This window comes from Larus michahellis, chromosome Z, assembly GCF_964199755.1.
Source record: "Larus michahellis chromosome Z, bLarMic1.1, whole genome shotgun sequence".
NCBI lineage: Eukaryota > Metazoa > Chordata > Aves > Charadriiformes > Laridae > Larus > Larus michahellis.
This window is the reverse complement of record NC_133930.1, coordinates 37037289-37181467: the sequence shown is the minus strand read 5'-3', so window position 1 is coordinate 37181467 and position 144179 is coordinate 37037289. Positions and strand designations below refer to the sequence as shown.

Sequence of the window (144179 nt, the reverse complement as noted above, 5' to 3'; positions counted from 1 at the left end):
TTTTTACTTTTATTTTATGTCACATAGTTGTCTTAATGCAAAAAGAAGCCATAAAAAAACCCAGAAGACTAGTATGGGGTTTCTAAATAAGGGGATCATTAATTTTAAAGTAAAGAATCCATTTCATGTCTCTGTTTAAGGTATAATGTAAAATACTGTCAAATAAATGTACAGTAAAGCAGGATCTGGTTTTGCCTTAGTGAAGCTGTGAGTTAAGTTGGGGGGAGTTTGCTCATACTCTTGAGCTTCCCTGTGGGACTGTACAAAATGCTGCGCGCTGTCTTTGCAGCAGGGGCTCAATCCTGCCATCCTTGTTCACCCCAGAAGAAGGAGTACAATGCTTGCAGAGTCAGGCCCAATGAAGCAATTAAATCATCCTTTTACTCTAATGCTTCCTCCCACTGAGATCACAGCAAAGGGAGCTCCTCATATTTTAGAAGAGATGAGTTACTTCTGTCACATCTGTTTTACAAAAGAGTTAAAGTTTTCAGGGTCAGGATATCCAACAGAAATCAACCATTTCTTTTAATCCCCCATCAAAATTAAGTAATGCCAAAGGGATTTAGCTTGGTTTTGTGTTAATTTCCATTATCGAGATCTCTGTTACATCATTGTAATTTTGCAATCCTGACTCTGGGGAGCTGACTCACATGAGTAGAAATTATTTCTGTCACTTAAGATGGCAAGATCAGGCCACTGTATTGTCATGTGAAAACAATAGTAGTGCGTTATAAGTGACAATCGGATGCTATTTTTGTAATAAAGCTTTTTTAGCTTGTTTGTTTCACTTTGTAGTTTTCATTCTCCTCCATCTCTCATTTTCAACTCCATGTAAGAAAAATCTGAACAAGTCCCCCATCTTACTCATTTCAAACTTTAAAAAAAATACATTGCCATGGAAGCCAGTCCAGGTAACACCCTGAAGATTCAAGTTTTTCTCATGTGTTTATGTGTATGGATCATTATTCACTAGATGAAACTCTTGTATCTCTGAATCAGTATATTCTCTGTGAATATAAGTTTGTACATAGTATGAAAGTTAGCTTTATTTGTACATAGGCTCTCGGAAATAATCCCTTCTATCAGAGGTCCTACTTCACTGTATCTACAGAATGTTTCACTGTGGCGTGTACACTTCCTCACCTTATGGTATCAATACAGAGCTCTCCATATAAATCACTTTATGTAATTGAGTTGTCTAAGTGTGAATAACAATAACAACAATAAATGCTAATAAAAAGACTTAACAGTGTGTCATTTTGCTCAGTATCTTCTGTCTTAATTGTCTTGGACGTGCTATGGCTCTGAAAACAGTATTTTAACTACCTGCTCTGGGTTGAATGAGATGATCTGCAATGCTGCTCTTCGTCATAAGTGTTCAGGCAGCACTAATGACCTTTTGCCATGTCGCTGCTACCTGCTGTGCACATGCAGAGTAAGGAAGACATCTGTGTTCCAGTGAGCCTAAAGTTTAATCAAACAAGGATTTTTTGTCTACAGCCCAATGTGAATCCAGCAGTTGACAACTTCCTGGAGCTGTGTATGTCTGGAGCCCCCTCGTCCCGTTTGGGCCACATTCCCCTACATTTCTTTACTGACATGTTTGCTCACAGGTTGTTTTGAATGCCATTCTTCAGTTTGACACCTTCTCATTTAGCCCTCAGTCTGCACAGTCTGTCATCCTTGCCAGCTAGGATGTTTGGCTTTTTTTTTAGTCTGTCATTGGATGAATGATAACTTTTTTTTAAAAAAAAGAACGGTCTTCAATAAATAATAGCAAAAGAAAACCAGTAATGTTAAAATTTTCCCATAATCAATGAAACTTTCCATCTTCACAAGTTATAAAGGGTTGCAATAGATGTTACTACTATTTGTCCTGTAGTAGCCCCAGGAAATCATCCTCCACAGTGACATTTTTCATGAGGCATTGCGCCAACCCTAAAGGTGTGAGCTCAGGACAGAGATTTTTCATTCATCTTTAGCCGTGCTAGAGTTTAAAAATTTGAGATTGGAAACAGCAAAAGAAATTTGCAAATAGACTAAGAAAGAGTTTTGAATGGTGGTGGCCCCAGGACATTCACGCCAGCCAAACAGGAAAAAGAACAAGGTCAAGCACATCTTACAAAGAGCAAAGTTGATGTGTGCTGCAAGTCACAGAGGCACATGTGGCTTTGAAATTTAGCTTGGAGATAGAGATCTAGAAAGAAAGACCATGTTAGGTTTTATCTGAGAAGTGAAGACACACACACACAGAGGCGTTCGCAGCTGTGGGTGTGTTGTCTTACCCCACCACTTGGTAACATTTGATCCGTGCCTCAACTTCAGCCACTTTTGAAAGGAAGTAGAGGATTTAAAATCTTTCATTACCACAGCAGGCCTTGATAGCATATGACTGGTGTGAGCAGGAGAAGGAGAAAAATATATTAAATATCCTCCTCAATTCCTGCCTGGGGGAATGATGACAAGTTCCCTTGCCATGTGTTTTGCCTTCCGCAAGCCAGCAGTTCACTGCCTTATCTGTAGTGCCTGAAAAAAACCCAACTCTGTTCATTCACTATTCATTTTTCATTTACAGGTAGTTATATTTGGGGTGTCTATTGACAAGGAGAAAAGCGATGTGTGTTGATAAAACTGAGTATTTGGTCCCTCCCCTGGAAAGACTTCAGAGCTTCCCTTTAAAAGAGGGAATTCCCTTCCTGTTAACACATATGTCAAAGAAATAAATATTTGTGCCAGATACTTGCAAAGAATAGAGAGAGACAGACTACAGAATAGCCCTAAAGAGATGTTTTAATCATCCCTTCATACCATACTAATGCAAGTTTCCTCATCACAGTTTGGATAACATGTATTTGTTGTGGTCAAGGGGTTTTTTGGGCAGGGTGATAAGGTATCAGTGATTAGTCTGTAAATCTACAGTATTGTCTCTGAGCCCTCAAACCCAAATTGAACCATTTCTCGTGTGCCAAATATGAGGTCCATGGGCAGAGAAGTTACCAGCATCCCCTAAGTTAAAGAGCACCAAACTGGATGTTTAAGCAACAAATCGACAAGGATCTTTGAATGAACACGAAGTGTCCCACAAAGCTTTTGAGCTGCCTGCAACCACTTCTCACCTGTCCACGATTTTGCCAGCAATGATCATAGAATCACAGAATCATAGAATGGTTAGAGTTAGAAAGTACCTTAAAGGTCATCCAGTTCCAACCCCCCTGCCCTGGGCAGGGACACCTCCCACTAGACCAGGCTGCTCAAAGCCCCATCCAGCCTGGCCTTGAATACCAGCCCTCCACTACAGCTCTCCCCTAACTGCTGCCCATAAATGTGTGAAACTGCACGTGCTGGTTCCTCTGTGACAGAGGGCTGCCTGCAGTGGGGCTGGGTCAGAGCCAAAGAGGAGGTCTGGCCTGCTGTCTGAGGCAGAGGAGGAGGTGAGTGTGAGGGTATGCTTGTGTGTACTGTCTTGCTAGGGGAAAATACGCCACTTCGCTGGACATGGAGTTTGATGCTGTATTCCAGATGGCAGAGCACGGGGAGGAAGACTAAGAGGAAAATGGATGTAAGAAAATTTATCAATTACAATTTATGTCTAAAAGGACACTTTGTAGGCTGCTTTCCTTCCTGTCTCTCTGCATCCCAGTTTAATTGTATTGTAAAATGAAGCAATGGTTTTGTGTACTGTTTCAATTTGGTGACAGTGAAAAAAACCACTGTTCCACCCGCCCCAGTTTATTTCCTCTTCTTGGTTGCTAACTAGGATGAAGGAAAAGGGAAAATACTCCTGGAACTTTTTAATCCCCTGAGAAGATCTAGGCCTACTCTTGTCATCCTGTACTGTCTGCCTCGATACTGTGCCATGTTGCTGGTCAGAATTTGCCTCCCACGGCAATGACCAACTCTTGCTAATTTGGTATCTGCATTTTCTTGATTAAGAGGTTGCAGCCTGATCCTGTGTAGCTATGAGATACTGCTACCCAAAACTAACTCTGAAGAGCTTGACTTGTGTATCTCACAACATGAAAAGCTATTCAAGAAAAATTAGTTTGGGTATCGGAAACATTAGCTCCTTCCAGGCTAACGTGCTGCATTGTTCAGCATTTGTGCCTCTGTCAAAAGTGTCAGTAAACCCATTTTCTGTTATAATTTATAGCCTAGTTTTTAAAACATCTTTCCTCAAATCCAGTTTACTCCCCACTGAGAACAATGATATTCATCAAAGCTCTTACAGAAACTGACTGAAAAGCAGAAATTCCTTAAGGTTCATAATTGTTAATAAACAACCTTTCCCCCAAAACCAAGTTTCCTGGACAACCTCTTACCACCACCACCTGTCTTGCTAAAAACCTGTTTAAAACCTGCCAGGGTGTTATCCTGGGAAGGACAGGGGCGCAAGCATGGTGGAGCCAAACCTGCCCTGTCCTCAGCCCTGTTTTTACTGCCCTGGGCCCCTCTGCACTGCTGTCCTCTCAGCTCCCCATACGGCCCAGCACCCAAAATAAGTGCTGCCACAAGGAGTGCCCCAGCAAGTGGAGGCAGGCTATGCTCAGAGCATGAAGAACTCAGGCCTTTATACCCCTTGGCAAAGAGTAAAGACCAGCGGGAAGGACCCCCCCATCTAGAAGTACACCCACAGCCCCAGCTAAATGGGCATGAAACAGTCTGGGCATAAGTCAGGTTCACTGCTTGCAGTTTTGTTTTACTTACTGATACCTGGGATTTTCACCCTTTTTCATCTTAATTAGTATCTCAGTAGGCCACTCGCCCTTTTGCAATCTATCGCACACCTGAGAGAAATGTGGATTTTGCTTACAAAGAGCAGCGTAAGGGACTGATGCCAATGCGATGGTCCTTCAGGTACGTTGCAGGCACTGCCATCCTCCAGGTGAGGCCGGTTTGCCCCAGCTGGCAGCACAACCAACACTACTTCTATCTGTCTTCGGTGTCACTCAGCAGCTGGAAGGACAGCAGCGAGGGTGAGCTCTGCAGGCACCACCAGGCACTGTGGAAGGAGCAGAGAGAGCAACTGGCATAAGCATGGGCATCCTCAGTGGTTTCACAGTGGGTTTGTGCCAGAGTCTGGATGCCAACAGAAAGGTGACACTATGTACATGCACACACTGCTTCACCTGCCCTGGTGAGCTCTACCACTCCTGGCTTACAGAAGGAAAATAGAAACAATTTATTAGCATAACAGTGCTTTGGCACCTGCTCCAGCTTGTCTAGGGCAGCTGAAGTCACAGACCCCCAACACGCAGGCTTTGTGAGCCGACACTTGAGGGAAGGAGCAAAAAAATTAGAAGCTGCCAGCCACCAGTGTCGTGGATGGAGTGATGCACTTCACCTGTAAACAAAAACAGCAATACATTTATTGGTATAAAACAGCGATTTAACAAAGTTTGATAGTAAATGCAACAGTGTTTTAACAAGATTTGAGATGGCAAGGCACACTTGGTTATTTACTGCATAGAGGCCAGGGTCAGACAAGCTGTCAGGGAGACCCTCGTGGCGAGTCACGAGGTTCAGAAACGACCCCCTTGCTTTCTAAACCCCTTCTCAGAAAGGAGTCTGGGTGCAGCTGGATCCAATCCTCGTCGCAGACTTGGTCGACGGTTTATGTCTAAAGGATTCTGTACGTGCAATCAATCCTTTATATCACTTAGCTAAGACTTCTAAGTTTAGCATGCTATTAGTCACTTACCAAGGATCTGTTGTGGCAAGGAATCTCTCTAGCTCGAGAAGTAACCTTGAGAGGCATCCCTACTGAAGGGCGCATCCTGGTGTACAGCCGGCTGCTGTGCAGAAGAGCTCGAAGGGCTCTTGGGCTGTTCACTATTTATGGGGGTAAGGGCATGGACTTATAGTCCTATTTCCTTATTGACCACAGTGCCAGCATTGCTCAGGTTAAGCCCTTGGCTGTTGTCTGTCTCCCTGAAACCACGTAGAGCCGGATGCAGCCATCACGGCTAGATGCTCCAATTACGACCCCCACGGGTGGTTATCGCTTGGGCAGGGTTACGGGAGATAAAGGTCAGGTTGGCACCTGGGGGAGGCAGGGTGGGAAGCACACTGTCACAACCGGCTCTGCCACAAACTGCATCAGGAAGAGGTGGGCACAGTGATCTCCCAGAGAGGCATTAGTCTTGGGAAGTGCCAAGGGTGGTAGGTGGTAGGACTGCAACACAAACAGGTCACATCCTCAGTGCACAGAAGGTGGCTTATCTAGACTAATAGCTGGTGCCAGCATGGTTGCTGAAGCTCTCATTTTCTTGGAATTACATTGATACCAAAGTGACTGGCAGCAGGTGTGTTTACGGACATTTGCAGGCAGCCATCCCTGCTGGCAGCAAGGAGAGAATAATAAAACCCCTAATGCAGGAGAGAGCAACGTGCAGCGAAGGCAGGCACAGTAAGCAGGATGGTACACCTCTTTGTGTCCTTGTTCCAAATATATACTTTGCTTTGCGTTATGGCAGCTGTTCTCCTCCCCAGCCAAAATCCCTGCTGGCCTTCCTTGCGACAAGAGCATCATCCTCTGGGCTGATTTCAATTATGAATGTTGCAGAATAAAGGCAGTGACAGAGATAATAGGGAGAATGCAGTAAACACTGACTACTGCGGCCTTCCAGTACCTGAAGGGGGCCTATAGGAAAGCTGGGCAGGGGCTGTTTGCAAGGGCACGTAGAAATAGGACGAGGGGCAATGGTTTTAAACTAGAGCAGGGTAGGTTTAAATTAGACATTAGGAAGAAGTTCTTTACAATGAGGGTGGTGAGACACTGGAACAGGTTGCCCAGAGAGGTGGTGGAGGCCCCAGATCTGATCTAGTTAAAGATGTCCCTGCTTACTGCAGGGGGGTTGTACTAGATGACCTTTAGAGGTCCCTTCCAACCCAATACGTTCTATGATTCTACATCTGCCAGTACAGGGTGGGTGACTAAACAAAGCTCTAGGTTTCTCTAGGCTCCTGCAGCAGCCCCAGGTAAGTCAGACCACAGCTGGGCTTACACGGATCGTTGCCTTTCTTTGTCAGCCATGTGGGGAGTGGCCTCTTACTTAGACCCACGTGGGGTGAATTTCCTCACCCCCTGCCCCCTGTCTGTGATGAGCTGTGGACGGTGCTTTCCTTCTACCCTGAGAATTCAGCAGATTCCCTTCTCCTGTTCACTATGTGTCCTGATTGCATGCCAAGCAATGGAGCGTCTCCCATCATTTCCTGAGGAGGGGACCGTGAAGGTGGCTATGCACCTGCAGGAGGGCAGTGAGTGAAAGCACGCATCTGCTCAGCATCCAGAGCCGCACAAACTCGACATGCAACCCACAACCTGCCTGCATGCTGTGGAATAATTACTAAATTGGCCAAGAACACAAAAGTACAGCACTGTTCACACATTAAGGAAAGTTATAAAATCAAGAGGCTTCTGAGGTAGAATACAGCCGCAGCTGGCACACGAAGAATGCAACATCTGCAGTTCCCTGTACAAGGTTGTTTGCAAAACTACACGAGGGATGGAACGGAATGTGATTGTTCCGTGGCCTTCCCTTGTGATGAACAGCAGATATGGGAATGAGATGGTGCTACGGAACAGGTAAGAGGCCTACTCACTACCCGAGCCAACATTTTTTGATGAAATGCTGTCCTTTGTGCGAACTTTGCTCATTACGATGTACCAAAACACACCTCCGTGCCGGAGGCTACCCGCCCCCAAGGTGCCACCACTCCTCCTTGAGTACACCAATCGTAATAAAAGTATTAATGACTACAGTCACTCAAACTCCACTTTGAAGATAAAAAAATAGTATAAAAATAGCCTGAGAGAGGGGGGATATTGGGGAAGACACCATCGCGAACAAGTCAGGAGAACTCCATCACTGACTCCCGGGACCAGCCGCCGGACTGAGCCTTTCTTCCCCCCCATAGGGACGCCTTTGGGTGAGACTTAGACTATACCGAGTGCTTCCTCGAGGAACTCAGAAATTTCTCTCGAGAATCTCTCTCCTACCTTTATAGCCAGGCTGTATTGTTCATAACTTTGCCGTGCGTTTTGTGTACTTAACGATATCTTTATTTGCACGTGATTTGCAGACAGTGTATTTATCACCGGCAATCCTAAGAACCTGTATATCTGTTGTTTAAATAAACTGCACTGTTTAAGTAGCTGGTCGTTTCGGTTTCTCACTGAACATGACCAAAGACTCGAGAGTGGCCGTGCTAGTTCATGAGCACGACTAGACTGAAGGTGCAGTCCACTATTAGTGTATCCAAATCGTAATAGTTCAATACATATTAAACGCGATTGGACTGATAGTGCTGAATTGGGCATCACTCAGAATTCAAACCTAGCTGGACCTAGCCTCCCACCTTGATGAGGAGAGTTAGAACGCAAGGGGGTTTATCTTCTGCCAAAACTGCTTGGCCCACTTTCACGCAACACAGGCTGCAGGAGTGATTTTTCTGGACAGGTTGCATCTGAAGGTATAGGCCATGATGATTTTTCTCTGTGGACACCAGTGAGTCAGCAGCAGAGCGAAAAAGGCTTTGGCATCTTTGAGAAGCTGGGAAGGGGATTATGTCAGCCTACACAGATCTAGAAACAGCAAAGGGAGTAGGCTGAATGAACCTCTCTCTTTCCCCTACGTTGGAGTCTTGTTTTTATCTAAGTAAACATGCGGCTGATTTGAACAAACTAGCAACCAGGAAAGTCAAATTCATATAGGACAGGTCATTTTTCTAGCTGAAACTTCACTTCTTCTTGGACTTCTCATTTACTGTGGGCAGGGTTTGTCTGAGAAGATAATACTTTTACTTGTCTCCGGAAAAGGCTGTCTAACCAGGAATAGGTAAAATCAAGTGACTCTATTTGAACTGGAATTTCTGTAGAACTGGGAGACACCATCTGAGCATGTGAGTTTGTTCATAGGAAGATACACTTTGCATTCTAATGTGGAGGTATTTGCTGTGGGATAACGTAAATGCAATCCATTTTGTGATACCTAAATTGCAAACAAAACCAGTGCCCAGGATCTCGGCTATTTGGAATGTTTTTAACAGTGAAAATGGATGTTTGTTTCCATCAGTATTACAGAACAGGTATTAAAAATGTTTCTCTACTTTATTGTATTTAGTGTCCTTATCTTGGAGTAAGCCTTGCCCTCATGTAACAATATCCTTTTGATTTACCCCCTCCCCTACCCCGTCTCCCGTGATATAAATGAAATAGAACATGCTGTAGTTAAAGGATGTCTGACAACTTGTTTCACATATACTGCTGGAATATAGCTTATGCTACAATTCTCAAGTACTCAGTGTTTATGCATTGCTTCCCATGTGTTACCTTTGTCAGACTGCTGCAGACTTCAATGTTTTCCTGGTGCAACTGTCTTGCTTATCTTTTTTTTTTTAACCTCTGGGTAGTAGCACAGTGAGTTCTTGAGGTTACAGCTCCTCATCTGTTTCTGTCCTACAGCCTACAAAATGGTTAGTCGCTTGCTTTGCTCTACTGAAAGTCACTCTGCAGAGATGCTCATCTTTATGAGTTGTCATCATTTGCTTTAGGGCAAAACCCTCCTCTGGCATAAGACGTCCACTCTCTGGACTATAACAAGAAGAGGTACAGAAACCTATGGGAGAGGAAAACTTGATTCCCTTGCATTGGCAGGCCCTGTTAACATCTTTCTGCCCTTACACTCTACTAACCTAGGTGCGGTAGCTAACACAGAATGAAAATCTAGCAGAACACGTATGTTTTCCATATGTATTATTAGGCTGAGATAGTTTTTACACCTTAAAAATCAAATGCTGCTGGACACCAGTGCATATTTCATTTTTCAGTGCCACCTATGCTAAATAACAGAGCTCCCTCTGCTAAAATAGTTCTGAGGTAGGTGATATCTCTTGACTGTAACATTCCTGCTACTGACTTCTCTTTAATCGGATACCACATACTCTAGCGTGTGTTTCGGCTTTCTTTTCACAGCAGCATGGGTGAAAATCCATGAGAAAAGATAATCTCTCATCCCTTAGACACCTACCCAAGGCAATACATCGTGCATTTCCATAATTGCCAGTCTTTTTCCATGACTCTGTCTGAAGGAAGGTATACAAACAGGTATAAAAAACAATGCTCAGGTCTTGAGGCTGAAAAAGGGCTGTGAGTTCCCCCAACTGTGGGACATTATCTGGGTCAAGGGCAATACTGGGAATCACGGGATTCAGAGCAGGGTGGGGAAAAGTGCCCCTTGGGTAGCTCTGAAGAACAATCTATTCACTTTACCTTCGGTGACGGGGGTTCTCTAAAGCCCTTGGATCAAAGCCACAGACAACACAGCTCTGCCCCTTGAGTGATGATCATCCCTTAGTTGCAGACAGAAGAGGTCAGGGAGAGAACACAAAGGGAGAGATATGTATGACAGGAAAGAGGAGAGATGAGGGGGTGGACACGACGACACATATTTCCATTTCCGCATGACACAGTCCCTTGTCTTGTTTCCACCAGATCTATAGTTCTCTATCGCCTTTAAGTGGTCTGCGTTACTCTTACTGGAGTCTGTATTCTCCTTAATTTTGTAGTGCTAACTATCAGGCTACCTCGTTTCACAGTCTAAACAGCATCTACAGGCCTGGTCTTGCCCTCAGTGGTAGCCAAGTCTCCATTGGCTTCCGAGTGGGGCATGTAGTATACTCATGAAGAGTGAGTCTAAAGAAGGGACTTTGTGTTTTAGTTGTTGGACTGCTGCTTTCAGAGATTGCATCAAGAGAACTGAAAGCAAGATAAATCCATTAGTGAAGACGAAAGATTGAAAACGCACAGAGATGAGTACAATTTGTTCAGAACTTCTTTGTGAACCAAAGGGCTGTGGAGACAGTATTTTGAGCTCGAATTCATTATATTGTTATAGGCAAAAAAACTATAAAATGCCTCCTGTAGAATGGTAATTGCTAATTCTAGACAATTACCTCAGTCGTGCAAGGTATAATGAAGAATTATCCTGAACATATGAAGCCCGCTGCAGTCAAAATAATAGGGGATCAACAGACCCATTACCCATCTGTCTCCATTGTCCCTGCTTCCTTTAAAAATCTGACATGATTTCCTTAGGAAACACAGCAGGATGCCTGCTCCTGTACCTCTCCCAGTCAGAACTTTTTCTTGTATTTTGCTTATTGGCTAGTTTCACTCAGTTTTGACAGAAAGGCCAAGATCTCAAAGGCAATTTGGATCCCATGAGCTTCATGGAAGCAGCCACCTTAGCACAGGGGAAATAGTCACTATCAAGCGCCACTGCTTAAAAAGAGGTGAATGACCTCCTGCACTATTAGACATAGAGAAGTCATGGGAGGGAGAGCCAGAGACCTTACAAGTACCTCACAACATGAAGTGTCTCAATTTGTGTGTAAAGCAGAGAACTGTAGCAAGTCCAGCTTCATCTGTTTATGGAGCTCCACATATCCTTTGCTTCCCTTGGCTGGTTGGCTTTTATAATGACTAAAGCCTCTTCTGTAGCAGCAGACCTGCAAGTAGTGTGTGGGGTTAGGAAATCCGTGGAGCATTGGAGGGTATGTGTGTGAAGACACAGGTTGCCTGCTACAAGCTCCTGCCCAGAGTCTCCAGGCTTGGGGCTGAGGCAAGTGAGTTGTTGTTTAGACAACTATTCTATTACCTGATGACCCGTCCCCACCCAGAAAGGGGAATTGGGGAAAGCAAGGAAACACAAGGGTTGAAATACAAATAGATTTAATAATTAACAATAGATAAATAGATAAATAATTAACAATAATACCAAAGAACTAGTACTAATCCCGATACCGATATAAGACATCCAAGGATTGCAGTCAGCCAATTCCACCAGCAGGAAGCTGTGCGCTCCCAGCAGTGGACAGCAAACGTGGGACACTGCGAGTGCAACGGCTTCGGGAGGAAGGGAAGGACTCAGGGGTCCGGCACTAGGGCAGGGAGTTCTCTAGACCGCTACCATCAAGGGAGAGAGAGCATTTCACAGCAAACTTTCTAATTTATATTGAATGTGACATTCATGGTATGAAATAATCCCGTTGGCCAGCCTGGGTCAAGTGCCCAGGCCATGCTCCTCATCCCTGCACCTGGCAAGGCTTGAAAACACTCAGACTTTGAATTCCACATAGCCTAGCTGGCTATAAAGTAAATATTTTCATGAATTCAGACATTAGATTCTTCCAAAAGTGGAGTTTTCCCCAGCATTAGAAGAGAAATTAGTCCTGTGTCGCTCAAACCAGGACAGGAGGAAAGGTATGAATACCAGTAACACTTAAAATCAGACATCTTCAACCCTATAAGGTAAAAATTACCACCATCCAAAAGAAAAAAATAGTCTCAGTAGTGCTCAAGAAATTATGGCTAGACCCAGCTAACCTCACAAACTGTATCTTGGTAGTTCACCACTCTTTTTCTAGAAGCAAGCCCATTGAAATCTTTCTAAAGTATCCCATTTAGCCAGTTAGAAATAATCATAATGCTAGGTCTATTTATGGTTTTCAGGAAATACTACTGTCATATATTACTGTCCTGGATCACAAAATACATCTGAATCATTCTCAGGCTGTACCAACCAGACCATGAAAGAAAAATAATTGTTGTGAACTGTTGCTTCACTTAAAAAGCCTGTCTGATGGAGACATAAACAAAAGAGATTCTTTTTGCAGATCTATTTAGTGCTGGTAAAGTTCACGTGAAGACAACAGAAACCCAAACGACAGAATATTCGGATGACTTGGATGGAACTGAAATGTCTGTCAGACTGCACCATTCCCTGTTCTTCTTACTCTCTGAAGAACAGTAGCATCCAGATGACAGTCATATGGTTGACGCTAAATCTAGTGCAGGTAAACTCACAGATGCTGCTAAAGAAGAGGCAAAAGTACCATAATGAACTCCTTGCTGCTTGGATTTAACCCTCCACTGATCATCTGCCATTTAGTCAGGAACCCAAACCATTACGCCCTCCACAGCCTGTCTCTATCACAGCCAAAGTCAAGTTCCCAGGTTTGTCCGTTCTCTTCAGTGATATTTCATGCGACAGGAGCGACCCCTGCAAGATCACAACCTCAGAGAGCAACTCTCTTCCCCTGCAACCATGGAGGGGAACAGTTCACACCAAGTTTTGGTAGGGGAGATGGAGGCTATTCGCAAAGTGCTCAGACCCGACAGCAGTTGACAGCTATCGGTCGCATCCTTAACCTCACCATACAGCTAATCCAAAATGAACAGCACCCTCCGCTTCCTCTGGGGTCTGTAAAGTGAGATGTTGAAAGAAATACTTTTGAATGTCTGCATCCTATATGGCACAGCAGGGCTACCACTGGCTGTCCTAGCTGAGTGATGAGAGGCACCAAGAAGTACTCGTGTCTTTAACAGGGGTGTAAAATCCTCAAGTTCTAAAAAAAAAGCCCCAAACCTCTGTTACGAGAAACAAGGAAGTATCTATGTTGGGTGACACAAATACCATTTCCGTCTTCTCTGTCAGCTAGCATGCATTTCGGTACTCAGGTACTGCGGTATGTACAGAAAGAAATATCTCACCCACTTTTCTGAATGCTTTGGCCTTGTAAGACCTTTCTGCTTTTTAAAGCAAGGGCCAGGGCTGTACAACCTTTTAAGATGCTCATTTATACAGTCATACATATACACACAAATAATGCCATACATGCTCGCATTCACCTCAGCCAGTTTTCTGTGGTATGAGTCGTCCTTTTCCTGGAACGAACATTTGGGGTCAGAGAAGGGAGGTGCAATGGGAACAGAGCAAAACATGGGATCACTGCAGAATAGTTCAAAGTTTTTTTTCCATTAGGATGTCCATTCTTTCCTGCCGCTGTGGTTGTGGATAAGTATAGTTTAAGGGGCAATCACGTGTTCCATTACGCCAGTCCTGCACAGAAAAGGGAACAAAGAGATGGTCCCCGGAGAGCCTGATGTGAGCGCTCATGGAGCACCTACGCTGGCTTTCAGCTGCAAACCTCTGTCAGTGATTTCAAAGCTGTTTCCGCAATCTAGGGATTTTTTCTTTTTCACACTATCAAGATGCTATCACCCACCCATTCAAGATAAATGATAACAAAAAATGACAGTTCTTACTGCATTTTTGTCCTTTCCGTTTCTGAATCCAGCTGAGGTCCTAAATGGGCTGAAATTCCCAAGGTTGCAGATATTTCTTAAAGGCTGTTTGTGTCCAATAAATGCCATCACTAATGCAGCATATGGGGCTTTTTCTATGAGATAATACTTTAATCTGCCACAAATGCCAGTCAGGGCTGGAAGGTGAAAGATTTTTGTGATTTTCTTCAGTCCGTCTTCCACTCTGTATTATATTTGTCATTGTCCTGCCTGTGCCATAGCTTTGATTGCTGCAGTGACCAGTGAGACACCCAGACAATGAATTGTATTACAAATGCCATATCTAAGCTTCCCAAAAGGAAGTAGTAGTATTAACAGATAATACACTTCTCTAGTGGTAAATAAGCAAGAAATAAGCTGTGGTTAATTAAAATTGTAAGAATTATGTTCTTATCTAAATGCTCAGCTTTATTAGAAAAAAGCCACAGAGCCTTACAGCAAAACCTAATCCTTGCATCTTGACCAGGATAGAACATACATTTTTAAGTTATCTTAATTATTCTTCATTATTGTAGATAATTATCAGCTATAAAACAGCATGCTACAGTCTAAGGACGGACAGATCTCAAGTTGTATTCCTCATTTTCCCCCCAGTATAAAAAAAATGAATCAAAAGATTTAGCATCTGTAAAAAGGAGCAAACCCTCACACTTTACAATTAAACTCTGATGCTCATAGCTAAAAGGCATATTCAAAGCCAGTCCTTTATCACAGCTCAGTGAAGGACTGGCCATTCGTATAAATGACAGCAATGCGCAGCATTAAGATAATAGTCCTTATGCAGAAGCTGGTCCATCTTGCAAGAGGTATAACACCTCTCACTGTAGACACAAGCAGGGCACTCCTTGTGGGTAAGTCTTTATATTAGGGCTTACAGTAAAATTTCTTATGTTTTGTATATGCAGGTCCAATGTACATTAGCGTATACAGGCATTTCTATGCTGCTGAACACTGTGGCTACAAACTGCCACCAGTATCAGCGGGTTAGATGGTGTCATGTAGCTGTCCTGTTTGTATTAGTTTTCAGTGCCGCAACCACTGGCAGTGGTTGCACAGAGGATTAAAGATTGAGTGATGCTAGCACAGGTACTAGCTTGAAAGCCAGGACACAGCAGTTTTATTTGCTGCAGAGAGCAAGATGGAGAGGAAAAGAGGAGAAATTCAAATAAAGGCTGAATTGGACAACCACACATCAGTATAACAAGTGAAGCAGATGACCAGCATGGGACGATTTGAGAAAAAAGCACTGAGCAGCGAGGCCAAAGGACAAGGCTGTTGGGCCACATGGTCTCTGACTGCAAAAAACCACGAGTGCTCTCACCAACATCAGTTAACGAGACGGTGGAGTTTTTTCCTTTCCTATGTATTTTTTTCCTTGCAGCACTTCTCCCTTTCTGCAGACAAGCTAAAACTGGTGTTGGCAACACACATCACACCTCTTTTCTGGCACACGAGGCTTCTTCCCTCCCCGGGCTAATTACCCCTCTCCCTCAGTGGAAATACATAGTCCCGTCCACCACAGTTTGGGAAGTGACACAACATGAACCGAGAGCATAAAGTAAGAAGTGAGCATGTGTTATACAGATGTAGCCTCCCCTTTGCTGGGTGCCTCATACTGTGCTCTGTCAGTAACCCTCTTCCTCTCCCTTGTGCCTGTGGGGAAGGCAAACGCCACTTACCCAGTCTGCTCTTCATAGTCTCAGCTGAGCAAAGACTTCCTGTGGTGGAAACCTGGCACAAGGATCTTTATTTGTCTTTAAACCTTTTATAAACACATCTTATTTTGACAAGGGCACAACCCCACAGCATGAAAAGAAACAGGCACACTCTGGGAATTGACATCACGCTGCAGTTCAGAGACCAGGAGACTTGAGCCAGAGACGACTTTATTCTCCCGAATGGATGAAGGACAGGTCACTCAGACTTCTTGATGATCTGCCTCAGTTCTGTGTATGGATTGTGATATCTAGTTCCATAGAAATAACATGGACTGTTGACTTCTGCCTCAAAGGTGTAGCTCTTATTTCAAAGGAAATGTCCTGGTTTGAGGTAAAAGAGAACCAACTTTCTGATTTGTAATTTTACTTTTTAGCTGGGCCTCTTCTAACTGGCTAAAGTCTGAAATTAACAGCATATTGTTCAGACACTGTTCACTCTCAGAGTGATAAGACCTGATTGTACCAAGGAATGGTATGCAGCGAGGCTCTTGCTTACACTTATTGCTATAACGACCAAGGTCAGCGAACTTCGCTGTTTGCCCCGTTAGAGGGCTGGAAGTGGGGAAGCGTAGAGGGATCCCACCCGCAGGGAGGAGGAGAGAGGACAGGTGACCCAAAACTGACCAACAGGGTATTCCATCCCATCTGCACCACGCTCAGTGTAAAAGCTGAGGGATCAAAGGGGCAAGGGGGGCTCTGACTCGTCTTTTCTTCAATGGCCAACGTCTGGGGAGGACCCTGTCTGTTCGTCTGCCTTTGACCCCGATCCGAGCATTCCTGACTCTAGTTCTGGAATTCAGCTCCTGTCCATCGCTGACTCCAGTCTGGGACTTTCCCTGTGCCTGCTGGTGACACGATCATCATCCTGGGAGCTGGATACGGTTTTGTATATATTGTATACTTTTTTCTTTATAATTTTTGTTATTCTATTATTATTTACTATTTTCTTATTTATTATTATTTTCATTAAAGTAGTTTAGTTCTTTTTCTAAACTTGTAAATCTCCTTATTTCTTCCTCTCCTCTCTGAGGAGAGAGGTGTGTGGGGGGGGCATCTGTCATTCTGATCGGCCAATCCGGCCAATCCAGCCTAAACCAGGACAGGAAGAAATGGAGACATTGCATGTGTGTGTGAGCTAACACCAGAATGAAGCCTCACTTTCGTACAGTTTAAAACAGGATAGCATTTTGACACAAACTTCTTCAGGATCTCATGGAAAGACTCACAACAACATATCTAGAGCCTGCCTGTCTTGCCTTCATACCTGATCCTCAAATTTCTACTGCACAGGAGAGTATCAGTGAATTTGATGAGGATTTCCCTAATCGCCTGTGAGCAGCGAGCCCAAACCCTATTTGAGGGTAGTGTACCAGCAAGACCCTGCAGGTATGGGATATGATTACAGTGGCATTTCAGGAGATTCACACAAACACATACATGAATACGCCAGAGCAGTCCCATTGGTGATATGCTTTTAAAGGCATTGGAGCCCTCTGACTGATTACCTGCCACCACAGGCAGGAATTACATTGACTTTCAAAGGTGGGACAGTACTTCAACACAGCCACAAAAATCAGTTCGGCAGCTCTTCAGAAGACTGTAGCTTCATGAATACCAGAAAAACCCCAAGTTAGGGCATATGGAGATAGAGAGCTTGGGACACAGTGTACTAGCATCACAAGTTACAATGCTGAAGATTTCTAAAAAAAATCAAAAGTATTAAATCCAGAGCATATACTGAGGGGCAAAGAGCAGGTCAGGGTCAGTTATGATCCTGCTCAAGGGTTTAGCATTTCATTCTTCCAGTGGCCCTAATAACTGCTAAGAGTTTACAGAAACCAAGATAAACCATCCCATTTTATAAAACTGTCAAGGGCATGTTGTGGAAACAGACTGCTTCAGTCTAAGTTTTGAATTAATCTACTCTTTACATCACTACCTCTTGATTTATTCCAAATACCACAATGGGACTTCAAAGATAGCTGCTGTTAGGTCCTCCCGTTTTGTGGATCAGGGCTAATTCAGATTACAGAAGTGGATTAGCAAAAGTCATGTTTTGATTCCACCCATCTATTTTTACAGGAATGTGTAACAGCCGTCATTGATTTAGTGAGGCCCTTCATCCATGGGTTTTGTTTTGCTTTGTTTAGTTTTGTGTTTAGGTTTGGGGTTTTTTTTTGATGGCTTAATTCAGAAGGTAAGGTTAAGTTAGAATCTTCCCATCCTTTGCCTGACCCATGCCTTTCACTGCAGTTCACAGAGGTGGCAAGTTAGCTGGCACGTTGCTCAGGGTGCTTGTGTGCTGCTGTCTGGCTGTACCCAGCCAGACCCGTGAGTGCAGGACCAGCAGAGAAGCTTTCCCCTGCTGCATCCTCTTCCTCGCACCGTGCAAGTGTGCTGATAGTAAAAGGCTGGCAGCCTGTTTGTCCACTGGTCCCTTCGGCTTGTGTGACTGGAACCAAAGGAAAAAGTGGGTATCGGAGCACCGGACGTTTTGAAAAAACAGGCTAGACAAAAATTTTCCTGGGATATCTTTGAAGGGCTGAGCTGCTGGTGGTTTAGATGACTTCCTGAGAACCTTTCTAGCCCTATTTTGCTGCGACTTCTTGAGAGCAGACTTTATACATTGCTTTTGCTCTCTTGATCAACTTCTCTCCTTTTAGCAAAGGAGATTAGCAATTAACAAAGGTAGTCCAGGCACTGTGGTCAGCAAGATAGACCACAACACACTTCTGTGGAGATACTGTGTGCAGCTGTGATGGTGCCATATCGAAACATGGAGTTACCTGTTTTACTAGGACACTGCAATCGCCGCGCTCTGCGCTGTCAGCTGAGAAGCAGACCACATCCCTGTAGGCAGCAGTATGAGAAGTGCATCACTCCAAAACATTCATGTGGACAACCACATTGCAGTGCTGGATGGGTTTCTACAACGAAAGAGGTTATCTTCCCTTCTCTGCAGATGTCTCACAATTCCCACTTTTCCTTTGAGGCTTTCCTTTCACGGTCTCTCCCTAAGCAGCTCTCTGCTTACAACTTTTTCCCTCTGGCCCACCAGTAAGGCCTCATTCACAGCCTGCTCCCCACTTCTCTCACACACTATTTAGCAGTTTCCCCTTGCCAGTGGAACATCTTCCCTGAACTGACAGTCACTTCCTCCACAGCCCCTTTTTTTCCCCACAGATGTCTAGCAAGGCACTCATTTTGCATCCCCGCTTTTAAGTCATTTCCCCAAGTAGTCATTAATGTCAATAACGGATATCACTTCTGTGCAAACACAATATCCAGCCTTGCGCAGATTTTGCCCTCTTGTTCATAGTTTAAATACGCACTCTTTTTCTTTTTTCTCTCAGGAAACAATTTCTTCCAGGCCATGTCACTCACTCGTCACTGTAAGCTAGCATCCACAAGGGCTTGTAGCTTCCTTTTTGTGGAGAAAGAGCACCTGACAAAAAGTAGATGCAAATGATACATTTCAAACATAGTGAGGTCCTACAGCCAATAATGTGAATATTGAGTGTATCTAGTGTTTTAGAATAACCTCTATCTTTTTAGATTAAAAGTCTACTTTTTTTATCCATTTGGTTTTGCTTTTGTTCTGTACTTACATAGTTACTGATTATTTGTCTTTTAACACTTGAATTTTCCATGCCTTGACCCTATTGCACTGTTTTTTCTTGTCCAAAATATGTTTTACATTTTATCCAGCCTCATGAAAGTTATTCAAAAAGACCTTCCAGACTCTTTAGATTCCTTGAACTCTCCATGTTACCCGCTGATACCAAGGTTATACAGAACATGAGCATCAAATCAACTTGCTTAGAAATTAGTTCTTGCTTTTTTGAATTGGAGATATTTTCCTTCTTCTTTAGTGTTTACTAAGCTGATCACTTTGTAATTGCAAGAGTGTTTTATATAGTCTATGAGATAAATTAAAAATAAATTTTACAGGATTAACTGATTTAACAGAATCCATGCAATAAAATAAAGGTGCTATACTTACTTTGGCACTCAGGTAGAAACCCTGACATAAACAAAGATATTTGGGATAATGGAGACAAAACCACAGTACTTCTCAATGTTTTATAAGAAGCCATGGAAGAGAAGTAGAGTGCCCTGGTTTCAGCTGGGATAGAGTTAATTTTTTGGGGGGTGGCAATCACCATTTATGGAAGGGCTGGGCATTGGTCAGTGCGGGTTAGCAATTGTATTGTGCCTCAGTGCTTTTATATACTATTATTATTATTACTATTCTCTCCCTTCTTTCTTCTTTCTTTTGCTGTCCTATTAAGCTGTCTTTATCTCAACTGACTAGATTTAGGGGTTTTTTCCGTTCTCGTCCCCATCCCACAGAGGGGAACGGGAGTGGTGGGCAAGCAGCTGCCTGGTGCTTAGTTGCTGGCTGTGCTTAAACCATGTTAGTAACGCCTTTGGTAACTTTCCAAAGACAATTGGGACTATTTCAGTAGACCATTCTAGACTCTTGTCAGAATCAGGTGTAAAAACCAATGAACTCAAAGAATGCTGTGTGCACTTTTTGCTCACTGGTTATCTCTTTTTTTTTTTTCTGGTCAAGCATATGAAGAAGAAATGGGAATAGTTAATAGTGATGTACAGAAATTGCAAATTTCAGAGCTTCTTTTCGAATTCTGAAAATAAAGCAGAGAAGTAAGCTAGGTGCTTTAAGAAGGAGTCTGTATTTCAACACTTTAAAAGCTGACACTGAGTGCTTCAGAAAGATACATCCTGTAGCTCTGGCAAGTCACAGATTGAACCAATTAATGTATGTGATAACATAACACATACAACCTGGTTTCTAAATTGGCAGGTAGATTGTGGTCAACACCAAGCTGTGTTATACAGCATGAATTCTCTTACTGCTGAGTCTCTTGGGGAAAATTCTCACAAATTATATTGTGATCCAGGGGCCTGGGAACCCTTGAGGCCCCTGAAATTATTAGAATATTGAATGAAGGACTGCCAGGTCCCCTCAGTAGGGGAAAGCTCCTCAGCATGAGCAAGTCTTGTCAGCTAATAAAAACGGTGACCAGGGACCAACTTCTTGCCAAAGCCAAGGTTCAGACAGCATCCAGATACTACAGGGTCTGATATTACTCTTAGGACAAATACATCCTATGTCAGCTCTACATCTGCCAAATCAGCTACTGAAAGCTTAGAATACATGGTGTGCTTGATGGTGAGCACAGGCAAGATGACACAAGTTTTTTTTCCTGCCTGTGCTTTGAGAAAGCCAAGCTCTGGGCTGCCTGTGTAAACCTTTGCTTTGTTTGAACTAATTATTGCATCAGGAATGAAATGGTAAACTTCCCAGAAGATACGGAAGATATACATTTTAAAAGAAAGGTACTTCAGGAAAGCTGGACACAGATCAGCTATGGATCAGCTATGCCCATGGCCTATATAAATGCCTATAGCTTCTCCAACTGCTCCTTAAACATCTATCTACATGAATCGACAGAGGTTCTGAGCCTCCACAGACAGCCTACTCCAGTGCCTCCTGCACCCCAGTTCTCCTAATGGCCCATCTGAATCTTTGCACACTTCCTTCTACATCCTTACATCCTGTTAATGCTCATCTCACGCTGCTTTTTAAGGCTGACCATGCCTGTTCCTCCACACAGGCCATTTTTTTCCCAACTGCTGGTAATCCTCATTGCTCTTCTTGGAGGGAAATTATTTCTTCCCGTCTTACGGATATTTTTATTTTTTCAGTATGATGTTGTCTTTTCTTTTTTTAATGTGGTAATGCCTTATTGTGTGTTTGGCTCCTGATCCACACTAACCGTTCAGTTTCTTGTACAAAGAACCGCTCCTCTACTAGTAATTCTGCATTCGCTGCTGCCAATGATGCCTATAGACAGTACCTTGCTCTTAATTGATTTTTGTCTGTTTTCTACAATTCAGCAAGCTACCTTTGGATTTTACACCCGTTTTTCAAGGTATTCATTTGTGAACCTTCACAGACTTCAATACCTTCCATGTGGGCACTGCTGAACAATTAAACAGAAGGTGACCCAGGAAAAACTCCCTGCTGAACTCCACTTGACAACTTCTGGTTTTATAATGGACTACCTAGAACAGCTCAGAAGCAGCTATCTAAACAATTTCACACTAATCCACAGATTTTTTTATCAAGCCCAGGTTTTCTAGCACTTTCATAATAATGTCCTGCCAGCCAGTGCTAGAAATCTCACCAGTGTCAAAATATAACAGTGTACTCTTTCTTCCATAGCCACAGGGACAGCAAATACCCTATCACAAAGGAAAACAATAAATTAGGTAGAGGTAGACACAACTTGCACTTGAAAAACTTCTAGTCACCTCCTCAGTATATGCTGGGGGTTTACAAACAGATTTTTATGGTTCCCGAATTCGTGGACACAGAAGTTACCTCCAAACTTCAGTCTTTCTCAGCTTGCACTGTGTTTAACTGACAGCCAGATGTATGGTGATACGAGATTTCCAACTGCCCCTTAGGGAAGTTTCTGCCTCGTAAGTTTGGAGAAAAAGACAGGTCTGCGTGTGTTATAGCAAAGTTAATTCCTCCATCTCTGGAACAGAAGCCTCTGAAACTCCTTCCGTGTGTAACTGGCACCTTATGCTGCAGCTGGTACAAATCACAAAGCCCATCCAGAACTTAAGCACTGCTTTGGTTTCCTTCTAGAGTAGGTTCTCTGTTACTTTAACAGCATGATTCTTGAGACAGCTTGTCTCAGAGGCCTGGCTTCTCTACCTGTCCATCCATCTTGCGCAGCTTGTAGGAAATTATCTCTAAAGCTCTTGCATCTGTCAGAGTTGGTCAAAATAAGTCAGGAGCTCTGAAGTTATCAGAGAAATGCAGTGGCACAATGATGTTCCCTTTTTTCCACGGGAAACCATGTCAATAATCTCCAGACAGAGCAGGCCGAGTGACAGGATGATATACATGCCAATCCACCATCTGTTTTTGACATCTTGCCAACTACAGACATTAACTCCAAGCAAGTAACATTCTTGAATTATAGCTATGCTTTCACACAATAGTTATTTCAAGCCAAATCACACTGGCTTATGGGGATCCACACATGTCTCAAACAAGATATTTTACGTGGAGTGAGAGGAACTGTGGTAGAAGGGAAGCAGGAGGGGAGGGGCAGGTGCAAGGCCATACAGCCATTATCTCCCTCCCTATGTTGGGAGCAGTCTTGGGTAACAAACACTTAAGAGTCACACTTTGTTCTCTCAGACGAACTCACTCTGACACAGTTTTCTGGATTTGTGGAAATACAGGCCACTCATTTCTAGCCATTTCCTGATACTTGTCCCTGTTGATTCATGGGCTTGCAGTTTTCCAGGTATTTGCTCTACTTGCAAAAGATCAGTTTGCTGAGCAAAGTAACACCTATCTCATTAATTAATTAATGGTTTTCTATCTAATGCAGTCTGCCTCCCCCTCTAAGAGTCATAACTGCTGTTACCTGTGTGAGGAAGAAGTCATCCTTACTATACTTCAAGGCATTATACCGTCAGCTGCATTTTTCTCCACGAACACAATGTATGAAAAGGCAAACAATATTTATTCCAAATGCAATTTAATGTTGCAAAATATTAAATGCTTTCCACAAACATTCAGTATACAGACTTTAATGGAGATGGAAAAAAAAAACCCCAGCACCACTCCTTACATAATATTTATTGAGTTTTTACTGACTGTGAATTGGACAAGCATTTGCGATCACTGAGAGCTAAACATCCTTTCTTAAATAACCTAAAGTTTAACATTCAAGGAATGAATGGATATCATACGCCAATATACGGGATCTACATTATGCACAACACAGTATTGCATCCCACTAATTAACCTAAAATACCGCTTGAACCTAAGGAACCCACTCACTTCCTGCCAGCAAGGGAAGAAAGCATTCTGGGGCTTTAAAACCTGAGGGTGCATATACATCAATTTAAAATCCAACATTTTACAGCTACTTGTGCGCATGTCTATTCATCTGTATGATCAGGGAGGGCAGTGCACAAACCCCTCTGTATGCCAATCACATACTTCTTTGGGTACTAATGTTATTGTGAAATGGAGCCTTAGTCCAAACTGCAATCTGTAAAGCTGTGAATCTGGTAAGAACTGCATGTTTTTTTCTTTTTTGAAATAACTGTAGCTTTTGTCAGAACGTATAACTTAATATTAATTTAATGTAAAGTGCAGTAGCTACATCTAAAAGTAGTGAGCTGCTGTTACAGTAGAATATTCACAACCAATTCTACAGTGGAGCTTTGAATAACAGATAGTGATCTTTGTTCACAGAACATCCTATAAAGAGTATAAAGGCTAGAGGTTAGTTAATAAAAATACAGGAGATGATTCTTGGCCTGGACCTGCATTCATTCACCTCTGCAATAGTTGAATGCACTAGTGCCGTTTTTTTAAGCTATAAATTACTTCTTTGTGAGCAGTCAGACTCTGCAGAGCAGAAGACAGCAGTTGACAGCAGGTTGATTAGAGCCCTTTGAGTCAGAGTTGCTTTCAAACAAAATACTCAGTAGAAAGGCTCCAGTGAATTTGAATAGTACATTATGTCTGCAGTTACTAATTTCCCAAGCAATACTGAAAATAAATTATTTACTATAACATAATAATTTAGCAAACCGTATAGAAAAGTCTTACTCAAAGTAGGACCATGTCAGGCATCAGCAAATTTAGCTGGGTTCCAGCCAGCAAACCTGTCTGTGTAAGGATCTTTTCTGTATAAGGACTTTTAATACCTGAGAAGTGTTTGAAACTGAGCATTTCACAATCAGGAAGAGAGGAAGGAAACAGAAACAACAGCTGTGTTTCAAAGAGTAACAAACATTACTGTATGAATAAACAAGTTTCATACAAAAATTATATGACTGCGTGTCCAAAAACCACATTTCTCCCAGCAGATCTACTTGCAAGTAGTACAAATCTGCATTGTTCCACTGCACAGATTTTGCTGCTTTTATGATGTCAGTCAATCTGACAGTAGACTACTTACCCGCTTTGAAGTTCTCAATAATACAGTCCTATCTCCCACTAACAACTTTGCTTTTAAGTGTAACAGCATACACCTTAGCTCTTGTTTTCTAAGCATAAATTTGAATACAAAAGTTATCTGAAAGGTTTTACAATGCTTGGAAGTTAATTCACCCCAAAGTTCTTGTTAAAAGCCACTTTCCTAAAGATGATACTGTACAGGTACAACATGAGACTTCTTAGCAAAGCACAGAGGAAATGGTATGTCCTGGTCTACTATTCAAAGGAATTATCAGTTATCAATAATGTCTACATCCAAAGCCTTAATCCACTTACAGTTCTGACATAAGGTGGAATGTAAGCAGACCCTATTTTCTGCAAGTCTGGAGTTATTAGCAGCTACAATTGCTAATATTTGAAAAACATGCCTGCACTTTGCATCATTTTTCAAACAGACCTAGCAGAAATTGCTTGCAAGAACCATAGCCATTCCTCAACCTCAAACTCAAAGTACAACCTTAAAACTAAATGGATCTAGACATCCCTTATCTTTACAGAATGGGCTGAAAACAAACAGAAAATTTGAATCTACTATTCTCTCGTAAGAATACAAGATTCAATGTCACATTTCATTGCTCACTGAAATCTAAGTCTTCAGCTTGGTTTTTAAGTGGTTATCTACTTTTTTCCCAAGAATAACTAGCAGATCACCAGCCTATTGTTCACGTCACTTTGCAATGCATTGGTGAGAAGTTAACTCAAATTAGACGTACAGCTAGGCACCTATGAGTTTTGATAGTTTAATCACAATGTCAATCCATGCTAACCTGAGCTCTTACTGAAGTTAATGTTCACACTTCTGTGTGAGCTTCAATGCCAAGTTCAAGACAAAACGTGTCTGCAGAGGTAGAGAGGCAGCATAGAAACATCCACAGGTCAGTGGAAATACAGAAAAATTGAAAAAAACCTTGAACTCCTAATTAGTTTTAGGGACTGAATCTTCTGTCAGCTATTCTTGCATTTACACTGCCTAACTGCGCTGATTCAGTTACCCAGCTGCAAATACTTTGCACTGGTCTCATGCTGTACTTGGGGAAGCAACCATATATTCCATGATTCAATGTGATGCACAGCCGGACTCCCCGTATTACATGCCAGGCTGGGAGAAGCACGTGCTTCCAGCACACTCTTGTGGCCAGGTGCAGCCACATCAAAATCAGAGCTGAGAGGGACACAGGATGGCATGTAGGCATCTTGGACTGGCTTCTTTCATAAAGAAGGCCTTAAGCCAATTTACAAAAGAAGCAAATCAAGCACCAGAGGTGACTGGCTGCAGAAACATCATTCCTTGATCCTGGTATTTGGAAAGAGCTTTTATCAAGAGAAATGCTACATTGAAAACACAGTGGAAAACACAGCCAACCACAGACGCTAGTGGTTACTTTAGAGTTCAAGAGCCTCCACCTTCCTGCCTCCTCTCTCCTCTCCATAGCGGGGAAAGAACACACTTGCCTCCTCTTTCTACGACACCTGAAGTGCTGCATATCTTAGGAAGAAGATAAAATACAACCCTATTCATTTATCATTATTTAAATACTGTCTGTGCTGGAATGTAAGTTTAAACTCCATCCCCGTTCCATGGCCAACTTCATGTGATCTTCACAGGTGACTTCTTGTGTGCACAGAGGAGGGTGACGTAGGGAACGCCGATGAATGCCCATCTTTCACTGGGCCAGAACTTTATAACAGGGCCCTGCTCAGGGATCTCAGAGGCAGCATCGAAGTAAGCAAAGCAGACGCAGCCCAGGTATGCCGCAAGGCAAATCAAAATGTGCCTGAGAATAAACACACACACACCCCAAAACAGAAGAGAAAAAAATCAGTAACATGACTTCAGTAAAGCAATCAAATATATCACCATACTTTAAAATCATTCTGTCCTTCACTTTCTTCCCCGAGTCCCCCATAGGGTTGCTGTCTGCCCTTTGCATGCAGGCAAAGAATACAGTGAATAAGCAAGACTACAAAACAAGCTTTTTGGCCTCTCTGCACCTGACAGATTTGTGTAGAAATGCTGAGATACAGCACCTTGAATAAGAGAGCACAATTTGCTGGGCAGTAAAAGAGAACAGGCATCACAGACCTTCACTGCTCCTCCACTTCACCCTCACTTGTTAACAGCAGACATTTAAGCTTTCACAGTCACTGCTTCGGTTCAGCCGTGCTGTGGGATTTTTAGTAATCAGCAGGGCAAGGAATTCAGTTACAATTACTGAACTTAGCATTTGAAGAATGTGATTAGGCCAAAGAGACTCCTAAATCTGCCACCTTGGATAGCATGAGACTTGCTCTGGGCTTATAATCTTACCAGTAATTCTAAGTAGCACTAACCAGAAACACCAACCAGGCAGCGCAGAAGTGTAACGTGGTGAGGACCTATCACATTTGAATCAAACTGTGGTGTTCGTACATAAGACTTACCAAACACAGTGCAAATAGGGGAAGTTAAATGAGGACCAGATCTCACAAAATGCTTTGTCACTGATCCAGCAGAAAAGTGCTAGCATCCACCAAAGACCTGAAAAGAGACCCAGTTTGTACACACGCAGGTTTTCACACCTGAGGAGAAAAACACAAAGAAGTTGTTACAAAACAAAACAAAATTTGCTTTGTAACTGCAGCTTGATGCTTTTTGGCTGTACATATTTTAGGGTAGGATTCATAATGCCAGGCACACACCTTTAAAATGGCTCCACCATAAATGTCCTTAACAGAGGAGCTTTACCTACAGTAGTATGGCCCTGATGCAAGGCAGTGGTGAGGTGACAAAACCAACCTTTTAATCAGTGGCTGCATTTTGGGTATTGCCTTAAATACCAATGTGCAAATGGTGGGCAAACATCAAAGCATCCCATTATCTAGGGAGGGGTATCTAGGACAACTAGTGATTAGTTACACACGCTGTCTTTTAACAACCAGCCACACAGGAAGTGCTCAAATTTTTTCATATTTGTCACTATATAAACATTAGTAAAAAAAGGAACTGGATTAGGTTGGGTTTTTTTAATTGGTTAGTTGATTTTTCCCCCCTACAATTTAGTATTGTACAGTGTAACAGTTCCAGAGAACTTCTAAGGTAGGACCCTCTACCCAGAAGGCCCAAAGAAGTGTGCTTTAGTAGCTTTAGTAGATGGCACTGACAACCACATCTCAGACATAATTCCTCACGTTGACTAACAAGCAGTTCTCTCCCTCCACAAGAAACCTGACTTGTTCGTACAGAGGGAAAAAAAGCACAACACATTTGCTGTGGTCACGTGCAGTGTGGTCTGCAGTTGACCATCACTGAATACAACAGCAGATGTCAGGATACTTGCATAGCGTTACCTGTGTTGTAGGTCTACCACAAGGCTCACGATTTTATTTCCCTATATGAAGCTCTGCTCTTGTCTACCTACACCTGCTAATTTGGGGTTAGGCCTCTTGGTGCCAGTAGATGCAGCTTTGCTGTTACTGATATCTATTAAGCAAAGCTAGACTGGGACATGACCAGCCCTATGTGGCCAAGGGAAGGCATGGCTTAGGTACTCTGCCTTCTGCAAGGACAAAGCTATGATTTGTGACTTTCCCCCTGCCTTTTCTTGTTCTTGTTGTTGTTAAACTCTTGGTGAATTTCCCAGGGATCCAAGAACTGTTCGGTCCTCTTGGACAATTTTTGCTTCAATAAACTGCTCTTCTCAGGTCACTGATATGACCTCCCAAAGCACTCCCAAACCTACTAATCAGATGTCAGATGACAGAATAACATGTTTAAAGTGACTTGTTTGAGCTGCATCTCAAGAGTAAACCAATAAGCCAAATTGCTAGCCAGTATAACAAGGAATAGTCACAACCTTCATCAGGGTTACAGGCCCCTGTCTTCTCCTTCTACATCCTAGAAGGAAAAAAAGTCAATGCCAAATGCCCCACAATCCCTTCCTCTGTTCCAAGGTCTTCAAGAGGGGCTCCTCTAATCCACACTCATCTTCTATGTCTTAAACCTTTGCCAAAAAGTTATTGGGAATCTCTCTATGCCTCTTCCTCTCCAGCAGATCACCAACCAACCTTTCTCTCTGCTCCAATCCAGTCACCCCAGTAGACTTGATACCGAATCATCGGTCTTCTTCCAAGCAAATCTTGGGCTCATTCAGTGCATCTGGAAGGTGAGCAATGCCTGGCAAACAGGTCCTTTAAAGGGATGCTTCACCTTGTGACACTCAGAAGCAATTAAAATGTGTGTCCCTGGAGGAAAGAGCTAGAACAGGCAAACATGTCTTTACTGTGTGCACCACAGTAGTATTTATGGTCCCTGATCTTCTTTATACATGACTGTCCTTGACTACTGACTAACACAGTGAAATACAGACCAAAAAGCTCTCTGGTCCTTCTGTCTTTCACACAAAATACTTGTTAGCCTGAAACCTGTTGTTCTCATTTGATACATTTAGAGAGTTCTATTTTTCAATGTTTACCGTTAACTGTCTCCGTCACCACACACAGCCTACAAGCCATGGGCTACCCTGCATTCACTGTCCCCAAGCTAAAATTTGTCACTACACCTCCCCTACCTGTGAGATGATCTCCAACTACTCAGCTGGAGGAGGACAGGGACCGAGAATAACTCCTGCCTCTCTGTGGTGGAAAAGCAGGAACTGCCACTGGTACTGGACCTTTGCTAAGGAAGCCTCACTAAGCATTCAGAAAAATTAAAAACATACAGAGTACTCTGTCCAGGAACACTTTTCTGAATGTATCGGAGGAGCAGCAATATAACTGTCTCTGGTGTACTGCAAGCGGAAGAATCAGTACAGTTTTCCATGTCGGATACTTTTTTCACTCTTGAAATGCTATTTCAGTGGACATTTTAACGGGCATTTGGGATTAAGAAACTCCTAAAGCTGAGCAGAAGGCACCTTTTCAGCTACTGGATTAATGACAGAAAAGGAACCAACTGCCTAATCTTGTTGACAGGGGATTTTTTCCAGTGTCCTTTGGACAAGTTGGTTTTAGGATCTGGCATTTCTTTTTTAAGCCATCTATAAACAATGCCACATTCAAAATCACACCTATCTTTCTTATGTAAAAAAGTGCTTCAACTACTGGCTAAACTGTCATCTCCTCCACAAGAAAGGTATCACAATAGTCATTTTCATAAAAAAAACACCTACAGGACTGCCACAAAAATTAATACTCCACATAGCATATAAACCAAAATGGCTCTTTTCTTAGGCCTGAATCCTCAAATCCACCAAGACACAGTCAGAGGAGACTGGGCTTGCCCAAGTTGGCTTCAAGATCGTCTGTGCTGCTTACTGTAAAAAACGCTTGTTTCTCTCAGTGTCTTTATGTTTAAAAAGGCTACAAGGAACATAAAGAAAAGAAAGGGTAAGGAGATTTTTGAGTTGTCTATCAAGTTCCAGAGCACAGCTACACAAATTCCTCCTTACACTCTTTTATGAGACAACCCAGTAAGAAATACATCCAAGATTTGGCACAGTTTGATCAGTGAAACTGTACTGCTAAATCCTCTTCATTTTGGAGGATTCATGCTCCTACCAAATGGCTAGACAGCACGGACCTCTTCATAAAAGAAGAGGGAAAATCATTATTGGGGAAAAAACCACTGCTGTATTAAGCATATCAGGCTTGATTCTCTCCCGTTAATGTTAAGGCACATTTACAGTCTTCAGTCAGACACGTAACTGTTTGCTAAACCATGTACCTAAGATACACACATGTATCAATTTTGCACATTTGACAGATAAAACTAGACTGCTACAATGGGTACTAGTGCATTCTGACGGGGAAATGGTGTGTGTATTGACAACATGGAGGCTTTCCTGGACTTGTCTGAAGGACAAACACGTGCAACTGCATCCCATTTAAGATAAGAGGCTTGGCCTCAAACATCCAGCTCCTTTAGTCAGTGATCATGCCTGTCTATATCTGACTGGTTTGAACACCAAGAGGAGAGGACAATTAACCCACATGGTTCAAAGAATTCAAGACTGCAAAGGAAAACTGAAAGCTTACTTGAAGAAACTTTCCCAACACAAGATCAGCCATAGAAATGGTACAGACTGTAATGACAGGTTTGATCAGTACCACCATCAGGTAGGTATTGCAATTTATTTTTATAAACTTATGACTAGATGCTGCAGGGTATAGTGCAAAAGACTACTCTAAGGCAGAAAGAGTCAAGCACAATGAGCAGAGCACAGCCTGCTGATCTGTGCAATACTCCCGGATTTTCTGTGATGACCCATCACGGAGTCTTCAGTTCCTGCAGTGACTGTCCTTCAGATGGGCTAAGAACACGCTTGCTGAGGAGACAGAGGACTGCAAAGCTTCCTACCTGCCACTGCTTTTACCACAATGAGGAAATGTAATGCAAATACCATGGGGACACTGGCAAGGGACATGAGCCTAACCCATTTCTTTTATTTCTCAATAGACATGGACACTGATCATTTAAACGACCATTGAAACAGAAACTGTCAGCTGAGGGTCTAAAAGAGCTGTTCGCGCTGCTGCGCACAGATCTGTGACATGCTCCGACTCTATTCTGAAGGAAACTGGACCCCACAAAGCTCACATTCCCATCTGCGCCTTTCACCTACACAATGCACAGTGTTCTTGGTTTAACACAAACAGCAATTATTTAAATACCAGAGGTTCTGCAAACAGTGGTGTTCCCCAGCTGTCTGCTATCTGAGGGCCTGGGCTGGTGCACACTTCCAGCAGCTTTATCTTCCAAGGTCACGGTACGCCCAACAAAACATACTAGCTTTTGTTCAAACCAGTGCAAGTTGCTGGTTATCAATTAACTGCTTGATTCACTTTGACACAAGTATCTCCCTTTACACCCTAAAGAATATTTCAAACTTTTAACAAGCTTAACCTTTCAAGCAAGCGAATAAGGGACCTGTGAGCAACCTGCAACAATGAAGCAGAGCTCCCCCCCAGTGAGATTTCTAGTAGGAGAATCATATATGAATGGATAGACATGAAGCTAGGGGAAACCTCCACTGCTCAGGGCTCCGATGTCCACTGAGCAACAATATTCTAGCATCTATCTGCATATGGAGATAGTTTCATGCCTCATGATGACTCACTAAATCATACTAATTTGATGACATTATAATCTCAATGGTTACTTGGCTTGGACTAGCAAACCAAAGGATCCACATCATTTTTCTTCCCAATATGATCCTCTAGGAGAGCTTTTTTTTTTTTTTTTATGAAACATATGAAGGGATATGTTTGGACAAAAATGAAAATAACGTTTTACAATTTATTTGTCTTTCAATACTTCCACAATACTTCCTAGCATACATTCTACCCTACCAGCTCCGCATTTAAGAACATAATGCTCTTTTGTCACAATATTATCTTCTCATCAAGGACAAATGATAGGCAGAAAATTCTCATTTGAAAACACAGGGGTTCTGATTCACCACAATTCTGCACAAGACTGCTACCAGGCTAGAACAGGAATGACAACAGGGAGTTTTTGTCTAATGCATCACAAACTTCAGCACAGAACATAAGAAACTACTCTGAAAGGTTTGTCTCCGTCCTTCCCCAAAAACCTGTTCCACAGATAAATTTCCGCAGCAGACTGCCAGGACTCAGACGTGTAGCCCCCTACTGACTGTGGCAGTAGAAACTGGGAGAATTGCAGGCTTTTCAAATAAAGCTTAGATTATTTTTTCTCCTGCAAAAAGGGATGAGATGACTCCTCTCATCTGGGTTTACAAGAATATATCTCATTTAAATCTCCTAGAGATCAGCATAGCTTAAAATAAAACCTTTAATTATTTGCCTTTTGCAGTTCGGAATTCATCAAAAACTATCATAGGTACTACATCATCCCAATGTAAAATTAAGAGGGCCATATGTCACTTTAGGTCCCTTTTTAATTACCAATTCAAGAAAAGGTTTATCTGCATCCTTAATTCTCTCTCAAAAAACAGACAGGGAAACTCTATACATTTAATAAGATACGACCTTTCAGAAGGAGTTTTAAAAAGCAAGTGTCCGTATACATACCAATTCCTAGATTTGACGCAATAGTATTCAAACTTAGGAGACACTAACTATTCATCCTTTTAAGTTTCTCAGGCGCTCATCCCTGGAAAACTGATATGTGGAGAGTTCACTTAAATTATTCAGTGCCACAACCAGATCTCCATTTGCCCTGTCAGTACTTCTTCAGTGCTTTCATCAAAATGAGATACCTCCACCAACATTATTCAACTACTGACCTTCTTTGTCTACAATTAACTTAACGCGCTGTCTCCCGAGTTTCTTTGACCACAGAAATAAATGCTGCTCAGCCGGATGTCTAATAAGAAAAGACTCATGAACACCTTTACAAAACACTGTTAGCAGAGGCTTCCACTGTATGGAGAAGCAGCAGCAGAACAGGGTAAGGCAGCAAACAGGAGAACCTCTGTGCTAACAGAAGCAGTCAGAATGCAGACTTACTACTGGTCTACTCTTGCTTCTTTTGAGGGACGTTTACATATGCAATATGCAAGAGCCAACATAATTTGTAAAATCCTTCTCAGACACTGGAGAGAAGGAGGAAAGGACAAGTTCTTATGCTGGTACTTGTCTGGTCCTTTCTGCAGCAGGCAGAGAGATGCAGGAAAAAAAAAAAAAAAAAAAAAAGGCTCTGGACAGCTGCCTGTAAGCTGGTAATCACGGTAAGACTCTTTAAAATGTTATGATCGGTCTCAGGTTCTTCCCTATTTGCATTCTGCTTTTATAGTTTCTAAGGCCCTGATTGACAGCTATGGTCTACAACCTAGTGATTAATTTTATCTTTGCCAGTCTGACTCCATCATATTGTCTATCTCAGAAGACAAAGTGGTGTAAGACTTGCAGTACAACTTTTAGAGCTGGAACATCTTCCATGCATGCTTGGGCCTTGCTCCACATTCCCTCTAGTACCCAAACTGTGACCATGCGATCACCTCACCCTTATGCAGACGATACAGCAGAAATGCTATCACTAGAGTGAAACCCTTGCCCTGATTCCACAATAAACAAACTAATTTGAGTTAGATCAGGTTGCAGCAGGAGTAATGTTGCAAGAAGACAGACAATATCTAACGTAGTATAATGGCATAGGGAAAAAAAATAATCCTTGCCAAAAATGTCTGAGACAGCAGAGCAAGTTTATACCAGATCTGTGCTTGCATGTGGAAGAAGCATTTCTGATCTCCTATCACAAGTACTGAAGCTAGATCTACTGTATCACCACATGATGGTCTAAGGATCTCGGAAGGCAATGCTGCATTCAGGAGAAATGTACTCACCTCTTCAACTCAGCAATGAGCAAAGCTGTGCAGGGAACACCCAGAGTCATTAGCGAGATATTGTTGATGGCAGGCTTAATGAAGGCGAGGCAGGTAGTAACTCCAGACAGGACACCCACAGCAGCTTTAAATCGGCTCCTGAATAAGGGTTTGGGGGGAGAAAAACTGCTTTTAATTCAAAACTTGTAATTACTAAACCCAGAAATCTTAAAAATATTTCAATAACATAAAAAAATTACGGTTTCTCTAGGTGTGTTCAGTAGGTACAATGACAATGTGCATAAAATGGATGTGGCAGTGGCAAGGTTGGATGATAACTCAGTGCTATTACGTGCAGGTTCAGGTGTTAGCACAAGAAGTTTCAAGAAACACGAAACTGTACATATGATTGTATGATTACCTGTCATTCCGAAAAACTCTGGGCAGGTATCTCCTAGGGAACCACATGGCAAGAGCACACATCAGGACCCAGAGAATAGCCAGCTCATCCAGCATCTGGCCCAGGAAACTGAGGGTGGCATGAAAGTAAACAGATCCAATTCCTGGAAGAATCAACCAAAAGGCAATATGAATAGTTGCAGTATTGTACAGACCAAAACGTACCGCTCATGTTCAGATCTTCATAGCAAATGGTGGATACCATTTGTTCTAGAAAAGGTTAAAAAAAAATAGGAAAACCGGAAAACAAATGCCATTTTTCCCAAGGCAGCAATGCAAAGCAGCACCTCATTAATTACAAAGTACACACATTACAAAAGCACCAGCTAAAGATGCCAGTTCCTACTAGAATGTATGTGAAGAAACATTAAGTGGTAAAGTTAAATGTAAAACCAATTAAGAAATAAATGCCAAATGCTGCTTCTCAATTTTCTCAATAGTGCAAGAATAGGTAAGACAAAGATGAAAAGCAGCATCTGATGACTACTCCATTACATAGGTTTACAGGTGGAAAGCGTCACTCTGCCCTACAGGGCTCTAATTGTCCCTTTAAGTTTACAGTGCCTCCAGGAATGAAAAAGCTTAAGAATCTCACATCTACAAAACACATAAGCCTTTGGGCCTTCTCACTACAATGCAAAACGTGTTAGCCTCTTCAGTTGTGCTCGGCACTTTCAGTCTCATTTAAGCAACAACAGAGGAAGAAGGGTCAGTACTGCTGTAGAGTAAGCCCAGACAAACAAAAGAAGTTATGCAAAGGAAGGATAGGAAGGGAACGGAACTAAGGCCACAGTTCCCACCAACCTCAAATTGCAAAAGGAATTTTCCTTTCAGAAACTACGTCTGCTTCAACTTCAAGCAAGTACAAGCAAACTACTCCTTAGATGTCAGGATTGCTTTGTTTTGCAAAACAATCAAGCGCAAGCAGGAAAAACTGATTTCCTCTCTCAGTTTGTGCATGAGCAGGCAAACAGAGACTATCCAACTTACCAACCACAACTAGCAGAGTCCATATTAAATATATTCCACTGTTGAAGCAGGTCGCGTATTGACGGAACAAGCACATACATATGGGTGGTAAAACAAAAAACAAGACGTTGCTTATCTAGGGGGAAAAAAAAAACAGTATCACAAGGACCGAAAACAACCAAATCTTAAATATTCACAGGCTGCCTAAGACATTTATAAAAACGTGTCATCCAGTGAAGCCCCAGCTCAACAAATTACGACACTCAGTTTCTGCCAAACCTGAGCTGTTTTTGCAAAGCATCAACTTGTTTTGTTTAATACCATTAAACTAATAACAGCATAAAAACTTTAAGCAATGTAAAATGTGGCTAGTCACATCTTTAAATTATCTTTCAAGTCTCTTCCCAGAGGAATTTTACTGAGAGTCTGCAAATACTCAAGACTGTTGCAGTTCAGGAAGCCTACATGAATGAGCGGCTGAGGAACAGGACGTCCTGGCAAGTGACCTGTCCTCTCAATGGCTGTCAAGCCTAGCATGGGAAAAGCACTAGAAGTACCGGAACTAGACAGGGCTAGTCAAGCTTTGTAGAAGTCAAGTCACAGAGCAATAGCTATTGTCTGGAAGGTCTGCAATACAAAGCTAAGCTAAAAGAGTTAGAACCCTTTTTGTGCACCATAAAGAGAGCCTGAAGCTGTAAATCCTTTTGCACTTCATTTTTGCCAGCCATGGCACTACAACTGAGCAGTTATAGAAAGACTCTACTGCTGCTTCACAACAGGACAGGATGAGCTCCCCAGCCTCAGCTTCCTCATGTTCCCCCGCCTAGCCCAAGCACAACAGAAAATCATCCCCAACAAGATTCCCCTAAAACAAATGTAGAAAACAACTCTGGGACTAGAGCACTCCTTTAGGACAGATCTCCTCTTCGCAGAAACTTACAAACTTTTACTGACATTAATGAAAATCTAGTAGAGAAAGGATTCAAGAATGACATGAAGAAGGCATTTGTTCATTCAGCTACTGTTGTTCACCAGTCAACACAGTCTGAGAACAGAGCTTACGATGATTAAAATGGACACAACTCATTTAACATTTGCAAGGTTCATCAGAACATACTCTTAGGCTGGCATTCAAAATGACAATAATTACAGAAGCGGTTTCTCAGCACCATCTGCTTCATGCCTTCCCTCACACCAAAGGTACATCCTCACAGACAAGCTACGCTTCCTTCCAAAGCCCTGGCTTTTAGGTTTCATTAAAATACTTAGAAAGAGCCACCACCCACACAGTTTATAGCTTCAGATAGTATGCAAATTTCTGCCATCACCACCCTGGTAACAGCACACAGCCCAAGCAAAAACTTGCTAACGCAGAGGGCTTCTTGCAGTCAGGCCATAACACCGACCGGTCACTCTAGGGAAAGGTGCCAGAGAGCCACCTCCCGCTGGACTGCCCTTTCTGAACCAACCTAAGGGCTGAATCCCTTCACCACTTACCAGCTCCTACCATGTGTTTTGCTACATAGGAAGGCAGCCTTGTAAACCAGGTGTGAAAAACCTGTGTGGGCACCAACTGATGAGCAGTTCCATAGACCACGCACCTTTTCAGTAGGAATAAAAGGACTCTTCTGGAAATCCTACACCGCACCAAGGTGGCAAATTTTGCCTTTGTTGTTCACAAATTAAGATGATTTTAACTCCCTGATATCAGCCTGGATCCATATGAGGACCACTGCAGCTATTAAGATCACCCTTCACAAGCGAGGCACCTATCCATTTGACTCTGGTTTCAGAAAGTATGTTGCACATGCAATTTTTTACATAATACACAATTAGCCTGCATGGTTTGATAATCATGTACAATTCAAATGCAGATACAGTTAAGATTAGTGCAAAAATAAATAACAGGAGTACAGAGAATTTCCTTGGGATCTGCAAAAGGCAACGACTAAAAATTACAGTTCTGGAAAAGGTAAGCAGCCCATCAATAACAGTCCATCCTCTGCCTTCATACGACCTTTAGTTTTAATTTCCAGCTACTTAATTGTATGAAAGGAATATAGGATATGGACCACTGAGTAAACGCCAAAGACTTGCTCAGATCATGACCATCACTCCCAACTGGCCACAGTCCTGACAGAGGATGTTTCCTGCAGTCCTACCAAAGCTCAAGTACTCTTTACTGAATACTGTAGCATTCAACCACCACAGCAACACTAATTGCAACACCTCTTTTGGAGGAGGAAAAAAAATGGACTAAGTAGCTCTCGGTGAGTTCAGAGAGCTTGTATCTTCTACATCTTGATCCATGAGCATGGCACTCATATGCACTAACAGACCTTTGTAGTAAAAAAAGAGGATGTAGAGAGATACCAGCAGTCTCTCACACTCTTAACAGTATTTTATAGCTTTTTAAAACTTTTATCTCCATGTCACTAGGGAACAAAAGAAGAAGAATAAAAGCACTGACAATTCCCTCTTTAAAAGTAAATTTGTCAAGAAATATGTGTTACATGCACAACTGAACGCAACATACCGAACAGCAAAGTACTGACTTTACTAGCAACAGAAAAAAAAAATTACTGTTTTTAGGTGTTTAAAACAAAAACAACAGCTTTTTTTGTAAACACCACTGCACAGGGTAAATTCTTTTGATCGTGTGGAGGCACTTGTTTATGTTCTGGAGTAGGGTTACACTGCACCAGGACACATTACTTCATTAATTTCAGAAAAAAAAAACCAAACACCAAAAAACACCAAAACCAAAGAAAAAGCTAGTTTTACTGTAACTATTCTTTCAACGTGAGTTACAAAGCATTTCATGGCCTCTTTACTGAAAGCATGGAAGACCTGAATGCAAAATCACATCAGCCTACCTCACGTAGAGCTGAATGCAAAATCACATCAGCCTACCTCACGTAGACCTGAATGCAAAATCACATCAGTCTACCTCACGTAGACCTGAATGCAAAATCACATCAGTCTACCTCACGTTTTAAAAAATTAGTGTAATCAGTTTGTGCAAAACCTCTGAAAAGATATTCTCCTACCGATTTAATCCCTTTGAGCGCTTTGGCTTGCTTTTTAACTAAATCAAGTTGAATTTACGCATAACAGATGAAGATTGAATCCCACCAGAATAAATAAATGAATTTTTAAAAATACATTTCAGATAAGCCGTTCCAGTTTTGTGCTTACATGAATATTGCGTGAGACCTCAACTACAACTCTGACCTCAACTGTGACAGCTTAAAACGCAGATTAGCAAGGTTTTAATCTACAGTTTAAAGACCCAGATACCAGATTCAGGTCTGCTGATACTTCAAGAGGGTTTTTCGTCTTCCTGAAACTTCAAGAGTGTTTGAGTCAGAACTGAGCCATCTTAGAAGGAATAAGATTTAGACTCCACTTAAGGTGCCTGTTAGACTAGGGGTAAAATTTCCCAACTCTCCTGTGAGCATCTGGCTTTTGGGGGACACAGTTGTACAACCCCATCAACCCACTGCGAGTCACTATTTTAATTTTCAGGAGTTGCTAGCACAAGTCAAACCCTTACAATGATTTGTTACCAGTGAAGAGAGGCTAAACACAACTACCCTCAACACAGCCTCTTTTTTCCTCCCTTTTCGGTGTACAGATGACTGATTTGTACACAGCTACTGCAATACAGTGAGCTTTGGGGCAAACATTTTGCTGTGTCTCTCTGTTTACCTGTCTGGAACCTCAGTTATTCATCTGGACATACTTGCAGCTCCCAGCATTTTGCAATCTCCTGGCTGCACAGCTGATCATCTCAGCACAGTCAGAAGGACACTCATCCCCCTGCATAGCTGCCTCCAAAACACACTTGCTATCTTCAAGAAACTTGTTTATCCTGACCTTTTCCTCCCTTTGTTTTTGATTCTTGCACAGTGACATCGGACACAGACAAAGCAGACAGTTTCCCACACACACCCTCAAAGTTCTCCAATGGCACTGACCGGCCACTACCCAGATGACTTTGGCAGCAAACTACAAGAAAAAACAACAGGTTAGCAAAGTACATGTGCCACGGAATTACTTGCTCCATCTGTGCAGCACTCCCCATGATACACATTCCAGCGAGTAAAGCCAGACACCTACTTCTTTCTTCCACTAGATGTTAGCAGTCAAAGAAATACAGCTTGAAAGGGAAAGACCATTTTAAAGCACAAAAAGAGGCAAAGCAGAAGCGCCAGCTCCTCATTCGTGCACAAATCACCTGCTATAGAACCGAAAATAGGCAGGGCATTTGCAGGGTTCACTCCCAGATATGTGTTTTTCATGGAAAGGCAAACTACCAAGAAACAGTATCTCACTCTGGTGGATCTATTTGTCACTGCAATTCTTTACATCAACAGGATGTAAGGAGCATTGCTCCCCTTCCAAGATGCATGGCACTGGTCAGTCTGGCTTTGTTGCTGGGCCTATGTTTTCACAGGTTCTCTCCAACAGCTGAGAGGTATTGGGATGGCACAAGAGGACTCAGGAGTGAATCACGGTTTACTGGAAGGAAGCAATAATTTTGTTAGTCCTCTTCCCTCTCTTTCCTTTCTTCAGCTACTTTCTTTGTTTAAGAAAGACTCAGTTTAAGACCTCTTCTTCTCCCAAAAGGACATTGCTGACTTCATCCTGCAACCTCAAGGCAAATTGCTCTTGACAGCTTTCCTTTCTTGGAGCCAAACCTAGCTGGATGAAACCCAGTTTTGCCTCCAAAGACTAAGGGTTTTTTTTTCTTGATCCATCACCACCTTGCGTGCCTGACAAGTGGCTGACACCTGTGCAAGCGGGTACCGGATGCAGGCAACCCAGCACCAAAAGTTCCACAAGGCTCGATGCAGCCGAGGAGGGGGCCTGCTGCGTGCTATTTACTGAACAGCTCGTCACGAGCCCTCCCTAAGCCTCCCCATTCTACACCTACGACACCAAACCGCTCATTTTTCTTTAATTTTAGGCGTACTGGGGACTGGAGAAGGAAGAAGCGGGCAGCCACAGAAGGGCATTCTACAATCCCGTGAAAACCCTGTGTGAGACGGACCCGGCAGGCGGCAGCAGCCCCCGGGGCTCCCGCGGGACCACCCGCCGGCCGGGCCCCCCACCGCCCGCCCGCCGCTCCCCAGCCGGGGCCACCGCCGTCCACCACCCCCAGCCCGGAGAGTGCCTGCGGGGCCGCCCCACCGTCTCCTCCCCTGCAGCCGCCGCCGCCACGCACCGTGTTGTAGAACTCGGCGATGGCGGGGACGATGGTGTAGTTGTCCTCGCACCAGTCCACCTCCGAGCTGCCGGCCCGCAGCTGGTCCCACCACAGCAGCGCGCCCATGGCGACCGCACGGCCGCCAGCCTCCCGCCGCGCCTCGGGCCTGAGTGAGGGGCGGGGCGGGGCTGGAGCGGGGCGGGGCGGGGCGGGGCGGGCTGCCCGCTCCTACCGCCCCCCCGGGGCGGCCCCTCGCCCGCCCGGACCTCGCCCCGACCGGCGAGTCGGGGAGGGTGAGAGGGCATCCGCCGGGGCCGGGCTGCACCCCCGCGGGGACCCCTGCCAGCCCGGCTCCCCGCCTTGTCCTACACCGCTGACAGCGGCGCACATGTCAGTGGCGTCCCCTGTGGCAGCCGTCGATGCTGGCGGTTGGAGGGTTGCTGGCCCGGTCAGGCTCTGAAACGCTACTGCCCTTAAATCAAACAGCACTTTCTTAACGCGAGCAAAATTGGAAGGAACAGTCCCCCCCCGCACCCCGGCCTGCGCCTGCCGCGACGCCCGGCCCCCGGGCGGCCGCCGCCGGTCACGGCAGCGAGCGGCGCGGAGGAACTCTTTTCTGGAATCGCAGCACAGCCGGCGATGGCGCGTACCCTGCCGCCTGCCCGCGGGAGCCACCATCCCGGCCACGCCCCTCGGCTGGCGCAGCCCCGCTCGCCATTGGGTGGCCGCCGTCGCGCGGGGGACGGGCCGCGCCGCTCTCGCGAGAGTTGGCGCGTGTATGTGGGGACTGCGGGCGGAAGTGCGGCCTTTTCCTGCGGCGGCACGGCTCGGCGAGGATGAAGGTGGGGTGGCGCGGGGGGACGCGGCCGCGTACGGGGAGGTTCGGCTTCCCCCGCCACAAATGGCTCCGGCGCGGCGTGCGGGGCCGCTGGCGGGGGACGATGGTCCTTGGCGGCGGGGCCGGAGCGCCTCGGTGTGGCGGATGGGAGCGGATTGTTGCTGGGGCGACATGTCGGCCGCGCGGGCCCGGTTCCCTCAGTGGAGCCTCTCCTGGCGCCCGGCCGTGGGGCTGCGTGTTCTGGGAGCGGCCGTTTCTCCGCTTAGGTCTTTTCACGGTGTGAGCCCCGCGTAGTTGGCAGCGAGGCCTAACAGGGAGGCACCGTGCGCGCTAGAGCTGGGCCTGTGCCGATGCCTGCCTGTGCTCGAGAGGGAAGTGCCGTGAGGCGCCAGCGAGGCTCTGGGCTCTGACCCGGCCGCCGAGAAGCACAAGCAATCACCGACGGCAAGTGTCGCTCCCCTCAGGTTGCTTGTGCGATTTTCCGGTGCAGCGTGTCCTGCGAAGGGCTCGCAGAAGGAGAGGGAACGGGTTTCTGGTGCCCTCGCCTTGGCTTGCTGGATTGCAGACTGTTTGAAGGTTATCAAGCGGCAGCTGTGGTACAGGCAGTTTTCTGTGTAACTGAGTGAGCCCAGTGCGGCCAAGGACAGGCCTGCCTGGCTCTCTGAGCATGGCAGGTTATGACTTGTAAGCATTCATGTGAGCAGATGGGGAATTTCAGCTTCGAAATGCTAAGATGAAAGCAGCAGATAAACGGTAATTTTTTGTTAAAGTGCTATATGAGAAGTTTCAACTAAATCCAATGTTTTTGTTCCATTAGCTGAACATCTCTTTCCCAGCCACTGGCTGCCAGAAACTCATTGAAGTGGATGATGAGCGCAAGCTGAGAACATTCTATGAGAAACGGATGGCCACGGAGGTCGCGGCTGATGCTCTTGGTGAGGAGTGGAAGGTAAGAAATGTAGAAGGATGTATCAGAGCTGTATTTGAGGAGCTTAAAAGTACAAAATTTCTTCAGTGTGCAGTTGTCACACCAGAGTGTTTGTATGGTGTACATTTAGCAAGTATGTTGAAAGTTTCTTTTGCTGTATATACTGAATTCGGTGATTAGGCTAGCCTGTTCTGCTACTTTGATTTATTGAAGTTTTTTGGTTGTGTTTTTTTTTAAAGCCTTGTGTTCAGAATTTCTTACTGTTCTCTGCAGTATTTTTTTCACTTGAGTGCTATCTTAGAATTCAGGAGAAATTAAATCCATATCGTAAAACTGCTGATCCCTTCTTTACTGAACAAGTTCAAAATTTCCTTCATTGTGTTTAAACTGCTACTAGTGCGTGAGGAGAATGCATGTTGTGCCTGGTGGATGGGCTTGGAATAGTTGAGTGTTAATATGGATGGTCGAACTGAATTTGGGCAAGTTGATCTTTTCTACTGCCACCTCCACAAGGAAGGCAAAAGCTTTACTTTTCTCTTTGTTTTTATCCATATATCCCTATTACAGATGCTTTTGTGTTGTATGCAGATTTCCAGTTTGAGATGATAACAGGCTTTGGTTAGGTTTAGGATTAAAGAAAAGCTAGACAATAATGGACAAAATTCAGTTTGCTGTAGCTTGAACAAAACTTTGAACTGGTAGGAATTTAATTTTTAAATATATATTTGAAGATAAGTAGAATAATTGTAAATCTTGGTATGCAGATCTATTTTTCACATCTGTTAAGTAAAATTCCTGAACGGTTGGTGTTTGCATCGGTGGTAACAGTGACTTCTCGTGAATCATGGGTGCAGTGCCCCGTTGTTTTGAACAGTGTGTGATGATTCCCACTGTTTCTCCTTGAAGTAATAGAGACGTGTGAGCAACTAAGTGTATTTCTGTGTTTTTGTAGGGCTATGTTGTCCGCATCAGTGGTGGCAATGACAAACAAGGCTTCCCCATGAAGCAAGGTGTCCTGACTCATGGACGTGTCCGCCTTTTGCTCAGCAAGGGCCACTCCTGCTATCGCCCCAGAAGAACTGGAGAGAGAAAACGCAAATCTGTTCGTGGTTGCATCGTTGATGCCAACTTGAGTGTTCTGAACTTGGTCATAGTGAAGAAGGGTAAGTCTCTGGGTGAAGCAAGCAATAGGTAGAAGTAGGCATCTGCAAGCAGCCTGCTTGCTAGTGGCTGAGAAGTTACGTAGAATGCAAAATCCCAACTTCAGAGTGTGAATGTGTTTTGAAGTTCCCTCTGAGCATTACATTCTTTAAAACTGGTCACTGAAACACTTCTGTTGCTGCCAGAAATCTGATCACATTAAATGATGAAAGTGTAGCTGGGGGTGGTGCTATTGGCCTGTGAACCCCAAGGATTATCTAGTATTACCTTGAATTTGTATGCATTTTAAATTTATGACTGAAATTCATTAACGAGGCAGGTGTTCAGTAGATGCAGGATTAACTGGCATGTTTAAATTTATATTCTCACAGGTGAAAAGGATATTCCTGGGCTGACAGACACAACTGTGCCCCGTCGTCTTGGTCCCAAGAGGGCTAGCAGAATCCGCAAGCTGTTCAACCTGTCTAAGGAGGATGATGTTCGTCAGTATGTTGTGAGGAAGCCTCTGAACAAAGAGGGTAAGAACTCAAATTTTACAGCTCTTTGGTTTCATGTAATTATCAGGAAAGAGGTGTCCAGCCTACTGCAGTGAACGAAGCATACTATAGCAGTAGATCAGCAGTTGCCTGTCTAATTTATGCTTTGTCAGTTGTAATTTACGGATAAAAAGTGGAGTTTTCCTGGTTGTCCCACTTCTTGTACCTCTCTCTTCGCTTTCCATCTGCTTTGGCACAGTTTGTTTTCAAAAGTTTGGTAGAATCTGGAGTAATATTTACTAGAGGTTCTAAGAATAATCCAGAAATAATTGTTAATAAAAGGTTAAATATGAGGTGGAATGTTTTTGAAACATTTTTATGAGGCGGAGGGAAAAAAAGCAGTATATAGAGAAGATACCAAGATTTTTCTCCATTGCTTATGCCAGTCTTGGAATTGAGCTTTTATTGGGAGGGCACTGTTTTGCTTACCACCTGTCTGTAGCAGTGTAAGGTTTTAGTTTTGCGTTCTTTTGTGTTTGATCAGGGAACAGAAGGGGGGGAATTTTTAGCAGAAAGGACATGATAAAGCTTGGGTGCTGTGAAAGCTTGTTGGGTAAAAGACTGCTTTTTTTTCTGCATCATAGGAACTGTTCTGTCTGTTAAGGAATGTTATCCTGGTGGACAACAGGCCGTTGCTTGTGACTACTGAAGTCAGGCAGGATTGAGTAGTGAAATTCTGCAGATGCGTCTGGTGTTGTGTTTTGTTTCCTCGTTATGGGCTGTGTAGATGTGGTTTTTGGAGATGCACGCGTTAAGCCTATGTAGAATTGCAAGAACTTTTTAACATTGAGAATGTAATAGCTTGTTCTGAAAGCTAGGTGATGTGTTTCCATATTCTTTAAAATGTTTTAAGTCTAGGGGGTGTGATTTAAGACAGGCCGGTTGAGAAGCTAGGAGTTTTCCACAAGCAGGGAGTTAGAGGTGCATTACACTTAATTGCTACTGAATCATGAACAGTAAGACTTATTTTGTTAATGCTACATTTGATAGCACTTGATATTTTTTCCTGAAAATCATTCAAGAAGTTGAAGTCAGTATGAGTTGTTATAATGTGTAATATGCTGAATAGTGTTACATTAGCAGTAAATGGAACTTACTCTTTTAAGTTTGCTAGATGGGGCCTGAGGCCTCTTTGGAAGATAATCTGCCACTTCTGCTGAGTCATAATGCTTTTTTAGGCAAGAAACCCAGAACCAAGGCTCCTAAGATCCAGCGACTAGTGACTCCTCGAGTTCTGCAACATAAGCGCAGGCGTATTGCTCTGAAGAAGCAGCGCACCCAAAAGAATAAGGAGGAAGCAGCAGAATATGCGAAACTCTTGGCCAAGAGAATGAAGGTGCGTTTGCCCTTATAACTCGGCTATATAGAATACCTCATACCCCAGAATCAAGGGATTTGATAAACCTTACTGTATATAAGAGCTGCTCTGTACCTAGGTCATTTTGAATAGGAATGCCTGAATGTGAGTATAAACATTGCTGGTCAAATGTTTTTGTGAGTGTTTCTATCCATTTTTGCCAGTCCTAGAATAGTAGAAATTAACCAGACCCATTAATTTAACGGAGAGATGATTTTGAAGAAAACAGTGAACAGCTACGGCCTGTAAAGTTAAGCTTTGCAGTAACAATTTCGGTTCAAATGAATTCCAGTTTAACTCAAATGCCCAAGCATTTGAGTGAGTGTGTAGAGAAACGGGATCCAGCATTTGACCTGGATTAAGATAATGTGGCTAGAAGCTTTCTGTTTGGATGAGTCTGCTCTTGCAGCTAAAACAGCAGTGACTGCCAAAGCAGTACTTCTGGAATATTTGGCACAATACTTGAGTGTTTCATGATTTCCAGATGGAAACTGAGAGTAGGTCAGCCTCTAGTACGTTGTGAGCTCTGTGTTATTATTTTTACTGTAATTTCTAACACTCGTCCATATTGTTTAAAGACATAGGTCTGTATGGGTTTGGATACTTCTAGAATTCTTCTGATCTGTAAAGGAGGGAAGCTGTGGTTTGCTTTATTGGCTGAACAGATCTGTTCTGTTAGCTTTCTTCAAGTTGCTTTTTCTGTAGTTTGTTCCTATGTGGATCTTTTGAAGTGTTTGATTATGTGTAACATCTCAGTGCTTACTTCATGCTGCTTTGCTTTTCAGGAAGCCAAGGAGAAACGCCAGGAGCAGATCGCAAAGAGACGCCGGCTTTCTTCATTGAGAGCTTCTACATCTAAGTCTGAGTCAAGTCAGAAGTAAAGATGTACATGATGCTAAAAATAAACACTTTTTGTGGCTAACTTTCAGTATGAGACTTTCCAGTGCGTATTGTTACTGGCCATCTCTTAAATAGTGGTCTGCATGATGCAGTTAGTCTAGACTAAACTGGATCCACAAACCTTGGTCTTGATTCACATCCCCTTTGAGAACCTGTAGTATATATTCATGTCTTCAGTGAGAAGTTCCTATTTATAATAACCTTTTGCATGCGTGTTGATTTTTCTACAAACAGGATTTACCTTTAACAGGATAATCCTGTGTGATGGTTCAGCAGTGTCCCAGGCGCTAAACTTAAGCTAATCTTCAGGAGCTCTGGGCAGAACTCACTTGGTACTCTTCAGTGGTTTGTTTGGGTTGTGGGTACAGGATAGTGTTTCCAGATGAGGAATCACATTGCTTGCTTTTGGTACTGAGTGTAAGAAAGATTGGTAAAACATAAAAGCCTTCAGCTGATTCTTGGCAGAATTAAGTGCAATTAAGTCAGTTGCTGGGACAGGCTCCCCAGGGGAGTGGTCACAGCACCAAGCCTGTCAGTGCAAGCTGTGTCTGGAGGATGTTTAGTCTTATGGTTTAGTTATAGGTAGTCCTGCCGGGAGCAGGGAGTTGGATGCGATCGTCTTCACGGGTCCCTTCCAAATTGAGATACGGTGTGATTCTGTAAGTATTTTGGCATTCTGCTCTTCAAATTAGTACTGAATACTGAGCATGAGGTAAGCCAGCCATTAAAATGTTTGACACAGAAATTTCAGTCGAGGATAGAAAACTTCATGGTAGGCCTTACCTATTCAGACTGTGCAGATCTAGCAACAGGTAGGGGTGATGGGAATTCTGCTCTGACTTAAGAGTTAGTGTTAAGCGTTTGAGTTTTAGAATGGTCTGTGGTTAAATAGATTGTCTTGGTCGTTCTTAAAATAGTAATCAGGATACACCTCAAGTTTTTGTTGAGATGGATGCTTCTATTTCCAGTATGGAAATATGAATACATTAAGCTTTATCACAAACTTTGAAATTAAAAAGCTTTTTTTCCGCTTCCTTTGTGCAGGGCAAGGCTATTTAAGTCAGGGCCCCACCTGACTGTCTAGAAGCAACTTTTTTAATACATGGAATGTGGAATCTGTACCCTACAAAGTTGCAGAACACATGACTTGTGCCAAATTGCCATCTTTTAACTTTTGGGTTGTAATTGCCATCTTTTAACTTTTGGATTGTATGACAGTGAAGGGATACTGATCTCTGACAAGGGTAGGATTCGCCACGAAGCGCAGTTGTGCAGTAGAAGCCTCAGACCACGAGAACTGGCTGAAGCAGTTACCCCAGGCTTCTCTTCAAGCTTTCAAAGCGTCACTCTTCGGGTGGAAGAATAATAGATTTATTTTTGAATGACAAACTACAAAATCAGAAAAGGCAAAGAGGCTTAGCAATAGTAAAGCATGAGTTAAATAAAATGATGGCTAGTTTCATAGAATTTTAAGAGGGTACCATTTTATGTAAGAGGAACTTAGATGCGTTGGTGTATCTTTTTGTGGAGGCCATGTTCAAGACCTAGTTTCACTTTAAATAAGGTAGTTTTCTCTTACTGTAGTGAATATAGCCATACAGGCCCAGTTAAGCCTGAGCATCACCAAAATAAAAAGTGTACCTTTCACAAATCCACTTACTATTTAATGTTAGTCTCTCAGCTGCAAACATTGATGCAGAGAAACAGGGCAGTGTCTGGTAAGATCTGAGTTTTTTTTTTAAAGGAGGAGACTCAACTTTTCCAGGCAACCTGTGCCAGTGTTTCACCACCCTCACAGTTAAAACATTAAAGTGTATTTTCCTGTAGTTCAAGTTTGTGCCTGTTTCCTCTTCTGGCATGGGGCACCACTAACAGTCTGGCTCTGTCTTGCCTGCTCCCCACCCACCCCATCAGGTATTTAGACACATGGATGAGATTCTTTCTCTTCCCAGGCTGAACAGTGCCAGCTCAACTCCCCACGTGGGACAGATACTCCAAGCCCTTCAGCACCTTTGTGGCCCTTCATGCCAGGACGTCCAAGTATCTCTTGTACTGGCTGGCCCAGACTTGGACATAGCACCCAGACATGTCTCACCAGCACTTGAGTAGAGGAGAAAGATCACCTGCCTCCACCTTCTGGCAATGCTGTGCCTAATTGCTATGAGGGCAGTCTGCTGGCTCATGGTTGGGTTGGTGCCCACCAAGAACCCTAGGTCTCTTCCTGCCCAGGTGCTCTCCAGGCAGTCTGCCCCCAGCCTACACTGGTGCATGAGGTTATTCCTACCCTGAGGCAGGACCTTGGTGTTTCTTTTTGGACCCCATCAGATTTTCTCCAGCTTAGCAATTTACTGACTCTTTGGAATCACAGAAATACTTGGAGAATCATTTGTCCTCTTCATAGACTGCAGAGGTTTGTCTCTACAGCGCTGGGAAGAACTACCGCTAATAAGTATTCTGATGGTGGCTCTGAACTTAGGAAGGACCAGAGCTTCCTTAAGACCAGCTCCTTCTGCTGTCCCTTTCTACCATCACATTCCCTCAAGCTTCCCAAGTGATTTTGGCACAGGAGATAGCGGTTCCCTCCTCCCTATGGCTTCAAACCCAAAATCCTGTGTTCATGCTTCTTTAGGGACTCCTCAAATGCAAGCTTTTATTTCTGTCTGTTACACCCTCCCTCCCTCCTTCAGCCTCCTCTCTCAACAGGCCAGGCTAAAGGCAGCGTATTTCCAGCAGGCAGCATTATTAGAAGGACAGCAGTGACAAAAGCAGTCAGAGCAAAACAAGCAAAGTCACTGTGATGCTGACAAGATTATAAAAGAAAAGTCCAAAAGACTAACTCTTCCTGAGCTCCCTACATAAAAACAGCCCTGAAAAGATTAGTTTACGACAAATCTTCACCACAAGCAACCAGTTTGTGCTATGCCTATCAGTTTATTCAGAGAGAAGGACTTTAGGGTCTGGTGTTCTTATTTTTCCTAACGGATAAATGAACTCACTGCCATGCGTGAGGGAGTGTGAAAGATACCCAGTTCTGAAGGCCTGAAGCACTTTACAGCAACTGGCAGTTTCTACTGCTTAAATTTCAACCCACCCTCACTCCTCTCCCCACCCTGCCCCATTTGGGAAAAAAAAAAATAAATCTGGAAAATGCATGTAAACCTGCAAGTATGTTACGAGGCAGGAGGTCCACCAATGTCTCCTGGAAGGTAGGATGCATCACTGACAGCATCATTACAAACCCACTGAGAAAGCAGAACTCCTGGAAACCTCTCCCCATCCACTGATGAATGCTGCTTTTCCGGGTCAGCAGAAACCAACAGCTTTGTCATTGGGAAGCCAGGGCCAGGACTTCCCTACAAACAAGATTTTTGTGGATTCTGCCTCCCTCAGCTCATTTTTCAGTTCTTACCTCTGCTAGTCCCCATGGCTGCTTAAGGTGCCACAGAGCCATCCTCTCTTATGAAACACATCTCCACAAGTAATGCCACGTTTTCCCTTCCTCTCCCCAAACTACTCCTGCTCTTTCCCACCATTGAGAAGTCACTGAGGTAATGAGACAACTCCCAAAAAAGGCAGTCAAAAGTCTCTGCTTTTGCCAAAGTAGAGGCTGAATTTGCATTTAAGATTAAATTCTGTCAAGCAGGTAAGTTACAACGGCAAAAAAACCCCAAAACTGAATTTTTTCACAGGATGCATACATATTTTATTTTGGGAAATACATTAAAAATTGTTTCTTAGTCTAGGATTTCTATACAGAATTCAGAATATGCAGAGTGCCCTTTTAAACTCAAGAAACATTTGTCAAATGTACAAAAACATTACAGAGAAACACTTGTTAATCAAAGCACAGTAAATGGATGCCATTTTTCAACAGTTCAAAACAGTCTCTAAACCAGTGCAAATTTTATTGCATTAAAGAAAACTTCCCAGCTCACTTAATAAATTCATAATTTATTCACACTACATCCTTTCATCCTCATTACAATACAGTTTATTTTAAGCTCCTAAAAGGAGTTTAATGTGCTTCTAAAAACAGCAATCCCTTTTATTTGCACCACTGATTGATGCAGACTGAAAGAACAAAAAAACCCATCCGTTTCTCTCCTCATATGCATCACAATATACAGCACAGTAGAATACAGAACTAGAGTCCAATTCAACCATTCAGTAAAAGTTACAAGGGTGTGTATTTGTTTTTTTTAAAAAGGTCCATAATGAAAAGCTGATATACAGAAGGCACCTGAAGGTTTTTATTAATTAAAAGAAAAAAAACCTGTGTTGAAAATGTACAGTTACGTGAATAAGATGACCTGCTTACCATTTAATGAAATAAAGTTATCTGCATTGAAACAATTGTTGAATTAAGAGTTTTAAAAAAGAGAAAAACTACTGAGTGGATTCTTCAGTTACTTACATTTTAACAATTTGTTTTAAAAATATAATTTCTATGATCTAATTTAATATACATTTTGAAAATATCCCCTATGTTGCAGTTACTCAAGGAAAGCGGTAAACTCGACGAAAGGTATATTCTTCTAGCTGCAGCAACACAAAAAGCCATTAATTCACAGTTAAAATGCAGTAAAATTACTCGTTCAGAAGTGCAACGTAGCTTGAGCTTAACCAACGTGAAATTCCACTAGGAACAAGACTAATTTACTTGCAAAACAAATGAATTTAGTTTGAAACACATATACTCAATAAAATGTTCTCCACTAAAATGGCGTTGTCTAAACGTGAGTTATATAAAATGTGAAGACAGGATATGACTGTAAGTAACCTACAGATGCTTCTAGTGACATGTAAAAGCTGGTACCTGTTACTGTGCCAATACTGCAGCCACATCAGCCTCCTACACCTACGGGGTTTTGAATGTTATGTCTTGGTAATGTGCCAGAATATATTCATAATTCATAAAGAAGAACTTTTTCACTTAAGAATCCCGATTTTAAACCTGTAAGACCCCATTTGTTCTTTTAATTCTACCAAAAAATAGCTATTCTCATATGAGCACACAAGCTACGCTTAACTTTTATAGCTCGGTGAAAGCTGCAAGATGGTATCTTCTCAGCATCCTTAGGGGAACAATTCAAGGAAGCTTCTCTGTGACAATTGTTATTCCAACACAAACTTTCCAAGTTCCTGGCCTTATCTGAAATTCATTAACAGTTTGCATCCACAGATGTAGTCGGTTTGGTTTACACCCCCACTTTGTGCACAGTTGCAGGTTTTGAAGTTAACACTGGCCTGCAACCATTTCCTTCACAATGATGGTGAGAATTCCATCCAAAATACAGACAGAAGAGCCATCTCCTCCTGAACACTGGCTGTTGAGCTATTAGAAACTATCTGGAGGCAAGAGTTTTGCAAGTGAGCAAAAATGCAACTTTTTCTGCTTACAGGGGAAGGAAAAACAGAAACAAGATGAAGCTTATCCACACCCCTCCTTCACAGCACTGTCCAGCTCATGCATGCACTATGGATTCAGATGAATTTGGATCACTAGGAGCGGGGTGTCAAATAAATTAGAAGCATTTGTAGGTAATTAAGTCATTCTTATGTAGTCCAGGAAGCTCATGCTGGTACTGACTTACAGAGAAGAACTTAACTACGCCTTTAGTGCCCGATTTTCAGAAAGACAAAAGTGTTCACAATGCACTCACAAAACAACTTTTGAAGACTTCTCCCTATTTGTGGCCAGATTTTCAACCATATGAGTCCTGAGCCATGCTAAGCTGTTTTATGCCACGCTCTTCTCTTACGCACGCTCACACAGTTCTTGCAGCGTTCAAATTAGGTAAGCCTACACCTCAGAAAGTTTGTGTAGGAAAACCTGCAGTCTCTACCTGTTTGCAGGAGGAGACCTAGAAGTCAAAGGAAGAAGAGGAAGTGCCATCATGCATGTGAACGCAGAGAAAGCAACTAGGAAAAAAAACACTCAGTTCTTAATTCCTTTCAAATTTTTGTGAACTCTTTTTTTTTCTCCTCCAAAAAAAACCATCTCCTTAGATGAAAAGTTAGTAAGCAAATTGCTTTCAGGGATTTCCCTTTTCATTTGAACTATGGATTTCATTCAAGAACCAGCCGATTAGTTAGCTATTAAAAACTACACGTTAAAAAAATCCAAATTAAAAAGCGTAAGCACTTATTTTTGTCATTCTATATTAAGGAATTCATTTCAATAGGCAGATTCAAGATTTCAAGTAATTACATGCAGGACTTTACCACTCTGAAATCCAGGTACATAACAACAGGAATATAAATTAATTTGTAGTGTACAGAAATGCAAGTTTAATCCCGCAGCTGTCCTTTTTCCCTCAGGCTACAGTTTTTTGGTTTTGTTTAGTGTATATACCCGGGGAAAGTCTTACATTTAGCACTAGATGCTGTGACACAATCTGCTTTGCTGTTTTTACAACACTACTGCCCGATGAGTCTGTATTTTCAGCAACAGATGGGAAGGTTGTTTTGAAATTAAGGTGATCTGCTTACAGAATTTAGTTGATGATAATATTATTTACAATGGTTTAAAACAATTTGAATGTCACCAATTACCTAAAACAGCACTCACTGGACAGATTTTCTTTGTAATTTAATGAGCTGGGAGAATTTAAGGATAACTAAAACTCGATTCCTTGCAAGTTGCATCACATAATCTATGGTTTGTCCATTTAACACTCAAAAGTTGTCCTTGTATAGCCGTATGTTTAAGATCAGTGCAGAATTATACAGGAAAACTTGCCAGTTTGATTTGTAGTATTATTAAGTCTGGATGAATGCTTCAGAGAGACTTTTACTTTAAAAGGATGGAACCGCACACGTCAATTACATAATAGAAGAGAGGAAAATACAAAGAATCAAACTCTACCCTTCCATTGTGATGTAGGTCAGATATTTGCAAGCAACCATGCATAAGCCCCAAAAAAAAGAATGAAAAAAAAAGTCAGTGTGTGCTTTCTTGCTTTTAATTGTTGAGAAAGCACAGTAATTTCATCAGGAGAGAATCTGTCCAGGCAATATCCCCATATTAACTTAGGATCAGCACTTTTAGACAAAATACAAGGAATTAGACTATGATGCAAATGTATTTTGTCACAAATAGTGCAAATCCTTTGTTTTAGCCTCATGAAAAAACAAAAGCTGGTTTTGTTGTTTCATGTAGAAGCTGTTCCAGACAGATCTTCATCCCTCATCATTTTCAAGAATGAAAATTTTAAAAAAAGAGAGTAGTATGAATTAAATACATTCATACTCAGATATGATTATAGTTTTAGCTACGCTCCTTTAACTTGCTACAAATTTTACTTTTTTTTTTTTTTTCCCCTCTAGGAATAATTCCATCAGAAAAGCCACGCCACTAAATTTCAGAAAAAACCCTGGAATAAATCTTGTCATATATCTCAAGTAACATTTAAACTGTTGACCAGTATCCAGGCTTTTCTTGAGAAGACTATGACTACTGTAGTTAATTAGATACGTGAGGTGAGGAAGTGTCTTACCTACTAGAAACAATCCAAAAGATAGATTCATCTTTTCAGATCATACACTCAAGCACTTCATTTGTGCTAATATACACTTTGAAGACCACATTTATAAACACATTTTAATTGAAATATTGAATTTGGACTGTCAGTGCAAAATAATTAACCCACAGGCTAGCAGAAAACCATGGGAGAGCGTGAAAAAGAACTCAACGAAAAGACACTTCTTAAGCACACACGCATACAGTATGCTTTAGCATAATTTTTTCAGACGCTATCTGTTTGACAAACCTCATATGCATCTTAATGCCATTTAAGCTCCCTATCTAATTTTTAGAAAGCCATCCATTTCTGAGCTGCTTAGTGTAGAAGCCTATCATTCTTTTGGAGAAAGCAGCAGCACGTTCACAGGATCTTTACTTTGTCTGGTAGAGAATCCAGGAAAATGAACTGTAAGTTTCTGGTTTTTACAGCTACAGACATAGGTTATGAAAAGGTCAACCAAAGATAATATAGAATACTGACTGGGACGAGGGTCAGGAGAAGGGCAGCAATTTTAGGTAATGTGATCTGACAGCTGCATTGCAACTTCCAATACAAAGACTCAAATATTTACATTCATACATAGATACTGCACATCAACAAGAAGATCCCTCTTTAGGTAAAGGTAATTTTCAAGACATAGTGAAGAATTTAAGTATTCCGTGTGAGGAAAGGTATTTCATTAAAATACACAAATATCGGTGGCTCTTAAGAAAGTCACCAACTATAGGCTGCTGTTTAACCTTTTTGAACAACTTGATATTGGGGGGGAAAAGATTTGAGGAAGGAAAATGGAAAGCATATACAGGAAAAAAACCCAGCAGATCAATCACTGAAACCAACTCACCCTATCAATACAGTTTTAGGACATTATAACATACTTTACACCGTGTCTCATGAGATGAAAGGCAAGAATGTATGTTGTAGCTCAATGAAATTGCTTTGACAAATTACTCAATTATCACCTTTTGGGATTCAAAGTGTATATATCACCATGCTCCTTGTTTGTTCACCTCTGCTTTTGTCTCACTGAAATTTAGCGTGTGTCTTCCTCATTTTTATATTAAAGGTGCTCCAAAGCACTTCCTACAGCACTCAACCCTGCTGCTTGGTGGAGCATCTATTTTCTGCATCTTTTCAAGAACATCCTTTGGTAGATTTTTATGTGCAAGTCTGTATTCACTATCAAAGACCTCTGAAACAGAAAAAACAGTTGAAGTTATTTAAGAAATGCTGTACAGTGCACACTACTGTTCCTATAAAATACTTTCTGTGATTTTTATGTAATAACAAAATAATTATCTTAACTAGACGCTGATTTTTTTTTTTATTTTTTTTTCCCCCAACATGCATCCTCATGCTGGAGCATCACAACGCATCACAGTGGATGCCCATTACTTCTATCACAGTTCAATTTGCCTGTTTCCAGGGTATTTCCCCTGTCACATCCCACAAGGGAGTCCCTTTGCTTGCATAGTAGCAAACAGAAGTCAGGGTAGAGGAGATCATGAAGGGGTGGGCAACCAGATGGCTAGATGACATAGGTCTAATATGTGGGTTGGAGAAAGATGGACAAGACTGGGAACAAGTTTTCAGACATAAGGAATTAAAGCTTCAAGCTAATAAACTTTGTTTAAAATAACAATTACTGGTTTCAAATAAAGTCAAAATTAATGGCTCCATGTGAATTACATTTTCATAAAAACAACACCTACTTGAAGACTGAAAGCACGGTACTTTTCACTAAAACACAGCAATCAAAAAGTTACTTAGAAACTCATGTATGAAAAGTTGGGTTTATACACCAGTTTTCATCTAAAGTATTCATATATTTCATACACAGGCACAATGCATTTCACACTATTTTTTACTTACCAATGTCAATGTTCTCTCTTCCAAGAGACACCAGAGACAGGAAAAGAATTTCTCTATAAAAACTCCTAGGAAATATTTTGAAGGGCAAGTCAATGAAAGCACCAACTATCCCAAGTTTAGAAAGTCAATGTTGAGGACGCTAATCTTCTATTACGTAGTTGCTGCAACTGTTACGTTAATTTTACATGTGAAGAAAATGACCAATCTACATGATTACTAGCTTAAGGTTTTCTTCATGCCTGAATATTTTTCCTTAACGCGTGAAGTTATATTATCACCAAATCCCAGCAGTTACATTTTTTATGAAAAATCCCCGTGCCAAACATGCCATAAAAACTCCAGAAAAACAAGAAATATAAAATTACGCACCACTTATTTATTAACTCATTCCTGGCTGAGAGTGAAGTACAGGGAGCGGGCTTATTTCAGATCACCCATACTTTGTTTTTCATTTCAGAATGTCAACGATCTAGTTCAGAACTGGATATTATCACTAAACAATGATATTAATTTTTTTTTTCCTTGTGGAACTCAAAGATTCTTTTCTAGGCAGATTAGTTCTTTCTTTTTAGTAACTATAAACCACAGAAGCAAAGATGATTTAGCATGTTCGACTTCAAACGAATCTTGTATTTGCTGTAACTTACTTTAGAGGCTGTGCTTTTGTACAAAGCCCTCTTTGAATTGTAATGCAGATGGCAAAATGTACCATACACATCTCCCTTTTTGGATCTGCTGCATCTATTTTTCCTAGCCAGTGCTCCAGGTTAGTAGGATTTCAATAGGTTTAACTAGGTAGTTTGGAGAATATTCCAGACACTGCAACAGGATGCTGCACACTTGTATGTATCAATTTGCTAGATCTGGAGCAACACCAAAATCTGCATAGCCAATATGCAGATTTTCTCTTATTCATTTGTAAAATGTCCATTTTGATTAAAGAATTATACTTCTCCATTTGATTTGGATGAATTGCGCATCTGCCAACAGAATGCACCTGTTTGTAAACATGGGCATAAAAAAAAATATACATAGTGTTTGGTGGACACAAATGAAACTGAACGTTCCTGAGAGGTCCTTACGGAGTTATCATTATGAAGTGTATACAGTCTGATCTTGTTTAATTTTGAGTGGGGAGGAAGAAAGAAGAGATTACCCCTTTACCTCTGTCGTTTCACATCTGGCTTAACTTTCTGTAGAAGGAGGTTGATTGGTTTAACAACGTCATTGTGTTGAATACTTAGTTTGATGTTCTCCAACAAAGCGTTTGTTTCCTGCTGATCTTCTGCCACTGTGGAGGGTCTCTTTTCAGAAGAATCTGAAAAAATGTAGCCATATAAATTATTAAAACACTAACAAATTTTTTTTCCATTTGAATAAGCAGAAGGCATTTCAGGAAGTGAGATGTATATATAGAACCTCTATTCAATCTACAGAAATTTACTACATGGAAAGTCTTTGCCTGCTTATAGTCTTTACTCCACCACAGAAGTGACAGGACACATCAAGCATTCATGTTCAAGAGCTCCCACGTGACACAGAAATACACAAGACTGAAGAGTACCCAGCATTAGATGTTGCCTGTGATGGTTTGTTAGCTCAGATTTACTGCCGTGCTTAAGTTTCAAAAACTAACTTCACTCGAAGAAGGTTATTTTTACACAAAGGAAAAGAAATTAAAAAAAGAAGAAAACACTGTCACGTTTCTTATGAAAGAACCTTTTCTTACCAAAGCCCTTCTTAAAGGCTACCTACTAACTTTGGGCTACATATTGAAATACATAATGTACAGTTGTGCCAAACAGGAAAAAAAAAAATATCAAGACATTTACCATCATGATTTGTTGCTTATACTGCCACTTCCAGAATAACACTGAACTATTATTCTTTGGAAAACAGTGACTAGTGAGGGAATAGTAAGTCCACTTACTGGCAAAAAAATAAGGCTACAGATTAGGCAGCAAGCATGTGGAGTGTAAACGAAACGTAGACCAAGGCTAATCACAACAACCTAAGATTTTCACAAAAAATTGACATATATGATGTTTTAAAAATGTAATTTCCTGTTTTCCCAAATACTTTCTGACACTGCTGTAGAGCCTATCTAAAATACTACTACCTTTCTTCCACATCTAAAACAGGCCTTTTGCTCCTTTATTTACATAAATACACATATCTATGCATCTTCATTATGTATGAATGCTTTGGAGATGCTTTCATCTATTATGCTCAAATAAACATGCTTTTGTAGAAGCTTAGGGAAACACCACATCTTATTCTGTGCTCTTCACTGTATTATTCTGATCCATCTGTTTATTTTTAGGACACTTTTCAACAAACACTTTTTTCTTCATTAGAACTAGAATTAGCATGCTCCATAGTTTTTAGAATAGTTTTTAAAAGTTAACACTCAGGCTGAGAAGTTTAGGTCAACAAAGAGTTTTTGCTGATCAGAAGTAATGAAATTGTGAAGTTCTCATAACCAGCCTGCTTGATTTTTCTTCCTTCCAAATCAAGTTATGGTAAATGAAGGCTTTCTTGGACCTTACTTTTTAACAGTCAAGTTGGCTGCCAAATGTACATATTAATGGGACCTGTGATGTTCCCTTCATTTATAGAAACATAAGATACTTTTTTGTAATACAGTCTTCTTTTCCCTGTCTGCATAGATATAACCAGATAATGCAGTGAAACATTCAGATCAGGTGAAGTTTATTTACTACCACAGCTAGAGCAAATACTCCCAGCCTGTTTATGAGTGTATGACATATAAAGAACAGATAACATACCTTTTCACACAGATCACTAAGATATTTTCGCAAATAATTTGACGCTGACACTATGTTAGCACCTAAAGGACTGCAGATGCTTCACACACTAAAAAAGCTTTCCAAGTCAATGGGCTGTGTACTCTTCAGACACTACAAACCAACTGTTCCTTTCCATTGCATCTGCTCCCTCTGCTTTCTGTAACATTTGTTTTACTTACTGAGATTTCTCCAAGATATATACAGGGGCTCCCCTGGCTCTTGGTGGAGGTTGATATTGTCCCACAGAAGATGGATGTATACTAGCTTGCTATCTTGAGCAAGGGATGTCAAAGGAAGCTAAAAAACATGAGGAAAGGGAAAAAGTTTTAAAAACATCAGTACAGTCTTATTATTTAAAAAACTGTCCTTTACTCATTTTGCAACAAAAAAGGTTTATTTTATTTATCTTGAATCCAATAACAAACAGGAAACTTCCTGTCTTCTAGAGGAAACCGCAGTCAACCAGAGCAAAGTCCCAAGTACTGCAACATTTAGTTGCCTTTTCTAACTTAGCCCAACATATGAAGACCATTCAGTTTTCTACAGATATCTGAAGAAAATTTATGAGTATGTATCTGAAAATATTTTTTGTGCATCAAACATATTACTCGATTCGTACTACTTATCATGACATACCTTAGTATTTTCTGACCTGATTAAGATTTGGTATGCATGTCTATGTGTTGGTCTTCCCAACAAGCAGAAAGAATCTGCGTTTGCATACAAATATGAACCATTTATTTCCACTAAAAATGGAAACAGTTCCGTAATTATTTTATAAAATTAAGTGCCTCTGGAATCACTAGTACAATAAGAATTACCAGGCAAGAAAAATTTACCAGTAGTGTGTCAATTTAAAGTACTAATTATAAGATATTATATCCCATCTTGTGGTTTTCCGTGCTAATGCACTGTATTTTTCCAGTATGCTTTAGATTTCATTACTATGGTCTTCAACTATATTTCTTGGAAAATTGTTCTTGAGTCTAGGTGGGGGTTTTTTGAAAATTGAGGGAGAGAATCTTAAAATTAAAGTGCATACAACCAGATAGGAAAATACTACTTTTTTGCATGCATCATACACAAATACCTATTGAATTTGGTACTTACATACACAAATCATATGGGTTTCAGAAAAAAATCTGTTCATTAAAATGGGAAAAGCAAAATACTCAAAAGAAAGCATCCATTCTATGTTCTTTTGTTCTATTCATGTAGGAATGAAACTCAGTGGGGTTTGAATGGCAAAAACTGTTAGTGGAAAAGAACAAAAAATATTGACCACTAACTTAAAAGGTCTATATACTCTAGTATGTAACCCATGCTATGTGATTTACAATGTATTGCAGTTTGTGAGTTCTCCACAGACACATCTTGTTTCCTTCTACATATCAGCTTTCTCTTTAATGAATCTTACTCTCTGGCTTTTTAAAAGAGAACAGCTTGACTAGAACTTGAATGCTGTTTTCACCCATCTTCTTTCAAGACTTCTTGCAGAAAACAAACCTATCTACTTGTATTACAAAAACCAGGAACCTAGATCCAAGCTACTCAGCAATTACTTACCCACTTTTTTTGAACCAAACTTTAAGATTTAGCATACCCCAATATCTACAGTTCTAATATCAGGAAGCCACTTACCTGCACTCCATCATTGCAGTGTTCAGATGTTAGAATGAGTCCAGGTAAGTTGCTAGGCAGATCCAACCGTTGGAAATACCAAACTAGGTTCCAGAAAATTATGGGGTGTTGATTGATGAATTTGGATGTATGAATTACTTGCTCTCCCTCATTTTCCAACAGTGATTCAAGCTCCTTACGCAGTACCAAAGAGCTCAAGTAGGGTACGGATACAGGGAGAGGATTAGGTCTTTTTATTAAAGGATCCTAAAAACAAAACAACACACACAAAAGAAAAATTGGGCTTTTTACAAAATCAAAGATTTTTCTTCCAGAAATACTCTTCAGAATTACTTGCCCTGAAAATCCCCCATTGCACAGTTTCTTTTGATATTTGGAAGAGGCCTCTCGAAGTACTGAACACACAATAACTTTAATAGTATCAACAGGTTTGCTGTTGAGGTGATTCTCAACTTAAAGAACAATTACCTAAGCTCTCTCTATTACGTGAAAAAGAGAAAATACTCATTTGTTAGAACTTGTTCCTGATTGTGCGGTTTCAATCTACCTAAACCGGTAATAAGGCAGTGGCAATGGAGATTGCAGAAAATGTGGAACTGAATCATGAGTTCACATATTAAGGCAGCTTCTTGCTGATAAAAAGCACCAGGAGAGAGGAGAAAAACTTTGTTTCACGTGCAAGAATAACGTAACGGTCTCAACACTGCCTCTTACCTTCTCCCATCCGCTCAACAGGTAAGCCTAACAGAATATAAGAGTCTAAGTTAATGCATGGGAAAGGAACAAACTTTCACTCTTGCAACAGTGTGTTGTTTGCTGTGAGGGTGTGCTCCACCGCCCACCTGACCTTTATCTCCCGTAACCCTGCCCAAGCAGCAACTACCCGTGAGGGTCATAATTGGTGCATCTAGTCGCAATGGCTGCATCCGGCGCTACGTGGCTTCAGGGAGACAGATAATGGCACAACAGCCAAGGGCTAACTTGAGCAATGCGCCCACCTAGCGACAATGCTGGCACTGTGGTCAATGTGCAAATATAAGTCCATCACCTTACCCCCATAAATAGTGAACAGCCCAAGAGCCCTTCGAGCTCTTCTGCACAGCAGCCGGCTGTACACCAGGATGTGCCCTTCAGTAGGGATGCCTCTCAAGGTTACTTCTCGAGCTAGAGAGATTCCTTGCCACAACAGATCCTTGGTAAGTGACTAATAGCATGCTAAACTTAGAAATCTTAGCTAAGTGATATAAAGGATTGATTGCGCGTACAGAATCCTTAGACAGATGTACATACTCCGTTGATCACGTCTGTGACGAGGATTGGATCCAGCTGCACCCAGACTCTTCTCAGAGAAGCAGTTTAGAAAGCAAGAGGGCTCTTTCTGAACCTCATGACAGGAAGGTCTCCCTGACAGTTCTGTCCTCATAGAGGACCTTGTCCTCTATGCAGTAAACAACCAAGTGCGCCTTGACATCTTGAATCTTGTTAGAACAGTTGCATTTACTGTCAAACTTTGTTAAATCCCTGTTTTATATCAATAAATGTATTGCTGCTTCTCTCTATGAGTGAAGTGCATCACTCCATCTGCGACATTTGCACAATTGTGTTTAGTCTGCTGTAGAAGTTCGGTTATTTTTAAAACAAACTTCAAGTTTTAGAAAGACAAAGAGTAGCTTCATTCTGCTAGAGAGAACGTTTCACATCAAGCAGCACTGCTTGTACAATGTACCGAAAAAACAATTTTAGATTAACTGAACGAAGATTTATTTTTGTCATAAGAACATGAAAATATGCTTGGCCATTGCTTTTCCCCAAATGGACAAGAATCCTAGTAGTAGAACATTATTCATTTTAAGTTCATCATATTCAATATTTTGCTATCAACTGAATGGCAGACTTACCACAACTTCTTGCAAACTATTTGGAAGACTAACTGTTGAAATGCCATGAGATGGTCTCTGTGAAAGGTCAATGTTTTGCAGTGGACCTCCAACACTGTGGCTCCGAGTCAAGGATACTCCCCTTTTTGGTGGATTATTGGCAGATGTCTTCACGGTCGTGGGATCTTTACTCTGTTCTTCTGCTGCATCACTGTTTGGATTTCAGAAAAGAATATGCTAATATGAAACTACTCAGCATTCCTACGGCAACAAGAAGGAAGCAGAGAAAGGCTGCCACGTAAGTATCCCAAACCAAGTTCTCTATCAATAAGGAATCCTATTTGTCCAGTTAGCTCCACAGTTTAAGGAAAACAAAACAAAATGCCTCTCAGAACTGTATAACCATCCCTGCAGAAAAGCAGCTAGGTATAACCTAAGACATGAACCTGAAAGCCTTGCAGTCTGTATAGGTACCACTGCTCTGGTACAGATTTACCTTGCTTAGAAGAACAGCAATATACAGTTTTGTCAACACACAAAGATTATATTGTTCTGCCTATGCTCATCTTTTACTTCCTCTTGCCTTTATGCTTACTTTCTCTAAATGTCATAACCAGGGCAAAAAATACAGAAAACAATTTTTAAGTTGCATGTTAAAATAACTGAAAAAATAAAATTGTAAGCGTCAAACTCATCCAACAAGATAACTTAAGCAAACTCCTGGTACAGGCCTGTCAAATTTAACCCATACAATCAAGCTGCTTGCAGATCTGGGAATATTCATTTTGTGTCCTTTAACTGAAACAATGGATAAAAACAATTCAACTACTGTACAGAAGAAAAAACATCAAGTGAAACAGAAAGTGTCTGCTTCCAAATAATCTGCAAATAGAGGGAAGAGATTAGTTTACAGGTGACCGCTAGTCCTAAATTTGCCTTTAGTTAAAAATATATGACATCAAAGTTAAGAGATTAATATAAGCACATAATTCGTACATAAACCAACCTTCACTTCAGAAGTGGAGGAGAAATACTGGAAGTGCTGAGACATTTCTGACAGAACTAACAACCCTGTTTTACCCACCTCTGCTCAGCTGCAGAGCAAGTTTCTTCAGCTATGGTGTGGCTGGACTGTGGGTGATCGGAAAAACTGATCAAGTCAGCAACAGCTGGACTGGATAACAGTTTCTGCTCCAGTGGATCCGTGGTTAATGGAAGGGTACCACTCTGTAAACTATCTCCTGAAGTACTTTGCTTCAGGAAAAAGCTAAGTTGCAAATGAATGGGAGGGGAGAGAAATACCAAGGTTAAGACGTGAGCATACAGTCATTAAAAAAGTTATTATTTTCTACATTTGCTTTCAAAAAGTAGCAAAACTAAGAAAACACAACATTGAAAAGCTTGACAACAGGACAAAAACTTCATCCTGCTCTCTCCGCTGTAACTCATACAGGCAGAGCAAACAGACACATACAGAGATTTGATCTGCAAAATAATAAATCCTATGCTGGACCTAAGTCATTACAAGTGACCTTAACTTGTCATGGTTCCCAATCAGCAGCAACATATCAATGGCTGACACATCACTGAAAGTGGCTGCTACTGTAATGAAGTTACAGACTAGAAGACCATACACCATTATAGGCACAAAATACCAGGAATGTGTCTTGCTTTGCTAAGGTGTTTTAAGTACACACTCTACAGATGTTCAGTTTCAGCATCTGAGAACACTAACGGAAGCTCTGCTTCATAGCAATAACCACCACAGTGAGAATACATTTTAAATTACCTTAAAATAAGTTCCAGCCTTCACAGTGCAATTAAAAGAGGTAAAAATAGTAAGCGGAGAAGCTAAAACTAGAGAACTACTGGAGAAACAATAAGCTGGAGCATCTGTAACTAAAAGCTGTTAGTAAATTTAATTTGCAAGAAATTCTTTGCTGACAGATTTAAAAACTGCTTCATACAGTTTTAAAAAGTTCATGATCCACTTGCTTTTAAAAGCTAAAAACAAAATGAAAACAGACTTATACCTTCTGTACAGTTAGGCTTATAAAGAAAACATGAAAAGGAGAAGTGGTAAAAAGGCAACCAGTTCTTTCTTTTTGGCTGTTTTACAATGAAACTGAATAGATTACATGACTTATAATTTCCTTCAGTACAATCATGATCCTCAAACAGGCAGTAACATTCTTGCGAACATTTAGACAAAAATACCAGGAGATCTAACTAACATCCTTTTGTGAAAAAATACAACCATATAGAAGTGCAAAGGCAGAAAGAGAGTATCTATAAAAGCCACTAACCTTGCAGAGCCACGCAGATCTTTGAATTCAACATTAAGTAAAGGTAGGAAGGTACTTTTACAGAAAGGACAGGTAGTGTTCAAGTTTGAATCATCTGCTGTCCATCCAGCCATAATCTCTTCATCATAAACCAAAGCACCACAAGCCCTACATTGAGAGCAGCTTGACATCAACACCTAGAACAGCAAAGAATGAATACTATCAGTCTTGTTTCAAGGTTCTTTTATAATTGGCTTTATAGGCTTAGTGGCAGCAGAAGTTTACCAGGAATCAGAATGACACTTGGGAGGCATGAGTTCATCACTGCTCACCATACTCAGAGTTATCTTGTCCACGTAACTTTTATCTATGAAATCCAAATACTAATAATTTATTTTTGTTAGGTATTTTGAGACCTGGAAGAAGTATTACTCTATCAGACATGGAGGAAGCTTCTATCATCTTCTCACAGAAGCCATCCCTGTAGCCTCCCCGCTCCCAATACAAGTGGAAAATACAGAAAGTTGGATTTTACCTAATAAAAATCTCATCGCTAAATTAGATTGAGAGCTGGAGAAAAGGTGGTAAAACATAATCCTGTACGAGCTGAAGAATGGTCTATAAACCTTAGGTTTTAGGCTTCCTCTTAAATCATTGTTCACAGGAAACAAAACCAAAAAAACACCACCGAACACAACATACAATATATTTTAGATCGACAGACCATATATTATATTTTAGATCTCTATTAGATCGAATATTTTCAATATTTGCCCAACAGCAACATTATTCTTTTTCTATACTATGCCCCTTATATAATGTAGTGCAAGAGTTTGACAAGCTCAGTCCTCCAGAAGGTCAAACACAAAAGAAAATTATATGGCACCTAGCAAAATAACATTACAGCTGAAACAAGAGCAACCAAGGCAAACACAGTGACCATTGCCTATGATTCTGAAGTCTGAAAGCATCTGAAAGTGATAACTGAAAGAGAAGTGTACTAAATCATCAGAGCACTAGGTTTGGCTGTGATAGAGTTAATTTTCTTCATAGCAGTCTTTACGGTGCTGCGTTTTAGACTGGTGACAAACTCTGTGTTGATAACACACCACCATTTTAGCTATTGCTGAACAGAGCCTTACACACCACCACGGCCTTTGATTTTTCATTCTGTCCAGAGCCCAGCCAGGAGGCTGGGGGTGGACAAGAAGTTGGGAGGGGACACAGCCAGGGCAGCTGACCTCAGCTGACCAAAGAGATACTATATACCGTCATGCTCAGTAGTAAAACTGGGCGTTGGGGGGGGGCGCAGAGGGCAGTTTTTCAAGGTAGCTGTTGGGGTGTCACGGTGCTGACTGATTGCCTTTGCGTCACTTGGGGTTTTTTTGTTCTCTCCGCGCCCCACCCACCCACCCCCGTTTTTTGTTTTGCGTTGGTTTTTTTCTCCTCAATTTACTTATTAAAGTGTCTTTATCCTGACCTTCAAGCTTTTTTTCTTGCTTCCGCCCTTCCAATTCTCTGACCCATCCTGATGACGGAGGAGTAAGCAAGTGCCTGGGTGAGGTCTTAGATGCTAGATGTGGTCAACCCACCACAATTGTCTAGTAACAACACATAATTTTCATGAAAGGGAGGAAAAAAAAAGTTTGAAAGAAAAAAAAAAAATAAGCCTCATTTCCTCTCTGATTTCTGTCTTATTTCAAGTTTTGACCCTTCCCTCAATTGTATCTTCTCTCTATATATGAGTAATACATAAAAGCACTTAACACGCTTTTTTTTAAAGCTACCCCGAGCTAAAACTATCCAGCATCTTTACAGTAGAAACATGGAAAAAAATTTTTTTGGAAAATCCAACCACAACCCAACTAAACAGGTAATTAATCCATACTGTAATATTGAATATTTATATGTGTCATCTATGAGTTTATTAATCTTACCTCCATTGCATAGTTCTGGAAAATGCTGGATAAGCTAGTATTATGTGAAGAGCTGTGCTCCGACTTCTCAGAATCTAGAACTTTCATACTTCTTGGGAATGAAACTTCACCTGTACAGAAAGAGTCGTTTAGGTCTTGTATTCAAGGAAAGACTAACTCATCCATTCCCAAAGAAAATCCTTTCTGTTTGACCAAGATAGAAAATTTTACCAGAAGTTCTCCAAACATATGTGTAGCTCTGTAACTACACTGATATATAGGTAAATATCAATTTTGAGATTAACGTTTCGAAGTTATTTTTATCTATCACAGACAGGTAAAAGAAAAAAAAAGCATCAGTGACTAAAATCTTAAAATACAAAAAAAAGAATAAAGAGTGGTAAAGAGCAGTAAGATTGTTCAATATACATATTCTAAAAAGTGGTTTAAGATTTGTTGAATGAAACATCCCTATGTAAATGGCAAACAGAAGGATAGTACCAGGAAAGACACATGATACGAAATACGCCATTACTGTGCTTAAGTTCTCCCTGGCTAACATTGCTGTAAAACAAAAAATATTTCTTTGGTAAGGCTGGGGTTTAGGGTTATGAGCCCTCCCCAGGAGAAGGGGAAACAGAGTTGGAAAATATTTACCAGAAGGAAATGGCTGGAATCAGTTTTAGGAAGGAAAACCATCAGCATTACTTCCTCTGACAAGCCAAGTCAATCTTTCTTGTTCAAAAAATCACTACCAGAGTCCCCTTGTCATACAGAAGGCTCCTCTGCTTCTTCAGCTGAAGTTGATGTTTGTGAACAAATTTTACAGATCCTGTTGATGATGGCTGCCACCCTTTAGAGTTAGTTATTATAACCCTCATAACTAACTGGAACTACAAGATATCTCGTAAAGATTTTGCTAGACAGGGCCAGCTTATGTCCAGTCCGCAAGATAGTTCTTCATCTCTTGATGCAGATGGCTTTACAATATTTGCATCATTAAAGTACTGCAAAGACAGCTAAACCTAACCCCCAGCTGGTTAAGCAACATATTTTTTTCTCAAAATAAGAATAAAATCCAATTGAATCAAACCTGAACTGAAAATGATTACATTTACTTCACCCAGTTTTAGAACCGGGAAGGGGAGAGGGGACAGACAAAAGGACAATTTAGGAATAGGCATATATTCATCAAGTATTTACCTTCACAACTTCAAATCATGCATGCATCCAATACCTCTTACTCCACAGTAAAGCTGATGCATTTTTTGTGTGTGTTGCTTTGGTTTTTTTTGTGGGCTTAGGGGTGTGGGGTTGATTCTGTTTGGTTGGTTGGGTTTGGTTTGTTGGGGTTTTTTCCCCTCAAAAGATCCGCCTCTGTTAGTTATGCAGCTATTTGCAGTTCTTGAACATTGCTCTGCTTTTCTGTATTAATATTTCAAGAACCTTCAGGGTATTACGACTTTACATGAATAAGCAGGTGTTCCTGGCTATAACTAGTTAAGAATCTTCCTATTACATACACAGAGGAAGTATTTTCACATTTTTATCAAGTTTTTATACGTTCAACCAAGAGAGAAGCATTAGCTATTTGGCAGTGCAGAAGAAGTGTATTGAATGGAAGTAAAAATTTGCTAGTACTTATTTTAAGAGCTTGAAATAATTTTAGATTACTGTAGCTTCCACTGTTACGAATGATTTCATGTGTAACAGTTTTCCCTGTTTGTTCTATTATAAACAAGTTACAAGGGGGAAACAAAACCAAAAAAATCTCACCTGCACTGTAATGTTGTCTTCCTGCATCTCCACTGCTACTGCTACTGCCAAGACTAGTAGTGCTCTGTGCAAGCTCGTTCGTCATTAGCCCTGGGACTCCAGTTCTTGATGACAGATTATCTCCTAAAATACTATCTTCAAAACCAGCAGGGAAGTTGAAGTCTGGTCGATTGTTTTCTTCCTTTAATAAAAGAAGAAGAAAATTAGTATTTTGGAGTACTTCCAGATCCATTATTTGACTTCCATCTTTATCCTACTAAATCAATAATTAAAGCAGCAGATTAAGACAAAATCCTGATGTAAAAATTATTAGATTTAAGATAAATATATTCAACCCCAAAAAGAGCAGATAGTGGACAAACCACAAGGATATTGAAAAAATGAAATCCTTCAGCAGTGAAAATACTTAGCTGAGAATCAAACTGAGTGACAAAGAGACAGGGATATAAACAACTTCTTTACAGGAGAAACAGGAAAAATTACGCAGAAATTGTGATTTGGCAGACATTACACAAAATTAAGGGATTATCAGAAAAAAGATCCAAGTTAAAGTTGTATTTTCAGAAATGAAGACAGGAATACATACCAGCTGACAGGCTGCAGCAATAACACAGACACTAAGACACAGGATGTGACAAAGTATAATAATTAGGATATTAAAAAAGGGAAGTTGCAGAAATAAAGAAATGAGAATGAAAAGATCCTTGAAAGAAATAAAAATAAATCACATTCAGGGAATTATGATGTGCCATTAAACAAAATCGTAGGGAATGGGTCAGTATAATAGAAAGGCACACAGGAAAACCTAGATCACAGGAAAAAAGACTCAGGAAACCAGTGAGTTTTCATTGTCACAGGCAAAATCTAGCTAACAAAGAATTAAGAAAAATGTTTGTGGGTTTTCTTTTTAATTTATTTAATGGAAAGAACCCTATTAGTAACGTAAGTTAAATTTGTTTCACGCAGAAATAAAGTCAGACAGCTATCTTCCCCTTTCCCACCTTTTATGGAGGTTGGGGGAAACAGAGGGAGAATTCAAAAAAGGAAACAAGAAGCTATCTTAACAGCCTCAAGAGAGGAGACAGAAGACCCTTACAGCCAAACACCAGATCAAGGGGGTTAACTGGATCAAGCAGAGGCCTTTCTAAGAGAGAAAACTGTGTTTGGAGGCACAATAACAAGACGTATATGGAAAGGAGGAAGTTATAATATTCATCCCTCCATCTCCTTTTTCATTCATGTCATTATACTCTGAAATGTTTTAGTATGAAAAAGACTCAGTTAATCTAGCGTGCTCACACAAGAACCATAACATTTAGTTTCCAAATTCCTGACAAGTGAATTTACTAGATCTCAGCCTGTCCTTTGCTATTTTCAACTTTAATCCTCACCAACCAGACTTCTTAGGTTTGTGATCTGGTTTCACAACCTTCTCTTAATTTTTTAAAAATAAGACAGGCAATATGATATCATTTAAGATGACAGAATTTTATTATAACTAGGGCTTCTTGGTGCAGTTTCCTTAGATATAAATGAAAAGATAAGTAGCTAAACAATTAAATGGGAGAGGAATGTTGAGAACAAAAAGTCAAAGTTTAAGTTTACTGCATCAAGACCATTTAATTTGCTTTTGTCTGAAAAGTGGTTTTTTAATGACAGAGGAAAACTCCACCACACATAAAATACAATTTTTATTAGCTAATAAAAGTCAATAAAAAACACCATCCTGTGAAGCAATCTTCCAGACACAGAAGCTACCCCTCTTAACTTTGTCTCCCCAAATTTTTCATACTGAAAAACACTTGCCTCATCATCTGAGTAACTATACGCTGAAGTTACAACTCCCCACATCTTACTGGCCACATTGGCAGCCTGCTTCATGCCTGATTTCAGAACATCCATTTTTGGTCCAGACAGTATATTGTCTAACTTCAGATTGGATAAAGTTGTTACGACAGATCCTAACGAGCCATGTGGAGAAGAACGACCCAGTCCTGTCAAAGATGAAGACCGCTCCTTTTGAACTCGTGGATGGGTTTGTTGCTTTGGTCGTCCAGTGAATGTTTTGGATCTGGAGACAGAAGGACTTCTACCATTTTCACAAGACTTGGGAGATGGCAGGATGGGATCCAAAGGTAGGCTTGACCTCCTTTCTTGGGAGTGACCAAGTGTACCAGAGGCTTCTGCTTCCCTCTCTGGCTTGTGCAGTTCCATGCTGGGAAAGTTACTACCCAAGGGGTTCTTCAGATTCATGTAGCTCTCTATTTCATCTGCCAAGTTACGTGCTGCAACTGGTGATACCAACTTTTCCTCAGGTTCTGGATGCCTCGGTTGTGTGCTGTCAGTAGCCAGCAAAGATAATGGGTCCAAGCCTACTTCAACATCTTCCCTTTCAATAGGCTTAACTACCCCATAAAAGCTATTCCTTTTAGTAGTTGCATCTTTGGATTCTGTTTTCTGGTTTTTGGACTCGGCTGACTGTTCAAGGTTCACATCTTCCACTGTGGTCATGTTTTCATCTCTTCCATTCTCAAGATGCTCCTGCCCTTCCCCAGGTTCTTCCAGCACTGGTGAAGACCTATGTTCCAATTCCCAATCACTCTCAGTCACACAACTCCAAGTGCCACTTATGCCAGAAACCTGCTGGTCAATGATACGTTCAAAGCTGTGGGATTTATTCATATGACAGGGTGAAGTTTTGGCCCCAGAAAAAGCTGCTGTTAGGATCTTGGCATCTGCTCCCATCATTATCGCTATTTCTTTAGAATGCAAGTCCAAGCTGCCTTTTTTCAGCAGCATTCCCGCTCTGCTTTCACTGCTGAAACTGCAGCTTCTCTCTGAAAACAGTTTCTGCCTCTTCTGTCCTTTTTCACTTGTTTTCTTAGGAGAAACATCACCAAAGACTACATCTTCAACTGAATCCTGAGTTATGAACAGTGGGCTAGAACCAGTTTCTAAAAGAGAAAAGGCATTAATATGGTACCCATAGCCACCAAAAATGTTTATTTCCTGAAAGCATGTGAAATCTCCTTATCTGCTAACTGGTGAGAAGACTGGGAGCCCCACAATCTCGAGTTATCCATTAGTCCATTAATCCACTAGTATTAATGAGATATTTAACTGGCTGCAAAGGCATCCAGCAGATCAAAAGTCACCTATCTTTTGAGTCCTTGATGTCAAAGCCTTTTATGGCTTCTGCCTCCTTTCCCTGTGCCAATACCCAGCAGAGAGTAGGTAATACACCCATGAACTAAAGGAAAGTACAATTAAAAGTAAAGATTGCTATATTTTTTTCCTCCTAGAGCTATGTCCACAGATCTATACACCAAACTGCATAGTTCATTCTGGTTCTCAAAAAATCCCAACTATCATGTGTGTCTGCACAACACAGAAGCATTACTTTGTTTATGACACAACCATATTTAGAAAAAGCTTATTAAATTTAGCATATGGAAGATATAAACTAATCTTATAAATATTCCCATGTCCTGAGGGGGACAGGGAATATTTATTGCTTAGGAAGTTGTGTTAGCTAGGCAAAAATCTCCATAACACCAGGAATCCTAGTATAGTAGGATCCCAACAGAGGGCCCAATGTACCATATCCACTGCTGGAGGATGTTTGAGTCTCACGTCAACTGCTTCTTGGCTAGTCATCAGCTCTCTCAGTTGCCAGAAAGCTTCCAGGCAACTTCTTGTCTGAGACTCAATTCTTTGTTATCAAGCTACACTGAAGCTAGACTACATTGCCTTAGTCAAGGACAGGCACAAAGGGAGAAAAAAAATGAGCCCTGAGATTTTATATATCGTTAAGTCTTCCTCATCATAAAGCTACAGATATCCAAAGACAACATGCATTGTTCCCAGGTTATACACTGGCAGTGCAAGCCACAGGAATAATGAGAATTGTCCACAGTCAGGGAGGTTTAGTGACAAAATCAAGAGTAGACACCCTAATTCTCTTGGTTTTCTAGTACATGAAACACTCTCAGTATGGGACAGGGAAAATTTTTATTTCAAACTACTCAACAGTGATTTTCAACCTTAGAATCCACAGGTTCCTTCACCTGCAAAGGATAATGGTGGAAAGCAGACGTTGTGCGACATATCTGCACCTCAAATAGAAAGTTGGTTTCTTTTAACAGCATGAAAAAGATTGCAAAACTCTACAGCACAAGATCAGGATTTTAGCAACCTCTGTTTCACCCAGTGACTCACCACCACAGCTCTTCCTTCCACTGCTATCAAAAATGCCAGATGGAACTTTCACAATACTGTTACCCCAAGCAGGTGGTTCTGTTGGACTATGGGTTTCTATATTCAGCTGTTGCTTTTCATCAGATTTCTCAGTACAAACCTCTACAAGAAAGAGAATGTGAACTTCAGTTAATCTAACTAAATAATTTCATTTGCACTGTTATGGAAAATAACAACTCAAACACTGTTTCCTCATACAATTACAACCTAAAAGACCAGTCCTACTAGGTACTGAGCATTTCCTGGAAATAATACCCAGACAGATGACAGTAGACAGTATTATGCAGAGAGGGCATATGCCAATTTCTTCCTTTGGTATTTTTTCAACTAACCAAACTAGAACAGGAACTCTGCGCAGTTCTCAGATTTTCATGCAGGCCTATTTATCTAATGACAGCTTTAGAAGCCCTAACTCACATTAAGGATCTAGTTACACAGATATGAAACAGATTCATTAATGAGAAAGACAAAATATAGACAAACTAAAGCCAAAATCTGGATAGAAGACTGGTGATGACCATATTTTTTACAGCTGGGAAAAGTCTGTAGGAAAAAGTAGTGCCCTTTATTAGGTCAACTGGTACAGCTAAAAAAATGGTCACGTTTTCAAACATACAAATGAGAGGAACGGAATACAAAATACTGTGTGCCCCAGCATTTGCCCCTTTTTTCCATCTACATTAAATTAGTCTAATAAGAGGCTATTTCTACCTATATGTATTCCACCGCTATTATCTAGGGCACAAAAGTAGTCCACCAGATTTCATACAATTATAGTTTGACCTTGGCAACACTATGAATTCAATACTTTAAGTATTTGTGGTAGTCTAATGCATGAAGCAGATTTATTATGAAAAGCCTTCAACGATGTAAACACGCATACTTAACCTCCTATTAGGTCTTCAGCTGTAGAAGAAATATCTTTCTCTACTTGTGTGTCAGTCACATGAAGGCTATCCCCATCATCTCTTAAAAGTTCATCCTTGGATCCGTAGCCCTGGTCTGACTGACCACCTGTTTGAAGGAATACAAACACATGCCTCAGATTTATTTTTCTTTCCCATATTTGTTTTTCGATAAGAAAATAAAAGAACTGAAATTAATTTGTTTCGCGTTTTGTTTTGCCAGAAAAGTTCATAGTAAGATCACCAAAATGCCCAATCTGTCCACAGATCTACTTGGTGATGGTGACAGCAGAGATGATTAGGCTATACAATCCAAATTTACTTTTCTAATGATTATATTAAATACAAGTTATTCCCCCAGGAACACTATAGTGACTAACTACTTTTAATGCACTTCATCTCCTTTCATTCCTTTCGCTTCTCATTAGCACGAAATGTTTCATTGCTGGGCAAGCTAAATTCTCAAATGCATCTACAAAATAAAGTTGGACAAGCGCAACCGTAATTGAGCAAGCTTCTAACAATGAATACATCCCTGAAAATAACTGTACCATAAATTGTGCTACATCTTTGTGCTATAGTGCAAAGTATAAAAATGTAATAGAATAAAGTAAAAATCTAAACATTTTTAAAAAGTCTGTTCCTCTAGGATACCAGTTAAACTTGACAGCTGTAACTCACTGTTTTTTTTAAAAAATAGAACAGTTTACAGTGGTCCAAAAAATCTGCCATAGGAAACAATCCAGAAAGACACTATTTTCTTTGATATTTTTATCTGAAGTGCTGCTGCATATGCAAAAATACTACATGGGACATATGGCACAGCAACATGTTAAACAGCATTATTATATGCCTTAGAGTACCTATTGGAATACATGACAGTATTTAAACGATCAAAATGTAAGTTACTGAGTGTGAAAGGTATTAGGAAGCTCCATAAAACTCAAGTGACAGATATAATTTATCTACAATACATATTACTGCTGTTTATTTTACCAACAAAGAGCAAACATGTAAAAAAGAATTTAATTTAAAAGTCTGAGCAGCCATCAATTATTACATTTGGCTACTATATTAAAAACCTTTTCTACAGAAAAGCAAGTTCTGATATTCCTTGGTCCTTATTTTCTATCATCATTTCAATAATGTTAGTATCCTTGCTTTGCACAGAAGTGAAAACACCCTATCAATAAATGGGTGAATTACCTGCAGAAGTAACATTCAAGGGTAGAAATAATGCACACGTGCATCTAAGGCTTCACACCATATAAGTCTGCACCCCACACCGTGAGAGCCAAGGACAAATGCGGCACCCAAGAGACAGCAAAGAGCAAAAGGCAGAGCAACAAAGAGCAGAGAGAAGGGAAGTTCAGTAATCCAGGCAAGCATATCAGATGAAGCAAAGGAATCAGACTCAAAGTTCTCTTTACAGAAGGGCTCAAGATATTAAAAACATGAAGAGTGCGCAAGAACCATCTGTACATTAAGTTTTGAAGTACATACAGAATGGAAGTTTAGTTGAGACTATGCACAGGTAGAATGTAATCAGTACTAAAGCAGATACGAAGAACCATGAATTTTGTCTTGCCATCTCAAGTGATTAACTTCCTGTGCACTCATTTCACTCCAGTTTGTCTAGAAGAGTGCACACCATGTTTAAGGCAGAATTTTTCTCGAGCTTATCACCTGTTTTCCCATTTGCAGGTTATCTCATAAAGACTATATGATAAGGTTCTGATAATTTCTGTATTTATTTCCAAGTTTAGCAACTATTATTAAAAAGCTTGAATATGGCCTTTAAAAGCATAGTTTACTATAACCAAACATAACATACTAATTCCAGGAATGCTAACTAGGCCTTTCTAGGTTACCATCAAGGAGCAACATTTTAGTGTTGGCTTCTAATCACCTCAGCAACTCAACTATGAAAAAACGACAATATGCAAAAATTGAATAGACTCATACGTTTGAGGCTTCATATCTTTTCTGAAGACTAGCACAAAAAGCAAGTTCGTAAGACCAGCAAGACATTTATTTTAACATGACAGTACTTCTGCTACGGATCACTCTAAACTAAAGCAGCATGATCTATGGTAGAGTAATATTGGACAAAAGCGCATATTTCTTTTTCTTTACATAGTTTAACTCCATGCTTCGCCTCTACAGCCTCAAGGGCGTAAGGTGGTGGTTGAGGAGGGCAAATCAACAGGAGACTAGAAAATTTAGCCTTTTGAGGGACTGTTAGTAGTGAAACCCAGCAGAATCTAGTACCTGTGCTAGAGTGATTATCAATGGAATCAAGCCTGACTAAGTCACTGACGAAGAGAGTGTGCTCCCCACTGTTAGCATCATTAGAACTATCCACGCTACCATGGCTCACCATGTCCCCATCACTTCCACCCGTGGTACTCCGCAGAGCTAAAGACATGAACGAGAGCTGGTTAGTAAGAGAGGATTTAACTTTTCAGGTTTTTAAACAAATCTAACCTCTTCAGACAACAGCAAATACTTTTGCTTGAACACATAAAATAAGAATATGAAATTCTAGCAACAGAATTCAGGTAATTAATTCTTCAGTGTGTGGAAGACATTATAAGACTGTTTCAAGCATCAAGTTGGCAATTATCACCTTTTATACACTTAAGGAAAAATTTTCAACTTGTAAAAGCCACAATGTTAGCTGCAATCCCTCAGAAAGCATGTCATGCTCTTGTTCAGCAGAAATAAATCCATTTCAACTAACTTATTACCTGATATCACAGGTACTCGTGGGCTCTGCGTTGATTTCTTTAAGCACTGCCTAAATTGTGCTGTGCCACGAACTACATTTCGTACCTTTGTCCACAGGAATATGCCACTACGGTTACTGCTAGGCCAAGGAGACTCTAAAACCGCCTACAGAAAGAGACAATAAATAGCAAACAATAACAAAAACAGTAAGAAAGTTACGCTAAGAAACACACTACAGTAAGAAGCTTTTCTTTCCATGCTCAAAAAAAGGCGTTTCCTGTCGATCATGTGAAGGAGGACAAATATTTGAGTTTTTATGAGCTGTTCCTTTTCATCCCACAGCTCTGGAGACAACAGCTGAGTAACAGCAAACAATGGATCAAGATTTCTGTAAGTGAACAAGGTGGGGTTTGTTCTTATCTATATACTTCGGTAGCAACAGAAGACCACAGTAGCACCTCTTTTTATATTACTTTACATAGTTTACTAGGAAGTTTCATCAGAATATTACAGGAATTTGGAAGCAAGGGAAAGAGGAGAAGGCTACTTCAACTACCCTAATTCCGGCCTTCATCCATCTTGGATCCTGCTGCCTTAAAGGATACACCTAGGAACAGATGGTTTTGACATGGAAGTACTAGACAAGTTCCAAAATTTGGAAATGGAAACACTATAAAATATATATTTCAACAGAATTTTTGGTTACCCAAACAGCACAGGAATGTGAACTTAACAGCTTAAAACCACACAGTGTAGATCCAGTGAAATGTAAGCATGCCAAAATGATTGCTTGCCCAACAGAATCAGCAAATCCAAGTGAAGAGCTTAAGAAACAATTTACAAAACACGCTACAGGCCAAGTAGAATGACAACAACAAGAGAGACGGTGGTCAAGACTTCTCTTACCTTATTGTAATAACCATAGGTGATGGCATTTGGCTGTATTCCAGCATTTTTCATCTCAAAGAGGACTCTCACGGCCTGAACAGGCTGACCCCACAGTCCACAGAGCTGCATTACAACTCTGTAGCAGACCTGACAAGACAAGGAAATGCATAAACGGGCTGATGACAAGGATTTTGGAACAGATTAAGCTCTTCTCTGATTTCCAACATTTACAAACGTAAAGGGGAAAGCCATGTGAGAGGAGCTACTCAGTCCATAACACTCAACAACCAGAAGATGGAGCAAAAATTAAACAGGAAACCACATGAGCTGAAATAACATCAGAGTCACACTGTTGAGAATGCTGAATTTTTTTCCACTCGGCTCTTCTGTTTGCGAAATAAAGGAGGGAAGGAAACACCCACGCAAAAAGCAGGATAACTTGCTGCTGTATGCCTGCAGATACTATTGAGAGAATGGTATGCTGCATACAAACACACTGCACCTTCAGTTCAGTAAGGCTGTAAAACATTAATTCAAAGTGCATTTAAAAACTTAAATGCACCAGAGTGCATTTAAGAACTTTTCTCGAAGTAGTCTGGGAGAAGACTAGCAACACTAAGTTGGAGTACTTGACCCAGCTGATGCTACATTGGTGATGAAAAAAGGAAATTAGTTTCTAGTTGCCCTACTTAAGCAGGCTTCTCTGAGATCATCTCAAGGTGGCTTTCAAACAGGTTAAACTGTTAAGTATGCTTAACCTGGTGCTAGCGGTGAAATACACTATAGTTGCACCTTGCCTTCCATTACATGTTTATGGTAATGTTTGTGGTTTTGTTTTATTCACACTTGCCTCATCCAGTGGTTCCACATCAGTTTTCCTCATTTTAATGAGAACATCATATGCCTGCTGCAGTGCTTTGACTTTGGGATGTGCAACTCTGATGTAGGCTGGCAGACAAATAAACCATAGGCTGTAACTATGACTGAAGAGACACTTAGCCCACTGGGGGGGGCTTACGTAACACTTCTTGGCTAATTTATGGGCTGTTTTTATCTCCTGTAAGGGTGAAACAAAACAAAAAAGCAGACAAAAGATGTAACATCCTGAATTTAGAAGCCCTTACTAACTCAGACAACTGGCTTCTTAAAATTGAGCATTTAATAACAACAGGCAAACATTCAACTGAAGCTCCGTTCTTACACTCTCTTGTTACACTTATTACACTCTCTTCTTACACTCTCTTGCTCTCTGCAAGCAAAAACTAGCATCAGAACTAATCGTCCTTTTTTCTCCCCCCTCCCCATTCAATCATTCATTTTATTTTTTTTTCTGTTTTATATTACAGTCTAAAGCTTAAAAATGGATTTGACAACAAACTGTAATCTCAGATGCTAATTCGTTTGTTTGTTGCCTTATTTTTCTTTCTTTTGCAAGTGTTGATTCTCAATAGTTACAAAGACCTAACCTCTAATAACATTAACGTAGTAGAAATAGGCAGTGGCAATTTTACCAAAAAAACTTCATATCTTTCAGTGTTCACACAGTAATTACAGTGACTCATCTGACCTGTTTTGTCCTCTTTGCCATGAGCGCCGGACTATTTGAAATGCTGCTTCCAGCTGGGTGTCTGCTGAAGGAGAGCTTGAGCTCCTGTGGTCTGTCAAAGAGCTTGAAATCTAGTCGTGGGAAGTTTTTATAGCTATACAGATGATTAAAAAAAAAAAAAAAAACAGAAAAGAAAAGAAAAGCTTTTCACATACCTGCTGATAACAGGAAAGCCATACAAAGACAACGCGCGTGCAAAGAACTGACAAACAGGAGAATAAAGAATCAAGGGGGAAAATAAAGAAGTTAAAAAAAAAAAAAGGCAAGAAGATAGCGAGATCCTTTTACTCTTATTCACCAAGATACCACAAGAAGATGCCTTGGACACTAAATCTCCATAGACATGGAAACAAGAACCATCCATCTGATATGCCATCCATATCATGAAGGTGAGGGAAGAACAGATGATGATTAACAAGGACAACAGTTGGAAACAGAACCTCCGTGGCCTCTGAGAGAGAGGGAGAAAAAAATCATACCCAGAGTATCTGAAAATCCACACTTCCTGCACAAGGTGAAAAACACTGAATGAAGGAAGTCTGAAAAGTGGAGTGAGTGTTTTGCTTTTTTGGTTCATCAGTTGCAGATCAATAGTATTGGGCAGATCCATTACCCACCCCCTGTCATTCCCACTGTGAAACAAAGTGCACTGGAGTTGCTACAAAATACACAATAAACGGCTCAAACAGGAAGTCAGACACTGAATACATGTAGAAAAGTATTACTATAAAGTTCACAAGAAGCTAAAAATATTAAAACCAAAATCCACAGGCCCTCAAACATACAAACACATAAAAACCACTGATTTCTAGAGGTTCAGAAACTTACCAGAATCCAGGCAGCTTGTACCTTTTTAAAGATTCTTCTGAACGTTATAGTAAGGCAAGTTTTGCACCAAGATGGAACATCTGCCATGCTTAATGTCATAAGTATTCTAGTTTCACTACATGCGGCCGTTTAACTTGTACCTGTATTTTGGCACTCGGTCCTGTCCGTCATCAGCAGGAGGTTCTGGTGGCATTATGAACACTGTATGTTCGCTTTTTTGTGACTCATCAAGCTCAATCAGCCGTGCATCTTCAACGGAATCTACATCAACCTGAAAGCAAGAGTTTGTACTCTAAGTACAGAGTTTGGCTTTGGGATAAAATGTCGTTTTTAGTATTAATTATGTTAGTATGTGTAAAAATGTATTTTATATATATATAATCAAATACAGTATATAACATGTAAATTATATTTGTTCTAAGCACTTAACTATCAAGTGCACTGCCTTGACTTTCCATTTTTATTTCACGATCAGATTCCCCTAAACATTTTGAAGGAAAAAGTACCTTCTCTCCTTTTTCTGTTCCTTTATCCGGAAAGAGCTGGGAAAAGAGAAAAAAAAATAGAGTGTCTTCTCAAATAAAAAAAATAATCCTAAATAATTCCATTAAAGCTGTGTCATTTGGTGAAATATTAAATAAGAAACACTGAATTTTCATATTACTGTAGAAGCCATTAATCTCTTTTTCAAATGCCTCCTTTGCTGAAAGTGAAAAAAATGCAGTAAACAGCATATTTTCAATCTATTGACATTATCTACTAAATACAAAATCCTAAATCAAAGGAAAGTGCTTTCATTTAGTTTAACTGAAAGCAAACGCTGTTTTGCAGATATATTCAATATGACAATTTAAGTATGCAACACATTAACAACCTGCAATAATATCAAATTATTAACAATATTAAACAAAGTATACTCTAGATGCATATCCCATACTCAGCAGAAAGAAAAATATAGGCAAAGAAACTTTTAAACACTTATTTGTGGTCTGTGTCTGTTTACAAGTGATAATTTGATCAGAATCAAAGACTCATTCTCCAAGAACTTCATATGAAAATGAAGATTCTGCCCAGAAAGAATCATATATATACATCCTAAAAAAAAAAAAAAAAGACACGTAATTCTCTAGCTCCTAATTTTCATACCGTGAACCTGGCATTTTACAGATGAAGCTATAAACTCAATAACCCATCTAGATCAGAACCATGCTGAAGAGACTTTGTTTCAAAAAACAAGAAAGCGTCACAGGAATCTTTCTCATATAAAATACAAGCAATGAAAGAGATCTTATTTACATTAATTAATTTTGGCCACAAGTGGAGCACCAGGCATATTTTTGTGGTTTAATTTTAAATTTGTGTGAAAAAGAGTAACAACACAGATGACCACTGGTACATAACGCCACATTAGAGAGAGAGTGATTAACATTTAAAGGGAAGATACAGACAGCATTGTGTTAAAATGTCAGCTACTGGTATTTCTCACATTATCTTACAGCTTGACATCCTACAGGCCTTTAATGAAAGTTTCCTGCATCAACACAGAAAATTATGACCATGCAATAAGATGAAGGAAGAAAATGACTCATCAATAACCACCAAGAATTCCAATCCCTCAAGACACTTGCTGCAGTGGGTATCTACCTTTACAACTAAAAAACAGGACAATAAAACAAAATGGACAGAAGCATATAATTGAATAGTACTGCTAGATGTTTTTCACCTTTTCTATGCAGTCATCGAAAAATGCCAAGCCAGTATCCTTGTCACTCACAAAACTGCACTCTTCAATAAAGCGGCTGAATATCTGCGTTTTGGTGAGATGCGTGTAGAATTTCGTATAGGCACGGTCTCTGCTTTTTAAAAATCCTGGTTAGAAAAAGGAACACACAACTAAATACCAGGTAGTACGAGTTCCATAAGAAATTAACATATAAAGTGTCAACATAAAATATTTAAAGTGCTAATACATAAAGTATTGACTTTATCAATGAAAACAACTACTTATCATCACTTGCATTCGGAAGTTTAAAGGAACAGCTTTTTTTTTTAATAATTATTTTAGCATAGTTAATAATAATTGGCAAGCAACCACCCCTATGTAATCTGCTTACTGTGTTTGTTGATGTTTTGTGCAAGAAAAAGCAGATGATGACCTCATACAAAAGAGGTACCTAACAATTAAAACAATAGTAAAATAAAGATTATGTTATCCTAAGAGGTGATGGGCCTGAAAATATTTAAGACTTTACAAACCTTTGACTAAAAATCTCGTCTCAAATGTCTCTTCCAGTAATTAAAAAAAAAAAAAAATTCAACAGCCTCAAACAAAAAACCCCAACCCCAGAACAGAACCACCACATACAAAACAAAACACCTGTGACCTTTTATCAGTATTCAACTCAAGAACAGACCTGAAAAGTTAAGGTGATGAGGAAAATAAGATGAGCTTTGCTGATTATCGGGTTTTTGTATGTTTCTGATCTCTACCCTGTTCTCTATTCGATTCCCATTTATACCAAGAACATCACTTTCTTCTTCATAACTGGGCTTCTGGCATTTTCACACTGTACAAACTGAGAAATATTCTTTCATTCCCAAGAGCTGCCCTTACAGAATATAGCACACAGAGACAGCATGATGCTACTGAAAGACAGCTTTTCTAACACCAGAGCTATTGCAAAACTGCAGTTCTATGTGCACATATCTGTGTTCTAATCAACTTTGAGTAGTCTAACTTTATACAATTGCAATTTAAAATATTGCCAAGAACTGTACACCAAAGGGAACTTTGACCTTTTAAAGTTAAACAGCTCCTCAACCCTAAAGTTGTAATGCTGCCAACGCTATCAGTAGCTGGTTTGCCTCACCCTCACCTTGATGATCAAACAAGGAATCAGCAGCAGTTGCTTTATTTGAAGGCGCCTGCGTGATTGGCTTGAGGAATGTTCTGTAACCCTTTAAAATAGATGCCATGAAACGGAGAAAAGCTTCCTGGATCTCCATCTCAAGTTCTGTCATCTTCTTCTGCCAGGAGAAGTCTGCCTCAATAGGAGTCATCTCAACTGCAGAGCCTTCTTGAGTTTTCCTATGAACTAGCAATGAGCAACACATACAATCCTGTATTAAAATTCGGTGCATTCAAACAGATAACTTTTGCAACATGCTGAAGACTGTTCTTTCCTTTTTTCTACGTGCCCATATTCAGAAGTGACAAGCACTAGAAATCTTGTGAGTATTGTCTAATTGATCCAGCCCATTTAAAAGGCAGATTACCTCAAGAGTTGATTAGGTGTTTTTCTAACTCATTCAACTCTCAGGGACTTGAAACAACGAGGAGAATCTCAGTTGAGTCAAATGTTACCACATACCCAACTGAACGTAGTCTTTCACTAATACGCCAACTGAAACATAAAGGACCATGTTCTCCCTGTCTGAAAATTGCACATCTAGAAAGAAAAGTCCTAAACACTTTTCTAATCAAAATTATAACGTTTTAGTGCACCAAAGGGTAGAAACAAGTAGATGACATTCAGAGCTTACTCTTGCACTCATAAAAAAACAGTATCAGATACTGCTGAAAAATATAGTTCTACACTTAACGTGTTTTAGCTGAATCTTTGTTTAAGTGCAATTTAATCATGAGTAAAGGCTAAAAAAAGCTCAAATTTTAACAAGTCACAACAAAGAAAATAAAAGTCTGAAAACATAATTCACACTACATATGATAGAAGACAGTCCTTATATTTATATATTAACTGTAATCTGATACTTGTAGTTGTGTATCAGAAAATTTAGTAGTTTTCTTTGAATATTTAATTTCCCTGCTTTAGGCAGTTTCTGTTCTTACCCCTTCCCATTTTATTTTATATATTTCACCTGCTGCCAGCTGTGGGTGTAGCTTCTTTAAGGTGCTGAGCAGACTTTTACACGGCTTCTTAGGAAACTGCTTCCAGTTGGTGCTCTTCTTATCATCTGATCTAGAACACAGGGGAGGGAAAAAGGGATATATAAAATACAGACCATATAAAAAAGAATAGCTTTCACAGCCCTAAGTTACTTCATTTTCGGAATGTAATAACTAAAAAAAAAGAAGAAAAGGAAACCATTTTGAGAAGAAATCTTGTCACTGTCTCTAATTTGTCAAAACTAAAAAACTGGGAGTGACATAACTCAGAATTTCATTTCCTCAGATATAGAACAGTATAAATTGAGTTATGAGTAGAGTTTTCTCCAGTCTGTAAGGAGGATCTGCATTAAGATTCGATTTAGACTTTTTAGTTGAAGTGTCACTTTGCTGATTTCCCTTTCAGAATTTTTATCAGTTTTGCTAATAAAATTTAGGGCCACTAATCTCTATGTGATTACTATGCAAAGTCCATACTACCATAAACCTGCTGTACTGCTACTGATACAAATAAAGGCAGTTTGGAATACAACATGAACTTCTTACTGCAAAATGCTGGAAGACCAGTCTGGTAGCTTTATGGTCATATGGTACACTGTAACATGTCTACGGCAATCCAGTTCCAGCTTCAACCACAGGCTAGCAGACTAGGAAGACTGGGAATTCAGTTCACCGTTCAAAAATTATGTGGTTGATTAAGCAATGGGGTAAATTGGCCTAAAGGGATGCTCATCTTTGTTAGAAGGACAACGGGTACAATGCTGGACCTTGTTTAAGCAGTTGGATATAAGAAGCAAGTGGGGGGTAAGTCCTGAGAACTCCTACACCTCTTTCTGGAAGGCAGAAGGTGGGGGAGAATTGCTGTAACAGAGAGCACAACAAACCTTGTGGCCACAAGACCTAATCAGTTATTACTATCTGAGCTGATGCTGTCAGTGCTTGTTTTGCGCTTTCCATCAGTGAAATGTTTGTTCAATTATTATTTGCTCAATTGGCATTGACAGAGAACAATCTTAGGAGGGAAGCCAAAGCTTCAGGAGTTAAAGAAAAAAATGCATGCTTACGGATGCCTTTGCCCATTTTTTCCCCACCATAATGGCATGCCTATAAACAGTGTAAGTGTTACTGCTCCAAAAATGCAAGGAAAAAAATTCTGCTATAAAAATAAAACAAACTCTCAAATCTTTGCCCTAAAAAGGCTACTGTCCTTAACCAGCTTTCAATGTTACTTTCACAGAGATAGTTGAAAACATCCAAAAAAAGGCATTAAGGAAGATGCTGAATGAATAAAAGGCCTTCAGTAATTTTTGGCAGTAAATAAAGCTTCAGTCTATCATAAGGAAGATAGCAGCAAACTTGCTCGAAGAAGGCATTACACTAGACAGTACTAATGTACTAGAAAATATTGAATTTTCCAAATGTTATTCTTCTATTATGCATTCTTTCGAAGATAACAACAGTGCTATTAAATACTTTTACCTTAAAAAAAAAAGACAAAAAAAAAAAAGGCAGCATTGCCACATCAATAAAGAAGGGCAGAAGGATGTGGATAAAATAAAATGGACCATTAATCTTTAATCACTAATAACGCAGTATTTTAGAATTCTGTATGATCTTCAACACTAAGTGCTTTATGGACATTTGGTTTTACCTACACATGTCCAAAACTGAAAAATATTCTCATTTCCAGGTTAAAAAGTTTTTGCAATACAGGTACCAACATCTCACGTGTATCTAAGTAATGTTACAGATGTCAAATTCCTCTGGAAGGCAAGTAAGTGGTACAGATGAGATACATAAAAAATGGGCAGCAAAAAAAGAAAAAAAAAATCAGTTGATTATTGAAAGAGAAATGGACTTATAAGACAGTAAAAGAAAAGGTGCAAAAATCTTTCCAGTTGAGTGCCTCATAAGAGGTCAGACACTGGTAGATTTGTAGTTCAGTAACCAATCCAGTCATCCCAACAGAATCTCGTCATTCTCTCTGCTAAATCCCCTGTTTTCCATCTCTTTCATTTTTCTGCAAACCAGTCTTTAACTTCCATTCTACCTATGAACAAAAACATTCAGGTATTTTTCACTGCAAATATCTTTATATAAAAAAGTTATCTTCCTTGAGTTTCTGCAATGCATCTTTCTTTCACAGCACCTATTATAATTATTGTTTTGGTGGCAGAACACTTTGACATACGGTGATGAAAAGCCTTTTTGCAGTGCTTTTAATGGGGATCTAGGGGAAGGAGAAATAAAATAAAAAACCTCACAATCTGCCACATTGTTTACTGCTTCCTTTGATGCTACTAATAAAACAAAGCATTTCAGTAATGTAAAGGAAACATTTGCTTCAGTAGAAGAAGCGTCCTTTTGACACAATGAAAATCAATAAAGCATTCAACTGACTCGTAGATCCTGAGCATTTCAGCAATCTCTCCATCTACAGATAAATGTAAAAACTCCATAGAACTTACATGTACACCATGTTTGTGTCTAAATCAATGCACACAATATCTTGTGGTGGATCGTACAGATCAAAGTATCGTGAATCAACTCCAACAATAAATGGAAGAGGTGCACTGAGTACGGTGGCCAGAGACAAAGGACAGAGGGGGATATATGGACATTGCCACTGAAATGGAAATATCATCTGAAGGAAAAATTAGATGAAATCAACACGTTAAAACAAGACAACAGATACTGTACAATAAAACCGAAGAAATTACATGCAGCAAGTTGAAGTGAAATTGCTAAAAGCCTTATAATACTGGCAGAAAAGAATCTTCAACTTGACCACTTATTTACAGCACATCTCTTAGTTATCTATGCAAAAATGTTGATCATTCTAATAGTTATAATAATAAGACATGCTATGGCACTTTAACTAAATGCAGTTGCTGGGAAAAATGATCATTTAGAGCATCAATCATTTTAATTTAAAAAAGCCTTGTAACAACAGTGGATTTTGAACTGATTTCTCTCACTGCTGTATAGAACACTTTGTACTTACAGCTACTACAGCTTCAGCAACTCCTGTCAACACAGCTGGTCTAAGAGAATGGAGCAGGATCTTGCCTTCTAGTAATACAAAGAGTAACAGAGTGGCACAGTTTTCCGGTCCAAGATTCATGAGCAGAGTGCTAAAGTTTGCTCCACTAAGGGGTGAGTGGGAAGGGGGAAGAGAAGAAGAATGGTACACGATTTAAAAAGAAAAAAAAAAAGTCACTACTATCAAAGTTATGAAAATTGTTTGGGACCAACTGGTTGAATGGTGCTAATACTACCACACATCCTGTTATCTACCTATCTATCTAATAGCTAGGACCTCAATATGAGAACTGTACTGACACAAAGAACCCTAAATTCCAATTCTGTTGCTAAAGAAACATACACTATACCATGCTATTGCTGAGTTTGTGTTGTTTATGGCGTGCTCTGTCATATATGCACAGGCATCTTGTGTTCGTGACAGTAAAACCAGATCTATCTGGTTAACAACTAATCCAAGCACAAATAACACCAGTACTTTCATATGATGGGTTACCTCAGGCAAAAATCACAAACTAGAGTATCCACTCGATCTTAGAATCACAGTATCAAATTCTAATACTGCTCAAGTAAAATCAGTCCATCATTCTGATAGTAACGTGTATTAAGTTTCTACAGTTCAGACTCCATTTCATTTGTCTGGACTGTACACATTTAGAAATTGTAGTGACATCTGTAAGAACACAGGTGTGTAAAAATCTGTCCTTAGAAAAGTGCTTACATGTTACTTTTCAGTTTGGTGGCTTGCTGCAATTCTTTACTTAAACAACGTTTAACAGATGTGATTAAACATAGGATTCTTCTGCATACAGAATATTATATGATAATGTTTAACAGGGTGGGGGGAAACAAAAAAGGGAGAATACTTTGGTTTTCAACTTAAAAACAAACCAAAAATCAACAAAACTATCCAAACAAAACCCCACGTTGCAATCATAGGCAGCTTTAGCCCAGAAGATGAAGGCAGTATCCACAGAGGCTGCATCAATCTTCAAGCACAAATACCAATTTTTAGGTATAATTTTGAATTTCCAAGATGTGCACAATGTGCACTTGTGCATTAATTGATTTCACGCAGCTGCTTGACATAAGTGTCTCTCTTCAATCCGAAAAGGAAAAAAGCAAGACAACAAACAGTCCACCTATGTTATGAAAAAAAAATTCTCCTTATTACACAGGTTCTGAAAATACAAGATATTTAAATACTTTTTTTTTTCCCCCACACAGCCTGCTGCTTCTTCCTTCAGAGTTCCTACAGTAATCTGGCAATTCATCTTTATTTCAAGATAATTAGTGATATTATTCTTCCACAAAGGACAGGTCTATATCAAGAAGACAACACTGTATAATATTATAAATGTGTATTGAGCTTCCTGTTTATAAGACCTAATAATATTCCTGTAATGTTTGGCTTCTTTCTATGACTCATTCCTATGTGCCTCTGAATTTTTCAAGTAGCATACATTTAAAACATTAATAATGATACCTTAATGGCAATGGCGTAGAAACTGGCTGAGACAATATTAATGCATCATGGGCAGAAAGCTGAAACACAAAGTAGTATGTGATTGATATGGACAACTCCAAAGTTAATACAGTATAATATTCCAATATAAACGTATATCCATAGTCCCGTAAACTGCCTGGCAGAGTCACAATGCCATGACAGAGGTGCAAATCAGAGGCAATCTTTAGGACTCCTGTTCACTAGGTCAACAGAGCTCGTATTAGTCATCAAAACGATTCTCAGAAGTTACAGGAAATTGTCTGTGACTCAGTGTTGAACATGTAATTGCTGCTACGTGATTAAACAGAGAAGCACAAGAGACAGTGACATGGGGGACTAACCTTTGACCCACAGTAGCGGGTGGACAAGTGAGAGAAAGACAGAAAACAAACAAAAAAAAAACACCAAGAAATGCAAACGGTGCTTGTAAAATGAAAGGGTAATACATGGCAGAAATTTCAAAAGTGCAAGTAGGAAGCTGCGGCCATCTGCACCACCTGGAGTCTGAAATTCTAGGTTTGCTAAGTTACCCCAGATTTAGATCAGTGAACGAGAAGGCCAACCCATCTCCTCTCCTCTCCCTTCGAGCAGATTGATATTCAAAGCTGAGTAAAAAGCCTGGAGGAAGAAACCAGGCTTTCAAAAGCAAGAAAGAGGGTTTGCCATTATTGTAACTAAAAATGGAAGCAAACGTTTTGATTACCTGCACAAGAATTCTTGGCCTTTGTGGTGAAGGAAAAGGTATATTGTGCATAAAATGGGATATGTGTCTGAAAAGAAGACAAGATGTTAGAAAACCACCCCTGGGGACTAGTCAGGGACTGAAAACAATGGTAATCACAGTTTGGAATTACTACGGGACCATGTTTTAGGAAGGCTGTTAAGATTTATTTATTGTTTTGGTAAGTTTAAAAGCCTATTTATGCAAACTGAAACAAAGAAGCTCCACTCACTCACATTTCATGCGTGAAAATTAATACTGGCAGTTTCAGATATGTATGAAAAAATAAGAACACACTGGCATTTAGGCAAGCCATTTAAAATCCCAGGCAGCCTAACCCCATTCTACAGAGTTTCTAATGAGGCTTAGCTAAGAGAAACTATATGCTTCACTGCCAGGTGTCTAATACAGTTTTGAAGGTAACATCGTATTTCAGAAAACTTTCAGGACCATGAAAACCATCCTCTACAGAGTTTATACACACACATGAATCTGCATTAGTTGCAGTGCTTGGAAACAGGCACAGATATTAATTGCTAATGCACAGAGTCCCTAAACTCACATTTATTTACCTAAAATCCATGCAAATGTTAGCACGTATCTTCTAGCTCAACCATTTTCTGTGTTTGATATAGTTAAGAGAAAGGCAAACAGGCTTGACATATTCTAACAGAGAAGCCACAGTAAAATTCAGTTCACTTTCCTGACACTGCAGGAGTCATTACTATTAAACAGAAGCAGCAATAACTTCTATCAGTACAATATAAGCTACACAGTGCGAGCAAGAGGATGGAGCAAATATACCAACTAATTAAGTGCGAGATACATATAAATCACATGACTTCTTGAGCTGATATAACTACCCTCCTACGTTAACTTGAAAAATGTTTTACGTACTTCTCAATGGGAAGAGGATGAGGCCCAGAGACAGAGAGTTTGTAAATGAACATGAGAAATTTTCGAAATGCTTCAAAGAAAGGCCAGTGTGAGAGAAGGCAGATGCATTTGTTGGAATTGATGGACTTGGAAGTAACCACTTTTCTCTCTACAGCTGTCAGGAGACCCAGCTGCAATTGTTGTTTTTCTGTTAGCAACTCCCGGGGATAAGGCTCATAAAACTGAATAGCAGCACCGTAAACCTAAAAGACGAAGAAAAACAGATGAGCACATCCAGTATTTAACAGGAGATTGTGTTAAAATTTTTGAAGCATCCTTAAGTCTTTGGTGGTTGCACACACACAATAGCACTTTTGCTAGTAGCTTGTGAAATTAATTTGCCTTTATAAAGTATCCTTATAAACAAAATTCTTTGGATTCTTGTGCCTCTCTTCCTCTTTTTCATTTCACTTTCCCCAAATAACTATTCACACTCAGTAAACTGAAAGGGAAGGAACCAAACTGCATGCTGTGACAAAACCCTACCCACTAACCGTTATGGTCAAAAAACCCCGAAATCCTCATGAAATGCTTGTGTTCAGTAAATTCCCCCATCGTTACCATGCTAAATAATAAAGTTATTTTAGCTTTGACTTCACTCATTTTATCAAGCTAAACAGTTACCTACCTTTTCTAACATTCCTTCCCTATTTGTCAGTTTCATTAACAGAATTATTCTGGCAAGCTTAGCAAAGGGAGAACAGGGGAAGATGGATAGCATAGTATACACCTCTCTGAGAAAAATATGGCAGATACTGCATTCCCCCTTGAAAAACAAGTATTAATATATTCCAGGATGATTTTTTTGTTGTTGTTTGGAAATGGAGAAGTACATAAATTCCCCTGATAGGGGAATGAGGCAGTGTGGAAGTTGAGCTGTTATCACTAATAGAGCCAAACTGATGTTTATTAGTCACAGAGAGCTAATCACATTACAGTCACTAACTCCCTCATGCAGTTCACACACACAGAGTTGGCAAGCTGAAGCAATAGCTGGGCAATCAACCCCAAACAAGGGCTCCCTTGCTTCATCAGGTGTTCCTGTAATCCTGTGGTCTCTGCCTGTGTATAGCAGGCACTGCCTTCTCACATGTGGGCCGAGTGACACAACACACTTTTGGTGCCTGCGTGTGCTGGTGGGCTTATACAGATTCAGCAGATGGCTGGTGTCCTTAATCTATCACTGCATGCAAATTCAACAAGATCGCTGGTCTCAGGAGCTCATCAGTTCTTCAGAGCCCTTTGCACTCTGTGTGCCTCTCAGCACATACTTTTCCTCTCCACGCCCTGGTGTTTTCTGGTAACTATTTTCATATTCATGCACATAGATAGCCACAGAGCCCAATTACACAAATTTACACAGAAACAGCTTTTAAGGTAACCATAGGAAAACCATAACAACTTAAACACTGCTAACACATGTGGTAAGTGAACATCTCTTTAACACATAGGCTACATTTCCATTCCCAGGCACTTCTTACTTGAAAGAGCAGAGAAATCCCCGTGCTGCAAATTTTGGTTTTGTTAAATATATAGTTCAGCTTACATGGGACTAAACAGCACATATTCTTCCAGCTATTTCCTGTTTTGGTTTAACTCTGTCTTACATGAAGGCTTAAGAAATGCAATTTTAAAAGGGAAGTACTTAAGAATTTATTTTGTATTATTTCTCAAATACAGAAGAAACAATGCCTATTTATCTCCACAGCAGCCATTCGAACTAAAAGCAAAAACTAGTCACAGTGTAGAGCCATACCTTTTCTGCAGAAGAGCAGGTCAGTACAAATGTTGAGAACACCGGTAGTGGATATTTGGTTTGAGGGTCCCAGCACTCAATAGTAGCTCCCATAGGAAGGCAGAAGAGAGGTACAGATTCCGACAGGGGGAATGACTCATAATTCTCTTGAGGATATCTGAAAATTAAGCCTTCAGAACGGGAGAAGGAAAAGTAAGCACATTTGCTCTGCAAGCCCTACATAATGTAAGCAATATATTTTTCAAAATATACAGCAAAGTTTGTTGGTTATCTGGACTTTATAACTGAAGACTACATCTGCACAAGAAGAAAGTCTCTCATTTGACAGTAAGACTAAGTCATCCAAGTAACAATCACTTAAAAATTATGTATGAATACTGAAGCACTTCCTCCTGGTAACTGCTCAAAAACCAGGACATAGGAAAAACTAATTAGTGAGGATTTTTACTTGAAACCAGTTGGGAATTATCTGTGCTATTTAAATGTACCATTGGAATGGATTTTATTACAAAGAAATTCCTATGAAGAAAGTGATAATTTATCTACTGTAAAAACAGCAGCAATACCTCCACTGAAAATAGGATGAACTCGTTGACTGTCCACATTTTCTGCTGATCAGCCAATATGTTCAATGGAAACAAATCATTTATTCAGTTTTCAGAAATATATCTAACTCTTACTGGTAGAAAATAGGTACACAAACATTGCTTGACTATTGCTGTTCATCTAGTTTATTTTATGGTACAATGACTTCATAATCTATGCTTTCCACTTCTTGGTAGTTTAATCCTTTCAAAGGAATTTGGTGCACTTAGTGCTAAGTAGAAACTCTTTTGAAAGTTTTTTTGGACTTCTTCAGGAAAAAAAAATGATCTGTAGCAATGCATTAAAAAACTTATAAAAGCCAGACTTAAAATAAAGGACTTTTTGTCGTTTATTGTTCAGAATATTTTTCACTCTTCTCAAATAAGAAACAAATGAATGGTTGTGGAACTGAAGGGAAGAAACACATCTAAGTTTCAAATTAAATGGAAGATGTTGCATTAGCTGTGAGACATAAAACTAAATATGAGGGAGGTTGAATGGAATTTTTAATTACTCCCTCTCCATCATCACCGACATAAGAAATATGAAGTCTTTTGTTACATCTGAAATGCTTGCTAAGCTTTCCACTAAAGCTCCTAAGCTATCAAACCTGTCATAATTAGAAATAATTAATACCGAACAATGCTATTCCTATTAAGGCTTTTTTTTTTTTTCTCCTGGGAAAAAGTGATGCGAGCAAAGAAGGCATTATAGGAGTTCATTTCAGCTGACGCCCTCTAGGAACAGAATTCTGACAGACAGCACTTAAGCTTTTAAAATTATTATTTGATTTCAACAAGGCACGCAAATCCTTCTGTTAGCAAGTTTAGACAGTCTGCTTCTAAAATTACTTACCAGCTTTATAGGCTAAAGAGTTAGAAGCTGGCACAGACTTCTTGTAACAAAGGTACACACTGGAACCCCACTGAAAAACACAAGTTTCATCTTAGAACCAGCAAAGACGACAACAGGTAGCAGAAGAATCAAGTACAAGCATTTGAATATACTCCCACTTACAAACAAAGCAGACATTTAAATAAAAGGCATTACAAAAATAAAATGACCAGTTGGCTGCTGAGTGCACGTGAATGATGAAATTAAGAATTCACCCTTCCCAGGGTTTTCAGACCTTACAGGATTTACATAAATTAATTACACCACCACACTCTGACTTACTCCAACAGAAGAACAGGGAAAAGTGAAGCAGATCATTTGCAGCTTCAAATTTTCCTGGTTATTTAAAAGGAGACTCTTAATAGGAACTTTATCAGTGGAAGCAAAATTCTAAAAATCACCCCTTGAAGTTTTTATTTTACTTCCATAAAGTGGTTATTTACATAGTGTTTTTGCAGTTTGTCTAAATACACCCTAACATTTGAAAAAAATATCACTTATTCCGGCCTCAGTTAACTAAATGCAAAACAGACTAAATAAAAGCAAACCAGAATGAAGAAAGAGTACATCAAGAAACTGTAAGCCATAATTAACATTCTTACATGTCTTAGTAACATAGGCATTATTAATAACTAAGAAAAAGTTCTTGTGATTCATCCCCAGTGTCAGCATCACCAAAGGGGGGTGGTGGGTATAATGATTAAGAAAATATATAAAAAAAAATAGCACCTAGACAAGAACATACAAGCTGAAGTAGTGAGTAATCAGTATGAAGAAGTAATTCCTAACACTGAAGGAAATCAGAGCAACAAAACCTACAAAACTGTAAGTGTCACACACAGTATATAGAATGAAAGAATTATGACAGAGTGACAGAACACAACTGTGAGAGTGCTAAGGAGGGTTTGCTTTTTGTATTTAAAAAACAAAAAGACTCAAGCTTTTAAATACTCACCATCCCACAATTTAAATTCTTATCAACTTTGCAGAATGTATGAGGAGGGGTTTCTCCTTTGCTGGTAACAATAACACAGATATCCGTTACTGCCAATGAATTCTGAGGTCGTATTGGAGGAGCCCTTCGATATGTGATAAAGATACGTTGAGAAGAAGCTGAACTGTTGTTAACATTAGCACAACGACCATAAGGAGTAGCTTGAATCACCTCGCAGCCTGAAATGATGCGTTCCTTCCCTTCATATAGAACTCTGCAGACAGGAAGAAAACAAAATATTATGTGCAATCAAATATATATGAAGTTACTCGGAAAAATTCACTGAAATTGTCCATCCATTAGCACCCTATGTCATCATTGCAATGTTCTAGTCTGCATTTTATATACTGTCTTTTGTCATGCACAATTTGAGGCAAAGAAACCGTTCTGAAATATTTAAATATTGTAAGAGGTCTCTGTGGGAACAAATCATAGTTATGGAAAAACAAAGTCAAGCCAGACTGAAAAGGATTTACTTATAGAATTACTAGGAATGCTGCACTATCAATGAAAAATAAACATAAAGGAAACTAAATTGTTTGCACACATGATACCTGACAATTTCTTAGAAATTATTTCCATCACTGAAATGTCTGGAAAGTCATTTCAAGCTTGCTTTTTTTTTTTTTTTTAAATAATGTTGTTGGAAAAGATCAAGAGGAAACAGAAGTCTGTTTCCTAGATAAATTTTTACAGAAAAAAAGGCCCAAACCCAGTAATGATTTACATTCATAGTTTGAATAACATTCCTTAAAGAAGGGGGAGAGGGGAAGACAAAATAATACTCCATTTCACAGAAAAGGAAGAAATAATAACTACATTTGACTGTACTTCTAGAAAGCAGAATATAGCTTACATGGCCATACAGCAACATTCACACAGCATCTGATTTTTCAGCCAGATCACTAGTTTAGATCACCATCCCAGCAGTTAAATAAGCTAAAACTTTACACTCAAATCTTTCCCAAGCATAAAGCTATTAGGAAGTGACCATGAGAAGAAATATGGAAGTCAAACCATACATCACTGCATATTTTTAATGCACAGATGCTAAAGGGCAAGCTTTATCTCCCACTCCACACCCAAATAAGCAATCGGTCCATTTGCTTGATTCTCTGCAGTATGTACAGAGTACTTGCCACCTTCAAATGAGTTTTCATCCTTGTGATACGTGGCAAGATTTAGGATAAAGATAACATATTAAAACCTTGTATTTTGTGACCTGTACCTTCCCACATGTACTCCATCACAACTTTACTTGAAAATAAAAAATAACCAGGCAATGCATCTTTTACTGTCCCAAAATATCCTTGGTTAAATGTTTGATAAGACTAGTAGTAGGTATGTATTTGAAAACTTCAAAAAGTCATGTGTATAAGCTAAAAAAAAAACCAGTCTTTTTCCAGATCCAACAATTCTCAGAACTTTGAAAAAAAAAATAGAATACATAGCATTAAACTTCACAAATTACTTAAATATTACTGTCCCATCTTTAAACTGGAAAACACAAATATTAGTGTTTATTCTGAATCCACAGAACAAACACATATCTTGTCATAGTATGGAGAATATACATGAACTACAGTCCTAGAATACTTCAATAAAGCAAAGAAGTCACATGAGTTGGGAGTGTATTGATGTAGCTACCAGGCTGCCATATAAATTTATTCAACTAGTTCATGAAGAACAATATTCTTGCCTTCAATAATGGTTTCAGTTGTAAATAGTCTGACCATCACCCTTCTGCTACGTTTCAAACCATGTGTAATCTCAGGTTCAAAACCAGCCTAATGCCAGTACTAGATTGCCAAGTTGCAACATCAGTTTTAACATACTACCTACTGGTTCAAGATACGTATAGAGAAAGTATGTGTTATTCAAATTACTTCCGAACTAAATAATCTTCTCCACAAACATGCATTTTGCTATTTTTTATTGGGTTACCTACTTCATAAAGCTAAAAAAACCAACCAAACAAAAAAAAACCACCACAAAACACAAACAAACCCAACAACTACAACTGGCAGCAGCTCTCAAGCCACCTTCACTGTGCATAAAGAGTTTATATGAACTCTTCACATCACTGCCTTATGTTAATCAGAAGAGAATATTAACAGAGCAGTTTCCAATGGAAGTTTCAGTTCAGTTTTATTTCAATTTTGTATATTTTAGATAAAATCAAACAATTTAAAGTTATTCTAGAAACATTTGTCAGCTGTCAGCTTTTGAGAAGCAAAACCGTATTAATCAGACAATTCCAGCAGTTCAATTTAATAGGTTTACAAGTATTCTCAGAAAGATGCCTAAAGACTGAAGAATTTCTCAGTTCTTTAAATATTTCTAAAAGGTAAGGGGCTGACTGGTGTTCCAGACTGTAACAGCGGGGTCACTTCCCATCAAAAGCAAAAAAGAAAATGAAAGCAACTTTCACCCCTACATATATACCAGCAGAACTATTATTAAACCCACACCATTTCCTGACCACGTGCATAGTATTGAATTTAAGAAAACAAACAGAAGAAAACCACCACCCATGGATCACTCAAATTAAACAACGATTTTACGGATTCAGACAAAAACCATTCAGAAGTGATGGATGAAATATTTAACGTGACACCTTGGATACATAAAGTCCTCCCTGAGAGAGTAACTTTACTCCTACTTGTTTCAACTTCCCAGTATCTGCCTTCAATTAATTAGCACTGATCAGATGTGGTGGGCTGACCAGGTGCCCATGAAAGCTGCGCTATCACTCCCCTCCTCAGCTGGACAGGGGAGAGAAAACAGAACAAAAGGCTTGTGGGTTGAGATAAGGACAGGGAGGTCACTTGATGTGGGGAAAATTAATTTATTACCAATCAAATCAGAACAGGATAATGAGAAATAAAGCCAAATCTTGAAAACACCTTCCCCCACACCCATCCCTTCTTCCTAGGCTCAACTTCACTCCTGATTTTCTCTATGACCTTCCCCTGAGCAGAGCAGGAGGACAGAGAATGGAGGTTGTGGTCAGTTCACCACATGTTGTCTCTGCTGCTCCTTCCTCCTCAGGGGGAGAAGGACTCACGCTCTTCCTGGTCCAGCATGGGGTCCCTCTCATGAGCCAGTCCTCCACAAACTGCTCCAGTGTGCATCCTGCCCACGGGGTGTAGTCTTTCAGGAACAGACTGCTCCAGCAGGGGTCCCCAACAGGGTCACAAGTCCTGCCAGCAAACCTGCTCCAGCGTGGGCTCCTCTCTCCGCAGGTCCATAGGTCGCGCCAGGAGCCTGCTCCACTGCAGGCTTCCCATGGGGTCACAGCCTCCTTTGGGCATCCACTTGCTCCACCACTGACCTCCATGGGCTGCAGGCGGACAGCCTGCTTCACCATGGGCTACAAGGGAATCTCTGTTCTTGTGCCCGGAGCACCTCTTCCCACTCTTTCTTCACTGACCTTGGTGTGCATGTGTAGGGTTGCCACATATTCTCAGTCCTCCCTCCAGCTGTGATTGTGCAGGTTTTTTTCCCTCCTTCTTAAATATGATATCACGGAGGTGCTACCATCATCACTGAATGGCTCAGCTTTGGCCAGCAGCAGGTCTGTCCTGGAGCCGGCTGGCATTGGCTGGGTCAGACATGGGAGAAGCTTCTTGCAACTTCCTCATAGAATCCATCCCTGTAGCCCTCCCTGCTACCAAAACCTTGGCCACACAAACCCAATACATCAGGATAAGACTCGTTTCCTGATTCCATGAGCTTATACGTTGGCCTTGATCCTAAGTACACCTTCTTTGCTACATTATTCTATCAACTTAAAGTTTCATGTCAAGCAAACTGTAACCTGCAGTTTCCTCTAGAGGTTATGCCCTTTCTTTGTAAGAAAGACCAAAAAAATCTTGTTCTCTCTTCATAAGGCTGTTTCACATTGTACATGGAAGTTCTCTCATGACCGGTTTTACCAATTTAAAGGTACACTTCTATACATCAGGTAACAGACCTTAGAAAAGATAAATACTACCTTCTTGCAGCTGCTCAGTTATAAACCTTAAACCACAGAAAACTGCTTCTGGAAAACCATTTCCAAATAGGTGGACTGTTGCAAATTGCACTGTGTAAGGCTGCTCTCCAGCTTGACTCCTCCTCTAGGTCCAATAACATTACTGCCCCTCACAATTGTTATGCAAAATAACTCTTTATAACAATTCTTCCTATCTCATTTAAGAGAAGGCAGTATGCCAGTACTGAATAGTAAAGGAATTTAAATATACTAAGCAGTAAGAGGGTCAGAGGAGAAGCGTTGGGTCAGACAGAGGGAAAAGACTGATGTATCTTTTATTTCTACTGCCACCACTATTATTATTTGTCTAAACATACAAGTGATTAGTTTCATCATTATTATCCTATACTATTCCAAACACCCAACTGCAGTTGTCACACTAGTGGGATTTAAGGAACTATGGAAGATGCTGGCTGTTGATAACACCTTCCAGTTTCTACTATGCTTCTGGAAATTTGAGCTCACTTTCATTTCTGAAAGACATCTCTAGTAAAGAAAAATATTTGTTCTATCAATACTCCTGCAGGTATTTTCAGAAACCAGGTATGCAGAACAAGATGGGTCCTTGGCACAGAATCACTAATCAAACTAAAGTTTCCCATACTAGTTTAAAAATAAATAAATCAGTATTTCTTTACTTATACAATCCAAGTTAGCTAACTTTTGCATTACTCTGAACTCCTGCTTCACACAAGAAGTCTGATATTCTTTCTTTGGTCCTTTCCACAGTAAGTGTTACAAACTGCAAAACCACTTACACTTAAAAAGCATTTTTTGTCAGGTTTTCTTCCATTTAAGAAGCAAGTGCTGGAGCTGTCCCATATCCTTAATTCAAGTGTAAAACAAAGAGAGGTGAGATCTTGTTTCAAAGTCTCAGTGCACCTAAACTGAAACAAATCTCAAATCATAGTTCTTGTCCATTTCTGGAACATTAGCAAAAATATCGGTTAGAAAAGCAACAGAATAACTAGTACCTGAATCATTTATACACGTATAAGCTTAAGATACTAAATTTTAGAGCTGTATGTAGGAAAAGGACCTTAGAGATCTCTTGTCTTAGGATCAAACCTTTATTCTTCCAAGTAAAAACAGCCACAGCAAACGCAACATCCAGAGGCACGGCACATGGCCTAACTATATGGAAGTAAGCACCTGACACAGGAAGTCACGCTAGCATGTTACAGACACTTCAACTTAAGAACCAGTGGAATAACAGGGAGGAACTGGATGGAGGGCACAGAAATACAGAACACAAGGACAATGGCAGAGAATCAGTAGAGCGTACCCCCATCTCCCCCCTTCCTTCCAACACCATTTATTTGTTTCCCTAAAAATAGCCCTGAAAGAAATACACACACACAGGCATTTACCAAGAATCATCCAAATGCTCAGACTAAAAGAAAACTCAGTTTTATATACACACACACATATATATATATGTATATTACAACCTTGACACAAGAGTACGGATTTGACCTTTCAAGGGATACACCCTTCCTTTACCTACTAAGTCCACTCCCCACGTCAGCTGACTTAAGAAATATTTAAGGCTCAAAGATAAAACATTCTTTCACACTTGGTTCTTTAATTAAAAGAGAAGAGCATAAATTAACCTTCAGACTGTCCATACATCTCTTGCCCAAACTCCACTTTCATTTGAACATGCTGAAATTCACAGAAAAAAAAACAAAAACAAAAACAAAAAAACCCAAACTTGCTCTAACCATCTCTTGCACATACTTGCAAAACAGCAGGAACAGCAGGGGGAAAACATTCATATGCATCATCGCTCAGAGAGAAAAGCCTGCCATGATTTGTTAGGTGTGACACCCTAACTGGATCTGTGTAAAACAAAATATAGAATAAATACTACTTGCCAAATGCCAGTTTTCCAACAATAGTTTTAAAAGTGTCTCTCTTAGGGAAGCCCTTAGCCAGCTATTTGCCTATTCTCCTTATCAGGTACTCCCCATGAAATCTACCCAAGGATTTGAGTTCCTAAAGTTGTGGAAAACATGAAAACAAACATGTGCTAGCAGAGTCGACTCCATAAAGGCACACACTGAAGACTGATGGTTTAGGAATCCCTTTGAAGAATCACTCCCTCTAGAAAATCTTGCTTCTGCTAAAACTTACTGAAGTTTGACATATCATTCAAAGAAGTAACTTCACACTGCAATTCTACACAGTCAAATCCCATTGTAACAGTTATCTCATCCTATAGTGTCAGTCACCCACATGGGAAAACACTATTTTAAAAATCACAGTTTCACTGAAGATTATTTAAACATAGTTTAGATGATTGAGATGAACCAAAATTAGAACGCACCAGGTTAATTACACAACTTGAACTATAATCCTTAGAGCAGAGACCTTGCCATGTAACTAATTTCATTACTAAGATTTCACTATGAGTTTCTTCCTGACTGGAACTACTTGTCAGTTGGCACTCAAAATGCAGGTCAAAAGCAGGGTATGTAGGCATTTTGCCTGATGTGCTTCAACTTAAAAATGAAATTAACTAAGCTTATTACAGCTTACATATAGATGCATGGTTTTTACTTTACTATTTATTTAATAACTAAACAAAGAAATCCACACACATTCCTTATTTTGACATTATTATAACAGTTCCCCCACCCATATTCCATCTTCTCTTTCTCATTACATCCTCAGTAATTCTGCAATGTCCTTATCCGAAGCAGAGTAGCAGAAGTGCCATATAGAGCAATTTATAGTGCTCCATGAGTTATTACAGATTGAGCATTACCTCAACATGCTAGTGGCACAGACTATAATATTCACCACCTCAAGATCTTGGGGGATTTTGTGATCTTGGTCCTGAACACTTACACTAAACTCGGTATCCTAAAAGTAACAAAAGTAGTTACTTCCTCTCAGGTTGCCCCCTGCATTTATTAAGCATTGAACTTAAAGCATGCAATATAGCTAAGGTTTTCAAACACAGTACTAGTAACTCTTCAGTAACTTACGCCTCAGACATCAAAAAGTGTGGTTTTTGAAATACAAGCATGATCACAGTTACCAAGAGACTACATAATCCAGTGTTTGCAGCCAATCATGTCAGAGCTCGTAAGCAACACCACTGACACTCTGATCTGACAGTAAGGCAGGCTACAAGATTCTAGGTAGGTGGATAATTTTAAGATCTTTGTTTCAGTGTCCTGCCGTTTTTAAGTGTTATCTTCTACTTTAAGTATTAAAGTGAATTCCACTAAGTGATAATTTTTTGTCTTCTGAAGTCATCACTTTCAGATTAAGCATGTTATATTTTTGGATTTGCACTATACCATTTCTATAAATTAATTTTTACTATTCTCTCACCTTTCATAAAACTGCAGCAGAGAACTTTATTCCTCATACTTGATTTGCTCTCTCTCTCCCTATATATATATTTATATATCTTTTTAAGTTAAAACATTATCATTCATTTTAAAAACACAAGTTCAGTAGAAGACTGACGCTTTTTTCAGCTTATTTCAGAAAGAAAATACTACACAGATACACACAATAAGCAACATAGATTCAAAGACAATGTCTTTTTAAAAGTTTTCGCACATCTGTTTTCATCATCATCTATGAAGAGTAGTATTTGATCATTATTGAAGGAGGAACTGAATTGTTACAGAAATCTCACCCAATGTCAGTAAGAGGTGGTTTGTCCCGGCCTCTCTTGTAGCAAAGAAAAAGTTCAGGACTCTTTAGACTTCCATAGTTTAAGTTGGCTTGAAGGGCTGTAGGGGTGGCTTCAACACAGGTGTATCCCTCTGGGACAGTTTCACCAGCTGATTTAATTATCACAGCAATGTCAGTAATTGGAGCCTTTGGACCAGATGACTTTGTTTCATGTCGACTTATTTCTTGGTCCAGGAGGGTTGCAGTATCTGTATCAGTGAGCCCTGCCACCACAAAGTAGTCAGCCACTCGTGGACCTTTGTCTTCTATCATGGTTATGTCAGTACTTCCTGGGGAAAATAAAGAGAGAGAAATTAAACACCCTGCTTTCAAGCTAAACCCCGTCCCTCCACAAGTATGAGGATTTAAAACCTTTAAAGAAATTTTTGCAAATAAAAAAATTCCTACATGGAGATTTCATGAAAATTCTAGGGAAAATACAAAACAAACTTTGATTTCTGCTGCACAAAAAGACAAAAAGACAGTATTGTAAGTAACTGGATTTCAGTTCTACCACCGTCAGTCATATTTTAGCACAAGGAAGTTTAAGTGAGATAAGGAAGAACTCAAAGCTCCTAAAACAGCAGCTACACAGAAAATTGCTTGGTGTTAGCTATTAGACCATTCAAGCTCTTCACGGGATTTAAATTAATGCAGGTACCCTTAACTAAAAGCATCTATATTTTTCTGTCATTTCTTAGTGAGTAATTTGACTATGGAATTGTGCTGCTTTTTTTCATTTTATTTTTTGAGAGAACTACAGGCTCACTAGTTTATCTTCTGCACATTTCATCCATTTTGTTTCATAATCTAGACCTAACAGTGCAGTCTTGAGACATTCAGCTGGCAACTGTAACATCTGGAAGTCATTTACAAAAATCACACATCCAAACCCACATTTCATCAGCTGATCAGGCAGTACACATCACTGTTCAGCTGCACATTCCAGATCTGGAAAAAGTTCTTCTCCCAACGCCACCGATGTTCACTAAGCATATGATTTTAAAGTGGTGCAACGCAAGTTTCTATTAAGAGCAAAACTAGCTGACAGACTATGCTCAAATATCACAATTTCAAGCACCCAATCTCATGAATTACCTGTCTTTTTAAAAGTTCAGTGAGAAATATTTAAACAGTAGTTACCAAGCAATAAACCTGAATCCTGTTATACCCCTTCAGGGAGCTAGGGACCACCTTGTTTTAGGTCCCCATGCTTCCATCACCAGATTCTTGGGGATCCCATCTAGAAAGCTAACCAAGAATGGAAGTCTGGTTCCCATCTTTGAAAACAAGACTGCCATAGCTGCCAAGGAGTGGTGGTCCATAGGTATTACCAATTAATAAGTGCACCAAAACTGAAAAGTTTATTGTATTTAGAATGTCCCAGTCCGATAAATGCAGAAACATTGGCCTCTGCTAAGAGAAAGGTGGTTTGACGGAAACAGTATAATCCTGTTCCTTGCAACCTGGTTTCTCCTCCTGTTCTTATCCTGTTCTTTTTTACTGAAATTATATTGAAAAGGTACTTTGCAACACTTTGCAAGAGTTCTAAAACTTGTTATCGAAAGTATTCTGAGTACTCAGCTGAAGGAAAAATCAGTTATTCATCCTCATGCTTACTAAGAAATCTTAGTATAAGATTATGCAATTTAGGCGCTAGCCACTACATTGCAAGGTACGGTAGCCTGAAATGAAAGTAGGAAGAGGAAGGGTAATAATTTCATGAAAATTTGTATACCCCAATTAACTCCATTTTCTATTTTCTAAAACTGAAACAACAACTTTTCAAATCCTTTCAAACCTGAAAGAAGAGTACTCACACCCTTTAAAAGGCTCCTCTATTCTGCAAGGTTCTACCACAAGGCTTTTCACAACATCATTTCGGCATTCTCTAAACACTTTGGCTAACAGCTTTTGTAGGGCAATCCATAAACAGAGATCCTGGGAAAAGACACAGTTGTGCTTGGCTCCCCTGAAAAGGGGAAAGCCATGGACAGCAACTGACACGACAGACTTTTCAGGCCTAAAAATATGCTGTGTTAACAGGAACAACAAAAGGCTTATTCAATTCAGGTGTTCAGTGCCTAGGTCTCCTGAAGAAAATTACTCCAAAGCCATAGCTACTTGTGAAGCTTCTGCATCACTTCCAGCTACAGAACTTGCAGCAGTTTAGCCTTTTTGCTATCATAAACAACACGAAACTAGTGATAAAGCCCTTTACAGATAAGCAAGTCAGTACGAAATGCAGGGGTAATGGCTTCAACTTAATGTCATATAAATCGCTGCTTCCACTAAAAGGTCCTTCCTCCTCATACTGCCACTGCCCATTCCCACCTTCGCTTTTGTCCAGAACTAGAGTTTGTGCACCCACGTAAATGAACTGCAGCACGGAACTGCTCTGACTGAATGCTAACCTGGCAGAGACTGTTTAGTGTTCAACCAGAGCAGTTCTCCAACAATTCACTGTGTCAGCACAAAAGCAGCAGCAGCATGCCCCTTACAGCAACAGCACTGACTTGCACTAGATTAATCATAAAACTGTGAAGTCCAAGATGTTTCAGTTTGCCTCGTAGATGCTTGGACTTGTTCACAGAGTTATAAAAACAAATTAAGAAATAAATAAACCAACCTCTCCCTGCTCCCCTTAAAAGAAAGAAAAGTCCTGAGCCAGAATATTTTGTAATCTGGAAAGTACTGTTTGCACTTGACATATGCGAAACCAAATTACTGGAACAAGCTGCTAAAAATAGCAAAATAGTTGGCATCATATAAATGTGTTTTGTTTTTTTTAAAAAAATGAAAACCTTTGTTAAATGATCCAGCCTTTTATTACCTGCTACATGTTCACACAGCTCAGTATCATCCTCTCTCAATGCAACATTAAAATCATTGCCCACATTTAGCACACAGAGCAGGAAATAAAACAGCAACGATAACAGCATACAACGTCAAAAATCTGACAACAGTTTGTATTTTTAATCACAGCTGTAGTTCCTGGAATTGCACTCACGTTATCCTCAAATGTTTTTTAAAGTGAAAATTTAGCTTTCCTCAACAAATGGGGGAAGACAAATTTAAAAGGGCCTGAAAAAATTAAATACTAAGTTTTGGAAGGTTAGAAAGCAAATGAAAAGACTCCATTCCCAAATTTTTAGCAGTGGGGATTAATAAAACTGTAGCAATTGGTTGCTAAGGAGCATACACTCATATCTATGATTTTATTATTTTCCTCTTAGCCATGGTTATGTTTTACTTCACAGAAACTGTGTAATATGTGGCAGGCAAAAGTCAGAGTCACCAGACAATTCAGCTGAGAAACTTGGCACGCGAGGCTCATATGTCAGCACAACATTTAGCAAGTTTTTAAAAATGTTCCGAGTCTCTCAAAACAGTTCCCTTCCTTTTCCACAAGGATAAGAGAAGTAAGGTTTCAAGTAAGCACTGCAACTCAGCTCTTCAAGAATTTATTCTCTGATTTCAGAAAGATTTAAAGCAACAGGATCTCTCAAAAGAGACCTTAAAGTAATAGCTCTTAATTAAGCCATGGTTATCTTCTTTAATGCAATAGCTTTATAAATATAAATAGACACTAAACTATAAATTAGCAGATAGCTATCAAAAAAAATAGAAACAGCAGAATTCAGTTAGTCCAAGGATACTTTGCCTTCTGAATGGCAGGAAAAAATTAACATGATTTGTGGGGGAACAAGATGAATGCACTGCCATTTTCCACTATTTTTGTGACGCCTCACGCAAGAGTAAGTATGTGCACTGCTCCTCTTACAGACAAGCAAACATTATTCTAAGAGACCTTCTATCAGAAGTTTTATCACAGTGACTTTTCCCCACCATAATTTCAAGAGATACCATCCTGTCCGTTTTTTTGAGTCCGTTTCTGTACATCATAAGACTAATATGAAAACTCAAATTTAGAAAATATTGGTATTTTTATTGTAACACTTCATTGCCTTGCAGGACAAAACGCAAATACAAAAAAATTCTAAAAATAAAAGCTGTTACCTTGGTGTCAGATGATGAAAATGCAGGATATATTGAAAAAAAAAAAAGCCAACACACAAGTCCTGTGAAATATCTTTTTTTGAAGTCTACAAAGATACTTCAGTTTCAGTTAAATAAATTGAAAACAAAAATTGGGAAGTCTGTTTTAAGAACATGAGCAATACTGTTTAAGGAATGACAAACCTCGAAGTCCATATAGATCCATAAGGGCTATGGAGAATTTATTTAAGTGAAGTTAGTTTTCCAATTCATTCATAGGCCACAATAGGAAAGTTTGGTGTGAACAGTTTGGGACCAAAATTATTTTTTTTTAAGAAGTAAAGAAAAAAAGTCTCCAGAATAAAAGATTACTTCATGCTTTTCTAAAAGGAATTCCTACTGGAAGTAATTAGTTTTTGTAGCTGAAAAACAAAACAAGCCTGCACTGACAACATTTAAAGGCACTTAGTATGACTAGTCTAAAGTCAAGAGATCCATTTAGCAAAAATATGGAGAGAAAAAAATAAATTCTTTTCACCACTAAACACCAAAATTATGACAAAATGTTCTCCTCTCCCACAGTCCATTTAAGGTTGACCTCTCTAAAAAGACAACCGCCTCTTTTATAACCACACTGTAATTTTACAGTTCTTCCATAATGTTTTATCAAAAATATAGAAACTCAACTATTAGCTTCATATAGGCCATAGCCCTTTCTTAAGGGGAGATTTCATAGTGAAATTGGCTTGGGGAAAAGGTTCCCATTTCAAAGATCACTTTTGTGAATTTTGAACAATTATGAAAAAAAATCACATTATTAGAATTTGCTTCAATTTATTGACTGTTGTCTAAAAGACCAGTTAGATTTTTCTTTCAATATGGCTAGACTGCAATTTCCTCTATTTAGTTAGCTGAACCACAACAAAGAGTCGTTCTTGCAAAGATACAAAAATATGTGAGAGCAAGTTACATGCAGCTACAAAGAAATAAAGATGACAACGTTAAGTATTCTATTCTGTCCTGGTCTGAGGTAAAACAGAACCAATTTTCTGATTTGTAATTTTACTTTTTAGCTGGGCCTCTTCTAACTGACTAAAGCCTGAAATTAACGGCATATTGTTCAGACACTGTTCACTCTCAGAGTGATAAGACCTGACTGTACCAAGGAACGGTGTGCACAGAGGCTCTTGCTTATACTTATTGCTATAATGACCAAGGTCAGCCAGCTTCACTGTTTGCCCCCTTACAGGGTCGGAAGTGGGGAAGCGTAGGGGGGTCCCACCCGCAGGGTGGAGCGGACGGGACAGGTGACCCAAAACTGACCAACAGGGTATTCCATCCCATCTGCACCACGCTCAGTGTAAAAGCTGAGGGATCAAAGGGGCAAGGGGGGCTCTGACTCGTCTTTTCTTCAATGGCCGATGTCTGGGGAGGACCCTGTCTGTTCGTCTGCCTTTGATCCCGATCCGAGCATTCCTGACTCCCGTTCTGGAATTCAGCTCCTGTCCGTCGCTGACTCCAGTCTGGGACTTTCCTGTGTCTGCTGGTGACGTGATCGTCATCCTGGGAGCTGGATACGGTTTTGTATATATTGTATACTTTTTTCTTTAATTTTTTTTAATTCTATTATTATTTACTATTTTCTTATTTATTATTTTCATTAAAGTAGTTTAGTTCTTTTTCTAAACTCGTAAGTCTCCTTATCTCTTCCTCTCCCCTCTGAGGAGAGAGGTGGGGGGGAGGGAGGGCCATCTGTCGTTCTGACTGGCCAATCCAGCCAAAACCATGACATATTCGTATTTTATTTCACAGTTATGAACCTTTCAGTTCTGAAGCGGAGATCACTCATTTAAAGTTCTCAGACCTCATTTACAGAGATTGCCACAGCTGAGGACACCTATTCTTTAGATATAAAAAAGTTTTCTTCTGCATTACCTGCAAAACATAGAAAGAAGAGACTTCTCTAACGCATATTTATTTGTGGAAGTCTGCTTCAGCTTATTACTCTGAGTAATAGCAATTATTTATCTTAACATTGTTAGATCCACAATTATTTTCCCAAGACTCCTCCATTTAAATTCATTAATGACATCATTTGCTTTACCACTGCACCAGCTGTTTGTAGTCAAGTAACATGTGCTTAGAATTCTCCATAACATAAGTATGGTGTGCAGTACTTCATTTCTCAAGCATGGAATTACAGGAAAGTGCTTGTCTGCTCATCTAAAGTGAAGATATTGATGCAGCAGAAAGGAATACCAGCAAAATTAGTACGCTAAAACCTTAATATCCTAGAAATTTTCATTAATTTTCTAACACTATTAAATATTATAAAGTTGCTATGACAAAACATACATGACGTTCAATTTTTTAAAAATTTTTTTAGAAGGTCAGAGGGTAAGATTTCAGCCTTTCATTTCAGTGTTTTACTTGAAGATAGCATTAATAGAAAGAAAAATCTGTACTGAAAATAGTATCTGAGATGCAAGATCCATTAGCCTTGTCCAATGTTTAGACCACCTCCTTCATTTTTGAAAAAAGGCTCTTGGAAATGACGCTAGGAGGGTGATCTGGCAGGCAGTGTGTATATTCCTGAAAGTTTTCAAGTATTTCAGAAAGCTTTTTAAATATACGTCAGACATCAGCATAACTAATACGCCAAATAATATTGTGAAGAACAAATACAGCACTGACTCATAAATCATGAGCAACGTAGACATATAAGTCTAACATGCTTCTCCAACTACAGTCCCCTTTTTGGCCTATTAACAGAACTTTTGCAGCCATCTTACTTTCTGGAGCAGACTTCCATCATTACACAACACTGTCCCAATATCACGTGGGCCTACCATGTTGAATCAAAGAAACTTGGGCACTTCTGAGCCAACCTCTAATGCACAATTTAGGCCTGTTCAAAAAAAAGAAGTAGAGAAAATAAAACATTGTCCCCCACGTTCCAGAAACTTCCATCCTAGTAGAGACACGAAGCCAAGACTCAGAAGAGCTTTTCATTAATTAGAGTCTTTCCTTCCTAAAAAGTCATGGCATAATTTATGCTATCTCCCTTTGAACTTGTGATACAAAGATGGAAGTCTAGAATTCTAAATATATGTCTGTCCTAATCCTAAAAATATTTTAGTATCGAAATATCCTCTAAAATTAGGCTGGAAAGCCAACATAAGTCAAGAAACAAATGGTACGGGTAAACGCAGTTTTTGGCATGTGGACTTAAAGAAAAGGAAACGTAAACTTTATAAAACTGTGTACAGCAGCAACCAAGGGAAAGGGTTTGCCACAAACGCCGATCGGATAAGTTACAGACAAATCCCATACTTAACACCTGACACTATTAAGGAGAAGGTATTCTTGGAAACCTGTGTGTGAACTCACTCCAGAGTAAGAATAACCACCCACAGAGTGGGTTCAGAGGAAGAGGTTTTTAAGGCTTATGTGCAGGAAAATCCTTAGGTAATTGCTTGTTCCTTTCAGCTCCTGGAAAGAAGTGGCATAAATTGCTAGCATCTCAATTCGTACAAAGAGTAAAATAAATTTATGCCAAGAGTGTGTGTGGATAACAAAGGTTTTTTCAGTTCACTCCTAACTGGAGTGCCTATCTTAAGCCTTCTCAAAAAAACCCCCACTTAGCATAAGGCTCAGGGGGCCAACTAGCATAACTTTACCTGGAAAAAATCACGTTGGTCTTAAAAGCCTCTTAATTCCTCATCTGAGCACTGCAAAGAAAACTCACTACTACCAATACACAAACTGAATGTAAAGTTCTTCCCAAGTTTATTTTTGACGTAGCAAAAGTCTATGAAATAGAGTTGAACTTTATGTATAAAAATCTCTCTGGTTTCAAAACTCTGCTCTAAGCGAGTGTCCACTAGAAAGAAACGACTTCAGATCAGTAAAAGCCTAACATCAGTGAGACAGTTTTATAGACAAATCTTGCTGCAACTGAAGAGATATATAATGCAGTAAGCAGCAATGAAGTAATGTATTATCTTATAGAATGCTCCCTTGAAAAAGCAGATGGCTTTTTAATGATACGTTATAAGAAAGACCAACTCTTTTGTATAATCTGTGACCTTTTCCTCCACTACCCACATGAAGACTCAAACTGAGATATTCCTCACCTTAAGTCACAAATAAAAATAAAGCTATAAAGAAGTTTTTCAGCCTACTTTCAATATAATCAAAGTCCAGAAATCCATTTAACTGAAAATACTGGTGAACTGATGGTCAAAGAAATGAAATTAAAAAGGTATTTTGGAAATGATTAATGACTAACACATGACTTTGCAATTTATTAAACTCACTTGCATCTTCTTTCAGATACTGACAGTGCCCAAAACCTACAACATGCGGAAATTACAACTTAAAAAGTACTTGCTGTATGGAAGCCTATAGCATATATAAACAGATAATGGAATAACTTAGAGATGATGCGATATGTACCTCATAACTAAAAATATTTTTGTAACCAGACTGCATAGGAAATAAGTTTTATTCCAGACTGAAGAATAACTTCAGCACTTTTTGTGCACTGTGGCTGAAACATTTTGTAAACAGCCTGCACAGTTAAGATTTTTAAGTAAAACTCAGAACTTCTACACAAATGCTTGGTTTTGCAAATGAATTATACTTGGCTATTGGCAGTAAAGAAGTTAAAAGAAAAATGTGCTTCTGCTCTGAGAATTATTCCTAAAATAAACTGGCCGAAAGATCAGGGAAGACACTGGATTTGCTAAACTAATTTAAAAGACAAAGACTCTACTGGATGGATACAAGACAGTGTGTCAGGAGGTCATCTGCAACACCTGGAAAATATACTGGCCACAAACTGAGTAAGAGAGAAGCATTACTACGTTTTTCAAGAACTGCGCTAGGCAACACTTCATAGACAACACAAAGACTACCACAGGCACCTCACACCCCAATACAGAACTTAACCAAGTCTTTATCTGTGCGGCTTCTCAATTATTTACAATTAACTAATCTGAAGACAGACAGGGCAGGCAAAGTTTGCTTACCTTTCTGAAAATTCATAAACTTTCCTTACTGTGGTAGAGAAGGGAGAAATACGATTCTTTATTCGCACAGACTATCCTTTTATCTTGTGCCGAGATAAATAATGTTATTGGTGAAGGGATAGCAAGAACAATTTGTTTCCCCTTCATATAAAAGAATCTAAATTGATGCTTGTTAAATCTTAATTTTATACCACAGCAACCAGTGCAGAATTTCTTCTAATGAGTGACTTCAGAAATGTCCCTAATTCACATTAAAAGCATTACATAACATGCATACACATGTTAGAGTTAAAATAAGTAACCAGCAAGACAGCAGGCTTCTTGAGATAAAGCAGTATCAGCTATTCATTAAAACTGAAAATGGAAAGAAATTAAAATAATATTTGTAAATGCCTTTAAAGACATGCTTGAAGAAGCTAAATCACTTGTCACACACAGCAAAGAGATACAGTTAGGTTGCATTAAGCCTTCAGCTTGCCCCTCTTCTTTCTGCACACATTTTAAGTACCAGAACAGTTTGGGTTGGAAGGGACCTTTAAAGATCACCTAGTCCAATCCCTCCTGCCATCGGCCAGGACATCTTCCACTACATCAGGTTGCTCAAAGCCCCGTCCAGCCTGACCTTGAACACTTCCAGGGATGGGGCATCAACAACTTCTCTGAGCAACCTGTTCCAGTGTCTCACCACCCTCATTGTAATGAAGGTCTTCCTTATGTCCAGTCTAAACTACCACCTTTCAGTTTAAAACCGTTGCCCCTTATCCTGTCACTATAGGCTTTGGTAAAAAAATCTTCATGTGTTATTTTGCAACAGTGGTAAGATAAAGGCATGACAAAGTTGGTGCGAAGAAACTGAAGACTTTTTTTTTTTGCGGAACCGGGTGATCTTAAATCAGAACAATAAAGTTGAGTCACTTGGGACAGGAGAGGTGGAAACTGAAGGCCTGAACTTAGCAAGTCTGACCAGCAGTGGCAATTTGGATACTTACGAGTTTTGTCTATAGGACTGTTTATAAAAATCAGATCTAAATACAAATGCTAAAAGACTGAAACAACTATAGGACACAATGTTTAGGACTAACACTATGAATGCTATTTTTTAAAACTTTAGATTACTGGAAATACATCAATAATAGTGCTTTCTTCGGGGGGTTTTTGGTTTGTTTTTTGGGGGGGTTTTGTTTGTTTTTTTTTTTTTTTAAAAAAAAAAACCAACACTATTTCCTAGTTTTATTCCATAGCAACAGAAAGCACACACTGAGGGTTGTTCTCAGTGTTAACTGTATTCAATAAATTGGAAAGATTGCTTCTGTTCTAATTGCCTCAAATTTTGTCTTTGTTTAACTAGATTTCAAGACATGGAAGCTAATACATGGAATTCACTTTGAAAAGCAACGAGCAATGCAATCATGGGCTATACTTGGCAATCGGAACTTTAGGCTGTTTTTTTTAAACACAAAATACAGCTATGACTCTAGCACACATATATAGCCCCACACACTTAAATGTAAGCAGCATATGCAAAGACAGTTACCGATACTACCATTTAACAACCAGAGCGTACTGGAGTATACATACAGGGTTCCCAAACAGCTTGCACTCCAGTTGCTTGTCCATTCCAGCGTACCTTTCATTATTATTGCTCACATCAGTATGTTTGTCCATACCATAGTCACTTCTAAGCAAGCACACTTTGACTCAGATAAGCATGGAATTCCAGCTTATGCAGTTCAGTTTGGCACACGTAGGACAGCAGAAATCAGACTTTGCGTATGCATCACAGATTATTTAAAATTACTACAGAATGGAACGTTATAAATGAGACTATTCAATAGTGTTAAATGAGTTCAGATGAACTAAGGAGGTTATGAAACGCTTAAGATATCATTAGCAACACATGGGAATTTACATGGACATGTCTATATATGAGTGCTATGAAGCAGATTTTACTATGTGTAAGAAAATGGCATGAGTATACATACACACACATATATATAACACCATAACAAAAGACAAGGTAAGGCAACGTTACCTCAAGCATACCATTAGCACTGAACAGGATTAAAACAGAAAAAAAAGAAAAAGAAAAAAAAAAAGCAGTCCACAGATTATTAGCCACAGACAGTAACAAGAGAAAAAGAATTCCCAGTCATGCATTTAAACACTTACTTTTTTGGAATGCATATCACATTGTCATAAATTATGAAATAAAATAACAGTTACAGTCACTTGACTAAATCGCACAAGTATAAGAAAAAACTAGAGTTGCAAAAAAAACTTCACAGACATGCAATGCCCACCTTCTACCTGTCTTAACACAGCCAGCTGTGGAACAAGAATGGCTGGATGTCACCCATGACTGGGTCTGAACATGCGCATATGCAAATACAAGACCATTCCTTCATAGCAGTTTTCAAGTAAACATTTGAGAAGGTAATGGTTGCACAATTGAAATAGGTTACAAACTACAAGCTGATTATCTTATGGGGGTCTATAACATTGTGAAAAATGAACTGAAGAACAAGGGGGAAGATAAAAGACTTGCCAATTACATTTAATGAAGTATTCCTATAGCATGCCTTTTATCAATTCATTTCATTTCATCCAGAAAACAAGTTGTATCAAGGTCCTCTACTGCAAATAATCTAAACTGGCTTTTTGCATCACATAGCTAAATTGGTGCCAATTTGCACATATTCAAAGACAAAATGTTGACTCTGTATGAGCTGGTTTTGTACCAGACTGTTTTCTGACAGCATCTGAACATAAAAATCTGGCATAAAAAAATGTAATCAGCTTCCTGTGAAGGTTTTCTAAAGCCTTACAAATAGATCAGGGCACTATAGTAGGAAAGGAGCAGAAATGCCACATCAGATCACCTCAGGTAAGAAATTCCTATGGAAGTAAAGGCACTAAGCCTAGAAACAGTTTGATGAAACAGTTGCCTTCCCCCCCTCCAGTTGTAGAAAAAAACAGTTCTCAGAGCATAAGAGTTCTGCATACTGTGAATGTTTGAGAATAAAATCGCTTTTGCTTTAAGCTCCTGAAACATCAAACACAGATGTATAGCTAGTGCTGAAAAACAGACTGTATTTTATAAATTGATTAAATGAAAAAAATCTTAACATCAAATTATCAGATATACCTAAAACCCAAAGACCAAAGGCTAAAATAAAACACCACAGGTGGGAAACGAAAAGATCTCTTTCAGGCTTCGAACTGTAACTTCTACGATGGCTAAAGACACCCGTATTTCTTTAAAACTTGAGTAAGACAGATATTTGGTATCTCTCTGGGAATTTGTTACTGACGTTTTCACGAGAGCCACTAACAAATACACCATTCATATAATGTGAAACAGGTGTCTGTATTCTTCCAACGCAGTTTTCCTTTTCAATTGCAAACCGTGGGCTTTGAAATGATGCCATAGTGTGCTTCATATGAAGGAGTGGTGAGGAAATGAACTGACTTTTGCAAATCCAGTATTGTAATAAGTGACAATTACATAGCAATAATTCTCTAGTTTTGTAAGGTGTATACCATTTGCCACTTAAGCATCAATTCTGTTACTAAGGAGTCTTACGGCTTTTCCAACCTACCTATTTTAGAAACAATGAATAACATTTTAAAACAATTTTGTCCTTAAACAAAATACATTCCTGTTCTCCATTACCCTGAATTTTCTTTGCATTATCTATGTTTTCCTGTCCTGTATGTAATTCCTTGAACTGCTGGCGCAGAAATTATCAAAGGAAGGGAGGGAACTAGTAACAAATTTTTAACTTTATATTTAATAAATTTGAATTATTCAGAAAAGACATAAAAGCAAACTACAAACAGTTTAAAATTCTGTCTTAGGAAGCCAAACTGTTCTTTTAGTCTGATTTTTCAGATTGTAAGTAGAACCAGTTACTATTGCTACAAACAGTGGAGCAATAATGTCATGATATAAATGCTGGTAGCAAACATAACAAAGCTTTCAGAAGCAAAATTTTCTGATAGCAATTTGAACAGCTACTTATGAATTACAAATGACTGAAAATATCACTTGTTTAATGGACTTTGTGATCCAGGATGCTCAGGAGTATGAAAATGCCCCTCAGGAAAAAGTGCAGAAAAAAAGAAAAAGGGGGGGGGGGGAGAGGAAGGAAGAAAACAAAAAGAAAAACCTGACTCCATACTATCTCTATCACACTCAACGGTTCAAGTTTTCCTATTGTACAGTAATTTAATGTTGTCCAATGGTATAAAAATTGGAGCAGTTACAGACATTTGAAGCCAAAAACCAAATTCTGAAATGACCTAGAGAGTCTAGAGGAGAAGCAGCTGGAATCAATGAAGGCAAGTTTGGTACCAATAAATTAAGTTCTATTGCCAAGGACAGAAAAGAGAAATGGAAAAGATGTGAGAAGGGAAGAACGATAATCAGCAAGCAGTCCAGCCACACTCATTAAATAAACCAGTTCAATCTTGCTTCACCAGTGTTGTACCCGAAGTGTTCCTTCACGTAACAGAAGATGGCAACTACCCCAGAGGCTGCAAAGAAAGTACTCCAAGAGGGAAAATGTAATAATAATAATAACAGTTCTTAAAGCAAAGGAAGTACTTTATAAAATGCACTTACTGCCCCAGTTGCAAGCTTTAAAGGTTAGCCATGCTCAGTATTATGTAATGAGTGAAACATCTGCAGCCCTGGAAACATTCTTTGTTAGAGAACTCTTTCTGTAATTGGAAACTCCATTGGAACAAAGCCAAATATAGTAGCCTGAGACAAAAATAAGAAAGTGAAGAAAAAGTCAAGAGACAATAGTCCAATAGTTAACTGCCTTCTGGGACCCAAATCTCCTAGATTGCTCTTCACAGGTTTTCTTGGTGTCCTTTTTTCACTGGGGTGAGGACAGACTACATTTTAGTCTAGAGAGGTCAAAGCAGAGAAGAAAAGATGTTCTGTTTCAAATCCACCTGAGGTGTTACTTGAAGTATGAGTTTGATATACTCTCTTTCTTGTTGCTCTCTCTACTGGCATTCAAATAGTGAAGTACTAGCACTGAAATTGTTTTGCCAGACTCTCCAGTGGCAGAGATTTGCCAGATCACAGAATCATGCTTTGATTTCATTTTTGTTAGCTGCCTACAATACAATCAGCCATACGCTGCTTGAAATCGTCTCCTAAGGGCTCCACAAATTCGGAGTGGAAAACCCATTGACTGATTTTGAGGAACGCGATTTTCCTCATTTTTATCTTTTTTTGGGAAAAAAAAAAAAAACACTGCAGAAAGAAGTAATTTTTCTTTGTAGGTCTCTCCATTAACAGCTTTATCACATCAAACACAGGCTGCTACATTCACACTTTCGGAGTCTCACAGCCTATCCCCACCTCATGGAAAACCTTTCCTGGCTATCAAGAGGACGACTCCCATTTCTGGTTGGCCTATGACACCAGCCTCAAATCACTCGGTTTCATGTCAGCATTTTCATTCTTTCTCAGCTGCTTTTCAAGCTTGGCAGGAGCTTATTAACACTTCAGAAGTCTGTCTTTTAATCTTCTTGCCAACTCCTCATTAAGAAACTCTCTTTTGCCAAGATTGCTTAAAAAAGTCCAAACCACACGCCTGACAGCAGTTAGAATATTCATGCTTTTTGTCTTAACGCTGCAGCAGTGAGAATCTTACAGGAGGAACTGTCTTTTTGCTGTTTATGCTGCACTAGGCATACCACAATCTTGATCTGCAGCACATTTTTGCAGTGAGGATTTGTATTACCACATCTGCAGCAAACACGGAAAGAGCGTAGGCTGGGCTTCTGAGTAACCCTTCTGCACCACTCACTTCACAGGTCACCTTGCAATAAAGTTACTACAAACGCTAAATCACGCGCAAAAAGCTTGGGCAGGAGTATGGTTCCTGAAAACTTCTGCCCTCAACTTTCATAAGGGTGTTCTGTATTGTCAAATATTTTAGCAAAACTTTCTAAAGACAAGCTCTTTGCTTAGTACCTAGACTACTCTTCCCATTCCTAGATAAAGGCTAATAGAGAAATGGATCACAGCATTCTAAGGAAGTGCAGTAACTGCATGATTGCCTCCGATGTCTCTTCTAATTCATTAGAATTATTAAAGAATCATCACAAGAGGACCCATGCAACCACACTCCAGTCCATTCACAACTCCAAAAGCCAGACCAAAGCTGATAAAAGCCACCTAAAGGATAGAAAAGCTATTGTAATACTCAAAGTATGAAAATGGAAAAGCATTCACAAATAGAAGTCATCAAGTGGGCTGTGTATCTGTGAAATCACAGATGTAAAGTGATTCAAACTCTTCATTATGACTACAACTCTTGCTCCAGAATAAACATAAAAATATTGCTTAAGTCTGTACGGACAAAGTTAATTTTTATGCACAGACAAGAAATTTTTGTCATTATGTGGAAAACCTGACTTGTGTTTTTCCTGTTTCTTTTCCATTAAAATTTTCAGTCACTTCTGAAACAATCAGAACATCTGATTTTTACACAGCTCATCACAAAACCAAGAAATCTTTTTTCCCTCTGTATTCTACAGTACGTGTAAAGAAACTTAACTTTCGACCCCTTAAAAGCCCTTGGTTATCAATCCTTGCTTCTTGCTGTGCTCACTTATATTCCTGAAAATATATATATATATACACATATATTCAGGAGAACTGAGTATCTGAACCCATTAAAGCTCATTATTTCAGTCTTCTGAATGTATATCAAATGCGAGATCACTAGAATATTAAAATGATGTTGTGTATTACATGAACTTCTGAAGAAAATAATCACAAAAGATAGCATATTAGAAAGGTACTACTTACCACAGACAAAAGTATTAATAAATATTTTCCTCAAACACTAAAAAAATGCTGTCAAAGGATAGCAAGCCTGACATTCTCTGTCATGAAGCCTTATCACTCAGCAGATGGCAAGTAAATGTGAAGTTTGACATTGCACATAATTTCATCTTTCTCATAATACTATCATCTAACACTCAAAATATCTGTATCGTATCACTCAACACACTGGTGGAGTTCTCAGACTAAACACTTACCTAAAACGTACCTATGGTAGAATTCTGAAACCAAGTTTAAGAATTAAGTCATACTCTCTCTTGTGCAAAGAGAAACCAATGCAAAAACCAATGTCAACTTACTGTTTTATATTGTTGTGCCCTTCATGTTACTGTTGTTATGCTTTATTATTTGCAACATCCATTTCTGTCATAATTTAATATATGCACTTGTCTTCCCATTTACAATACTCTTCACACACGTTTTTATGTGTATTTGGATACATAATGTTTTAATTGATGTAGTGATATATTAGAACTGAAAAATCTGGTTACCTAAAGCAGGCTATGACTATTGTGGACATAATTCACAACGCTTAGCATTCCTATTTCCAATTTAACCGTCTAGGAATAGATTTATTCAATTTACTTGGAAGACTGAACTCAGCTTTTTCCAAATTGTTTGGAAATTCAAGCAGATATCCTTTCCCAAGATTTCTTCATTTTCCTCCCACATGACTTACATAACAGCACAGCCTTGTCCCTCTACCCAATGCTCAGCTGCTGTGGCATGCACAAAACGTTTGAAACCCCTACGTTCCATTTCGCTGCTCAGGGTAGAGTGGAATTCACCATTCCTCCCTTTGCAAACAAAAACCAACCAAACAAAAAACACCCAAACAAACAAACACCAAAAACAACAACAGCAAAAAAAAAGTATGGCAGTCATCACAATCCGCTCCCAAGTATACAGTAGTGGAATATCTTTATTCTCCTCCACTGATACTGCTCCACTGTACACTTTAATGTATTACTGGCTCTGCGAAGAAGCAGGTGGGACAATATTTACGTAGTCAGAGGATTTACCCAAGAGGTGGGCTACCAGCATTTCTGTCCTTGTTCAAACCAAAGGGCATCATACATTCCTTTATAAGACAGTTTTAATGCTTTACACTCTCTTTTTTTTCCTTCTTCTTACTCTGTCATTTTTTAACAGGTCTAGGGCAGCTTAAATACTCCATACAGACAAAAAGAATAGGGATACAAATGGAGTAATATAAGAGAATTTTGCACTTACCAACCTGAACGTCTCAAACGTAAAGTATTTCAACTCAGACGTTCAATCCAGCAAGCATACCAGTTAAGGATGAGATTTTTAAAAATGTACGAGACAATTAGGCACTTGAAGCTCAAGGCAGCTTCCCTTCTCAGATTTGTTTATCATCAGTCTATTAATACAGCTAGGAAAACAGTTTAAAATTAGAGGAGTGACTTATTTAGTAAGATTTTTTTCCCCTAGCAGAATCAGTTAGATCGAAGAGACTAAGAAGGAGAGGTTTTGAGATTAACAGTGTGTACACTGTACATCTGAATCTAACAGAAGAAAGAAGAAAAGCTATAAATGTCTTTGTGCAGGATTTGTTCTGTTTTCTTTAAAATAAACTGAAATGTCACATTAGTCACTACATTCACGGTGAATGAGTCATCATAACCCAAAGGAGCTTAACGCTTTCACATATAATTACCCTACAAGAAGATGCCTACAAAAAAAAGTTCAAAGCAGAAAAGCCACAAAGTATATACCTCAGAGTCTGAAATGCCACTGCCTTTTTAAGAAAGCATGGGTGACATACTATGCCTTTTTTCAAAGGTAAACTTTCTAGTTGATCTACCCAGTCCTGAACAACATACTCCTTCTTTTATTACGCATAATGTAGATTTGGTTGATTCCTAGAAGAACTGTATCACCATAGCCAGGAGTGCATAAAAGAATTGTGCTCTTCAGAGACATAGAGGTATTCTGGTATAAGTCCCTGTGTTAAGCAGACCACCAGCAGCAAAAACAATTTTTAATTTGCAAAGTCTGTTCTGTTAATGACTTATGATTTTCTTATACCAGTGCAACTTCAAGTTTGTCTACATAGTTTATTAGTATTGGAAAACTTTGTGGTGATATGCTTATACTTTATCCACATAACAAAACACAAACAGTCCTATACAGGGAGAATTACTATACAAAGCCTAAGGCATAACTAAAAGGAAAAAAAAAAAAAAAAAAGAAGAAGAAAAAAAGATAAGGATGCATCCCCAAGGTTATGCAAGAATTTAAGGTCAGAAGAAATCCAGGTCTTTCAGTGATGATTCTAACTGCAAGAATTCACTTCGAGTCAAGTAAACATTGTACAGGAGTCATGTAGACTTGCTTTTTCTGATTTCATCACAACTTTTAGAAAACAGTAATGTGTTTATGCACTTAAGAAGTTTCCTCTTTTATGTCCTGCTTATTCTTTAATATTCAGAACTGAAAACAACCTGGATGTGACCACTAAGAGGCATACTGTTCCCATTCATTAATTAACCACACCTATACATCACAGTGGTTCATGACTTATAAAGCTTACAGGAAAATGACTTGTACTCTTCTTACTCCTGACAAATCCAAATTTTGTTTGTACATGTTTGTGGGACCTATGCAGAAAACTAAACTTAACTTCACGTGGTTATCTTTCCTAGGTTTCTTCTACAGCAAGTGGAAGCGGAGCTTCAAATTATAATTGAGGGCACTTAAAGTCATGCTTACATTGAGAATTACCCCCTAAAAAGTTAAGTGGTGGATAACAGGCGAAGAAGGGAGCCAAGAAACATGGGTCTCCCTAGACTAACTTATGTCAATATCCCTCTTCAGTCACATCTTTGGTGGTTTCAGAAGCTTAACAGGTACAAGACACATATGTTTAACATAAATTACACATTTCTCAAGCTATCCCCATCCTTGAAAGTATTTCCTCTGGCAAACACATTGCTTATTTTTTATGATTCGTTTTAAGGAAACCTGCAAAAGATACTATCTATGCTTCAAAAAAACTAAACCCCAGTGTACTTAAATTCGTATTACTTTCAAACACAACAATTTTCTGCCATTTACACCTACATATCCAGCAGTTTATATTCCCATTAAGGTTATTCATGACGTAAAATGTTATTGGGAGAACTCAAGCATCAAGAAAACAATGAAGGTATAGGTACAAATGACTCCCTAGTCTAGGCAAGCTACTGCTGTTACTTCCAAGGACAGCTGGCTGATCTACTGTTAAGAACTAGCCACACCGGTTTTTACATTTTGCAATAGTCCCATGCAATGACTGGAGTAACCGACTGAATAACCTGTTGCTGTGACTCAGCAGTTTTTCCTTTCTATAACTTTCTCTGAGACCAAGATGGATATGCTGTGGAAGTTTCAGGGCTTAATTATATAGCTATACATGCCTTGATTTCTTGCTTTCCCTGAAACATTAGGTGCTTGAACTTCTTTTTCTGCATCTGCTGCTGCGAGGCAGCTGCTCTCTAGTTGTGCTTCTCTTTTTCCCAACTTTAACCATAGTTTCATTCCTTCTTAAAGCAGAAAGATATAGTTTACCCATTATACAGACACGGCTGGAAGATATCTTACTTGCAAAACTTCTACCTATGTCAGGTTTCTTATCTGGGTGAGAGTATAGTTTCTTCCCCAGGGAATAATGAAGAAGGCTGGAGCCTTGTTATGTGACACCAGGAATAGCAGCACTGGGTTGCCCAACAGGGGAAGAAAATAAAAAAAAGTGAGAAAAAAAAAAAAATTCTTGCTTTCACCAGTCACACAATGCCTCAACATGAAAGACTTGCAAAGGGGAACCGGAGCACTGAAGAATGCGTCAGTGGCCAGACTTCAGTTTAAGCATTACTGATCAAAGTCCGTAATTAATTATAAAGGCAAAAGCTATCACTGAAATGCATAGGTTCGGAGAGAAAGCAAAAATGTGGGATTCTTAGGCTCTCTGGTGAAAAATGGCTACGTTTTGCAGTAGAGCTGCAATTTGTTCACAACTGGAGAACACTTCCAATTCAAGAGGAAGAAAGCTTCTACTACTTTGGAGAGCTGTAATTGTAAACTCAGCTTTTGCTGCCAGAACTGAACAACTTAATTTGCAAGTCAATCCCTGATTTACACTATTTTTAACATCTTTTAGACAGAAAAGCACAGGCTCTTGGTTGACGCTTGAAAGGCATCAAGTCTCTTTAGAGAAGTTTTTGATAGTAAAGGAAAGGAACTGAAGTGTCCCAAAATGTGAAGATGAAAGCAGAATAAGGCAAACCGGCTCACTGCATTTAACTGAAACAAAATGGAAGGAATGTTTAATGACATGCAAGCCAACCTTTAGGCAAGAAATCCGGGGCACGTTTTTATGGTTATCTGTACCGACAATCTTGAGTTTGTTTTTACTTTTTTTTTTTTTTAAAGCAAAGAGTCACATGCATAAACAGAGAACATCATTATAATTTTTGCTATTCTGAAAACTGTTTTCAAGTTTCCTGTCTGCCAAAGCAAACATTGAAGATCAGGACCACATTTATAACCTTGAAGATCCTGGAAGCAGAAACAAAGGACTAGAGTGAGGTATCAACCAAGACAAAACTTTCTGCTCTATTCCAGCTTGGAACATGTAGCACAGTGTAACTGCATTCCTGAAACTTTAGAATAAATAAGTATGTATGCGCACATTTTGTGACAGATGCAGTCACCAGAATAACTGAACGTGAAACAGTCACGCTCCACCAGAACCTATGCTGTAGTCCAGAAACAGCCTTGAACTAAGTCACTTCACTTCTAACCACCATTTGCACAGAGGTCAGGGTTGTGAGCCTTTAGGCATGCTGAAGGTGGGTAATCCATGCCTTGGGATGCCTAGCAAGCACAGAAAAAAAAAGTTCTATCAGATAGATTTCTACACTGCAAGCTACCCTTAAACAAAAAGATGCCAGGTTTAGAGGTTACAGGTAATTTCTGTTGCTATTTGAGTCAGAAGGCTAAGTCAGTCACAGAAGGAGACGCTACATGAAACCAGTAAGACCACGAAACATGCTAGTCTTTAAGTGTACTGCTCTATGCCTATGGTTGCCATTGAAATTTATCTGAAAGCTTAACAAATAAGACATCTGATCTTACATAACAGTCAAAAGACTACCTTACCTTCCTCTTACAACTTTGGCAATACACCTTTCCTACCTCATTATACTGAGACTTTTTTCCTATTGTATTTTTAAGCAAACACAGACATGTGCATCAAGGCTAACACCGGAACTTATCTGTCCTTAAAGCATACCGAGATGTAATTCCAGATTCAATTCTCCACTGGCCAAAGGCAGACCTAAGAAAGAACGAAACATAAAAAGATACCACTTCAAGCACTGTATTTCAATAATATGTAGCACTGCTACTCCACATAAGAATTCATACATGTTGAGTCAGAAGGATGTTACTCATACTACCGTTTGGATATCCCAGTTTTGCTTGAGTTAGACAGTTTTCATTCAGATAAATACAAAAGTTGATCGGAAAGAAATCACACACAAAATCTTCAAACAAGAAAACAAACACGTAAGACATGGTCCAAGAAGATGTCATGACATTTACTTTGGGCTATAGAGAGCCCAACCTTAACCTAAGAAGGCACAGCCAAATGTAACATACTTATCTGTATTCAAGAAAAGGCACATCTTGATTTATAAGATTATTTTTAAAAAATAAATCAAATATTTGAGATTTTAGCAGTAGTGTCTATGTGTGGTTGTAACCATTTTAACATAGAAGTCAGAAGTCATGTAGGCAAGCCAGTATTTACGTTGCTGGTTTCTACTGAACTCTTTCATTGCACCACTCAAGACAGAATGCATTATTAGCATCTCATATCCACTGGAACGGTAAAAAGCAACCTGTCAGCCAATTATTAAAAAAAAGTCTTAAAAAAACCCCTTACAGTCACATTTATAGTAGAAACATTCTCAACCTATGTAACACTTTGGATTTTTTTTTAGTTTGTGTCCTTTGTGACAAGCATTTGAAATATATATGGTATTCTGATTAGCAGTCTGGCTAGTCAGTTAAGTTTGGTCATGATTGCTTCTCACAAAAAAAAAAAAAAAAACCACAAAAAAAACCCCACCAATCCTTTCATTTTCCAAACGGTATGATGCAATTTGCATTCCATCATTATTTTTGCCCCAAGAACACAGAGAACATTTACCACCTTAGTTCCTAACATGCTACCTTAAAAGAGTGATGCAGAAACTTTTACTAACTTTGTGTTTAGTCTACACAAGACAATAGCCAACAAAAGTAACCAAAAGCAAATAATTTTCTTTTCACTAACGTGTCCATACGCAGGCTCAGATTTAGCTTGGTTAAAAACACCACAATAAGCCAAGAAAATACTACAGAAGTCACCAGAAGACACACTAACACAGCTTACAGAAAAAAAGAAAGAGGATCAAACGTCCTGTTTGTTTACAAGCTAAGCCCTCACGCAGATCTAAAAGTTTAGCCACGGGCATTAAGTTTGAAATCAGCACAACAGTCCATGTTTGCAACATGCTTGATCTTAACAGCAAGAGAAAAGCGCATTAAAAAGAGTAGTTTAGAACAGGCACCTAATTTAGAGTTAATGTAACTTTGTTCAGTTTTTGCATCCTTCCTGAGCATGCCGCATCAACAATATGTAAAGTTGTGCTCGAACTTCAGAAGATCATGTGTGGCATTAAGAGCAGAGTTAATCAGCATGTAAACCTTCTGACAGCTTCTGTAAATATTTTTCCCCGATTTGACATAGGAAGGCCCTAGCCTATCACCAGATCCTGTTGCTACACAGATTATCTGGTCACGCAGCAAAGACGCATCAGATATCCCCAGCTGATAGTAAAGGCTGATTAAAAGTTACGGCTCTAGCTTTGTCCTTTTATCTGCAGGACCAAACCGTAAGTTTTACAATGTCTTGCTGATTCAATCGGCTTCCAAAACACAGCGTGACTATTACCAATGGTGCCTCTCTCACTGGGTGGCGGGGTGGGGAGGAGACCGACCCCCGCTATTCAGACATCCCTCCAACAGCCCGGACACGGCCTTTCGCCACCTCCATTTTGCCACCGAGAAGAGCGTGGGCCCCGCCGGCCCCGATGACGCCTCGCCTCCGTTCCACTCCCCCCGCAAGGGTTAAATGGGCTGACGCCGGAGCCCAGGGGAGGGGCCGGAGCGTGGAAAAGGAGAGGGCTAAAAAAAAAAAAAAAAAAAAAATATGGAGAAATAAAGGAGGGAGCTGCCCGGGAGACTCACCTGCAGCGCCGGCCACCTGCGCCGCCCCCCGCCGCGGCAGGCCCAGCGCTGCCCGGAGGGCCCAGCGCTCCGCGAGGAGCGGCGGCCGGCAGCAGGGAATTGAACAAAACCCATGCTAATAATTAAAATTTAACAAAAAAAAAAAAAGCGCCCAGAAAGCGCCTCCACCCTCCCGGCCCGGCCCGGCGCAGGGCAAGGGCGATCCCCAGCGCGGAAGCTCCGCCGGGGCAGGCAGGGAAAGAGGAGAAGCAGGCGCCCTTCCCAGCGACGGACTAGGCGCCGCGAGGGACACCCCGAACCTCCTGCCCTCTCCGGCGAGGAGGGAAGTTTCCTCCGAAGGTGGAAGAGGAGCGGGAAGGGGCCCGGGGCGGGGAGGAGAGGGGTCCCCCCCGCCGCTCCCCGCCTTCCTGCCGCGCCCGGAGAAGAGGGCGGTGGAAGGCGGACGAAGCGCCGGGTCCGGCGCCCGCTCCCCGCCTGTCAGGCCCCCTCCCTGATTCCCTCCCTCCCTGCCTGCCTGCCTCCTACGGCCGCTCACCTGCCGCCCGCAGACAGCCGCCACCGGGCGCCCCTCGTCCGCCCCAGCTGTCGCGGCGCTGCCGGCCCAGAGCTTCTCCCTGCGCCCACCGCCTCCTCAGGAACCGCCGGACCCGCCGCCGCTCCCGTTTGGGGAAGAAGCGGCCACCATGTTACTTTCTCCCCCGCAAACGCCTACAGGCGGGTCCAGGACCCGCCCCGAAAGGAGGCGGCGGCCCGGGTAGGGGAGCAGCGGCCGCGGCCGCCGCTGCCGCCAGGGGGGGCCGGCGGGAGCCGGGACCCGCCGGGCTGCCTGAGGGGGATCCCGGCGCTCGGAGGCCTGCCCCGTGTCGGGCCCCGCCGCCTCGGCCCCCGGCCCGGGCAGCAGCGAGCCGTCTCGGGCCCCGCGGCGGGGAGGCGGAGGGTGTCCGTGAAAGGGACGCATCCTGACAGTAAGATCACATGCTGTGTGAAGAGAAGGCGGTGGATGTAGTTATTTCTGGATTTTAGTAAGGCTTTGGACACCGTGCCTCACAGCATCCTTCTGGACAAATCGTCCAGCTGTGGGATGAGCAGGTTCACGGTGCGCTGGGTGAAGAACTGGATGAAGGGCAGGGCTCAAAGTGTTGTAGTGAATGGGGCTACATCTGGCTGGTGGCCAGTCACCGGTGGTGTTCCTCAGGGCTCAGTTCTAGGGCCAGTTCTGTTCAGAATATTGATCAATAAAGCTGGAGGCAGGAGTTGGATGCACCATTAGCGAGTTTGCTAATGATACTAAACTGAGAGGTGCTGCTTACACTCTCGAGGGATAAGTGGACTTGCAGAGGGATCTAGATAGATTGGAGCATTGGGCAATCTGCACCTGGGACGGAGGGATGCTGGGCGCAAGTATATACTGGGAGAGGAGTGTCTGGAGAGCCGCCTATGCAGAAAGGGATCTGGGGGTGCCGGTTGACATAAGGCTTAATAAGAGTCAGCCTGTCCCCATCACCTTCACGCCTTGCCCATAGGCACTGGGTGTGCTGTGAGATGCCATGATGCCACCTCTGCTCCATGGTGAACCAGCCCCACAGAAGCTCCTGGCCTCTGCTGAGCCCCTCTGGTTTGTCAACCCCCTTCCTATACATGACCCCAAAGGGGTTGTAGTGCCCGAGTGGGGCCTGACGGGTGCTGAGCAGAGGGGGATCACCTTTCTGCCCTCTGGCTAGGAGAGAAAGATAGGAGAAAAGCCACGACAGCCAGCCAAGTGCTGCCTTTAATGCCCTGTGGGAGGAAGCAGGGGAGCCCAGAGGGCTGGCCATCAGTGCAGGCGTGTGGGGAGAGCTTGTGGGACTTTGTCCTGCCTCCAAGGGAGGCACGAGGTGTTATCCAATGAACCCCCTTGCCATACGTGCCTGGAGATGTCTGCCATGGCCAGAGCGACCTGACGGAGCCCTGGGAAGACATGGCACAGGCCTTGGGGACTGGAGTGAAACACCAATGCCGAGCACAAGACAAGAGATGGGGGGATGGAGTGGGCAGTGGTGTTGCACTAACCCCAGATGCTTGTGCTGGGGCCACAGTGCTGCTGGGGTGAGCACCACAGGTGAAGATGGCCCGTTGTGATGTCCCCAAGCTGTGGACAGTGATATCCAGTGGGGACGACAGAATCCACCACAGGTTCTGTTGTCGCCGAGTCCCCGAGTGATGGGCTGTGACCACTCCAAGTGATGGACTATGACCTTGCTGAGCGATGTGACCATATGTCCTTCGCTGCTTGTATCTATGCACTGAGTCCCAGCCAGCTGTCTCGTGCCTGCACTCCAGCTGAGCGAGTTTGCAAAGTTTGGAGTGTTGCTCGAGGCCTTTGGTGAGAGTGTCATGCTTGGGGAGTTGTTTCTTGCAGCTCTCTGTGTCCAAGCCCAGAGGCATTGAAAGATCTTCCCCGGCCCTGCCAGGTTCAGGCCGCTGGGGCACCCAGGACGTGCACTTGCAGCAGCAGAGGTGAGCTGTGTGAGGATACATCATCATGGGGAGCTGGGAGAGCTTCCTTCTTGAGGGACCTGGGCATTCTTCCTCTCCTCCCCAGGCCAGCCAGTGACCACAGGCTCTTCCTTTTCTAGTGGGACACCCACGGCTGTGGCGCCAGTGAGAGGCAGCAGCTCGGCATCCCCAGCTTCCTCCCAGCCCACAACAGCATGTGGAGACCATGGCCACGGAGCTGGACAACTGATGCCCAATATGACTGGGCAGCTGGGAGGAGGCCAGCTACGTGATGCCATGCCTTCACCAATTCTGCTACCTATCTGTGCATCTTGTGGTGGGCTGAGAGCAAGCCCGAGTGCCCCCTGTGCAAGATGACAATCCTCTCCATCATGCCCTCGGTGCGGGCAGATGACGACTCTGAAGAGCACGTCGTCACACCATCTGCAGTGTAACCAGTTGCCAGCCACCAGGCAGGAGGAGCTCCTGGCTGTCCAGTTGCCCACAGCCCTCGTCGCTCTGCAGCAACACAACCACAGCCTGTGGGGCTGGTGCCCCGGGCTTCACTGGGTGACCTCCAGCCCAACAGCTGGGCATCCCTGTTCCGGGACAGCCCAGCTCTCCTCCAATGCCTTATGACGTGGGTGTGTCAGGAGCTAGGGCTGATCTTTGGGAACCGGCTTTTGCACATAGCCATGGTGGAGGGCCTCATCAACTCCCTCTTGCTTCTCTTTGGGATGGATGAAGAGCCACTGGTCCAGGTGCTGGGGCCGTCCCTCCAAAGCTGCATGGCCACATTTGTGAATCAGCTTATTGATGTCACTGTGCAGTGGTGCAGCCGTCTGCTGGGCCTGGAGGACGGCCATGCTGCCAGGGGGCGTGAGGGCAGCCCCGTGGCTGCCCCAGCCCTGCTGCCTCCCAAGACAGATCTCCCACATGCGGCCCAGCCCACTTTGTCAGCCCTGAAGAAACCAATATGAACAACCTCCCCAGCACCTCAGCAGCGGGGGAGGCTGGCAGCCCTCCCTCTGTCCCCATTCCTATCCCTGGGGAACAAGAAGAGCCACAGAAGGAGTCCAAGGAGGCCTCAGCATATCCATCTGCATCCAGCCAGGACAGGGTACACTCCCCTGGGGAGCCACGGTGACCCCCTAAGAGGACTGGCAGCCCTGAGGCCTCTTCTCCAGCCAAGAAGAGTCCATGCCAGCAACACTGGAAGAATGCCCCAGGTGCTGCTGAAACCAGGGCTGGGCCAGCAGCTGGGGCATGCGCTGGCCCTCAAGGGCTCCCAGTCTTCTAAGGCCAATTATTAGACTGTAAGAGACAATAAAGGCCTGAAAACCCCAGAGAAAGTCTCGGTGTTACTAACAGGTGGCATTGCTATCCCCACCCGGGATGCTTTCTCCCCTTTTCCTGGGGAAATCCAGTGACAGGATGTGTAGGAATGGCTCAAAGTTTCACCAGGGGAGATTTAGACTGAACATTAGGAAGCATTTCTTTATCAAGAGGGTTGTCAACCACAACAATTCCCTTTCCCTTTCCCTTTCCCTTCCCCTCCCCTTCCCTCCCCTTCCCTTCCCTTCCCTTTCCCGCCCCTTCCACGCCCCTTCCCCTCCCCTCCCTTCCCCTTCCCCTTCCCTTCCCCTTCCCTTCCCCTTCCCTTCCCCTTCCCTTCCCCTTCCCTTCCCCTTCCCTTCCCTTCCCTTCCCTTCCCTTCCCATTTCCATCACCTCACAGAAGCTCTGACAACCATCAGACATTCCACTACGCCAGTTCAATTCACTAAACCACTGGGGCACTCACGGCGGTTTTTAATGGCTTTAATTTTTTCTGAATTTTTGAGTGTAATAAGGTACCCCAACAAGTAACTGAGTACAAGAACTGTTACAAAAAGTGTGATGACCATTCTTTTGGTAGCAGTGAGTCACTCTGTTGCTTATGCCGTCATTAAATTCCACCAACCCCGAGGAGAGAACAAGGCTGAGAGAACAAGGCCAAGAGAAAGGCAGCTAATTTATATCTTTCTGTACGTCTCTGGCTCAGAGAGGTTAGCTCTGATCCTTGCACCTAAAATATTTCTTTTTCTGGAATATCTTGAGTTTCTTGATGCATCCTGCCCTTATGTTTTGTTTTGTTTTTTTTTATCAGGAGCAGATATTCTAAGCATGCTTGTTGAGCATTTAGTTCAAAAATAATACTCCTGTAGCATGCATGTTCCAGGCAGCTTGTGACTGATGCTGAAAACCTATAATTAAATAATTGTATGTTTTAGCAGCACCTGAGTAGCACAAAAAAACATGTTCAAGGTATGTTCAGATAGTTTTCAAAATTGTCTTGACTTTCATTTGTCACCAATATTCAAATCTACACCAGGAAGGCCTCATTGGAGCAAATAATTTGTTTACTTTGGGTGACTCTGACATGCATAGGTGAAGATTTATGCAGTGGAGTCTGTGGTAAGCTTACTTTGAGTCCTTGGGAATAAAAATACCTTCTCTTTACAGATCCCTGAGTGAGTACTTGATAATTTCTTCATAACTGCTGGAAGATTTCATTCCTTTATTCTGTAGTTGCCTCAGAGACCACTTCATCTTCTCTGGCTTATGGAAGTAACATATGGAGCACGAGTTTTGTCCAGAAAGTGGATAATGAAAATGAACAAAGGGATGGTTGCTTGTTGTCCCAAGGAGTCCTGCTAATTGTGATCTGTTAAAAATTGCTTGAAGCAATGCTGTCACTGTAGTATGTAGAAGATCCTGATCATTGTTTACTTCTGAATAGCTGTATAAGACAGAGAGCTCTGAGTCCAAGTGTTTCATGTTAATATACAGCTGGTTATGATTTCAAAAGTTATTCTCTCAGACTGTATGATACGAGGGGGAAACCGAAGATTCACAAGCTCTTTCTGGCTTTAATAATTTCATAGAATCATAGAATCATAGAATCTTCATGGTTGGAAAGGACCTTTGATATCATCGAGTCCAACCAAACAACCTACAATCTCTGCCACTAGAGCATGCCCTGAAGTGCCACATCTAGATGTTTCTTAAACACCTCTAGGGATGGTGACTCAACCACCTCCCTGGGCAGGCTGTTCCAGTGCCTGACCACTCTTTCAGTAAAGTAATTCTTCCTAATATCTAATCTAAACCTCCCCTGCCACAACTTCAGACCATTTCCTCTCGTCCTGTCATTATTCACCTGGGAGAAGACACCCACCTCTCTCCAACCTCCTTTCAGGTAGTTGTAGAGGGCAATGAGGTCTCCCCTCAGCCTCCTCTTCTCCAAGCTAAACATGCCCAGCTCCCTCAGCCTCTCCTCATATGACCTGGTCTCCAGACCCCTCCCCAGCCTGGTAGCTCTCCTCTGGACACGCTCTAGCACTTCAATGTCCCTCTTGTACAGAGGGGCCCAGAACTGAACACAGTACTCGCGGTGCGGCCTCACCAGTGCCGGGTACAGAGGCACCATCACTTTCCTGCTCCTGCTGGCCACGCTATTCCTGAGACAAGCCAGAATGCTGTTGGCCTTCTTGGCCACCTGGGCACACTGCTGGCTCATGTTAAGCTGGCCGTCCACCAGCACCCCCAGGTCCTTTTCTGCCGGGCAGCTTTCCAGCCACTCTTCCCCAAGCCTGTAGCGTTGCTTGGGGTTGTTGTGACCGAAATGCAGGACCCGGCACTTGGCCTTACTAAACCTGATACAGTTGGCCTTGGCCCATCGATCCAGCCTGTCCAGGTCCCTGTGTAGAGCCTTCCTACCCTCAAGCAGATCAACACTGCCACCTAGTTTGGTGTCATCTGCAAACTTACTGAGGGTGCACTCAATCCCCTCATCCAGATCATTGATAAAGATATTAAACAAAACTGGCCCCAAAACTGAGCCCTGAGGGACACCACTGGTGACCGGCTGCCAAGAGGATTTCACCCCACTAATCACAACTCTCTGGGCACGGCCATCCAGCCAGTTTTTAACCCAGCGAAGAGTACACTTGTCTATGCCATGATTCACCAGCTTCTCCAGGAGAATGCTGTGGGGGACGGTGTCAAAGGCCTTACCAAAGTCCAGATAGACAACGTCCACAGCCTTCCCCACATGCAGAAGGCGGGTCACATGGTCATAGAAAGAGATCAGGTTGGTTAAGCAGGACCTCCCTTTCCTAAACCCATGCTGGCTGGCCCTGATCCCTTGGCTGCCCTGCACTTGCCGTGAGAGCTCACTCAAGATGATCCTCTCCATGATCTTTCCTGGTACCGAGGTCAGGCTGACAGGCCTGTAGTTCCCTGGATCCTCCTTCCGACCCTTCTTGTAGATGAAGGGTCACCTCCAGTCATCTGGTACCTCCCCTGTTGACCAAGATTGTTGCTAAATGATGGAGCGAGGCTTGGTGAGCTCTCCCACCAGCTCCCTGAGTACTCTTGGGTGAATCCCATCCAGCTCCATAGACTTACGTGTGTCTAGGTGCAGAAGCAGATCATTGACTACTTCCTCCTGGATTATGGGTGGGTTGTTCTGCTCTCCATCCTTATCTGCCAGCTCAGGAGGCTGAACACCCTGGGGATAGCTGGTCTGACTACTGAAGATGGAGGCAAAGAAGGCTTTAAGTATCTCAGCCTTCTCCTCATCATTTGTTGCAACTTTCCCCCCCGCATCCAGTAAGGGATGGAGATTCTCCCTGGCTCTCTTTTTGTTGATGCTATTTATAAAAGCTTTTTTTGTTGTCCTTTATGTTTGTGGCCAAGTTGAGCTCCAGCTGGGCTTTTGCCTTCCTAAGTTTCTCTCTGTATAACCTAACGAGATCTCTGTACTCCTCCTGAGTCGCCTGTCCCTTCTTCCAAAGGTGGTAAACCCTCCTTTTATTCTTAAGTCCCATCAGAAGTTCCTTATTCATACAGACTGGCCATTTTCCCTGCCCTTTAAACTTGCGACACTTGGGGACACCCTGTCCTGGGCCTTTAAGATTTCCTTCTTGAAGAACGTCCAGCCTTCCTGGACCCCTTTGCCCTTCAGGACTGTCTCCCAAGGGACTCTCTCAACCAGTGTTCTGAACAGGCCAAAGTCCGCCCTCTGGAAGTCCAAGGTGGAGGTTTTGCTAACCCCCCTCCTTACATCACTATGAATTGAAAACTTCACCATTTCACGATCACTAAACCCAAGACAACCTCCGATCACCACGTGTCCCACCAGTCCTTCACTGTTTGTGAACAGTAGGTCTAGCGAGGCACCTCCCCTGGTAGCCTCACCTACCAGTTGTGTCAGGAAGTTATCTTCCATCCACTCGAGGAACCTCCTAGCCTGCCTGCTCTCTGCTGTGTTATATTTCCAGCAGATACCCGGCAGGTTGAAGTCCCCAACCAGAACAAGTGCTGGTGATTGTGAGACTTCAGCCAGCCGCTTATAGAATACTTCATCTGTCTCCTCATCCTGGCCGGGTGGTCTATAGCATGCTCCCAGCACAAGACCTCCCTTATTTGCCTTCCCCTTCAACCTTACCCATAAACACTTGACTTTATCATAATCACTGGAATCTAGCTCTATACAATCAAAACATTCCCTAATGTACAGAGCCACACCCCTGCCTCTCCTTCCTTGCCTGTCTCTTCTGAAGAGCTTATAGCCATTCATCGCAGCATTCCAGTCGTGACAGTCATCCCACCACGTTTCTGTGACGGCAGCTACATCATAGCTGTCCTGCTGCACAATGGCTTCCAGCTCATCCCGTTTGTTGCCCATGCTATGTGCATTCATGTAGGTGCACTTGAGCTGGGATACCGATTTCGCCCCCATCCTTGGCCCTTTATCCCTAGGCTCATTACTAGTGGGCCTGGTTTTATCCCCTTCCCCCTTCGATTCTAGTTTAAAGCCCTGTCCATGAGCCTTGCTGACTCTTGGCCTAGTACCCTTTTCCCCTTTCGGGATAGGGTTTTCCTATTCTTAGCAAGCAGGCGCAGTGTCCTGTAGATCAAACTATGATCATAGAACCCAAAGCCCTGCTGGTAGCACCAGTTTTGGAGCCAGGTATTGATCTGTCCAGTTTTCTTGTTTACCCATTCATCAATTTAATCAGTGACATAGAGAGTCAGGATAAACATACAACCGTTGTCATATACAGCTCCAGCTTAAAACATGTATCTGATTCAGTTTAATTAAAAATGTAACTAATTGACAACTTTATTTTAGCAAACCCATCTACCTGAAAACCACCATTTTGTCTTAAAGGGTGAGAATTTCAATCCAGTCTCATAAGTTTTCTCTAGGCACTGTGTTATGAGATCAAAAACCTAAGTTAGGTGGGCTCTTCTTGCTGGAAAGGTCTTCATAAATACCAGCACGGGAGCAGGATTCCTTTCTTTATACAGTCTTCTTTAACAAATTAACGTATGTTGCTTAAAATATTGGCCTAAGTTCAAGAATACTTTGAAATTATTAATTTGAAATTCAATTAAAAGTCAAGTAAACTTGATCTTCTCTGGATGGCAGGATTTTTTGAAATATTTGTCTTCCTAGGGATTTCTCTGTTTATTTTTCTGGAAACATTATGTTCCCTTTCCCTTTAAAAGCTTTCAGTTATGGTCTCTCTGTGTCTAGCTTAGAAGATAATGGGTCTTAGAACTGTTTGCAAAATGGCTATGGTTCCCTTGAGTATTATTTCTTATATGAGTCCTTAGCAGCTGAAAAAGAGAGGTTACTCCTGCTAAAAAGGATTGAGCATGGTAACCTCTTGGTTTTGGCAACCCATAGAAAATGGGGTTTTAAATAAGAGCAAGATTCTTCCAATGTCTGTTTCTGCTAGGATTCTCCTTTGTCTTTTAGCTTCTGCTTTGGTTTTTTTAGCAGGTTCGTGGGTTTGCTCTTACATAACAGCCACTTCTCTCTACTCAACTGAATGTTCTGTATGCTGCTGCATGTTGAACAGCCCAAATGAGTGAAAATGCACAAAACCCGGTTGTTTTGCTAAGTACCTGCAATTGCTGAGATAATCAATCCTATCCTAATGGGCATATCTCTGAAAATAAATTTTGTTTTAAAGTTTGTGTCAGTTTATGCTGACTCTGTCCCTTGCCTATCTAACCTAAGACCTGTTAGCTACTTACCTAGGTCTTATTGTCTGTGTTTAGTAACATAACCTCATTTAAAATTTCCTTTCCAAGAAAACCCATTTCTTGTAACCAGTTCAGTACCATAGAGCTTGAAATTCTCATTATCTTAAGTCTTCACTGTTTCTGTTATAATAGTCATCATGGACAACTATTTTAGTTCTATTTAGATTTTTGGAATACAATGATGACAGCAACATGACTATGAGCTTGATTTGGTTTCTTTTTCACTTTTAATCACATTATATAACGGGTGTAACAGATAGATAGATAAAATAACAGTCAAGGTAAGACTATCCCAGCAATCCATATTAAACAGAAGATGATGATAGTCTGGGGCAGAAATGGTTATCAGTCCTTGGGGAATACTGTGTTGTCAAGATATCTATTACTATTTTATACTGAAAAGGGCAGTGTTAGAGAAAATAGATATACAGTTTAATGTAGAGATGCTATGATTTCAGCTGAATATATTGAAAATACATGAAGGAGATGTCTTACAAAGAGACTGAAAGATCATAACTTGCTCAGTTTGTCAAAAGATCTGGGTTGACTTGATTAGAATGAGTAAGTACCTTCACAGAGACTAAATCAGACTTTTCATTTAGAGAAAAGCAACAATAAATAACGGATGGAATATAATGCCATACAAGGTCAGATGTGAAATAAGACATAATTCCTTGCCATGTAATAATAACCAATAGAACACACTGAAAAATGGTAGATATTTAATTTTTGGATGTTTTTTTCTAGGAAGCATTGTTTACTCCTGTGTAGCCTAAAGAAGGTAATATGAGCTAATGATTTTTCTTGGCTTCAACATCTATGACTAACTCCAACATTTACCTCATTTATTTTAAAAAATACAGCCTACCCAACTTGCCTTTTGTTGGTCCTGTGAGGACTGTTTGGAAGTGCGAAACACTGAGCAAAATTCAATTGTTACTTTATCTATCCTTAATAGAAAGATAAAAAGTAGATGTGGAAAGCTTTGTCAACATTAATAGTATGTTCCTCGTTAAGTCTCACAGATACTGTTGGAAATGGGAATGCTCCTAGAACACTGAAAATAAACAGAAAAGGAAATGGAGACAAGTAAACCCAAACATTATCATTATATTGCTGTTTTCATTTAAGAATTAGAGGAGCAACAATTCTTACACCAGGGAAGTGCAAAGTGCTTCCTGAGAAGGGAGCAAGGAGGTGGCTGGGGACTAGAGCTATTGTGATGGTCTTCAGGAATGAACCGAGGCATCTAGGAGCTGCATGGCATCAGTTACCCCTCACTGGGAGCTGGGGGTTTCTCCCTGAGAGTTAACCACAGGCCTCTGCTGCTTGACTGTAGCTTTCTCACTACTTCTCTGTCCTCTGACTTTACCCTTCCTCTAGCCACTTCCCTGTTACCCCCCATTACTTAATCTGTGACAGTGATGTGTCCTCAGCCATCCCACTCTATGAAGATACATATGAGGGAGAAAGCTTCCTATTAAGCAGTTGTCATGACAGGATCTTTTTCTACGTACTAATGAAGACTAGGCTTAGTATGTCTGCAGAGACAGATGTCTCAATGCAATCTGAGACCCCTTAACTCAGACTGTGATTCCGCAAACACTTCAAGCCAATGGAGGAGGCCTCCATCATAACCCAGTGCCTTGTTCTTAGTTCTCTTCTTAACTCTTCTATGCTGGCAGGACAGTTCATGTTCTGGTGGAGTAAATAAAGCCAGACATCTAGCATATTAAAAAAAAAGGCAAAAAAGAGCGAACAGGTTTAGTTTTCTTGTGGCTTCACAAATGCTTTTGCTAGAAACAGAAAGGCATCAGCAAGGGCATTCCTTTCCCAAGCTAGTCAGTCAGCTTAAGGAGTCCTCAAGAAAGTACCTCTGAAAAGTGACTCATAGCAGGTCTAGTTACTGTGGAAGCAAGTAAGTACTGTGGAGGTGTGGGACAGCAGGTAGAGCTGCCTCATCCAGATAGTTAAGGCTTCTATTAAAAAATTATTTCCGCTTGGGGTAAGTGGACTTAGAAGCTAAGTGGACTTAAAAGCTAAGTCCACTGTTACAATTTTAATCCTGAAAGCACCCACCTGAGACCCTTCCCTCAAGGGGAAAAATAGTTACTCAGTGAGAATAATGTAGTTCAGTCCCATGTTCCAGAATATATGTAAATACAACAAATGGGTGTGTATGGTTTTGGGTGGTTTTTTTTCCTTTCACAGTTCCTTTTTTATTTACCAAGTGCTTTACAGGGAAAAGGGTGGGAAGTCAGATGTGAGAACAGACTGTGTGCAGAGGCTGATTTGTATGTAGAAATAGAATATTTGATCCTGTTGGAGAGTCCTAGAGTGCAGAAGCGATTCTCTCTCAGGGCCCCACAGGTAAGCAGATAGCTAGATGAATGCTGCCTAGCCCTTTTATTTTTTCAGCTAATGGTGTTTTCATTTGAACACAAAAGACTGCAGCATTCCCAGAGGCCTCTCTGTTCCAGTTTTGTATCCCCTGCTTGAAAAAGCTGGGGGGAATGACCTTATAACATATTTCTGGCATCAGATGAGTGAGGAATGAGGTAGGATATCTCCCTACCCAAGGTTTATGTCATTGGCTCAGGAGTGACTCAGCCTTTCATCTTTCCGAAGTAAATAAATAGAGCTCTCTGCAGTTTACCATGGGTGGTGGTTTCAGTCATGACCTTAGAAGTTTGTGTTCTGTTTCCTCCATGTATTTCTCTCTGCTCTTTTCAGAAGAGTAACTGCTCATTGTGCTTTTTTGCTGAATCATTGCTACAGTTTTTTGCTTCTTTCCCAATTTTGTTACATATCACACAAATAAGACACAGCCTAGGTATGATCAAATCAGTGCTATTTGGTAGTGATATGTGCAGGTATGTTCCAGATGCATGCTGTTAATTTATATCTTGTCAGGGAACAGCAAAATCTATTAGGCAGAGTGTGTCACAATGACACAAGAAATACACACAGACACTGTATTTCTACTTCTTCCCCTGGGCTTTAAAACTAGCTTGTATGAATTCCTTAATCCCTCTACACTAATTATAATATTGTATAAATAATATTTTCGCTAACATTGTGAGATACCAGGATAAAAACACATCAAAAGTGCAAAGTATGGTTAAAATTCTACATTACTGTTGACAAACTAGAAAACTTAGGACTCAAACAGAAAGTGTTTCTCTGCTAAAACAATCTTCTCAGACTTCATTTAACTGTTATGTGGGTTTATACATGAAACATTGCAAAGCCCTGCAAAGACTTTGTTTCAGTCTGAGATAATCCAAACATGTGTAAACAACAGATTTTCCTTGAATTGTCTGAAAGCAAATGTTTTTTTACAAATAAAATGAGTAATAGCAAGAATAAATGTATGGTTAGCACTGGGTGAAATACACTGATACGAATTAGTTCAGAATTAGTTGCCTGATAAGGTAGTCAGCCTTGCTTATGTGTTGCCAAAGCACAACAGGCTTAGAGAAACTAGATTTAACTGAGAGCACAGACTGATGTCACATGCTGTAGGACATTCTGTGGATATATAACTTCTAAGGTACTTATTGTAGTATAGTGATATTCACGTGTTCTTTTTAATATATATATATGATGAGAGCTCAGTCTTTATACAAATATAGTATTCTTTGGCGCTTCCAAAACATGCAAGGTATAAACCATTAATTGTACATTCATTTTTGTTATTTTGAGTATATTTAAAATGATGGCCTGATTAAAATTTGATAAAGAGCTTTATAGGTTCATAACTGGATACTGTTGCACACCAGCAGAAGCTGTTCCTTTGGTGTTTTATTTTACAAGCATATATGGACAGTTTAATACATGTATAGTAATCTTAATCATAGAATCATAGAATCATAGAATTGTTGAGGTTGGAAGGGACCTTTAAGATCATCGAGTCCAACCTTTAGCCTACCCTGACAAGAGCCACTTCTAAACCATGTCCCTAAGTGCCCCATCTACCCTTTTTTCAAACACGTCCAGGGATGGTGAATCTACCACCTCCCTGGGCAGCCTATTCCAATGTTTAATAACCCTTTCAGTGAAAAAATGTTTCCTAATATCCAATCTAAACCTCCCCTGACGTAACTTGAACCCGTTTCCTCTCTTCCTATCACTTGTCACCAGGGAGAAGAGGTCAGCCCCCATCTCTCTACAACCTCCTTTCAGGTAGTTGTAGAGGGTGATAAGGTCTCCCCTCAGCCTCCTCTTTTCCAGGCTAAACAACCCCAGCTCCCTCAGTCGTTCTTCATAAGGTTTGTCCTTCAGACCCCTCACCAGCTTTGTAGCCCTAAGGCTACAAACCCTAAGGCTGTAGACCTATTCAAACTCAGAATAGGTCTCTACTGTAGTTTGAATTATACATACACAAATACACACATTTCCAGAATAATAAGTTTTCCTATCCGCAAAACTCTAGAAATAGAAAGTTTCCTTATACTGTTAAGAAAGACATGAAGGAGCGTTAGTGTGATTAGAATCTGGATTACTAAGTATCTTAATGAGAAACTGGATTGTATATTCCATAATTTCATGTATTTCCATTATGAGTTTACTGGTGTTCTTTTAAACACCTACAAAGTTTTGTAGAACAACCTATCTTTAAAGCAATGTTAATGACAACGTGTTCTAATATAAAGTTAGTTTGGAGTAGCTATTATTTAAGTGCAGCAAGCTTTCTTCTCAATTCTAAATAAAAGAATTTTTAAAACATTACTTTCTATATTTTTCCAGCTTATTAAAAGTATTTCTGCTAGCACATGTTAATCTGTTTAGCGTCTTCTTGTTCCTCTTGTCTATCTAATCCTGGTTTTCTCCTCCTGTTTTTTTTTTATGTCTGTTTTTAAATAGAAAGTGCACATAAATTCCAAAGGAAAGAAAGTATGGCTATTTGCAGCTAGAATGAACATTAAGCAATAATACTATTTAACAAAATAGGGAAAATGCTTTTCAAAGCATCTTGTGGTATGCTGTTAGTTGTTCTTGATATTCTTTTACTAGATAGCAGAGCAAGAGCAATCTTAATTGTGCCACCTATGTTAATCTCCCATCAAAATACCAAGTAGAGAAACATGGAGAGGTTACCTGCTTTTGCATGCAGTCTGGGACAGAATTATCCCTCCCTGGAGCAAATGACAAAACAGGTCTCAGATCACATTTCAGCTGTGCTCAGGTCCTTCACAGAAAATTTGTAACTAAGCCCAAATCTGCCTATTCTTGGTGACTTGGTACCTAGAGCCAGAAGCACATCACAAGATGGAAGCTACCATAATATTAAAAGGTTTTCCATACAGATCTACCACTATTAAAGGTATTCTATATATCTTAGTAAAGATGCAGTGCATATGGATTCAGATATTACATATGTGAGAACAACATTATTTTTTGAAAAGGACAAAGTATTTCAAACCTTCCTTCCGTAGTAATTTATGGCACTTCAGAAGGATATTTTTTGGCTTGCACGGTTGCAGTGTTTACAAGAATATTCAAATTGGATTACTTACTATAAGAATACAGCTTATGTAGCCCTAGGTACCTTCCCATTGTTTTTCTCTAGATTTACAAGAAAGGTGTTTTCTGTTATATGCATCAGAGTAAATACAGAATTTGTGCATATCTACATAAAAAAAAGATCCACAGCATGTCACTGACTTGGCCTGATGGTCTACGCTCCAAGTTCATGCCTGGTGAAAAAAAACACCTGCAAGTACGTAATGAATTAGTACATAGATTTTTGAGTGGCATGTCTGAAGGACTGTGTTTTTACCCGTAGAATACACGTCACAATACAATATGGAACAAAGCTTCAGTAAATAAAGCAGAACAGAATGACCAGATCTGCACCAATTAAGTTAATGTAATGTCTGCAAGTGCTATCAATCTTTGCCCACTAAGTATCTTTACTGTTTTTTAATGTACAAGTGGCAGTAACAGTCAGCACGCCCTATTCTTTGGGAACTGTCATGCTAAACATTGATAATAGCTCCAAGGATAGCAAATGTCCATTAACTGTTGACCGTATGAGGAAAAGTTGATAGTTTTTCTTGGTTATTGTTGCTGTAAGTCCTGCTTTTAATGTTAGTTTGATATATTGATGTCTATTGCTTTGATGCACCTGTTCAGTTGCGTCTTCAAATAGTGATTATATAGCAAAGAAGAGGTGACAGGAAAACCTTTTCCTTTCTGTCCATTAGATGGAGCTAAAAATCCTGTAAATGGAGAATTTGATTTCCTTTCTTTCCATCGAGTTATCCCCACTTCTATTTGGTTTTGATGTGCTTCCAGTTTTCCCTGATAGTGTGGCCTTTGTATATAAGTTGCTCTCAGGAAATTTCAGACACTAAAATCGCTTTCTGTGTTACCTAAAAAGCTGAAAATGTTTTCAAAAGTTCAGCAATAAAATCACAACAGTGAAGGCTTCTATAAATTATGCATGTTGTCAAGCTGCATTTTCTACAGAACACGAAATATGTGTCACAGTGTTTTAATACTTTGGGCTAATCCTTAGTGAATCCTTATGACCATCATTTTTTCTTAAAGGAGCGTAACACAGGGGCAGAGAGGATTTAAGCATGTTTGTATGGTAATGAAATCCCCCAAATCAGTGTGTTTACCTGTATTATTTAAGTTAAATGAATGTTTAAGCACTTCACTGTATTGCATTCCTGATATGCCTGGATTGCTGCACTAAAATATGTGTTGAGATAAACCTGCTTATCACATGGACCTTAATACCTATCTACCTACGTACCTTTCTGATGTAGACTTTCTGAATTGCGAAAACCGGCTAAAATTGATGATGTGGAAGGTCTTGACACTTCAAATGAATGTAAGTGTGTTGTGTCCCGTTGACATTATGTTACTTTGTGTAGGCAGAGTGTTATTACACACAGATACAGATACAATAGCAGGCTGTAATTTGAAATGCAAATGTCCTAGTTTCGTTTGTAATTCACAGAGTATACAACTGTACTGAAGCAGGGGAAGAAGGGGACGATTTGTGGTTTACAGGATTTATTCTTCCATGTAGTTGTGGGAGGAAGCACAACAGGTTCTAAATGTGTTAGCAATAGTGTGATTTTTGTAGAAAAAGGGGAAATATTTCAAATTATAGTTACTCCTTCCAAAACTGTGTAAATATGTCTGTGGTTATTATACATAGACAAAGCTGCTGTTTAAGTTTCTTTTGTTCATATTCCATGGAGTTAATCTGAAGAATTATTGGCTGTTGCCTCCCACTCTCCTTCATACTATAGCCTTTTGTAAAGATTCTGCAATTTTTTAGTGATGTGTGTGGCATTCATAAGATGGTATTTAAAATTGTGTTTAATCATCTAAACTTTTCTTTCTGCTTCTTTCCATATGTGACGTACAAATGGAGAAGCCAGCATTCTTTTAATACGTTTAATTCATGTCTTTTACTTCAAAAAGCCTGTAAACTGTAAGCCTTAAAATATTGTTCAATTGGCTGGATGACACCTGCAAGGCAGAAGCAAATCTCCCAGCTGGTTTTATTGAGGAGAAAATTATATAGAATCATAGAATTGTCTAGGTTGGAAGGGACCTTTAAGATCATTGATTCCAACCATTAACTGGTTGTCCTGGTTTGAGGTAAAACAGAACCAACTTTCTGTTCAGTAATTTTACTTCTTAGCTAGGCCTCTTCTAACTTTCTGAAATTAACAGCACGTTGTGTCTAAAGTGGTTCACTCAGAGTGATAAAACCAACGTTTACAGCTTGTGCCAAGGAATGGTATGCAGCAAGGCTCTTGTTTATCCTTATTGCTGTAACAACCAAGGTCAGCTAATTTCGTTATTTGCCCCGTTGGAAGGTCGGAAGCGGAAAAGTGTAGAGGGGTCCCACCTGCAGGGAGGAGCAGACCGGACAGATGACCCAAAATTGACCAACAGGGGTATTCCATCCCATCTGCCCCATGCTCAGACTAAAAGATGAGGGATCAAAGGGTCAGCTCTCTTCCTTCAATGGCTGACGTCTGAGGAGGACCCTGTCCACCTGCCTTTGGTCCCGATCCATGCGTTCCTGACTCCACCTATGGAATCCAGTTCCCACCCGTCACTGAGTCCAGCCTAGAACTTCCCCAGTGCCTCCTGGTGACGTCATCCTGGGAGCTTAATAGGGTTTTGTATATACTGTATCTATTTCATTATTTTCCTTTTTATTCTATTATTAATATTTCATTAAAGTAGTTTAGTTTCTTCTAAACTTGTAAACCTCTTTATCTCTCCTCCTCCTCTCCGTGTACAAGAGGCTGGGGGGGAGCATCTGTCACTGGCCATTGGCCAATTTGGCCAAAACCACGACACTAGCAAAACCACCACTGCCCAAACCCACCACTAAGCACCACATCTACCCATCTTTTAAATACCACCAGGGATAGTGATTCAACCACTTCCCTAGGCAGCCTGTTCCAATGTTTGACAACCCTTTCTGTGAAGAAATGCATCCACTGGAGGCTCTTACCCTCTAGAAAAGAGTCTCTTCCTGCCCCTTGGCACAGTGAAATCTGGTCTGTTTGAGAAGTCTTCGAAAGCTAGGAGGAATTTCATGTGGTTTAGGTAGACATTTCTTGCCCTCTAAGAATGGGGCGTCACAATAATTGTGTGACTAGAGTTGGCCATCCCTTTGTATTTTGCAGGAGTAATAAAGATTCTTAGAAGAGAACAAGTCATTAGGTATCCAGGGAAGGACAGAAATTTTTTAGAATGAGTATGGCTAGTTAATCTTACTGCTCAACACACTAGTATCAATGTTAATGTAATGGGAATTAACTTTTCCCTTTAATGACTATTTGTGTGCTGAACTGGGCAACACTTTAGTCATGCTAGTATGGTTAGAGGTTTCATAGAAGTCTTATGCAACATGGTATGCTTACTTCTGAATAATTTCTTCTTGAACCATTGTTTCATTCTTGTACAGACAGTTTTTATGCTGATGTAAATGGGATTGCACAACGGAACTGTTACTTTCATATGAAACTTTGATCAGTCTCGTGATAGTGACAGTTTTTATTCTGTGTATCTTCCGTAGACTTTAACCAAAGGATAAGGTACAAGAATTACTGGTAATGCCAGCTGCATCACAATATAATACCAGGACAGATCTCAGAAAGCATTTTCAATCAAAAAATCCCTTAGAATTACAATTAAAGAAATATAGGAATATATATCTGTTCTTAGAAAAATGTAAAGGCAACCATGTGGATTACGTATTACTTACTCAGTCTGCAAAGGAGTTTTTAAGCATTGCTGCCTGCAATATTATTCTTTGTACAATTTCGAAGACAAAATTGACTCTTTGGTTTTAGTTTGTTTCATTAGTCTTGGATGGGCTGCCCAAGAATTTCTGAATACAGTAGCTTAAAGGAACATAAACACAACAACCTCCTGAATATGAGTCAGCAGTGTGCCCAGGTGGCCAAAAAGGCCAACAGCATCCTGGCTTGTATCAGAAATAGTGTGGCCAGCAGGGCTAGGGAAGTTATTGTCCCCCTGTACTCAGCACTGGTGAGGCCGCACTTTGAGTACTGTGTTCAGTTTTGGGCCCATCACTCCAAGAAAGACACTGAGGTACTGGAAAGACTCCAAAGAAGAGCAATGAAGCTGGTGAGGGGTCTAGAGAACAGGTCCTGAGAGGAGCAGCTGAGAGAACTGGGATTGTTTAGTCTGCATAAGGGAAGGTTGAGGGGAGACCTTATCACTCTCTACAACTACCTGAAAGGAAGTTATAACAAAGTGGGTCTCAGTCTCTTCTCCCAAGTAACAGGCAACAGGACAAGAGGAAATGTTGTGACAGGGGA

The 144179-nt window shown here is 40.5% G+C and overlaps 3 protein-coding genes across 5 annotated transcripts; 1 reads left to right on the top strand and 2 right to left on the bottom strand.

Moving 5' to 3' along the window:
- Positions 1–23445: 23445 nt before the first annotated feature.
- Positions 23446–41121, bottom strand: ACER2 (alkaline ceramidase 2). The gene is made up of 6 exons (XM_074569608.1): positions 40874–41121; positions 35665–35779; positions 34637–34778; positions 34237–34374; positions 27353–27490; positions 23446–26706 (listed from the first exon to the last, which is right to left on the bottom strand). Exons 1-6 carry the CDS (start codon positions 40979–40981, stop codon positions 26520–26522), a joined length of 828 nt encoding a protein of 275 aa, XP_074425709.1. The 5' UTR covers positions 40982–41121; the 3' UTR covers positions 23446–26519.
- Positions 41122–41133: 12 nt separating this feature from the next.
- RPS6 (ribosomal protein S6) lies at positions 41134–46603 on the top strand. The gene is made up of 6 exons (XM_074569609.1): positions 41134–41697; positions 42511–42642; positions 43574–43784; positions 44154–44300; positions 45497–45654; positions 46461–46603. The coding sequence occupies exons 1-6, from the start codon at positions 41692–41694 to the stop codon at positions 46554–46556; spliced, it is 750 nt and encodes a 249-aa protein (XP_074425710.1). The 5' UTR covers positions 41134–41691; the 3' UTR covers positions 46557–46603.
- Positions 46604–50253: 3650 nt separating this feature from the next.
- Positions 50254–125478, bottom strand: DENND4C (DENN domain containing 4C). 3 transcript variants are annotated; one of them, XR_012584851.1, is made up of 34 exons: positions 125304–125478; positions 101529–101856; positions 93796–94048; positions 92802–92871; positions 91362–91531; positions 89567–89808; positions 88652–88718; positions 87928–87986; positions 86404–86548; positions 85868–86043; positions 83372–83472; positions 82369–82587; positions 81216–81361; positions 79999–80034; positions 79633–79763; positions 78626–78758; positions 77909–78115; positions 77077–77205; positions 76191–76335; positions 75712–75858; positions 73424–73549; positions 72497–72637; positions 70081–71232; positions 68279–68455; positions 66524–66633; positions 64608–64783; positions 63386–63568; positions 62323–62512; positions 60425–60670; positions 58963–59080; positions 57138–57291; positions 55974–56038; positions 55064–55293; positions 50254–52439 (listed from the first exon to the last, which is right to left on the bottom strand). XR_012584851.1 is itself a non-coding variant. In XM_074569232.1 (34 exons), the coding sequence occupies exons 3-34, from the start codon at positions 101837–101839 to the stop codon at positions 55157–55159; spliced, it is 5862 nt and encodes a 1953-aa protein (XP_074425333.1). In that variant the 5' UTR covers positions 101840–101856; positions 122766–122810; positions 124473–124520; the 3' UTR covers positions 52920–55156. The 3 variants fall into 3 exon arrangements, 2 of the variants coding, with proteins under 2 accessions (XP_074425333.1, XP_074425331.1); XM_074569232.1 differs by lacking the exons at positions 50254–52439; positions 125304–125478 and adding exons at positions 122766–122810; positions 124473–124520 and having other exon boundaries at positions 52920–55293; positions 68279–68459; positions 70085–71232; XM_074569230.1 differs by lacking the exon at positions 50254–52439 and having other exon boundaries at positions 52920–55293.
- Between the last annotated feature and the right edge of the window lie 18701 nt (positions 125479–144179).

Coding starts and splice junctions, on each gene's coding strand:
- RPS6 (XM_074569609.1), top strand. Junction 44,301..45,496: donor GAAGCCTCTGAACAAAGAGG/GTAAGAACTCAA, acceptor ATGCTTTTTTAG/GCAAGAAACCCAGAACCAAG. Junction 45,655..46,460: donor TCTTGGCCAAGAGAATGAAG/GTGCGTTTGCCC, acceptor TTTGCTTTTCAG/GAAGCCAAGGAGAAACGCCA.
- ACER2 (XM_074569608.1), bottom strand. CDS start 40,981: ATGGGCGCGCTGCTGTGGTGGGACCAGCTGCGGGCCGGCAGCTCGGAG. Junction 34,375..34,636: donor AGAGTTTTTCGGAATGACAG/GTAATCATACAA, acceptor ACCCTTATTCAG/GAGCCGATTTAAAGCTGCTG. Junction 27,491..34,236: donor CTCATTGCTGAGTTGAAGAG/GTGAGTACATTT, acceptor TTTTCTCCTCAG/GTGTGAAAACCTGCGTGTGT.
- DENND4C (XM_074569230.1), bottom strand. CDS start 101,839: ATGATAGAAGACAAAGGTCCACGAGTGGCTGACTACTTTGTGGTGGCA. Junction 73,550..75,711: donor TGATAATCACTCTAGCACAG/GTACTAGATTCT, acceptor TCCTTCAAACAG/GTGGTCAGTCAGACCAGGGC. Junction 55,294..55,973: donor AAGAGAGAACATTGACATTG/GTAAGTAAAAAA, acceptor TTTCTGTTTCAG/AGGTCTTTGATAGTGAATAC.